Raw genomic sequence first — 121,896 nt, 5'->3', positions numbered from 1 at the left:
AATCCCGCGGTCCAAATGAAGTTTATAGGTTCATTAAACCATTGCCAGCCGTTATACTGGGATCAAATAATAAGCAGCACGGTATAGCCCATCTATCTATCTTCGTCCCATAGCTTGGAACCATTGGGGGTGACAATACAAATGAACCCTGAGACGCAGCTTTTCCACAACTTCATGTCTTCAGCTGTTATAAAGTTCTAGTTCGCCAATAAAAATAATAACCTATACTTCAGTTATAATAGTATATAATTACAGGTAAACACTCAGATCAGTTGAATTCTTATCATGGCTTGGAACAGGTTCCAAAGAGCAGCCCTTTCTGAGGCTAAAAATGATGATTTGACACATCTCCAAGCAGCAGCATCCAATGGTCACCTCGAGGTTGTACAGGTTCTCATTGGCCAAGGAGCAGATCTAAATAGGGCTGGTGATGACGGCAGGACACCTCTCCACGCGGCATCATCCAATGGTCACCTCAATGTTGTACAGTTTCTCATTGGCCAAAAAGCAGATCTAAATAGGGCTGGTAATTAAGGCGGCAGACCTCTCCAAGCGGCATCACTCAAAGGTCACCTCGATGTTGTACAGTTTCTCACTAGCCAAAAGGTAGATGTAAATACGGCTGATGATGATGGCAGGACACCTCTCCATGCGGCATCATTCAATGGTCACCTCGATGTTGTACAGTTTCTCATTGGCCAAGGGGCAAATCTAAATATTGCTAGTAATGGTGGTAGGACACCTCTCCATGCGGCATCATCAAATGGTCACATCGATGTTGTACAGTTTCTCATTGGCCAAGGGGCAGATCTAAATAGGGCTGGTAATGGTGGCAGGACACCTCTCCATGAGGCATCACTCAAAGGTCGCCTCGATGTTGTAAAGTTTCTCACTGGCCAAAAAGCAGATCTAAATAGGGCTGTTAATAATGGCAGCACACCTCTAGAAGCGGCATCACGCAAAAGTCACCGCGATGTTGTACAGTTTCTCATTGGCCAACAAGCAGATCTAAACAGGGCTGGTAGTAAGGGGCGTACACCTCTCCAAGTGGCATCATTCAATGGTCACCTCGATGTTGTACAGTTTCTTATTGGCCAAGGAGCAGGTCTAAATAGGACTGGTAATGGTGGCAGCACACCTCTCCATGCGGCATCATTCAGTGGTCAGTTCGAAGTTGTACAGAACTAGAATTTAATTCGTCACGAAGACGAATAAGGTGGTCTGTCTAAGTCTTATGATAGATTTGAGAATGGGAGGAGTTATATAGACATGTAAACAATGATGATCATGATGAACATGGTGAGGATCATGATAGTAAAGGTGATGATGATGATGATAATGATAATGTTATATGACGATAAAAACGATAAAGTTAATGATGATGATGAGCAAAAGCATGATCCTGACAACTGATTAAAAATATTGAGGAAATATTTAGATAGCAAATAGTCTCAGCTACAACATACTAAAATTTGGGAGAAAACTGTTGAATAATAACCGAGATACTGGTCAAAACACATTGTCATGCAGAGTCATGTTTTGAAAAAAGTGACCTCCCATAGACATAACACGCAAATATGACAAATTATGCATTGCCGCCTTTAATCGAATATTTTACTATGATGACGTCATCTGAATGATAATATAGGACAAATTTCTCATAGAAAATTATCTCAGCTACAACATATTAAAATCTGGGTGAAAATCGATCACTGATACGTGAGATAATCTCAATTAAACAAAGACAAAAATGACGTCATCAACAAAATACATTTTTTTGAGTTTAGATGCCAATATTAAGACTTTGTTTCACTTTGTACGAGTCAGGGTGGTATGAAATCATATCTCCAACTCATGCTTTTTCCAACCATGATATAAAAATTGGGGGTCAATGGACTATCTGAAGAGCTATTTCGATTTTTGAAATTGGATGTTTTTGCCCATATATGCTATGTATTACAAGAGCTCGCACGCACGGACATTATCTTAAACGGACGCTCATTCCGTTATTAATGGGCAGAAAAAGGTGAACAATGTATCAAAATGCTTGAAAGAATGTGTCAGATATGATGACGGAAAAAAATTGGCGATTTCATGTTGCCAAATGCCAGGACACGCGAAAACGCGCGCCCATGCGCGTGTGCGCATTTTTTTGCAAAATGCTTAAAATGGCCTAAAACGTATGCAAAATGAATTTGAGACGATTTGAAGCATTTTTATTTTTTGCGCGCGCGCTAACGCGCGGACGTACGCATGCGCGCGCGTTTTCTGACCTGAAACTGACCGGACGGATATTGACCCTAATCATGATAAATATAAATGAGAAATGCCTTTCCGTTATGAAGATATGATCATGAGTAAAAAGTACCAAAAAAAACACAAAATGGCGCCTGGATGACGTCATGAAGACTTGATGACCTTGAAAATGTTCCTGTCACGTCTTATGATAATGACCTATGACTGTGCCAAAATTGAACGAAATTAACTAAACTGATCGTGAGTTATCGTCGGAACAAAAAAGTGGGAACAATAATTAAAAATAAAGAATAAATAAATAAACTAGAAATTTAATTCGTCACGAAGACGAATAAGGTGGTCTGTCTTCAAGTCTTATAATAGATTATAATATTTACTATATTGAAAAAGGGAGAAGTTATATAGACATGTAAACAATGATGATGATGATCTTGATAGTAATGATTATGATGATGATGATCATGATGATGTTGATGAGGATGATTATCATCATTATGATAATGATGATCATGATCATGAGCGTGATTCTGACATCTTATCGGAAAAATGAGGGGTGATTTAGATAACATATAGTCTCAGCGACAACATACTAAAATTTAGGAGAAAAATGTTGAATAACAACCGAGATACTGGTCAAAACACATTGTCATGCAGATTCATGTTTTGAAATAAGTGACCTCCCATAGACATAACACGCAAATATGACAAATTATGCATTGCCGCCTTTAATCGAATATGTTACTATGATGACGTCATCTTAATGATAATATATGACAAATTTCTGATAGAGAATTATCTCAGCTACAACATATCAAAATCTGGGAGAAGATCGATCACCGATAAGTGAGATAATCTCAAATAAACAAAGACAAAAATGACGTCATCAACAAAATACATTTGTTTGAGTTTAGATGCCAATATGATGACTTTATTTCACTTTGTACGAAACAGGATGGTATGAAATCATATCTCCAACTCATGCTTTCTCCAACCATGATATAAAAATTGGGGGTCAATGGACTATCTGAAGAGCTATTTCGATTTTTAAAATGGCATGTTTTTGATCAAATTTGCATTATATTGCCCATAGCAGTACGCGCGGATTTTGAACTTTGACGCACGCTCACGGCCTATGAAGAGTGACTGAAATTAATGTAAATTGTCAATTACATTATGAGGAATCCAAATCATGTAAACATTTTGAATTTGACCTTTTCCGCGCGCTGTGAGCGCGCACACCGCGCGCGGGGACACTTACGGACGGAAAATTTTGAAATGCTTAAAATGACCTGATTCGTACTCTCGTTTAACTCTTTGTTTGCTTTGTTCGCCGATTTGCACGGACGTAGGCGTGCCAACTTCGCATTTTTGCACAGATGTATACGAGTCAATTAGACATTCATAATACCGCTCGCAGTGTGTAGCCACGCGTTGCGTTTACTATTGTTTACATTGTATACATCGCACACTTTCCGGTAAACTGTTTTTCTTCATAGTGTTACATTCGAAATTACCGTGTATTTAGCGGTTTTCTTTGGATTTTTTTTACTGATGTTACGATGGCACCTGCTGGAAAACGTCAACGTGTGTTTAGTGTAGAGGAGGCTCGAGATCTTGTTACTATGGAAGCATGGAGCATGGACTCTGATTCCGACGAATCGAGCAGTGACGAAGACTCTAGTGATAAAAGTGTTCCCTGAGAGTAGACTGATAGAATAAGAATGAATAAAAATTAATGAAAGAGCTAGAGATGACAGCAAGAAAGAGAGTAGACTGATAGAATAAGAATGAATAAAAAAAATGAAAGAAGGAGATAGAGATGACAGCAAGAAAGAGAGTAGACAGTGATAGAATAAGAATGAATAAAAATAATGAAAGAAAGAGATAGAGATGACAGCAAGAAAGGGAGTAGACTGATAGAATAAGAATGAATAAAAATTAATGAAAGAGCTAGAGATGACAGCAAGAAAGAGAGTAGACAGTGATAGAATAAGAATGAATAAAACTAATGAAAGAAAGATGTATCCTGTCTTGCCGTCATCTTTATATCTTTCTTTTATTATCTTTATTCATTCTTATGCTATCAGTGTTTACTCTCTTTCTTTCCGTCATCTCTATCTTATTATTATTATCATTTTCCTATCTATATGTACCCTATGTCTTGCCGTCATCTGTATATCTTTTTCTTATTATCTTTATTCATTATTATGCTATGAGTGTAATACTCTCTTTCTTGCCGTCATCTCTATCTCATTATTATTATCATTTTCCTATCTATATGTACCCTATGTCTTGCCGTCATCTCTATATCTTTCTCTTATTATCTTTATTCATTCTTATGCTATCAGTGTTTACTCTCTTTCTTTCCGTCATCTCTATCTTATTATTATTATCATTTTCCTATCTATAATTATGTACCCTATGTCTTGCCGTCATCTCTATATCTTTCTCTTATTATCTTTATTCATTCTTATGCTATCAGTGTTTACTCTCTTTCTTGCCGTCATCTCTATCTTATTATTATTATCATTTTCCTATCTATATGTACCCTATGTCTTGCCGTCATCTGTATATCTTTCTCTTATTATCTTTATTCATTCTTATGCTATCAGTGTTTACTCTCTTTCTTGCCGTCATCTCTATCTTATTATTATTATTATTTTCCTATCAATATGTATCCTATGTCTTGCCGTCATCTCTATATATTTCTCTTATTATCTTTATTCATTCTTGTGCTATCAGTGTTTACTCTCTTTCTTTCCGTCATCTCTATCTTTTTATTATTATCATTTTCCTATCTATATGTACCCTATGTCTTGCCGTCATCTCTATATCTTTCTCTTATTATCTTTATTCATTCTTATGCTATCAGTGTTTACTCTCTTTCTTTCCGTCATCTCTATCTTATTATTATTATCATTTTCCTATCTATATGTACCCTATGTCTTGCCGTCATCTCTATATCTTTCTCTTATTATCTTTATTCATTCTTATGCTATCAGTGTTTACTCTCTTTCTTTCCGTCATCTCTATCTCATTATTATTGTTATTTTCGTATCAATATGTATCCTGTCTTGCCGTCATCTTTATCTCTTTCTCTTATAATCTTTATTCACAGTAAAGTCCTTTCATTTCATATCACTATTTCTCTCTCATAATGTCTCTCACGTCCGTTCTCCATATTTTATTCATTGCATACTCCACTCGTCAATCATTTCTGATAATAAGCTCTCTCACAATAAAGTAAATGGAAAACAATGCAATATAGTTTATATTTTAAGATTGATTCATTCTTTCTTTGTATATCTATGGCTGTGATAAATGTACTTGAAATCAATTTTATTGAGGGGTAAAGAAGGTGAGAGAACAGATGCGGTGAACATTCATAATGAGACATTTCAATAAGATGCTGATTATGTCATGTATATCACATATAATATATTATGCCTATACCATTTTTACATGCTCATACCAGTGGGCAAAATCAATAACATTCTCTTATTTCTTATTGACTTATCATGGCACAACAAAGAAAAACATCCCCACGACGTCCCTTTTCATGCCCCGCTAAACCGGACATTGACAATAACCTGGGGTAATAGGGATTTCAATGGGCAGATTAGCCCATTGTCAAGGGTGGCTGAGCGGGGTACTTTCAAGTCTCTCCCTATTGAACTTCTTTTCTTCAACAACCTAAATACTAACCTTCTGAATTGTTAGAATACTTGAGCAAGGTATGTAAAGAAAGGTAAGAAGTCCACCTTTCTAATAGATTCGATTTGAAGATGTCTTATCATTGCTAAATAAGAAATTCTAGAGGGATAAAAAACTGCCGTAAATAAGAAAAATTAAACATTATATAATTATGATTATTATAAAAATGATAATTCAAAATATAACAAATGACGGTTCATCGAAAAGCACGTTTTCCGGTCTACAACTTTGCTGCACAATATTTTTCATCATGATCATCCAGTGAAGAGTTATAGCCTCTTGATTCAGCAGAGTCAATAAAGATTCCCTCGAAATGTGTGACCCTAAAAGAATGTGGCACAGGGGGGTTTTTTAAGTGGCGCATAAAGAGTTAATAGTTTAGTGATTTTGAGCAATTTTAAATTTTGACGCGCACATACGCGCGCGTCATGACCTTTATGTGACCTTTGATGACATGACCTGTTGACCCTTGACCTAAAGTATATGTGACATGAATATGAATGACCTTTGCTGATGCATCATGAAGATATGATGGATAACGTGATTTCACAAAATGGCGCCTGGATGACGTCACGATCACCTAATGACCTTAAAAATGTTCCTGTTACGTCTCATGATAATGGCCTATGACTGTGCCAAAATTGAATCAAATTGACTAAACCAAACTTGAGTTATCCTAGGAACAAAAAACGGGAAGAAATAAAAATAAATAATAATAATAATAATAATAATAAATAAAGAAAATTCTGACGAAATCAATAGGTGGTCTGTCGTTGACAGACCACCTAATAAATAAAGAAGAAAGAAAATTCTGACGAAAACAATAGGTGATCTGTCGTTGACAGACCACCTAATTATTTACATGATCACATTCATGTTTTATTCATTCTATTTCTAATGCTTTCTCACTGTTCTCAAAACACATATGGAAAAAATGCAGAAATAAAATCGAAAAATCACTATCATTTGTGTTGTGCATAGTTTTATCTAGCTTGATGTCTCATGACAATTTGTAGGGAAAAGCAATCATAGCAACAATTGCTGAATTTCAGCAACAATTATGCACCATTGCTGCTCTTCAATATGACTATGATATGCAGTACGAAATTAATCTGTCATGACTCATGATAAATTCGTTTAACAATTGATTCTACCTGATTGATTCCACTGTTCGCAGGATTTAGTAGAGAGAGAGAGAGGTAGTACTGATCATTCTCACGATTAACGATGATGTTTTATTTTCATTTGTTCATTGTCTCTACAATTCTATTTACCTTTTTATGTTAGGCTTCCTGGGAGAAGTTTCATTTGTTGTAAAGGATTGTTTGGCGTGCACCCAGTAGGTCCTTCTGAATCCGAGGTTGCTTTTCTTCTTTTGAATGGATTTCAACAACATCAAGCACGCGATCTTAATCTTTAGAAATCGGATCGCAGTAGGATCGGGTAATGTGCGTTGTGCTTTAGAGACTGATATGTGTTTCATTGGTAATTCTCTTGTCTGTCCCAGTCGACTGGCTGCCCCTAAAAGGACAGGGTGACATTAAAAAAAAACGGACAAACAAACTTTCGATAATTCAGGACAATCTTTACCGGTATCTGTAAAAAAAAAAGTTGTAAGAATGTAATAATATATATTTGTGTCCTTTTGTATACCCTAGCTGTATGATATGTAGCCGCATAGGTCCCCATGATAATGTGCTGAAACATTCAATGAATTTCTTCCCACTGGGTAACCATTTACTTCACCTGGGTGGGGAGTGGCAACCGTAGATTATAATGACTCGCCAAAGCACATTAGTGCCGCGCGACGGAACTCGAACTATAGATCAAGACACATCTACAAGACACGTCGTATTTTAGGGGTGCATTTTTCTGCCACAATGTTAAAAACATCCATTGGTAGTGCTTCTTGCGAAAATTGCGTATCATTGATGAGTTTTGAAACGGTTTTATCTTTGATCGAGCCTTGGTCAAGCTCTAATAAACATCAGATTGAACACAAAATAACTTTCCAAAATATTTTTAAAGCGTTTTTAATGATTTAAACACAGACATAACATCATGCTAATGGTTTAAAATGGTGTGTCATTGATACTGGAGAAATTTGATCTCCTATGAATTATTGCATTGATCACAAAATGTTCCCTAAAACAAACCCCCACCCCTATCGAATTTGTAGATTTTGATATCATATTTTTCACGATAAAATGTCTTCCTTCCTCACCTTATGGGAATATGCATGTACGTTTTTATTGGGTCACCCTGTAAAGGCTAGCCTTTTGTCGACTATCTATTGAGCGGAGTAAAAAAAGGAAACAAGAACTAAATTTAGGTCATATTTATATTTCTACAATATATGTTTTTTGAGGAGGCAACTAGCATAATTCACACGCGAAAGACGGTTGAGTGCGTTAGGGCCATGATACAGCTACTGGAATAGAGCAGCGTCCATTGTAGCCTGTACTAAACGTTATGTCATACAAGTTTCGTGAGATAGTGCTGTTTTTTGTATTTCGGAAAAATAACATTGCCATATCTGTAGGTATAGCCCGCTTATACACATTCGAAAGGAGGTGATGGATAAGTGACATTAACAGGAGAATGTAGGACCGTCGTGTTTATTCGGAAATGGAACGTACCGATGCAGCTGATATGAACGATTAATAGACTGTATAATGAGAAGAAGTGATCTCCTTTGTGGGCAAGAATAATTACGCCATCTAAATGAAGTTTGCAGGCGCATTAAACGAATGCAAGTCGTAATAATCCGAGCAGATAACAAGCGGCACGGTATAGTCTATCTATCTATCTTCGTCCCATTGCTTGGAGTCGTTAGAGGCGACGCTAACTTCATGTCTTCATCGGCTGTAATACAGTTCTAGTTGGCAGATCAAATAGCCTATAGTTTAGTTATAATACCCTAAATATTGCAGGCAGATACTCAGATCAGTTGGATTCTTATCATGGATGGGGACAAGATTCAAAGAGCAGATCTTTCTAGGGCTGAAAATGATGATTGGACACCTCTCCATGCAGCAGCATCCAATGGTCGCCTCGAGGATGTACAGGTTATTATTGACCGAGGAGCAGATCTGAATAGGGCGGATAAGGATGGCTGGACACCTCTCTACACGGCATCTTTGTATGGTCACCTCGATGTTGTACAGTTTCTTATTGGTCAAGGAGCGGATCTAAAAACGGCGAATGAAGATGGCATGACACCTCTTCACGCGGCATCACTCAAAGGTCACCTCAATGTTGTACAGTTTCTCATTCGGCAAGGAGCAGATTTAAATAGGGCAGATAGGGATGGCTGGACACCTCTCTATGCAGCATCATTCAATGGTCAACTCGATATTGTAAAGTTTCTCATAGGCCAAGGAGCAGATCTTAAAAATGCAGATAAAGATGGCAGGACACCTCTCTACATGGCATCATTCAAGGGTCAACTCAGTGTTGTACAGTTTCTCATTGGCCAACAAGTTGATCTTAATAGGGCTGGTATTGGTGGGCGCACACTTCTACACGCGGCATCTTTAAATGGTCATCTCGATGTTGTAGAGTTTCTCATTGGCCAAGGAGCAGATATAAATAGGGCTGGTAATGATGGCAGGACACCTATCTACGCGGCATCATTCAACGGTCACCTCGATGTTGTACAGTTTCTCATTTGCCAAGGAGCAGATCTAAATATGGCTGGTAATGATGGCAGGACATCTCTCTACGCGGCATCATTCAAAGGTCACCTTAAAGTTGTACAGTTTCTCGTTGGCCAACACGCAGATCTAAATAGGGCTTGTATTGGCGGGCGCACACCTCTCCAAGCGGCATCACTCAAAGGTCACCTCGATGTTGTACAGTTTCTTATTAGCCACGGAGCAGATCTAAATAGTGTGGATAAAGATGGCTTTACACCTCTCCAATGGGCATCATTCAATAATCACCTCGATGTTGTACAGTTTCTCATTTGCCAAAAAACAGATCTAAATAGGACTGGTAACGATGACAGCACACCTCTAGAAGCGGCATCACTCAAAGGTCATCTCGATGTTGTACAATTTCTCATTGGCCAAGGAGCAGATTTAAATAGTGTGGATAGAGATGGCTTGCCATCTCTCCAAGCGGCATCACTCAAAGGTCGCCTCGATGTTGTACAGTTTCTCATCGGCCACGGAGAAGATCTAAATAGTGTGGATAAAGATGGCTTGACACCTCTCCATTGGGCATCATTCAATGGTCACCTCGATGTTGTACAGTTTCTCATTGGCCAAGGAGCAGATCTAAATAGAGTTGGTCGAGATGGCAGCACACCTCTAGAAGTGGCATCATCCAATGGTCACCTCGATGTTGTACAGTTTCTCATTGGCCAAGGAGCAGATTTAAAAACGGCGGATAAAGATGGCAGGTCACCTCTCTTCGCGGCATCATTCAATGGTCACCTTGATGTTTTACAGTTTCTCATTGGCAAAAAAGCAGATCTAAGTAGGACTGGTAATGATGGCAGCACACTTCTAGAAGCGGCATCACTCAAAGGTCACCTCGATGTTGTACAGTTTCTCATTGGCAAAAAAACAGATCTAAATAGGGCTGGTATTGGTGGGCGCACGCCTCTCCAAGCGGCATCATTAAATGGCCACCTTGATGTTGTACAGTTTCTTATTGGCCAAGGAGCAGATCTGAATAGGGTTGGTCGAGATGGCAACACACCTCTAGAAGTGGCATCAATCAAAGGTCACGTCGATGTTGTACAGGTTCTAATTGGCCAAAAAGCAGATCTAAATAGGACTGGTAACGATGGCAGCACACCTCTAGAAGCGGCATCACTCAAAGGTCATCTCGATGTTGTACAATTTCTCATTGGCCAAGGAGCAGATCTAAATAGGGCTGGTATTGGTGGGCGCACACCTCTCCAAGCGGCATCATTTAAGGGTCACCTCAATGTTGTACAATTTCTTATTGGCCAAGGAGCAGATCTAAATAGGGTTGGTCGGGATGGCAGCACACCTCTAGAAGTGGCATCACTCAAAGGTCACCTCGATGTTGTTAAGTTTCTCATTGGCCAAAAAGCAGATCTAAATATGGCTGGTATTGGAGGTCACACACCTCTCCAATGGGCATCATTCAATGGTCACCTTGATGTTGTACAGTTTCTCATTTGCCAAGGAGCAGATCTAAATAGGGCTGGTAAAGATGGCAGCACACCTCTGGAAGTGGCATCACTCAAAGGTCATCTCGAGGTTGCACAGGTTCTCATTGGCCATGGAGCAGATCTGAATAGGGCTGGTTTTGATGGGCGCACACCTCTCCATGCGGCATCATTCAATGGTCACCTCGACGTTGTACAGTTTCTCATTGGCCAAGGAGCAGATCTAAATACGACTGGTAATTGTGGCAGGACACCTATCCAAGCGGCATCATTCAATGGTCACCAGGATGTGGTACAGTTTCTCACTGACCGAGAAGCAAATCTAAATAGGGCTGATATTGGTTGGAGGCACACACCTCTCCACGCGCAGTTAATTGATAAAGGTAAGTTCAATTGGTAAGATTGATTGTAAGATTGATTGACTCTATCGACCCCCTCTCGGGGTATGTTAGTACAAACATATTTAATCATAGTATCAATATAGCAACAGTATAACAATGATAAACATGTGGCAATATGAACAATGATTTTTTTTGGTGTGCACCTCCATAGGGGAAGCCTCTCTCATTAAGGCTCTGTGTTTTTGCTTTAATTTCACTTTAAAGATTGCTTGATTTTGTTATTTGTTGCTGCTAAGTGAGTTTGTATTGGTCAAGGATCAGCTTAGTCAACTTACCAGGAGTAATTTGGTTTGAATGTTGAGTATCTTATGTTTTCATTTTTGTACTTGGTTTCTGTATTCCCTGAACTCTGATGTTCTGCCATTTGCATTCACTTTACTGTACATTTTCTGGCATATCTTGTTGTACACTTCATTGAGTCTGTGATCTTTGTATTCTAGCTGAATGAACTGTTGTGCACACATACTCCTTTTTTGTAATCATCTTAAGGTATTTTCCTGTTACAATGGAGGGTGTTAGACTTTTGAAAGTGCTCTTGTGTGTTACACTTGTTACAGAGCTCACAGTGATTCTGACCTGTCTTTTGTTGTAAGGAAATGGTGGGTGAATCCACACATTCCTGTTAAAAGCAGTTTGAAGTTCTGTAGTAGACCAATATTGTATTATAGTAATACTACAGCAAGTTTTCAATTGAGTACTTTACTTTTTTGCGATATTGAGCCTAACCCAGGACCACAGAATCTCGATGGTCATAACTTTGGTCATGATCATGTTCATACATCTCAATATACTGATTATGCACCGTCAAGTCGTATTTGCTATGATTTAAATGCTCTATATCAGTTGAAGAGACAGCCTTACCAGCTGCTATCTCAGCCTGTGTGGACCAGGGTTTGTGAGCTTGGTATCGGTCGCCGATGTCAAACTTATCGCGGACGTAAGCCACGTAATCGTAGGGTCCCAAGGTCACAATACTTTGCACCTATTTCTGTGCCATCCAGGCGCGGATCCAGGATTTCTTAGGGGTGGGGGCCCAAATTTGAAATCAATTTGAAATGTAGTGTGCTGAAATATGAAAATCATGCCGGCCAATATTTTGCTCAGTGGGGGGGGAGGAGGGGTGGGGGGGGGGGGGGTAGTGAGCACTAATTTTTTTTGTTTTGGTCCTCGAGAATTTGAAAAATTGCATCCCCCCGCCAGGGGGAGGGGGGCCATCTCCAAAAAAAAGCTAAAATTAACGTTAAAAAAAGGGGGAGGGGCAGGCCTCCCCCTTGGATCCGCCACTGGTGCCATCCACTGGTCTCCAACTTGGCCTATGGAATGCACGATCCTTGACCAATAAAACACATGCAGTTACCGATTTAGTTTTAGACAATAACCTTGATATATTAGTCATAACTGGGTCATGGCTATCTGGGAATAGTAACAGGGATGGTCACACTTTGGCTGATTTAAAGTTATGCTTGCTTAACTATGATTTTATTCACTGACGCCGTAAATCTTCTCGGAGTGGTAGATCCACAGCTCGTTGTACTGTAAATTCCAATGATGATTTTTCTTCCTTTGAATCACTTGATTTTATAATCAAACTTACCCCATCCTCTGCTGCTAGAATGTACTGTATTTATCGTCCTCCCTCCATAAGTAACAATAGCGAGTTTTCGCTCAGCAACGGACAGACCTTCTACGACACAGAGCACCCAGGTTTACGGCCGTCGCACACATACAGGCCGCCCTTGATACAATACGCGGTTTCGCTTTTCGGTGAATGCGTACGTATAGTACAGAGGTATTGCATTTGCAATTCCATTTGGCAATTTTCGTAATGTAACCAAATTTAATGCATACGTCTTTGTGAAGTGCCTCGTTACAAACTATTTCAGTCACCTGATAAGAATAATAGTATTTCAATAGACAGAATCCAAACTGCATACATTATATAGTTGTTGCCAGTTCGAAACACATTAGGGGTATTTCGCAAGCTCATTGCGGACAGAGAATGTGCGGTTCGTGTGCAAAATCGTGAAGCTATTATAGTAACAGCAGGGTTACCGCTGAGGTACTGAAATCCGGAACGGGTTTTGGCCAAATCTACGGGCGTTCTCAATAACGCCCCAAGTGAATAAACAGCAAATCAGCGAGCTTGTACCAAAGCTGGTGATGGGAATTTCGTCGTTTAATAACGAAGGATGACGATTTTCAACGCGCAGGGGCGGATCTAGCTCTTTTTGCTACGGGGGGGGGGGGGGGTATACGGGGGTGGGGGGGGGGGGGCAGTGAGCACTAATTTTTGTTTTTCATTTGAACAAAGTGCCAACCAATATTTCGGGAGGGGGGGGGGGGGGTAGAAAGCACCTTGACCAGCCGAAGGGTGGATTTAAACCACCTACCCCCCCCCCCCCCACCCAGATCCGCTCCTGACGCGAACGGCTCTTCGGTGAGTTTTTGTTTTCTTCCGATTCTTGTTTCTCAACCATAACAAAGAAGATAAACATGTGATAATATGAACAAATATATATATTTACAAATCAAGGCGAACTGGGCAATTCACCCTCCTACCGCTACAAGTTTGCCTAACAACATTGCTTACTTGTGAGCTATCATTTACAGTATTACCATCTACACTTGGCTCTTTTAATTATCCTAACAAATTTTGCTAATTTCTTTAGCTGGCAAGCATGAACTGTATTAAAAACCTTATCCATTTGCAATACACTTGATCTAGAGCTACTACTACACAAGTTATTTAATATATACATTTTTCTCTCATTTTGAAAGAATGGACATATACAAATATAATGAAATTCATCACCAATATCGGTTGATGTATAAAGTGGGCATTGCAAATCATGTACTACTACATTTGCATCAAATCTGCGTTTATTAAAGGTACTATGTCCCATTTGCAAGCCAAAAAATGAAAAAGTTAAATTCCAACTGCATTTGTAAGATAATACTAAATTAGAACTTCCCTACAAAAGGTTAGGCTTGAAAATGTCTTCAAGTGGGAAAATAACGACTATTAGTTGTCAAATCGACTTTAGGGCTATAGAGCCCAAAAGTAATAGTCTTGATTTTCAGACAATTGTACCGAATGGTAATACGTTTTATGCTGCGCAAAGATTTAATCAGTTTAATCTTGGCCATCACAAGAAGTGGGTTATTGATGTAGACAAATGCTCATGTACCCTTTGCAACTCTTTTCATGTATGTTATTACCAAAGAAGAAAAAAAGCCAGTCAGTCACTCAATAGTGTCTGACAGTGAAGTCTAGCAAGTAAACGGGTTTCCTTGCATAATTTGAATATGAGGACACTGCTAACGTTTAAATTTCACAGATAATACATACATGACATATTCATAATTCCTGCAAAGTTCTACAGCATTTCAGGTTGGCTGCAAAAGGGACATAGTACCTTTAACAGGTAATTTATGTGTTTTACATCTAAATTTACTTAAAGTTATTGCTCCTTATGACATAATATCTGCAGGTACATTTCATAAACGTATTCTTAAATATCCTTGAGTTCGTGCAAATACGATTTGACCACGTAGCTGCATCCATTCCTGAATAGACATGTCAGAAAGCCTGATTTTCCCAGTATTCAATATCCAGGCAGCGCTATATCCTTCTCATTGAGCTCGCCAGACGTTCCCAAGTCCTGTATAATCAAAACTGTCTGCAAAAAACTCATTCCATTTTGACTTTATATTAATTAAAGTTTGGTATGTCGTACGTCCCGGGTAATGTACTGTACAGGGGCGGCGATTTCTTTTCATGACCGGGGGTAATCTGTTTTCCGTTGGTATCACGGTAATACCAACGGAATACAGATTTCCTCAATATTAACTTGTACATGTTTAAGGATATTTGCGAGGATGGTAGTGACCGAGCGAGAAGATTTTTGCATTTGTATAAGTCTAATCGCTGCACTCTTGGGCTCTCTATAGCTAAAAAGAATGTTGCAGTCTTTAGTTATTATTTGCTTTACATTTTTGGGGAGCAATTTTTCAACTTTCCGAGAGGGGGTGATCCCCCTAGAATGAATGAGGGGGGGGGGGGACTTGCCCTCCCCCTCCCGTTTCCCGGGATCGCCGCCTCTGTTACAATTGTAAATTTATCTGCCATTCCCTATTTCTAATTAATTATTATCATTATTCTTTTAAGAAAATATTTAAATCAGATGTTGATATTGGAGATTTAAGGGGAGATGACTATAAGTCACTGATAGATTAAAGTCAAATACCAACCTTCTTTGTTAAAGGGATAGGTCAGTTTTGTTGCAGAGGGCGCTTCACAAAATAAAGTGTCAAATTTGAAAGAATATACCATTTAAATGACAAAATCATCTTTGTTTGATCAAAATCGGTTCAGAGACAGCTGAAATATTCATAAATATAACCATTTCTAATATTTGCGGTGCCCCACAAATATTCGGTTATTTTGTCACAGCCGTCGAAAAACGAGCCAATGCCAGCCAATGCCAATATCGGCTTTTTGTTGGCCTTTTCGTGCTGGTTATAATACGCACAACCAGCCGGCCCGTGTATTGTTATGATTAATTATGAATAATTAACGGTTACCATATTTTTTGGGAAAGTGGAGCTGAATTGATCGTATTAAATCTAAATTTACACATTTAGGGGTCTAAAATTACCTTCGGAGCAATTTTAGGTTCTAAAAGGGCACTAGAAATGTCATAAATAAGAATGTAAAAGCAATAACTATGTACATTGAAGGCATTTGCGGTCTTAAACATTACTTTAAAGAATATCATAGTCCTATATAGGCCGTTATTTTTTAATGATTAATGTATTATATTGCAATTAATGAAACCCGTCGAAATCCACGGACAGCTAGAGCAGATGAGAAATACATTTTGAAATATGAAACATGTCAGCTTCATACAGATAAAAGAGAGAGGAGTGAAGGAGGGACTGCATGGGGGACCACGAGGACCACATACCATACACAACATTGTATGCTTGACAATGTGCTTCAGAAAGTACATAAACTTTGAAAATTACGATCCCAGGGTCCGTAGGGATATTACGATCTTTCATGTAATCATTATATTGTAATGTGTTACCTTAGTAGTAGTAGACTTTATTGGATAACTTGTTTAGCACAAGGCTAATCTGCCACAAGGTCCATTGCATATAAATAAAAAGCAAGTTGAATATACAACAGTTTAACACATACAATAGCATTAAACAATACATATGAAAATAGTTTACAACATACTGAAATGAATTATACATTGATTGATTACAATGAGATACATAATTGACATTTAGCTGATAAGAAATACATGCATATGATAGGAAAATTATAAAATATTTATTCATTTATTAATTGAGGAAATAGGATAACAAAATTATAACATATTTTTCAAAAAAAACGAAAAAACAGCGACAAAAAAACTGTGTAAATTATAAAACACAAAAGTATATAATACAATAAGATGATAGGATTTATATAATAAAGATTCTGTTATTCGAAAAATATTAAATCAGAAGGCAATAACGAAATCACATATATACCTTAACGTACTATACACGTTAAATATTGACTGAATTGGGCAATTGGGCAACCACATATATATAAGTTACTTATTTATTTTATCAGTCAGACACAACTTCGGCAAACCGAAAACAAGCAATATCTTCGAAAACAGCGATTTACGTACGAGCAGTGAATACAGAGCCCTCTTATTTTAGTGTAAGGCAGTGTGTACAAAAGGCATGGGTAAAATCAACCTGTTGATATATGTTTTCAAAATTGATTTGGTTGTTTCTTTGTGTGCCCTCTTGTCATCACAACCAACTGCAAAGTATGATGCTTAAGCAGCATCTTGGACCATGTAGACTGTAGAGAGAGAAACAAATATTAAAAGCATTCCTGATAATGTAATCACAATGTAGGGGTATATACCAATTTCTAAAAATGGTACATTGTCGCTTTGATATTTCCCTTTGTAGGTGCCACTTTTTCCAGAAAGGGCCCCTTTTTTGTTAACCCCTCCCCTCCCTACTTTTGAAAAACGCTCTGCCGCCGCCTCTGTGCACATTTGTTTACAGTGAGTGAACAGATGAGATGAATAAACTGCCGTTTCTGCTGTATATTCTGTGCTATATAACACCTGATTTGGTTGTTTCTTTGTAGATCCAGCCGTTGGTTCAAAACAGGAAAGCGGGGGTGTCGAAAAACAGGTGGATAGCGAAGCAAACGTACACACCTCAAAACTGGAACAGCTTAACTTAGACTCTGCATCTTCTGAACAGGTCGTAGAAGATGTTATTCACGATTCCATGGGGGCATCCGACCAGCAGGCAGGCTTGATACGCATCGAGAAGTATGGCATTGAAGTCCAGTTTCATCCAAGTGAGATTTGGGGCGTTGAAGACATCCAGGCAGTACCTGAAGTTCCAGCTGAACTGGCAGACTTGTTAACGGAGGACCAAGCAATCATTTGCGTTGGTCTTAAGGCGTCACCGTCTGATGCGAAGTTTAAATATCCAGTAAAAGTGACGATGCCCCATTCAGCAATTTTCACAAGTCCTGATACTGCATCCATTGGGACGTACCATCGAAAAACCAGTAAGAATATAACTAAATTAATAATAACCAAGTTTTGTAATTTCTGTAGTATGTGAAAAATTGACTCGTCCTGCATGTTATGTTTCTAGAGAATGTCACATATACAAATTTACATCTAAAAGTATTTAACAAAGGCCCTTCTTTAACCACCTTTCATTGTTAAGTTATAAAAAACAAACAAAATCATTAAATTAACAAGGGGAATGATTAATTTAGATGTGAAATGCAAATCTTTGTTAATACGCATTATCATCGTTCAATTACCCATCGCAACATTGAGCGATATATTTATGCGTACTTCATTAGCATAAATATAATACACTATTTAAAATTGTCGGGTCAGTTTGGGGTTGACCCCAAATGCAACGAAGAGTTTTTAGTATGAATGGCAGCTTCCAACCTTCAAACCTAAATGTAAAGACACTGAAATAACATCTGTAAGATAGATGTATTATTATTTAAAGTTTTTTTAACGTAATTGCTGCCATCTCAGACGCCATTCTTTTTCCCATAAATGTACCTACTATAAAGCAATACTAAGTTTATGATTCTTTTGTTTTGTTTGTAATATATAGGGTTGATAAAAAAGAACGCAAAACCTAAGGGCTGCAATTTCAGCGTCAAGTTGACAAAATGTCATTTGTTTTTGAAAATTGGGTAGATCATTCTATCCCAAACAAAATGACAACAATCCAAGATCATAAATTTCGATAAAGGGGTTTGTTTTTAACTCTTTTTGTGAGATACCGTCTTGAGCGAATTTCTCATTGCTTCAAACATGACTACGTTTTTTTTTCTTTTAAAGAGGTATACATTGGGGTAATCTGTCGTATAATCGTTGGTTAACAAAAATGGGTTACTCACCCTCCCCGTCGCCTCTGCGCTCTCTGAAATTTGTATTTGTATTTACTTTGCTTTGTTTTCGATTTTGCAAACAAGAACAAATTGCGATAACGCATGTCTTTTGTTTTCAATTTAAAGGCTCCGACAGTTTTTCGTTGATTGCTGCTGCCAATGGTGACCCTCGATGTGATGTTAGAGAGCGAGACCTTGACCTCTATATCTCTCACTTCTCTGAATGGTGGATTGTTTCCTTCATCACAAAGGTATTCGTGGGCAAGCGTGTCATCTGTACGCCTTTCGTACCCGAACCGAGCCCTATGAGCACTAAGCATCTGTTGAGGCTCTGCATTAGAGACAGTAACCAAGGGAAAGCGGAGGTATGAACGGGAAGTGGTATTGTGACAGAATGGCAGGAATTCACAAAGGAGGTTTGTCGACAAACCTAGGTTTATGTGCATCATATAACGCGTTTCGATGCGTTTTTACAAACCTTGGTCTGTAAAACGCGTCGAAACGCGTCATATGACGCACATAAACCTAGGTTTGTCGACAAACCTCCTTTGTGAATTCGGGCCAGTTTATTTAAAGACTAGTAAAGTACTTATGTAATATTAGCTTGTCGTCCAGGTTACTGGTTCGGAACAACAGAGCCTGCATATGAGGTTCACCGCAAAATGACTAGCAACGTGGGCTGGAGCAGGGCAAATAGACCATTTTCATATTGTAATGGAGTGTTATGCGCACACTTTAAGTGATTGAATTCACCTGTTAGGAATGATTTAGTTCAAATTCAGAATATAAATGTCATACATTACTTGATGAAAGGACAAACATCGAAGCTTTTCCTGTCTTGTCCTACAATACGGAACGTTTGCAATAGTCAATTTTGCATCGATACAAATCTCATTCACCTGATAAGAATAATAGTGTTTCAATAGACATAATACAAACTGCATAAATTAGTTGTTGCCAGGTTGGACAAACATGATGGCTTGCGATACCTAGCAACACTTCATATGTGCAGTTTGCATTCTGACTATTGAAATACTATTATTCTTAACGGGTGAATGAAATAATTTGTATTTAGGAACTTTAGGAACTGTTTTATTGCACCACCCCCCCCCCTCCATCTTCTTGTTTTTCTTTCTGGTCCCCATGGAAGACGAGCTGCTCTACAGTGCAGCTGAAAATGGGCTACCCAGTCGTTTGTTTTCTCTGTCTTCTTGTTTATTTCATTTCATTTTTTTTGGTGCTCTTTTCCAAATATAATAACTGAATGATAAAGAACATATAAACGAATAATACGAAATTCACAAATAATACAAATTTCATGTCAAAACGTTTAGTTTACATATGTTCATATAGTAACAAAACTTAACATTTCTATAACATATTATTATATATTTCAAGTGTTATCCAAACTATCTGTTGAAAAAAAGCAGGAGATCGCAATCAAAAGCGATGGTTGACTAGGATGACGGCCTCAAAAACAAATCTTAAGGTAAAACTCAAAATGAAAAATGAAGTGTTTAAACGTTATCCTTCTTCCGTTCTCAATGTTGCCTTTTTAAATTTTGTTTTCAATTTAATGCCATGTAATTTTCTTGCTTATGTCAAGTGTAAGCTGTATATTATGTATAAGTTTGGGCTAACTTCTTTTCATTGTACATATATATTCTTTTTATATCATACAAAAATCAGCCTGAACCAGGATACATGACACCGATAAAGGGAGAAGAGTATTTTGTGGCATGGCGTTCTGGTGATCTTAAAGTAACCTGTCAGGTAGACGACAAGGAAATATACACCAAGGCAAGTTAATATAAATGCTTTAGTTACAACGACAAACCAACTCATAATTCACTGATCGATTTGTTGGCTATTCAGAGCAATGTATTTGTTTGGTTGGTGCGATGTCGGTCTGTATGATAGTTCCACAGCGTATTGAGAGACATAGTTGTGACACGCGGACACGTACGCGATCAAATGTTAAATCATGGAGCTGTAACTAGTTCCCTCCCACACACAATCTCTATATAGAAGGGAACTTATTTGGAGCACACCCACCTCTCTCAATACTGTGATGGGGGTATACTTGAGAGGGAAAACAAGTAGTTATGCCATTTTTCTAACCGTAACAGTTGAATGAAAAATTTACATTACAATTAAAGTTACTCGATTATATTATATGAATGTTTATGTATTCTGTCAAATATATGCAACATTTCATACTAAAGGTGTATTAATTTGATATCGCGTACCAATAGAATAATGATAATAATAATATTTTTTATTTAGCATCGCTCGACGATAGTGTGTGTGCGTGTTTTGTTGGGACGAGAGATGTGTGTGTGGGTGTGTGTGTGTGTGTGTGCGTGCGTTTGATTACTCCATCATTTTAGCAGGGGATCAAAAACACTTGATGTATATAGGATGATACCTACGGGGTCTAATGGAGACACATGTAACACCTTTAAACTGTAGCCTTGCAGAGGAAAAAATAATCTTATATTAGGCAAATCGTTAGGACATAAAATCTAATTAAATGACATGATGGGTACATTTAATGTGTATCTAAAATCGTTATTCTATGTCTTTCTTAACAGACACAACAGGAAATTCTGTTTCATAAATCAGTTGAGGTCAATGTACGGTTCATCGTTAACACTCCAGCCGCTGACCAATCTAAAGTCTTCGTTCAGTTCATCTTGGAACAAAGCGCAAAGATGGAAATTATTTGTCCGATGAATCTGTCAGGTAAGTGTTGATCGCTTAAAAACATTTAAATGTAGGCCCCTAGCTTAGCTTTCAGCTTTATAACGAAGAAAGGAAGAAGGAGAAGTAAGAAGAAGAACAACAACATTTAGTAGTATACATGTTAATCTCATAACCTGTTTCAAACGTTTAAACGACAGGAATTAGGTTTCGAAAAAAAAAATACAAGAAATTTTAAAATGTTAACAAATTATAAAATCGTCCCCAGAAAATGTGTCAGAAAAATATTACAGTTGGAAATACCAATGGAATTCAGTATTTGATTGAAAATATATTTAGGAAAAAGGAATCACCAACGTGAAACAGTGATTCGTTTTTTTTCTTCATTTCTTACTATAGGAGACCAGGTGACACCAAGGGCAAAAGGAACTCAAAAGTAGGTCTATCTTTTTATTTTATTTTATTTCGAATTGTTTTATTCCGCTGCTGATTTTGTCCTGGGCGTTACTGTGCTGAACTTTTCGGTACTTTATTTCTGACCACTTTCGCTGATTTTAAGTTGGGTCTGTTGTGCGACTTGGATTTTCATGAAGTTAAGTTTTCTTGGCTTTGGCAATCTATTTGAGCAGTGGTATTTTCTTTTTCATTTCATTGTCAATTAAGTAAGTGACAGTCTTTTTAGATGATCACTAATTTGATTGGTTCAAAGAGTTTAAAAGGGGCTTCGTGAGACAATTCATAGGTTTGGTTATAATATTATAACAATATATTAAATACTGAAGCCTATATATTGTTTGTAACATAATTATGCTCTACATGTAAAGCTTATTTAACACTTTCGCCAAGTTTAGACAGGTTGTAAATTGGCCACCGTTACATTTGTCTAATCAATTAATTATTATCATTGACAAACTTTTTGCCATAACCAGCTGTAGGCCTACATATTAGTGTTTTCATCACAAACTAAATCTTTGTCTCTCCTTTAATCTCAGGCCTACCGATTCACCGGAAGTAACAGATATGCATTTGCTAAGAATCTCACAGGAACTCCTTCCGGATCATTTCTCCGCTCTGCACCTTACTCTGGGGATCAAACCAAGTATTGCACAAGGGATCCTAACGCAGAAGATAAATGACTATCCAGATACATACATGCACCTTCTACAGCTGTGGAAGACAGAATCCCATAGGACCCTGAGAGACCTGGACCAGGTTCTTGTTGAGTCTAGGGCCGGTGGTCTTAGATCCAAGTATAAATAAGAGCAAACTAAGATAGAACATCTAATTACACTGTGTTGTTGACAGTGAAGGTGACTGTTCATTTGTTTGCTGCAGAAGAAATTGTGAGATTTCTTTTCTTCTTCCACGCCTGGTAAGTTAAAGACCGCTGTTTGCGTATTATTGAACCTTATGCCTGCCATCTGACAATTAGTGTACAAAGCAAATAAAAAGGCTCTTTAAGAACTATATGTGCAGCAAAAACAGAATTTTGATTCATATTTTTATTTGAAGTACGTTAATGTGTTAATGGTGATTATACTTTATTAAACTGTTTATCATAAATATCATGTTACCACTTTAGATTATTTACTAAGATAAACACATAGTACGAATTACTTGTGACTTGTTTACTGGTGTAATTGTATAGGCCATCGAATCATGCCTTTTACTGCATCTGATAGGCTGATACTTGTATCTTTCAGTTTTAATGCTATTGATAATGTTTAGCAATTTACAATCTGTTATTGTTAATACAAAACAATTGAAGTACTATGCAATTTGAATGTATTGTGTGTCTGTTTTAGGCAAATGTAACTATTTTGTAATTGATTATGCCAGCTACATGTATAACATTGTAAAATTGAATTGAGCGCAAGCTTTACCTCCTACTGATTAGATGTCATTTTGTAAAAGTCAATATTTTAAAGAAAGTTTTGTTTAAATGTAACTGCTAAGACTTTTGTACCGGTATTGCCCAAAAATAAGTATATATCCTAATGAATGTCCTTTGCTACATGAGAGTTGGACTGTAGTATTCATGCATGTAGATTTAGCACAGTGTAGCTGGTGTCGACCGGTGAGTAAAATTAAGGGTTTTTCTGTAAATGTAGTTTATGCCAAGATGTTATTTGATGAGGTTGCATTGTAAATATTTACACTGTTATATTGCTTACTGAATATCATGAATCAATGAATTGTTTAATAATGTTGAACAGAAAATAATGGTATTGCAATTTCGATAATTGATAAATTGATTATTGATATTTATTCGATTTTAAAATATCACTAAGTGAACATGACAAATGAAATTTCCTTGTACGGATAGAAAACGAATAAGATTTTGTTTTCCCGTTTTTGTTTTGATGATAAAGCTGTAAATAATTGGCCAAAGATGTATTTAAAGAAAAACACTTTTTGTTATGTCAGATAAGATAATATATATATATATATATTTATAGATCTAGAGCCTTAATAAGGTTTGAGCGAATGTACAGGTAAAAGGCAGTTCAGCTTTTCAAGCTGCGATGTGAATGCATTTATTATATTTACTTTGCTCAGAATGCAAGGCAAAGTCCGTTTGATTTAACTTAATGTATCTGATTAAAATAGTGGTATTTGTTTAAAGCTACAACAATGATAATGATCACAATAATGATAACAACAAACAAAACAACACTAATAATAATAACAGTAATTTTAAAGTAGTATTTGCTCAGAGTAGCCTCATCCGTATTAATACTGTTTACCCCGGCTTTTAGGATACGAGGTTTGTAATTGCCTTTTACAGGAAATAGAAAACTGAGAATATGCAAACTGAAATAATAAACATGAAGTGACGTGCATTTTAGAGGATTTTAAATGTGAATTGTCCATTCGGGAGCATGTTTTTGATAATGATTCAATTTCGTTCAAATACTACACAAAAAGATTTTGGAATTCAATTCTAGGAGTAATAGATCGACATAACAAATATGCATGTTTATATGAGGCCATATATTATTTTGTGAAATCAATGCAAGGCAGATTGGAGAGATCTACCTTGAGGATAGCATAGCACTAGAACAATGACATGTAATACACATGGACGTTTTAATTATTTTCATGTGTCATTAATTTTCAACTTACGTTTTTTCCGATACTTCAGGTTACAAGTGAACCAAATGGGGTTTTAGATTATTGAAAAAAGAAATTACGTATTCAAGCAGCTTTATCAATTGTAGCATGTTATTATTCAGATGAAACATTTTCTTATGAAAAGATCAATAACTTATGCTAAAAAAATCACACGAGACAATTGTATTCTAATGAGGTCATATTTATTTATGATGAAACAAGAAATGTAACTTTGAATTTCGTTGAACTAAATAAAATTGATTATCTGTATGTTTTTATTATTCATTGAATGATTTTGAAAGGAGTTACAGAATAAACTTCAAACTTGCATACAATATGCAGGGCAGGCGCGTACTAATCTTAGTAAAAAAAAGGAAAAAAAAGTGGTAATGGGTGACCCCAAAAAGCCGACCATACCCCCGCCCAAAGACCGATCGGCCAAATGTTCAAATTATGGGACAACAAAAATAAAATAAAAATGTACTCGGAACCCCCGCCCCCCCCCCCGCTTATTCAGCGGCTGGCTGAGTCGTTGCGAAAAAAATAAATATTGGGTGATCCACAAAAAAGCCGACCCTCCCCCCCCCCCCCCCCCCCCCCCCTCCCCGGCCGGTCGGCCAAATTTTCAAATTTTGGGACACACACACAAACACAAAATATATCCTCTTACCCCCACGCTTATTCAGCGGCTGGCTGAGTCGTTGCGAAATTTTCGGCGTAATTTTCAAATATTAAAATCCCCCTCCCCCGCCCCCCCCCCCTCCTTGAAAAAATCCTACGTACGCGCCTGATGCAGGGTAAGCTCGGTTCTCCAGTCTGTGCCATTATCCAAGCGCTGTCCCTTACTTAGTCGGACACTTCCGGTTCAATACCAATGATGTTATTTCAAGGGTTCGATTGCCTCTTTAAGTTTTAAATTGCTTCAATGGGCCATTTTCATAATGTCATCAAATTTAATGCACAAACATTATGGCTAGTCCTACCTAACACGACGGAATGTATGCACTTCTCATCTTGACTATCGGAATACAATTATTTGTAACAGGGAAATGAAATAATTTTCAACGAGGCCTTTAACAAAGATGTGTGCATTAAATGCAATGGTATTACGAAAATGGCCTATTGAATAATAGCTTTCCTAACAGAGAGTAGATAAGTAGGTCAGAGTCCTTGAATCGCTGTAAATACTTTCCTACTCTTTAGAGTGTCACCATAATGTACATAAACTTTCTAAAGTAAGTAGCTGTGCCTTTTTCAATTTTTTGGAAGGATGTATTTGTTTTGAATAAATCTTGTCATTTAATATTTGTATCTCCTACCGTTGTTTTATTTTTTGACTTTTTTTTACCTTCCTATTTGTCTTCAAATGACGCATGACTATATCCTTAACTCTTATCGTGCCACAGGGCTAATCCCCATTGTGCCAGGTTGTTTTTGAGATAATCTGATTAACGCGATGGTTCTATGAATGGCGAGTGCAAAACACACAGCACAGCCCAATGAGCATGAACAATAACCGCTACTACGAAAGTGTGCACGCACGCACATGGCACTCAATAGGTAGCTTGCATGCAGCCTCATGGCAGGCTATGAGTTAATGTGTGTGTGCGTGCGTAGGTAAACGCCAGCAACCGCGGACCACTCCATAGAAAACTACCTCAAACCGCGGACGTACCTGCAATGGGGGACCGTCCACGGTTGCGATACCGGTTCCGCCGTATCAAATTTACGACGTAGGGGGTGTTTGAATATTAGATGTCACAGGGTGTAGGCAACATCGACTGGATCAGTCCGATGTGTATCGCGAAATGTCACAGCGCCCCCTTTGATGACTGCGGGAGAGGCGCTCGCTACCTGGATCATCCCATAGGAGGTACGTCCGCGGTTTGATGTAGTTTTCTATGGAGTGGTCCGCGGTTGCTTGCGATTACCTAGGCACACACACACAAGTACTAAACTTGGCCCACGGTTGACGCCATAAACGTGTAGGTGTGTGTATAATTTTAAGAAAAGCATTTTTAAGTATAGGGATGAAGAAAAGAAAAAAGCCATTAAAATGGGAAAGCTGGGATCACATTTCTTAAAGTGGGAGCAGCTTAGTGTTAATTAAGATTTGTTTTCTTCTCCACCGTGAGCTTGTTAAAAGTGTTTTTGCGGCCTGGTTAACATACTTATTTAGTATATTTTTCTTGAGTTGAGAATGTTCAACAACATCCACCGAGTGAGTAGAGTGTATGTTTGTGTGGGTGTGTGAGTGAGTATGTGTGTGGGTGGGTGAGTATGTTTGTGTGAGGGAGGGGGCAGGGAGGAGCAGGCATTGTTCCAGTAAAATTACTTCCAGGTTTGTTTAATTTTTTTTGAATAACATTTACAATTGACAGATATATTATGTTTAGGTACTTATATATTTACTCTGTTGCTAATTTATATATACTGCAAATAAGATTTTGTTTCATTATTTCCATGTACAAACGATCAATATTGGAAACGTTTATTTCATTCAAATGTATGTTATTATTTATATTGCACATTTGGAGAAATAAAAAAAACATTTTAAAAAAGATAATAAAGTATACACGTTAACATGTACACAAAACACACATTTATAATATAGAGTGAAAACCTCAGTGTAAAGAGCTCTGATATATTAATATATTTGTTATAAGAAGCTGATTTGTGTTGGTCCCAGCTCTTTATATTCTTATAATATAACTAGATTCCTGATATTACATGATAATTTTCTTGGTCCCTAGCACCTCGTGAAAACGATTTCCCACTGTATACATAAACACTCGATATTAGGCAGGGTAAAGAATTATGTTGAAACGTTAAGGATAAACTAGATTTCGCCCATGGGGCTTCTTAAAGTTATAATTTTGAACTTTATAAATGTTATCTTCGTCAGAGACAAACTCTACACCCGGACCGTAGACCCGGTTATCTTTATTGTCTTTAACCCAGTCAGCACTACTAAACAAAATATTACAAAAATAAATAATAATAAATAAATTATTAAATGAGGCGATTTCAAGCAAGACACCTGAATTATTGCCCACACAATCGATTGAACGGTTGCAACCAACGAAAGAAAGCTATGTTCAACCCAATGGCGACCATTGGAGTAGCATTGTTGAAGAAAAATGAAACACTGAAAAGACTGAATCAATGTTTGAGCAAGAGGAAAGGAAACAGCGCCATCTATTCATAATTGACGAAATGACTCGAAGAACAGTATAGCCAGGCGGAAATATTTTGTTTTAGATTTGACAGCCTTAAGACTCTATAACAATAACAACGAAAAAAAATCATTGAATTTCTGAACAATTTAACATATCGCATACCTCACTGCCCAAACCTACAAGTACTCCTAATCCTAATCCTTACCCAACGAGGATCCTTGAGAAGAGGAAAAGGGCATTAATCATGACAATTTGGGCAAAAAGTAATACATATCTGAACAAATGCAGAGTACCCCAATAAACAATTACACTTAGACGTCAGTTGTAATCCTTTTGCTGACCCCAGGGGTGACGGAGAGTCTTTCAAGGTGGGGGAGGGGGCACCAACGTAAAGGGCACTTTCTGGAAAAAAGGGGGACCTACAAAGAGAAATCTCCAAGTGAAAATATGACAATTTTGTATTGGTATATGCCCCTACAATGTGATTACATTATCGAGGATGATTTCAACGTTCTCTTTGCACGGTTGAAGATACTGCTTTAATAACCATCACATTTTGAAGTTTGGTGTGATGATCAGAATAATTTAGGATTAGTGAGGTCGCATTCCGAAAAAATTACATTTTATAAAGAGCGAAAGACAATCCTGATGGGGTTTTAAGCACATTGTAATCATGAAAGACTGAACAGATCTTAAATAAGAAACACATTTATATTAACTTTAAATGCGACATAATGTAGCGAGCGAGGTTTTGGTGAAGTTTAAATTCGGTGCCTTTAACTTAGGAGCACATTTTATGGTGAAAGGAAACGATGGCATATAAAGAGCACATGTCAAAGTAAAAAGGGGATTTATTAGACGTGAAAATGGGGCATTTTTCGCACCTGATAAAGGGCACTCACCAGAGATAAAGGAAGGCTTCTATGATAACGGAAAAGGGGCACTTATTACAAGGGGGAAATGAACACTTGTAGAAGGAAAATGGGCATGTTTAAGGTTTTGATAGAGGCATCTATCAGAGGTGTCAGAAGGTGCATTTATAAGAATGGGGAGTGGCTGTTATTCAAAAAGAAAAGGGGCATTTATCATAAGGAAAATGGCACTGATTAGAAAGGATAAAGAACACGTGTCAACATAAAAGGGTGCACTTTTTATAGATGAATAGGGGCTCTTATTGCAAGTGAAATGGGTGACCTCTCAGATTTGAATAAAGGCACTCATCGGAGAATGAAAAGGGGCATTTATAAGAATGAAAAGAGGGCACACAAAGGAAAAGAGGCACTTGTCAAAATATTAGGGGCACCTCTCAGATTTAAAGAGAGGCAATTATAGGTAAAGTGGCACTCGTTACAGATGGTAAGGGGCATTTTTTGGACCTTGAAATCTTAACCCTAATCCGAATTTTAACTCTAACCCTAAACATTAACCAAATCCCAAACCTAACCTTAACGTGGACCCCCCAAAAACGAAAATATAAATGATTTCAAATCTCAGATAAAGATACGCGATTCTCCATAGCAGTCTCAACATTCCAATCATAAAAACTACCCCCCCCCCCCCTTTCCCTCCACACGGCTATTGACCACTCACTACTGGTGTTCAAATGCTGGCAATTTTGGTTGGCGTAAAGGTCGTGTTTAGAGCTTTTCGGCGTAAGTATGGCAAGGTCGGTGTAAAGGTTGGTGTAGTGACCATCTGAACGATAGTGGTGTCAGCTACGCTGACCTTTACGCCGACTGATTTACACCGGGATAATTCCAGGAGTAACGCGCTAGCACGACTAGGGAGTAACACGCTAACACGACTAGAGAGTAACGCGCTAACACGACGAGAAGGTAACGCGCTAACACGATAGAGAGTAACGCGCTTACACGACTAGAGGGTAACGCGCTAACACGACTAGAGAGTAACGCGCTAACACGACAAGAGGGTAGCGTAAGTTGACCCTGTGGATGCTCTCTCTTGTCATGAAGACTCCGCAGTGTATGATACACCTGCGAATTTACATACGTATGAGGGAGTTCAAGAGGGCAAACGGAAAGCTTTGCATTGATCTTCAAGCAGCAAAGAAGAAAACATTAAGACAATACTTTTCATTTCGACAATCATTACTGGATTTAATAATTAAAACAAAACTGAATTTGAACCCTGGGTCTTAGAAATACACGTAGTAGTAGGCCTTGTAGTAGTGGTATAAATCATTGTGATCCTTATTTTCAAGATTGTCTTTTGCAAAACGTCATGTGTCAAGGATTTAATACTATACCTAATTCTAGATATCTACCCCAAATCTTAATTCATTGCTGAAAAAGTATCAAGAGAAAAGAAGAGATAATAGAATATTAATTTTTAATTAAAGTAAAATATATAAAAGAATTAAAAAGACACTACATTTATGACGATAGACAATAATCAAATGGTCAATAAGTACTGGAGGATTAACAAGAATTTTAAAAAAATGTTTAGCATGATCGAATTATGTCTTATTCATTGTCATTACAATGTTTTCTGACTGTTTTCAAATTAATATCATTTATGCCGTGCATTGTTTTATTAAGCTTTTTTTTAATGGGGGGGGGGGATCATAGCAACACGTATTCGCCACTGCTGCTCTTTAATACGACTATGATATGCAGTAGCAAATTAATCTGTCATGACTCATGATAAATTCGTTTATCAATTGATTCCGCTCGATTGATTCCACTGTTCGCAGGATTTGGCAGAGAGATATAGAAGAGATCATTCACACACGATAATAACGATGTATTATTCATATTTTTTCATCGTCTTTACAATGCTTTTTGAATAAACTCCTTTTTTATGTTAAGTTTCCTAGGAGAAAATTCAATTGTTGTAAATCAACCTTTGGCTTGCATCCAGTAGGTCCCTCTGGTTAAAAGATTTTGCTATAACTTGTTTTCAATTAGAGACTTTTCGATTTGCACGTCGACATAGTGGACTGTAACGTATGACGTCCTTGTAAGGCACTGACAGTGCCTTATTAGGACTTCACACCTAGCAGTCCTCTATGCCGACGTGCAAATCGAAAAGTCCCTGATAACAACATCGAGCACGCGATCTTAATCTACTGAGTGCAAGCCAAACATTCTTTACAACAATACACATCACTGCGGTACTATCACATGACAATCACATGGAAGATAACTTCATTAGTTCCAGGTTGAATAATTTCAAAGAAAACCGAATTTGAACCCCGCACAAACCCGTCACCCTCTCTCTCTCTATCTCTCTCGTTTTCTCTCGCAATACGATTAAGGAAAAACACCCCTATACCCCGGAGCTAAGTCACTGACTTAGAACATTATCCATTTTCTTCTCCATACAGTAGTAAGCATGTTTACCAGGTCTGCAGTCTCTAGCTTTATGTATCATAATGATTTCAGGGGAAAACGATTCAAGCAACAATTTGCTGAATTTTAGGGATTTTGTTTCGCCATTGCTGCTCTTCAATACGACTATGATATGCAGTGTATACATCATTACTTAATTAATCTATCCAGAATCATGGTAAATTCGTTTCAAAATTGATTCCATCCGATTGATTCATACAAAATAGTTGAAAAAATGTTGTTTCCTTGATACTTGACAAACTTGAACTCCTATGAATCATTGCAATCCAAAATACTCCCCAAAACAAACAAAAAACTACCAAATCTGTAAATGTTGGTATCATATTTTTCACGATTAAATATTCTGCTCCGTCATGTTATTGAAATATGCTAGTACGATTTTAGGTCTATTGTCAACTGTTCATTGAGCCGAGTAAAAAAGTAAACATAAACCAAATTCCGGTCATATGTCAATTTCTACAATATATGTTTGAGGAAGCAGGTAGCATAATTCACACCTGACTGATGGTTGCGTGCATTCTAGTTCCATAATGCAGCAACTAGGAATAGAGCTGCATGTATTTATTGTAGCCTGTATCGAACGTCATATAATACAAGTTACCTATGAGATCGCGCTGGGTCTTTTTATTTTGGAATAACAACATTGCCATATCTGTAGGCCTAGGCCGCCTATACACATTCGAGATTTGACTACGTTGAGGAGGTGTTGGATATGTGACATTAATTGGAGAATGGAAGACCATCATGCTAATTCGGAAATGGAGCGTACCTATGCAGCTGATATGAACGATTAATAGAATATATAATGAGAAGAAGTGACCACCTCGCAGGGCAAGTATAATCACGCGGTCCAAATGAAGTTTCCAGGCGCATTAAACCACTGCCAGCCGTAATACTCGGAGCAGATAATAAGCGGCAAAGTATAGCCTATAGCTATCTATCTCTCTTCGTCCCATAGCTTGGAGTCGTTAGGGGCGACAATGAAATAGACATTGCGACACAGATTCTCAATAAGTTCATGTCTTCAGCTGTAATACAGTTCTAGTTGGCTGATCAAATAGCCTATATACTTAAATTATATAGTCTAGAAATTACAGGCAGACACTCAGATCAGTTGAATTCTTATCATGGATGGGGAAAAGATTCAAAGAGCAGACCTTCCAGAGGGTGAAAATGATGATAGCACACCTCTCCACGCGGCATCATCCAATGGTCACCTCGAGGTTGTAAAGGATCTCATTGGCCAAGGAGCAGATATAAACAGGGCTAGTAATGATAATTGGACACCTCTCCACGCGGCATCATTCAATGGTCACCTCGATGTTGTACAGTTTCTCACTGGCCAAGGAGCAGTTCTAAATAGGGCGGATAATGATGGCAGGACACCTCTCTACGCGGCATCATTCAATGGTCACCTCGATGTTGTAGAGTTTCTCATCGGCCAAGGAGCAGATTTTAAAAGGGCGGATAAAGATGGCAGGACACCTCTCTACGCGGCATCATTTGAGGGTCATCTCGATGTTGTACAGTTTCTAATTGGCCAAGGATCAGATCTTAATAGGGTGGATAAGGATGGCAGGACACCTCTCCACGCGGCATCAGCAAACGGTCACCTCGATGTTGTACAGTTTTTCATTGGGAAGGGAGCAGATCTACAAAGGGCGGATAAGGATGGCTGGACACCTCTCTTCATGGCAGCAGCAAACGGTCACCTCGATGTTGTACAGTTTTTCATTGGGAAGGGAGCAGATCTAAAAAGGGCGGATAAGGATGGCTGGACACCTCTCTACACAGCATCGTGCAATGGCCACCTTGATGTTGTACAGCTTCTTATTAGGAAAGGAGCAGATCTGAATGGTAATGATTTGAGCACACTTCTAGAAGCGGCATCACTCAAAGGTCACCTCAATGTTGTACAGTTCCTCATTGGCCAAAAAGCAGATTTCGCAAGGGCTGGTATTGGTGGACTCACACCTCTCGAAGCAGCATCATTTAATGGTCATCTCAATGTTGTACAGTTTCTCATTGGCGAAAATGCAGATCTTAATAGGCCAGGTATTGGTGGGCGTACACCATTTCAAGTGGCATCTTCCAACGGTCACCTCGATGTTGTACAGTTTCTCATTTGCCACGGGGCAGATCTAAATAGTGTGGATAAAGTTGGCCTGACACCTCTCTACACGGCATCATTCAATGGTCACCTTGAAGTTGTACAGTTTCTTATTAGTAAAGGAGCAGATCTAAAAAGGGCCAATAAAGATGGTATGACACCTCTCTACACGGCCTCATTAAATGGTCACCTTGAAGTTGTACAGTTTCTCATTGGCCAAGGAGCAGATCTAAATAGTGTGGATAAAGATGGTATGACACCTCTCTACATGGCATCATTCAATGGTCACCTCGATGTTGTACAGTTTCTTATTGGTCAAGGAGCAGATCTAAAAGGGGCGGATAAGGATGGAAGGACACCTCTCCACGCGGCATCAGCAAACGGTCACCTCGATGTTGTACAGTTTCTCATTGGCCAAGGAGCAGATTTAAATAGGCATGGTAATGATGGTAGCACACTTCTAGAAGCAGCATCACTCAAAGGTCACCTCGATGTTGTACAGTTTCTCATTGCCCAAAAAGCAGATTTCAAAAGGGCCGGTATTTGTGGACGCACACCTCTCCAAGCGGCATCATTAAATGGTCACCTCAATGTTGTACAGTTCCTCATTGGCGAAAAAGCAGACCTTAATAGGCCAGGTATTGGTGGGCGCACACCACTTCAAGTGGCATCTTCCAACGGTCACCTCGATGTTGTACAATTTCTCATTGGCCAAGGAGCAGATCTAAATAGTTCTAGTTATGACGGCAGCACATCTCTGGAATTGGCATCACTCAAAGGTCACCTCGATGTTGTAGAGTTTCTCATTGGCCAGGGAGCAGATCTAAATAATATTGTTGGGCGCACACCTCTTCAAGCGGCTTCATTTAATGGCCATCTCGATGTCGTACAGTTTCTCATTGGCCAAGGAGCAGATCTAAATAGGGCTGGTATTGGGGGGCACACACCTCTCCAAGCGGCATCACTCAAAGGTCACCTCGATGTTGTACATTTTCTCATTAGCCACAAAGCAGAACCAAATAGGGCTGATAATGACTGCAGCACACCTCTCCACGCGGAGTTTATCGATAATGGTTAGTTCAGTTGGTATTGTGTACGATCCGGCTTATTTTCTGTACATTTCTTTGACATTTCCTGTTGATAATTTATAATTAATATCATTCATTTAGGAAAATATCTGAATCAAATGTTGAGATTGGAAATTTAAGGGGAGATGACCACTACGTCGATTAGATCATTCCATTGAGCTGGCATAGTCACATTCCAACCTCCTTTGTTAAATGAAAATTATAATTTATATAGGCCCTAATCATTAGTGATGAATGTATTTTATTGCAACTAATGAAACCCGAGGAAGTCCGTGGACAGCTAGAGCATTTGAGTAATTCTTTTTTTAAATTTGAAATATGTCAGGGTCAGATCGATCAAAAGAGACAGGTCGAGAAAAAAGGGAGGGGATGGGCCACAAGGAACACTGACAATACAACACATTGTATGATTTACAATATGCTTCAGAAAGTACCTAAACTTTAAATTGACGATCCCATGTTTCGTAGGGCTATTACGAGCTTTCATGAAATGTGTTACCTTGACGTACTGTACACGTGAAATAATGACCTAATTGGGCAAAAACCTTAGGGATTGATTCGAAAGCAAATCATTTTAACATGGGCAACCCAGGATATAGGTTAGTTATTAATTTGAAAAGTCAAGCACAACTACGGAAAACCGAAAACAAGCAATGCCTTCGAAAAAAGCGGCTATCGTAGGGCCTACGCACAGTGAATATAGAGCTTTCGCCGTTCAGTGCAAGGCAGTGTGAACAAAAGGCATGGGGAAAATTAAACTGCTGTTGAAATATATTTTTTCAAAAAGATAATGCTGTTCCTTATTTGTGTTATAAACCATTGATGATTCGTCTATCAAAAGGCAAAAATGGTAAGAAATATATCCATATTGATCAAGGACGCCTAACGCACCCCCCCCCCCCACCCCCCAAAAAGAAGAAAACCTCACCGTATTATCTTACGAAAATGCAAGTGTTTTTTAGAAGCGTTTACAGTGAATTAGATGCGTCATAAAAAGTTACATTTAAGAAAAAAATTGTGAGAACAACCATGACTTAAACCGAAAATAAGTAATTACATGTAGGCCTATATACACTTTAAACAGGAAATCTGTCTTTGGTTGTTTCGTTGTAGATCCAGCCGTTGGTTCACAACAGGAAAGCGGGAGTGTCGAAAAACAGGTGGATAGCGAAGGAAACGTACACACCTCAAAAACAGAACAGCTCAACACAGACTCTGCATCTTCTGAACAGGTCGTAGAAGATGTTATTCATGATTCCACGGGGGCATCTGATGAGCAAGCAGGTTCGCTTCGCATCGAGAAGTATGGCATTGAAGTCCAGTTTCATCCAAGTGAGATTTGGGGTGTTGAAGACATACAGGCAGTACCTGAAGTTCCAGCTGAACTGTTAGACCTGTTAACGGAGGACCAAGCAATCATTTGTGTTGGTCTTAAGGCGACACCGTCTGATGCAAAGTTTAAATATCCAGTAAAAGTGACGATGCCCCATTCAGCAATTTTCACAAGTCCCGATACTGCATCTATTGGGACATACCATCGAAAAAGCAGTAAGAATATTTTCAGTTAACAACTAAATTATTCGTACCCTTACCGCGTTTTTGTAATTGCCAAAGTATGCGAAAATTGAACTGTCCTGATTTATGTTTCTTGAGAATCATCTTACACGAAACATGCTCAACAAAGGACCTAATTTGACAAGTCCACATTTAATTGTTGAGTTAGGAAAAACAATTTTTTAAATTAAATTAACAAGGGGTAAGATTAATTTAGATGTTAAATGCAAGACTTTGTTAAGACGCATTAGAATACAATGTTATTATCGTTCAATCACCCATCGCAACATTGAGTGATATATTTAAGCGTACTTCATTAGCATAAATAGAATCCACTATTCAAAATTGTCGGGTCAATTTGGGGTTGACCCTAAATGCAACGAAAGAATTGTTAGTATAGATTGGCTGCTTCTAACCTCCAAACCTAAATGTAAAGACACTAAAATAACATCTCTAAGATATATATGTATTATTATTATCTAAAGCTTTTCTAACGTAATGCCTGCCATCTCAGACGCCATTCTTTTTTCCATAAATTTACCGACTATAAAGCGATACGAAGTTTATGATTCTTTTGTTTAGTTTGTTATACAGGGTTGCTAAAAGAGAACGCAACACCTGAGGTCTGTAATTTCAACGTCAAGTTGACACAATGTCATTTGTTTTTGAAAATTCGGTAGATCATTCTATCCCAAGTAAAATGACACCAATCCAAGATCGTAAATTTCGATAAAGGGGTTTGTTTTTAACTCTTTTTGTGAGATACCATCTTGAGCAAATTTATCTCTGATTCGAACATGACTACGTTTTTTTCCCCCTCTTTTAAAGAGGTATACATTGGGATGATCTATCGTATAATCGTTGGTAAAAAAAAATGGGTTACTCACCCTCCCCGTCGCTTCTGCGTTCTCTGAAATTTGTATTTGTATTTTAATAGTTTGCTTTGTTTTCGATTTTGCAAACAAGAACAAATTGCGATTTTGCATATGTCTTTTGTTTTCAATTTAAAGGCTCCGACAGTTTTTCGTTGATTGCTGCTTCCAATGGTGACCCTCGATGTGTTGTTAGAGAGCGAGACCTTGACCTCTATATCTCTCACTTCTCTGAATGGTGGATTGTTGCTTTCATCACAAAGGTATTCGTGGGCAAGCGTGTCATCTGTACGCCTTTCGTACCCGAACCGAGCCCTATGAACACTAAGCATCTATTGAGGCTCTGCATTAGAGACAGTAACCAAGGGAAAGCGGAGGTATGAATGGAAAGGGGTATTGTGACACGGGCCGTATGCATAAAAAGTAGCAATTGCTTGCAAGCGATTGCTTCAAGCACAAGCAATTGCTTGTCAAGCAAAAGATCAAGCTCAAGCAATTGCTTAAATCCGTATGCATAACATTTTGCTTGTGCTCAAACCTTTTGCTTGCCTCCAGCAAGCAATTGCTTACGATCTCAACAATAGCGACGTCACGCCGGTGCGAACATCATTCATGGGAGAACAAAGGCGGGTTCCGCCAAGTAGTGGAGCGTGGCCTCCATGCTCTCCACCGTTGTCAGACATCCTCCCCGTTTTTCATCATGTTCAGGTATGAACCTGTGTGCTAACCACTCAACGTTCTCTTTGTCGAAACGGAATAGTTTCCGATAGGTCTCGGGAGCAATTTCTTCTCGATTTATTCTACTCCTGTACAACTTTGGTCTTTCTCTAACGAGCATAAACATGATGCTTAACCGCGAACGTCCCGATTAAGCAAGAGCTCAAGCTGCTATGACGGAGCTTGAAAAAACGTAAGCAATTGCTTATAAGAACAAGCAAAAGGTTTGTTTTATGCATACGTTTTTAAGCAATTGCTTGCGGACATCAAGCAATTGCTTGTGCTTGCTAGCAAAAGCATTTGCTTGCAAGCAATTGCTTATGTTTATGCATACGGATTCAAGTAAAAGGCTAGCACAAGCAATTGCTACTTTTTATGCATACGGCCCAATGGCAGGAATTCACAAACGAGGTTTGTCGACAAACCTAGGTTTATGTGCGTCATATGACGCGTTTCGATGCCGCGTCGAAACGCGTCATATGACGCACATAAACCTAGGTTTGTCGACAAACCTCCTTTATCAATTCGGGCCAGTTTGTTTAAAGACTACTAAAGTACTTATGTCATATTCGCTTGTCGTCCAGGTTACTGGTTCAGAACAACGGAGCCTGCGTATGAGGTTCACCGCAAAATGACAAGCAACGTGGGCTGGAGCACGGCAAATAGACCATGTTCATATTGTAATCAAATGTTATGCGTACACCTAAGTGCCATGTAACAAATGATTTAATTCACCTGTTAGGAATAATTAAGTTCAATAGTCATAGTATAAAATTCATACATTACTTGTTGATAGGACAAACATCATAGCTTGTCCTGCCTTGTCTTACAATACGGAACGTTTGCAATAGGCAATTTTCGTAATGTAATAAACTGTAATGCATACGTCTTTGTGAAGTGCCTCGATACAAACAATCGCATTCACCTGATAAGAATAATAGTATTTCAATAGACATAATCCAAACTGCCAGGTTGGACACACACAATGGCCTGTCCTACCTAACAACACTTAATATATGCAGCTTATATTGTGACTATTGAAATACTATTATTCTTATCGGGTTAATTAATTTGTATTGCAACCACCTTCTAGGACGACCACCCTCTAGGAAGATTACCCCCAGGACAACTACCCCTAGGACTACTTCCCCCTAGGACAATTACCCCCTAGGGCAACCACCCTCTAGGACGACCACCCTCTAGGACGACTACCCCTCGAACAACTACCCCCTAGAACAACTTCCCCCTAGGACAACTACTCCTAGGGCCCTAGGGCAACCACCTTCTAGGACGACTACCCCCGGACAGCTACCCCAGACAACTTCCCCCTAGGACAACTACCCCGGACAACTAACCCCCAGAAAATTACCCCCAGACAACTACCAGCCCCTTGGATAGTTGTCCGGGGGGTAGTTGTCCTAGAGGATGGTTGTCGTAGGGGTAGTTGTCTGGGGGTAGTTGTCCGGGGGTAGTTGTCCTGGGGGTAGTCGTCCTAGAGGGTGTTTGCCCTAGGGGTAGTTGTCCTAGGGGTAGTTGACTGGGGGTGGTTATCCGGGGTGGATGTCCAGGGGGGGGGGTAGTAGTCCTAGAACCCTCTTTTCCAACTAAATTGATTGATACCGTAGACCTTAATTTATATTTTTATTTTTTACAAACCATTGTCGTTGTTTTTGTTCTTTGCACCCCCCCCCCCCCCCCCCCCATCGTCTTGTGTTCTTTCTGGTACCCATGTAAGAACAGCTGCACTACGCAAGTGCAGCTGAAAATGGGCTATCCAGTCTTTTGTTTTCTCTGTCTTCTTGTTTATTTGATTTTTTTTCTGCACTTTTCCAATATTAAAACTGAATAATAAAGAACAAATTTCAAGTCAAAATGTTTTGTTTTTACATAATTATGTACATATAGTAACGAAACTTAATATTTCTATAACATATTATTATATATTTTAAGTATTATCAAAACTTTCTGTTGAAAAAGTGCAGGAGATCGCAATCATAAGCGATGCTTGACTAGGATGACGGCCTTAAAAACAAATCTTAAAGTAAAACTTAAAATGAAAAATGAAAAAGTGTTTAAACGTTATTCCTTCTTCCGTTCTCAATGTGTTTTTCTCAATTTAATGCCATGTGATTTTCAAGCTTATGTAAAGTGTAAACTGTATATTATGTATAAGTTTATAATATTTCAAATTTGTGGGTTACTTTCTTTTCATTGTACATGTATATTCTTTTCATATCATAACACAAATCAGCCGGAACCAGGATACGTGACACCGATAAAGGGAGAAGAGTATTTTGTGGCATGGCGTTCTGGTGATCTTAAAGTAACCTGTCAGGTAGACGACAAGGAAATATACACCAAGGCAAGTTAATATAAATGATTTAGTCACAACGACAAACCGATTCAAAATTCACTGATCGATTTGTTTGCTATTCAGAGCAATGTTTTTGTTTAGTTGGTGTGATGTCTTTAATTTGTATTTATTTAAGTATTTATTTTTAATTGTATTCATTCAATGCATGTACATCATACTAATTATTACGAATTACAATACATATAGAGTACACAATTACACAACTCAATTATTTGGAATGAATTAATCTTATCCTAATAACCCCCTTCCCCAAGTTAAAACACAAAATGGTCTGTATAATCGGTGCATAGCGTATTGAGAAACATAGTTGTGACACGCGGACAAATATTAAGTCACGGGGCTCCAACTAGATCCCTCCAACATAAAATCTCTATATAGAAGGGAACTTGTTTGGAACTCCATGAATTAACATTTGATCGCGAACGTGTGCGCGTTTCACACCTATCTCTCTCAATTCCGTGACGGATGTATACTAGAGAGGGAAAACAAGTAGGTATACATGACATTTGTCAAACCGTAACAGTTGAATGAAAAGTTAACATTACAATTAAAGTTACTCGATTATATTACCTGAATATGAATGTTTATATATACTGGCAAATATATGCAACATTTCTTACCAAATGTGTATTAATTTGATATTGCGTATCAATAGAATAATAATAAAATAATAATAATAATAATATTGTTTATTTAACATCGCTCGACGATAGTGTGTGTGCGTAATTGGTTGCCAGCAGGCGTGGGTGTGCGTTTGATTACTCACACATTTTAACTCATAGCATGACATGAGCATGCACGCTACCGTTATAGTCCTTTGTACATGTGAGCTAACCACTGATTCACTGCCATGTGCGTGCAAGCACGCATAGCACGCATTCGTAATAACGGTTATTGTTCATGCTTACTGTGTGTTTCGCACGCGCTACTCATAGAACCATCACGTGAATCAGATAATCTCCAAAACAACCTGGCACGGGGGATTTGGGGCTTGGCACAACGGGGATTAGCCCTGTGGCATGATAAGAAACAATTTATTTTATATAGGATGATACCTACGGGGTATAATAGAGACACATGTAACACCATTGAACTGTAGCCTAGCTGTAGAGGAAGAGACAATCTTATATTAGGCAAATCGTTTAGGACATACAATCTAATTAATTGACATGATGGGTGCATTTAATGTGTATCTAACATTTTTATCCTATGTCTTTCTTAACAGACACAACAGGAAACTCTGTTTCATAAATCACTTGAGGTCAATGTACGGTTCGTCGTTAACACTCCAGCCGCTGACCAATCTAAAGTCTTCCTTCAGTTCATCTTGGAACAAAGCGCAAAGATGGAAATTATTTGTCCGATGAATCTGTCAGGTAAGTGTTAATCGCTTGAAAACATATAAATGTAAGCCCCTAGCTTAGCATCCAGCTTCATAACGAAGAAAGGAAGAAGAAGAAGGAGGAAGAACCACAACAACATTCAGTAGTATACGTTTAATGTTATAACCTGTTTCAAACGTTTAAACCACAGGAATTGGGTTTCGAATAAAAACAAAAGAAACTAGATTTGTAATACTTGTTTGGAACAAGTATAGGTGGGCTGATCCAACACAAAATTGAGACAAAATGAAGGATACATTTGAGATATCTTATTGTCTCAGCTACAATATACTCGAAGTTCAGCGTAAACGAATCTAAAACGACGTAGATATTGCTCGCGAAAGACGGAAATGTAGCATCAAGTTTTGAGAAAAAGTCATGTCCCATAGAGAATACACGCTAAATGTGAAAAATTGACATGCCTCCTTTAATCGCAACAATACGCCATGATGCCTTAGTCAAAATGAAGGATAATAGTAACTGCATTTGTAGAAAATTGTCTCAGCGAAAACAAATCAAAATATGGACGAAAATTGATCAATATTTACAGAGATACAATCAATTATCCATAAATATGCTGACGTCATAATATGCAAATTGGAATTTTTAGTTCGGAGGCCATTATGATGATGTCATGAGGTAATTGAGGGTCAAATGAAAAATGAAATCATATCTCAGAATCATACTCTATTAAAATATGAACAAAAGTTGGGGTCACCTTGCATCCTAAAGAGCTACAATGGATTATGTATACGCATGCGCGTGTGCGCGATTTTTTTATAAAATGCTTAGAATGGCCTAAAACGTATGCAAAATGATTTCAAGACGATTTTGAGCATTTTGAAATTTTGCGCGCGCATTGACGCGCGGACGTACGCGCATGCGCGCGTTATTTGACCTGCACTTGACCGGACGGATATTGACCTTGATCATGATAAATATGAATGAGAAATAACCTTTGGTTATGAAGATATGATCATGTGTTGATTTTCGTAAAATTTTACAAAATGGCGCCTAGATGACGTCATCAGTGAAGGTCAATGTTAAAAACATTATTGTGCTTTTTACATATGCCTATACATATGTGTGCCAAATTTGAAGGAATTTTATTGAGCCATTTTCAAGTAATCGTGCTTACAAAAAAGTGGTTCGAAATAAGAAAAATAAAGAATAATAAATAAATAAATAAAGGCAATTCTTACGAAATTATAAGGTGGTCTGTACGATATACAGCCCACCTGAAAACTACAACAAATCGTAAAATGTTAAACAATTATAAAATCGTCAGAAAAAAAAAGTGTCAGAATAATATTACAGTTGGAAATACCAATGGAATTCAGTATCTGATATACTAGTATACTAAGGAAAAAGGAAACACTAACGTGAAACAGTGCTCTGTTTTTTTAATTTTCCTTTCTTACTATAGGGGACCAGGTGACACCAAGGGCAAAAGGAACTCAAAAGTAGGTCTATCTTTTTATTTTATTTTATTTCGAAATGTTTTATTCCGCTGCTGATTTTGTCCTGTACTTTATTTCTGACCACTTTCGCTGATTTTAAATTGGGTCTGTTGTGCGACTTGGATTTTCATGAAGTGGAGTTTTCTTGGCTTGGGCAATCTATTTGCGCAGTGGTATTTTCTTTTTCATTTCATTGTCAATTAAGTAAGTGACAGTCTTTTAGATGATCACTAATTTGATTGGTTTAAAGAGTTTAAAAGGGGCTTCGTGAGACAATTCATAGGTTTGGTTATAATATTAAAACAATATATTAAATACTGAAGCATATACAATGCGTCCCAGAAAAAACGAAACCGAGAAGTATCGATGTTCTATCATAACTTAATCACAACTATAATTAATGAATGATACATATTTAGAAAGTTTAGAGTCTCCTCTTTCATGTGATGCTACTCAGATGATGCATATTTCACGCATGAGTGATTAAAAGCAATTTGAAGGAAGGAAACTAAAAAGACATTTGGCGGGCGGTATCTGAAATTCGAAGGAAAATTCACATTTCTAGAAAGTTGAGTTTCTGCTCCTTCATATGACACCTCAATCAGGAAAAATGAGCGAGGAATGACAAAGTTCTGTTTGTTTAAAGTAGTGCTTGCATTTCCATAAATTTATTAAACGAATTCGTTTTCACTGGCTGCCTGCCGTATCAGTAACCGAAATTAACAAAAGACTTAACTCCGTTTCGTTGACAATCAGCCGTAGACGAGAGTCTTCATGCAGGGCTGATTGTCAATGAAACGTAACATAATTATGCTCTACATGTAAAGCTTATTTAACACTTTCGCCAACTTTAGACAGGTTGTAAATTGACCACCGTTACATTTGTCTAATCAATTAACTATTATCATTGACAAAATTTTTGCCATAACCAGCTGTAGGCCTACATATTAGTGTTGACATCACAAACTAGATCTTTGTCTCTCCTTTAATCTCAGGCCTATCGACTCACCGGAAGTAACAGATATGCATTTGCTAAGAATCTCACAGGAACTCCTTCCGGATCATTTCTCCGCTCTGCACCTTACTCTTGGGATCAAACCAAGTATTGCACAAGGTATCCTAACGCAGAAGATAAATGACTATCCAGATACATACATGCACCTTCTGCAGCTGTGGAAGACAGAATCCCATAGGACCCTGAGAGACCTGGACCAGGTTCTTGTTGAGTCTAAGGCTGGTGGTCTTAGATCCAAGTATAAATAAGAGCAAAAGTAGAACATCTAATTACACCGTGAAGGTGACTATTCATTTGTATGCTGCAGAAGAAATTGTGAGATTTCTTTCTTCCTCTTCCTCTACCAGTATATTACATACCGCCGTTGGCGTTTTATTAAACCCTATGTTTGTCATCTGACAATTAGTGTACAAAGCAAATAAAAAGGCTCTTTAAGAACTATATGTGCAGCTTAAACTGAATTTTGATTCATATTTTTATTTGGAGTATGTTAATGTGTTCATGGTGATTATACCTTACTAAACCGATTTCCATAAATTTAATACATTACGACTTTAGTTTTTGTTCTTCTATAATATACATGTTGTATGAATTACTAGTGACATTTTTACTGGTTGGTGAATGTTTAAAGGCCTTATTCTGCATCTGATATCCTGATACTTGTATCTTTCAGTTTTAATGCTATTGATAATGTTTAGCAAATTACAATCTGTTATTGTTAATACGAAACAATTGAAGTACTATGCAATTTGAATGTATTGTGTGTCTGTTTTAGGAAAATGTAACTATTTTGTAATTGATTATGCCAGCTACATGTATAACATTGTAAAGTTGAATTGAGCGCAAGCTTGACTTCCTTCAGATTGGATGCCACTTTATAAAAGTCACTATTTTGAAGAAAGTTTTGTTTAAATGTAACTTTTGGGACATTTGTAAAGGTATCGCACAAAGTCATTATAGACTAATGGAAGTCTTTTGTAACATGAGAGTTGGATGGTAGCATTTATGCATGTAAATTTAGCACAGTGTAGGTTGTATTAACCGGTGAGTAATATGGGGGTAATCTGTACATTTTTTTTAATGTTAAGATTTTATCTAATGAGGTAACCTGCAGTGTAATCATTCACACATCCGTTATATTGCTCACTGAATTATATGGATGAATGCATTAGGATCTTTCTTCAATGATGTTAAACAGAATAGAACGGTACTGAAATGTTGATGATTGAACAATTAATTATTGATCTTTATTTGATTTTGAAATTTCACCAAAACGAACACGACACATTTATGATTTCTCTTTCTTGCTTTGATGATAAAGCTGTAAATAATTGGCCCAAGATGTATTTAAAAGGCAAATGAATTTTGATCTTTTGGATAATAAACTGAGAAACAAAAATCATAGATCTAGAGCCTTAACATGGTTCTAGCGGATGTACAGGTAAAAGGCAAATGGCTTTTTTAGTTGTAATGTGATTGTCAAATTGTCAACTTAGGTCGTTTTCTGATATTTTAGGTTACACGTAAACCAAATGAAGCTTTAGATTCTTGAACCAAGAAATTATTAAATACCTATTCAGGCAGCTGTATCAATTGTAGCACGTTATTATTCAGATCAGACATTTTTGGATAATCATTCAATTAGTTATGCGAATACATCACACAAGACAAATGTATTTAATGAGGTCATATATGTTTATTGTGAAACAAGAAGTGTAACTTTGAATGTTAAATATTATGTATTTTCTCTGTGTTGTCATTATACATTGGATTAGTTGAAAAGGAGTTACAGAAATAAAACATTCAACCTTCATACAATATGTAGGGTTAGCTCCGTTTTCCGGTCCTTGTCATACATCCAAGTCAGTATCCAAGCGCTGTCCCATACTTAGTCTCACTGCTCTACAGCAATCAACAATGATTCGGATTTTTTTACTCCCTTCGTCAACATTTTGTTTCGGGTTTTATGTTCATGAATACCATCATATTATTCTTTCTAAAGATATATTTCATACAACATCTGATCTAATATTATAAAGCAGGCTTTGAAAGACATACTTATAGTGGCTCTTAAGGGACACGCAAACGCAAAAATTTGACGTATACCTATGCAACAAAATTTTCGTTTTTTACGTCTGATTATTTATTGATATATACTATAGAAGGCCTAGATACATTACGCTTTGGAATTTGTAAATATATTTTGCCTGTACCAATTAGCAATTACTTCTTTGTGTGCATCTTGTTGCCATTTGCCTCCCCCTCACACCTTTTATTCTCTCGATTTCTTTCCATCTCTCTCTCTCTCTCTCTCTCTCACCTGTTTCTCCTAATATCCCACCACTCTCTCTCTCTCTCCACTTTTCTCGATCTTTTTCTCCTTTCTCCCTCCCAATCTGTCTCTCCCCTCTATCTCTCCCTTTTCTATCCCAATCTGTCTGCCCCTTTCTATTTCTCTCTCCGAATGTCCCTTTCTCGCTCTCCTCTTTTTCGTTTCTCTCTCCCAATCTTTCTCTCACTTCTCTCTCCCAATCTGTTTCCCTCTCTGTCTCTCTCCTCTTTCTCGTTTCTGTCTCCCAATCTACCTCTCCCCTCTCTCCTTTTTTTTCTCTTTCTTGCTCTCTCTCTATCTCGCTCTCTCGCTCTTTCTCCTGTTATTCCTCCCCTCCCATTTTCTCTGTACTATGTGTATTCGAAATTAGAGAGATAGAGAGAGAGAGAGAAGGGAGAGAGGGGATGGACAGACTGGGAGAGAAAAACTTTGAAATAAGAGAGAGAGAGAGAGAGAGAGAGAGAGAGACGGGGGAGCCTCTTGTTTCTATAGTTACTTACAACAACGGGCGAAACGTTCAATAAGTCACGATCGGATCCTATTAAAGGCGGGCCCCTGGATGCTCATATCCCATCTATATTCGAAAAAGTTACAATGAACTGCACAGGATGACAGTATTTTATGTGACCAAATTGATCAGCGTCGTCCGCTGGTTACTGTGTATGAAATATCAAAACATTGAGGAAAGGTATCATTCCTGTACGTTCTCAATAGTATAGAAAATGAAATTGAAATAATTTGAAGATAAGTAAACGATGGCAACAAAGGTACATGCGAAACACACACTATTACTTTATAGTGACATACTATGTGTGTGTGTGGGGGGGGGGGCAAGGCGGTGCGAATACTCCTTACGGAGTGGAGAGAGTACACATAAAGTTCTGGTTTGAAATCCGCTGACCAAGAATAACCAAAGGAAAACGCATCGATGCAATCACTGTATGAAAGTATGATATCATTATCATTTCAGTAGAGTCAAACGCGCTTTAGTGACCATCCGTATAAAAGCCACATCTGTCTATAAAGACCTTGTTATTGAAACTAAGGAAGTTGCTTCTGTTTACTTTACGCAATTAAACGCAGCCAGTTTTACGCAAACATTTCACAAATGACTTGTCCTAATCTAATTTTGTTATGACAGTTAACATTATTTTCGTTACTTAAAAAGACAATATTGTTTTCAGAATACCAATCCTAGATTCGAAACAATGATAATAATAACAATAAAGATTTAAAAAATAATAACAATACTAATAATGATAACAATAACAATAACATACATACATAAATATTGATATTTATATTGCGCGTTTACATAAACATGCTCAAAGCACTGTAAATAAAACAGAATAATTATTTCGCTCTCCAAGCACATACACTGTAAAGTTGTTGTGTAAAGCTGTGCACCACATGAACCAAGCCTGGTTCATGCAATACACAACCTCGTTCAGATCCCACACAACTCTACACAACGCCTTTTGAAAAACAATCACAAAGAAAACAAAATAGTCTTGACATTTCTGAGCCTTAGAGATATCATGCGCTTATTGCAATGAACAGACGTGGTTTCGTTCGTTGCCATGGAACATCACCAATCACGAAACACGTGCTTGACTTGGGAGAGCGCAATAATTCTACGTAAACACTCTAATAAACAAAAGACCACGTGAAACTTCATTGCTCGTAAGAAAGCTTTCACAAACAGGATCTACGACCGTACGAGCAGGTAATATCAATAATAGTCACATTTATTCATTGTAATACCTTGTGTTATAAGTGATAATTTTTGTTGGGTAATAATTATTAGTCTGCATGGTTCGTGATATTTTGATGTTGTGACCATAGGCATTCGCCCACAATCATAAAAGTGTGGGCAAAACGCATTTTCTGCCCCCCCCCCCCCCAAAAAAAAACGCTCCCCTCCCGTAAAAAAGCAGTAAAGTAGTAAAGATGTTTTATATGTTGAACATATAAGAACATAACAATAATAAAAACCTGAAGTAAATCACATGTAAAATTCCATTCTAAGAAAAGGAAAGTTAACAATAACAGGAATTAAATTTCCCAAACATGCATGCTACCTGTATTTATCAATGGAGGCGCATATCGTGGAAAAATTGTGAGAGGATGGGAAAGCGTGTGTGTATTTTTGTTATAAGGGTGAGAATACATGAGCCCCTGAACGCTGTCGTACTGATAGGGAGGAGGGGACTACTAACATGGTTGCTACTGTTAAATGTGTATGTGAGATAACTCAAATAAGACAAGCAGATGAATCAAGATTGAACTCAGCATGGTACTTTATTCAGCTTCCATTATTCACGTGTATTCTTATTCGATACCAGTGATTTACAAATGTTGCTGAAATGAAATGATTTTTCAATATTTTTTCTCAATTTTGTTGTAAGTCATTCCTTTTTTATGCGTTTGTTGGAAAATTAGAAATTCCCAAAATTACAGTTGGGCGAAAAATATGCCTATTTAGAAGCCTTCATGTCGGGGACTGCAGAACGGCTGGGCTCGGGGGCTCGAGCCCCCCTCAATTTTTGAAAAAGTATGTTACAGAGAAATAGAAAGCAAGAGAGAGAAGAAAAAAAATAAGTGACCTGTCAATGTCACAAATTTGGATTTTTGTTCTGTTTTTCTTTTTCTTTTTAAATCTGCGCATATATGGAAATTATACCGAACAGAATTAGTCTCCTGAACATCGATTATTATTGTCAAAGATGGGTCGTTACTGTTTATAACTATATGGACAGATAGGATAGACGTGTAAATCATTGAAATTATAATAAGTAAACGATGTGAAAATGATTCTTCTCCCGCTTACGGAAACTAACATGAAAATTCATGTACGACGCAATTTCACACCTTTTGTAAAATTTGCGCGTTAGATTTTTTTTTTTTTTTTTGCAACTTAGTGCGACCCTTGCCTATGCATATTGCTTTACCAAACAAATCTGCGACAATCTTTGACAACATTAAAGATAAACTTTAGTACTGGTAATGCGATGCATTGTGAAAGAAAAGGTGTGGAAAGGATCAGAAACAGTTGATCGTGTAGCATGTAAGTATTGGTGTGCACTGCAAGGTTCTGGAGTCATTAAAATCATAATAAATTTGACCGAGTCTTGGTAAAGTAATAAGCACTGTACACAGAAAACTATATATGGGGCTAGTACTACCTTAATTTTCTTGTCTTTCTATGCTCATTACTCAGCCAGTATACATTTTCTTCCAAAATTGTTCGGCGCATGTCATTTATTTGTAATCTTGAACATTCAGTGTAAGTTTCGTTCGATTCTGTGAGAATTAATTTTATTTTCTTTTTTTACCAGAACTGGAGTTTATCTTTAAGTTTTGTAATGCGTGTTTCCACGTGTTTGTTGTGTGTTTGCAGTTGGAAAAAGAAAGAACAAACACAAGTTTGTGTTCCCTTGTTCTACTCATTACACATTCATCAATTGATAAGAAATCATTGAAAGGGACAGCGAACTGTTGCTGGCAGGCGCAGGATTGTTATTGTAATTAAAAAAAAAAAAAAAATGAGGGGGTTCGACTACCCAAATCCCCCCCCCCCCCCCCACTGCATACGCGCCTGGTTGCTGGGATGCCATTTTCTGATGAACAAATTCTAAATCCTGACATTTCATGCGCTCTTTTATCACACCACCTACTGAACAGTTGCAGATTAGAGCATAACTTTCGGCGGCTTGGAGCATGAAGTCAAAGGAAAGCGACTTGATTCCAGTCCCTTTCTTCACCTCTCTAATCTCTCCTACACCAATGGAGGTGCTAGCCTTTGTTTCCCCCTTGTGCTTGTGCATGAATACATAATGATTAAATGACTTTCATGAGTTCGTATCCAGTAATTTTTCTCCGTGTATTTCACAATTTGTTCTGCAATGACCTTTATCTGCTCATGCTCAGACTGCAACCAAGTCCAGAATCTGCACGGTCCTTTATAATTTTCCTACACACTTGATTCAAGCCGTAGAAGATGGCGTTATCAACAAACTCATAATTATGCTCAGATCACCAGCCCAGCTATTTTTTTCGCCGGGCGTCCTAATTTAATGATCACGCCATCATCGGCTGAAAGCAAGAAGTAGGGAGTATGTAGAGCTGGTGTGTGGTGGAGATCAAAATTAAATAGGCCAGATTCTGGACTAACTGCAACCGTGAACTAGATTATTGGCAATCGCTTGGTTACGAGTGTCATCACTTATTTGTATGCCCTGCCTTTCGTTCAGACAGAAAATTGTTCATCGATAAATATTTTATTGAAAGACCAAATACACTGAAAATGGATCAGCTTTTCAACTCGTTTAAACTCAGTAAAATTCAGTCGGAAAATGATGTTTCGTTTTCATTCATTCAAACATATTATGAGTTAAACATTTAATTTCTGTTTTTCTTTTTTGTTTCATATCAAATTATTAAATTGATATCAAGAATAATTGTCCTTAATTCATTAATTTAAGTATCAATTTACTGGTGTCAGTAACTTTCTTTTTCAATTACTTCCATTTATTTTGTCATTAATTATCGTTGTAATTATTATAATTGTTTTGTGTATTAATTATTATTGTTAACATTGTTATTATTATTATTTTCATTATTATTATTATTGTCATCATCATCATCATAGTGTTTCTCACTATTGTCAATAGTGTTATTTTTATGGATTAACATTAATTCGATTTGAATTGTATATTTGACAGTGTTATATCGACAAATTCAAGCTGATTGTAAACTTCTCCAATACCCCAATGTGGGTGACATGAGAATAAATTATCAATGTCATTGTCATCGCGCATTTTTTTTTATTGAGCCGTATGATGTCACACTGCTAATCTACCTGAATGGTGCATGCGCACTTGCCCTTTAATTATCTAGATTCAAATTAATTCAAATGATTTTAATTCTCATGCAAAACATAATACAATAATAATTATATCACAACAAATATGCAATGAAACGATAAATATAATGGAAATAGCACGAGAGAAGATGAACTAACTTGAAGCAGAGCTTGTTGAAGTGTTAGTTCATCAGATGCTGTTTTACAATAAAACTTGAATAAATTATGCTTAGAAATTAATAAATAGTCTAATATGTAGCTAAGAAATTCTAAATTGGGGGGGGGGGTTAACAAAAAAAAGAGAACAAAATGGAGGAAAATAGTAGAAGACAAAAAGAAAGAAGGATACAAAAAAGGGAGAATGAATGATTGCAAAAGCTCTAGAAAAGGGAAATTATATCAGTATAATGAGGGAGAAAGAGATTGAGAAAGAAATTTAGTCAAGAGTCAAACAAACCGAGATTCGATCATGTATATATGTTTCAAAGTCTAATCTTGAATTTGTTTGTTAATGTGTGAAGACTGGTACTTTGTTTAAGAGATGGATCTATGTTGTTCCAAAATACTGGACCGGTGTAAATAATTGTTTTTTGTGCGAAAGCGGTTCTCATTCGAGGAGTGTTGAAGTGGTTCGACTGTCTTGTGGGGTATGAATGTATCTCGTTCTTTTTTTGGAAAATGGAGGAAATGTTTATCTAGATAATTCGTAGCCTATATGTCACCTGTCTGTCACCTACACATTCAGTGAATTATCTAGATACCTTACACCGACCTTTAACGGGATTTTTTACAACATTGGTGACGGACCGAAAAATCCAGCGAAAAATCCCCTGAACAATCCTTATCAAGGGACAATACTTTTGTTTCGTTCTAGGATTTTTTGCAGGATTATTCATGACAGACAGCCAATTATCGAGATAGCTAATTTCTAGGTAATTGGCCTCTGTCTGACACCGCCTATTGTTGCCCTCTAATTTAGTACAGTGGTCTACGGGAAAAACCCGGATGAAGTCACAATTGACTATTTTGTCCACAAACTATAAGTATCTATATATTTTTTGAATGGCGATGGAGTAGATTTGCTGTCATCAAAGAAGGTCCAAGACGCACCCTCTCCGGATATCCCATACACTCCACTACACGATGACGATCGCTACTTGCTCTGAAAGATACCCGGGCGCCTTGTCCGACAACTACCGAAACAAAAGTACAAGATCGTTTGTTTTTCCCAAATACAGCAATTTTCGAAATATGAACCCTATGAACCAGCCTCTTGGCTACAAAAGCTGGTTTCATACTTTTAAGAGGCAGCAGCAAAAGCATTTTAGCGTGTACCCGCCCCCAAAAAACAACAACAACATAATAATAAATAAATAAATATTACTGTATTCACAGCGAATTATATGTTTCCTAAAATGTCCATTACATTAGTCAATTGTGAGTTCAACTATGAGTTCAATAATGACATACACTTTTAAATTGTAGATCCGGCCGTTGGTTCCAAAATGGAAAGCAGCAGTGTCGAAGAGCAGGTGGAGAAGAAAGCAAACGTGCATGCCTCAACACATGAACAGCGAAACATAAACTCTTCTAAACAGGTCGTACAAGATGTTATACATGATTCCACGTGGGCATCCGATCAACAAGCAGGCTTGATTCGCATCGAGAAGTATGGCATTGAAGTCAAGTTTCATCCAAGTGAGATTTGGGGCGTTGATGACATCCAGGCAGTACCTGAAGTTCCAGCTGAACTGGTAGACCTGTTAACGGAGGACCAAGCAATCATTAGTCTTGGCCTCAAGGCGTCACCGTCTGATGCAAAGTTCAAATATCCAGTAAAAGTGACGATGCCCCATTCAGCAATTTTCAAAAGTCCCGATACTGCATCAATTGGGACGTACCATCGAAAAAGCAGTAAGAATATCTACAGTTAACAACTAAATTATTCATCTCTTAGAATGTTACATATCAAAAATTACATCTGAACATTTTTCAACAAAGGCCTGCATTCAGCCCGACTATCTTTCATTGTAGAGTTAGGAAAAACACACTTTTTTACAGAACAGGTATGATTAATTTACTTGTTAACTGCATGTCTTTGTTAAGACGCATTTTATAACAATGTTATCAGCATTCAATCACCTGTCGCAACGTGGATTGATATATTTAAGTGTGCTTCGTGCCTTCATTAGCATAATCAGAATCCACTTTTCAAAGTTGCTGGGTCAATACTCAATTTAGGGTTTGACCCCAAACGCAACGGAAGAGCTTTTAGCATTAATATATGTTTCGGCCCTCCAAACCTATATGTATATACAAAAGTCAAATATATATGATGGATGTAGATTGTTATTTAGATCTATTCTAACGTAATGGCTGCCTTCCTGCATGCCATTTTTAAAATAACTACTTTGTTTTGTTTTTATTGGGGGGGGGGGGGGTTCTTTTCTCTCCATAAATTGACGTGACTATAAAGCGATAACAATTTGTTGTTCTTTTTTTTTGGTTGGTATACGGGGTTGCAAAAAAAAAAAAGCTACACCTAAATTCTACCATTTCAACAACAAGTTGACACAATGTCCTTTGTTTTTGTCATTTGGGTCGATCATTTTTTTCCCGAGCAAAATGACACCAATCCAAGATCATCAATTTCGATATTAGGAGTTTGTTTCTAACCCTTTTTAAGAGCAACCGACTTGACAAAAATTATCTCTGCTTCAAGGAAGACTACGTTTTTTCTTTCTTTCAAGAGGTATTAGTTGGGATGATTTATTGTATAACGGGAATCGGTGGTACAAAAATGGGATGCTCATCGTCCACTTCGCTTCAGCGTTCTCTGAAATATGTATTTGTATTTACTTTGCTTTGTTTTAGATTTAGCAAAACAGAACAAATTACGATAACGCATATGTCTTTTGTTTTCAATCAAAAGGCTCCGACAGTTTTTCGTTTGCTGCCACTGCCAATGGTAACCCTCGATGTGTTGTTAGAGAGCGAAACCTTGACTTCTTCATCTCTCACTTCTCTGAATGGTGGATTGTTGCCTTCATCACTAAGGAATCCTGGGGAAAGCGTGTCATCTGTACGCCTTTTGTACCCGAACCGAGCCCTAGGTCCGATGAGCATCTGTTGAGGCTCTGTATTAGAGATAGTAACTGCGGAAAAGCAGAGGTATGACAGGAAAGGGGTAATATTTTGTTGAAATGTTTAGACTTCAAAAGCAATTGCGTCATATTCGCTCATTGCCCAGGTTACTGTTGTTTTGAAACATTACAAAAATGGTTTATTAATTGCTTGCCACCGATGGGATCATAACGCCATTGTTTGGAACAAAATTATTTGGAACTAGCAACCTTGCGACTTTGCCAGATTGTGACGTCCCACTAAACTCCATGATTTCGACAATGCACATGTATTACAAATAAAGTGCGTATCGCGTTTCACAAGAGTATAGAGTGGTGAAGTGTGACGTAATAACGAAAACTATTTTTAGAATTTCTCAATATAAACTTCATTTTCCGAAAGAGCATCTGAAATAAGGAACTCATCTTTATTTTGCTCTGGTTATGCTCCTTAGGACCTATAATAAGTTAGGGCTGATGCACAAAATGTGGATCAATGCCAGATACTTTTATTACTTTGGTCTTAAATCCTTATAAAATGTTTCAATCAACAGGATACCATTTTCTTTTTTAAACAGCCTAGTAACTTCTTGTCTCATCTCTCAATTATATCTGCTCACATGTCAATTTTAACATTTCACTTGTTTAAGGTGCGTCTCAACTTTTTCCGGGAGGGCGGGGGGGGGGGCGGGGGGATGAAGTGGTAGATAACAAATTCGAACGAGATAAAAAAAAAAAAAAAAAGAAAAATGAATTACCATTTGTTATGTATACGCACTGTATAACGAAATTCAGGCATATGATTATTTGAAAGTCTATGCTATTACAACAAAACAATCATATGATACAGAAGACATAACGGAATCATATTTGCCTTACTAGGCAATATCAGTAATTTGTTTATCTGTTGGAAACTATACATTGCATTCATTGATGTCATGAATGTTCTGCTCAAGAAGTATGCTCAAGAAGTATGTTTGAACGTTAAAAAAAACATACCAGCCTATGTTAATGAAACAAACTTCGCAAGATGCCTATGGCAATAAGTAAATTAACACTTTTTGAAATAAATTTAAGCAGAATCCTGTAGGCCTTGTCTTGTGTGAGCATTAAACCAATTCATTCGTATATTACATCGCATTTGTGTAATACTATGATTCAAACACAAGACTTTCTTCTTTGTTGATAAAAAAATCAATCAGCCCGAACCAGGATACGTGGCACCGATAAAGGGAGAAGAGTATTTTGTGGCATGGTGTTCTGGCGATCTTAAAGTAACCTGTCAGGTAGACGACAAGGACATATGCACCAAGGCAAGTTAATATAAATGCCTCAGTCACAACGACAAAAAACAATTCAAAATGAACTGATCGATTTTTTGCCTATTCATCTAGCAATGTATTTGTTTTGTTGGTTTGTTGTCGGTCTGTATGATAGTTCCATATCGTATTGAGAGAAAGATAGGTGTGACACGCGGACACGTACACGATCTTAGGTTAATTCATGGAGCTCCAAATAGTCCCCTCTCACATAAAATTGCTAGATGGGAGGGATATTATTTGGAGCTCCATTAATTGACCTTTAATCGGGTACGTGTGCGCATGTAACAACTATCAATCTTAAAACTGTGACGGATGTATACTATAGTGGAAAAATACATCCCATTTTTCTCTCCAAATGTTTTCATACAAGTTAAAGTTACTCGATTAAATGACCTGAATATGAATGTTTATCTCTTGTGGCAAATATATGCCACATTTATTACTAAATGTGTATTATATTATGATTCGGGTCAATATAAGGTAAAGAACACTCCAACCCCAAGAACATTACTACACAAGGGTTTTTAATGGTTTCTAGTCGTAATCGACCTCAGGAATATCATACTGAAAGTATACCGAAATCGGAGGTTCAGAAAGCTGTTATTTCAAGATGGCGTCCAAGATGGCCGCCGATACCTAAAAATGGCCATGAATCACTTATTACCAACCCTAGAGACATAATATACGTCGTTCTATGGAGATCCAAACCTGTCACACTGTCCCTGGTACATTTCTGTGGTGAATGTCTTACTTGCTGCTTGCAGGCTACCACATTTTCCACTGTATCCGCGATGGACCCAGCTCCTGCATTTAGTGCATCTGATTAAGTATTCTCCAACACCTGTATAGCAAACTCCTCAGGGGTATTCTCCTGTTTTCTCTGTCTCAGATGCATCAGCAGAATACACCATGACCTTGGACTTTCAATAATTCACTTTCAGACCTGTCCTCCTAGGGCTGCAAAGTGCAGCTGCTGCTTCTTTGCAAGAAAAGTTTCTGACGTACGGTGAATATATCATCGATAGTTTCCTTTAGTTCCTAAACTGCATAAAATCAACTGCAACCTACTCTCAGACTCTCTTTTCCAGACCTCTCTCATAGTTCCTCATAGCATGATCAAAAAGCTTGATGGCTCGAAAGGACCCACATGGCAATGGGTCTCCTTTTCCTGTATAGAGTGGAACTACAGCACTCAAAGTCCTGTCTGATGGAATGTGACCTTCATATAGAATATCATTGAATAGATCTATCACCCACTCAACACCATACTCTCCTGATGCTAGTATGAGTTTCCTTACTACTCTTGATGGAACAGCTTTCCTTTGCTGGAAAGTGAAAGGGCGCCAGCAACTTTACCTTGTGAGATAAGACATCTTGGCTCCTCCGTTGCGTCACATTCGGTGATCCCATCTCATGAGTTTTCAACATTCATGAGGCGTTCCATGTAACTCCTACACGTTTCTTTCACTGAAGCAGCCTCAATGACAAAGTTTTCAGCCTCATATTTCACACATGTTGGGCCCAATGCGTCGACAGCAGCTTTACTATCTTAAATAACTTCTTTTAATTCCCTTCCGTTATTTCCTCTAGAAACTCACTTCTCTTGGCCTCCTTGGCTTCCCAAATCACTTGCCGTGAGTTTCCCTTCGTATATTTTGTGGTCTCCCCCCTCCCTCCCTGATTGATTCCAGATTTTAAACTTTGCACTCTTCTCCTCAACATTAATTAGTCGCCGGCAACTCTACCATGAAGCAGGCAGCAAAGGCCTTACATGGTTACCTGTAGCAACAAAACAGTTGGCCAGACATAAATCGACAATAATTAGCCTATACCTGTTTGAGAATTCATTCATTTAATCATTCAGTTTTATTTCAATCATAAAACCATAAAATAATATATATACAAAAGTAACATGAAACAATCATAATCTTACAATTCTGGAATTAAGAAATTGGAGACTAAAAAGGAAGTTTAAAAAACTTGTAAGTATAACAGTCCCCTGACATAAATACTAAATAACAAGATTACATGGTTGTACACGTTACCGAAGCAATGAGAATATATAAATAAGATACTACATATTACAGATACACACCGATGAACACACACACACATGCATGGAAGGGCGCTTTATATTGAACACACTACCAGCCCCCAGTGGTTAAGTTGCCCTTATGACGCCATATTGGATTTTGTGATTTCCTGAACCACTGCTTAACGTTCTAACTTATCCTAATATATTATATGACCCCACAAATTATAGCATAGATACCCCAATTGTGTCTCTCGGATGGATAATAAGTGACTTATGGCAATTTTTATATTATGGCGGCCATTTTAGACGCCATCTTTGATTTTAGGGTTTCCTGGACCATCTAAAACCATTCTTGTCTCGATGGATTCTCTGACGCCCAAAACTATGGGAAAGACACCAATATTTATTGTATGTCTCTATGACAGATAATATGTGATTAATGTTCATATTAAGGTATCGGTGGCAATCTAGGACGCCATCCTGAGAATAACACCTTTCTGAACCTCCGATTCAGTATGTTATTACTGAGGTCGAATACTACTAGAAACCGTTGGAAAACCTTTTAATTGGAATTTCTTTGAATTCAAACCATAAGTTGACCCGACTTTATCAATAGAAGCATGATAATAAAAAAATTGTTTATTTATCCTCGCTCGATGATAATATGTATGTGGCGAGCAGACATGTGTGTGTGTGTGTATGTGTGTGTGCGTTTCATTACTGAACTATTTTAACATGGCATCAAATACACGTCATGTTCTTTATGATGATACCTAAGGGGCCTCATTTGAGACAATTGTAGCACCATTAAACTGTAGCCTTGTAGCTTGTAAAAGAATATACACTGTCGCTCATAAAGGTGGAATATTTTGTTTAAATCCCAATTGGTGGAATTATTTTAAAAATAATTTAAAAATAATAGATTTAGATAATAAGTATACATTCTCGGATTGTATTGAAAAATAATTTGCCAATGTGTGTTTTGCGTTACTGCTAAAGCATGTGTATGCTATTATGCTTATCAACTAGGGGACCTATGCCCTTAAGTCATAAATGACAATAATGAGGATTAATGCCCCACAAAAGGGCACTAATATAGCACATCCACACGGTTTTGATCCTGGGGCCTCATAGTTACGAGACCATTGCTTTGCCACTGAACCATGACTGTACGCAGCGGGGGCAAGGGTAGGGGGCAGTTTCCATAAATAAAAAAAACACAGAAAATGCAATGAGTTTTCAATTTTTTTTTGCATTTTACCCCGGTTCCCAACATAAAAAATCTTCTGTATGCCCATGCCTTGAGCCAAAATGCGTGGCGGTCCAGAGAATTTTTTTTATGTTGGGGACCGGGGTAAAATGCAATAAATTATTGAAAATTTATTGCACTTTCTGTGTTTTTTTTTATTTATGGAAACTGCCCCTACCCTAGCTCCCGCTGCGTACAGTCATGGTTCAGTGACACAACAATGGCCTTGTAACTGTGAGGTCCCAGGATCAAAACCGTGTCGATGTGCTATATTAGTGCCCTTTTGTGGGGCATTATCCTCATTACTGTCATTTATGACTTGAGGGCGTAGGTCACCTATTTCATAAACATAGTAGCATACACATGATTTAGCAGTCCCGCAAAACACACATTGGCAAATTATTATTCAATAAAATCTGAAAATGTATACTATTATCTAGGTCTATTATTTTAAAATAATTGTTAAAATAATTCCATAAATTGGGTTAAAACTAAAATATTCCACCTTTATGAGCGACAGTGTATATCTTTTACGACGCAAATCGTTTAGGTCATACGATCTGATTCATTGACATAACGGAAACATCTCATGTGTATTTTACATGTTTATTCTATGGATTTTGTAACAGACGCGGTCGATACGTTTGTTTCAAAACTTACCCGAGGTTAATGTACCGTTCGTCGTTAACACTTCAGCCGCTGGCAAATCCCAAGTCTTCGTTAAGTTCATTTTGGAACAAAACGTAACGATAGACATTATTTGTCCGATGAATCTGTCAGGTAAATGTTGATGTCTCAAAACTATATGCATGTAACCCATTAGCTTAGCATTCAGCTTATTAACGAAGAAAGGGAAAGGAGAATGAGCAAGGAGAACAACAACAACATTTAGTAGTTTATCTGTGAAGCTTATAATCTGTCTAAACGTCTAAACGGCAGGAATTTGGTTTCGAGAAAAGACAAAACACTTAAGCCATGATATATTGATCTAGCAAAATCATAATTTGGCGTTCTATTTTCTGAATGAATGGTTAGTTTTGAAGAATAAGTTATGAAATTACTTATCTCGACCAAGTATTTATTTGAACATTTTGTTTTACCGAACCCATGGTGATGCCAATCTGATTTGTTAGTTTGACCAATATCTCTTACAAAACTTATAACAAATTATAAAACGTTAACAAATTATTAAAAATGTCAGAAAAATAAAGTGACAGAAAATGATATTGTTGGAAATACCAGTGGAATTCAGTATCTAGTATAAAAGCAATACTAAGGAAGAATAAAACAGCGAAGTGAAGCAGTATATTTTTATTTTCATTTTTATTACTTCTTACTATAGCACACCAGATGACACTAAGGCCAAAAGTAGCTCAAAAGTAGGTCTATATGTTTCCCTTTCTGTTTTTAGATGTTCTATGTTGAATTCCTCCTGGGTGTTAATGTGGTGACATTTTGTGCACTTTATTTTCTGACCACTTTCTCTGATTTTAAGTTAGGTCTGTTATGAACATGGGTTTCCATGAAGTGAAATTTCTTGGTTTGGGCAATTCATTTGTGCAGTGATTGATTTTTCTTTTATCCTTAAGCGATGTTTTGTTCTCAATAATTTCAATACATATTTACATTATTTACTCAATGATTGAGTGAAACATAACATTGGCTAAACAGTTTTTCAACAATTCTTCCAGCTTAGTATTAAATTCTTTGCTAACACATTCAAACCTTAAAGGTATAGACCAGTTCTGGTCATTCGATTGCATTGTGAAGAAACGCTGTCGAATCGGTCAGAAAAGGTTGATCATCTAGCATAATTATATTGGTATATACAAGTATTGGTGTGTACTGCAAGGTTATGGAATCATCACATTGATAACAAAATTGGCCAAGTCTTGGTAAAGTTAAAAGCACTGTACATAGAAAGATGTATATGGGACAACACGATATCTATCCTGGTCGGATCGATATGATAATTTATCAAATATATAAATTAGTGGGCGGTTTCCCAGAAAAATTTGTATCATCACGTATTAGTCAAAAATATATATTCTTTCACATAATTGGTAATAATAGCTTCGATTTTTTTTTAGAGGGGGGGGGGTCCAAAACTGATCTCTACCTTTAAAAAAAATCTTAGCAACGAATTGAATTTAAAAAAAAAGAAATCTTGCTAAAGTAACATTTATAAATTGCATATTGCGCATAATTCAAATACTATTCGGAAGAGTATATTTCTTGTCTTTTATGTCCTTACCTAAAACCAATATGTTTGGTTTATTAGTATTTTTTATTTGAATAGATTAAATATTGAATTACATATCATTTTCCAAAACAAAATCACATCCTTGCAATATAAAATAAAGTGAAACGTTGAATCAATTGGTCCACAAGTGTTACATACATTATCATTCACAATTTGCCATTGATATTAACAACAATTATGGAATAAACCTGTAAATCATCTCGAAATTAGTTTGTTGAACTTCCTTATTACGCACTTGCTTTAATTTGAATGAAAATACATCCTTCCAAACAAAGTCACTATCTAAATATAGAAAGGAATTCCAAAAGTAAATGACAACAATTGGTTCCCCTGACTTCTTTCGTATTAAAGATACTATGTCCCTTTTGCATCCAACCTGAAATTCTGTAGAACTTTGCAGGAAGTATGAATATGTCATGTATGTCCTATCTGTGAAATTTAAATGTTAGCAGTGTCCTAATATTCAATGTATGCAAGGATAATACTTGCTAGACTTCACTGTCAGACACTATTGAGTGAGTGACTGGCTTTTTCTTCTTTGATAATAACATACATAAAATGAGCTGTACAGGTTACATGAGCATTTGTCTACATCAATAACCCACTTCTTGTGATGGCCAAAATTAAACTGATTGAATCTTTGTGCAGCATAAAACGTATGACCATTCAGTACAATGGTCTAAAAATCAAGACTATTACTTATTGGCTCTATAGCTCCTAAGTCGATTTGACAACTAACAGTCGTTATCTTCCCACTTGAAGAAATATTCAAGCCCCACCTTTTTTAGGGAAGTTCTAAATTATTTTTTTCTTTCAAATGCCGTTGGAATTTTTTTGGACTGCAAATGGGACATAGTACCTTTAACAAACAATAGTAATCTTTCACTTTCATAACCAAAAAAAAAAAAAAAAAACATTATCCCATATCACATTCTTCTTAAAAATCATTCAAATCACTTAATCTATCTAATCAACACTAAGGAAATGCTTTCTTAATTGTTTTCAATGTTTAAAATCAAATAAGGGTTGGTGTGCGTTTACTTTTTTATTCATTAAAGATAAACTCCAGTTCTGGTTAAAAATATAAAAAAATAATTCTTACAGAATCAAACGAAACTTACACTGAATGTTCAAGATTACAAATAAATGACATGTGCCGAACAGTTTTGGAAGAAAATGTATACTGGTTGATTAATGAGCATAGAAAGACAAGGACATCAAGGTAGTACAAGCCCCGACACCCTGTGTGTTGTCCCATATATAGCTTTCTGTGTACAGTGCTTGTTGCCAAGACTCGGCCAAACTTATTATGATTTTGATGAATCCAGAACCTTGCAGTGCAAACCAATACTTACATGCTACATGATCAACTGTTTCTGATCCATTCCACACCTTTTCTTTCACAATGCAATCGCATTACCAGAACTGGAGTTTATCTTTAAAGGTAAAGACCAGTATTGGAAACGCCCCAATTTCAAAAAATGAAATGGAAGCTCTTATTACCAATCATGTGAAAGAATATGTTTTGACTAATACATGATGATAACATTTTTGCCGAGAAACCGCCTACTATAATTGATATATTTGGTAAATTAGTTTATCTACATGGTCTGTGAGATATAAACGCACGTGTCGCGCAAGTGTGCGTATAGTCCCGTATACATCTTTCTGTGTACAGTGCTTGTAAATTTATGAAGACTGGGCCAAATTTCTTATCATTTTGATGATTCCAGAACCTACACACCAATACTTATATGCTAATGATCAATTGCCTTTTCTGATCGATTTCACAATGAAATCGCATGACCATAACTGGTCTTTACCCTTAATGTAGAGTCATTCCAAATGCCATTTGCAATCACATTATGAATTTTCAATAAACTGGCGTCTTGCCATTCTCGATAAAACAATTCTTAAAGGTAATGTTACCATTTTTCTCGAACAATTTTTATTGGAATATTCCTTACTTTAAACATAAAATTCTGGCAAATTTATGTTTATGGTTTATGGCATAGTAAATCCATATCTTTTATATTACAATTAAACTGTAAACAAAGTGGAAAACTTCATCGGACCAGTATCTTAACATATTTTTCCAACTAGAGCCATTATCATTAAAGAAACGAGATATCCATGCCAAACGAAGTGAAGATATTTACGTACCAATATCCGTCATATTAAATGCACAATTTTCCATATTTTGTATAATTGCATTATGTTTACTTGTGTTATGTTTTCAATTCTACAGCAAACAAAACAATAGTCTATTCAATATCTGTAAAACATGTCTTGTGTAATGGTACAAGAGTTGCCGTTTACACAAATTTGTGACGCAGCTAACATTTAAAAAAAAATTATTCTACCATAATAAGTAAGATCTCTCATTTTCTACATTATTTAATACATTTCGAATTGCATCTTTATTTACATTCCAGTTATAATCTTGTAAAAATTGCTCATTTTCGCCTACATATACTCCTAAATATTTAACAGGTTGATCCGTATATATAATGTCATTATCATGAAAATAATTATCTACAATATTCAGCTTCATAACTTATTCCAATTATTCCTTATTCCAATTTACCCTCGGACCTACACACTCTCCAAAATCGTTAATTTCATTCATAATATATTGTACATCATTAACATAATTCACAAATAATGTCGTATCATCTGCATATTGGGAAATATTTTAACTATTGATACCTACATTAACACTGAACACAGTAATTCCTTTGAGATCCCCTGACCTCGTGTTTCATTGCCTAAAGCTCGGGGCGGATGAGATCATCAGTCACGGAAAGGGGAACGTCTTTCACAACAACAACTCTCATTTAGATTGTCGTCCCTCAATTTGTGCAGTGGTGTTTTCTTCTCCATGTCATAGTCATTTAAATAAAGTGACAGCGTTTCAGATAATCACTAATTTGATAGGTTTCAAGAGTTCAAAAAGAAGCTTCACGAGACGATTCATTGGTTTTGTTATAATATTAAAACAATACATTATGTTTTTGAAGCCTATATATTATTCAGAACCTAATTATGCTCTATGTGCACAGTTTATTTACCATTTACTTCAACTTCAGACAAGTTGTAAACATTACCAAAATTTGTGCTAATCAATTAAGTATTCTCATTGACGAAGTTTTGCAATAACCGGCTGTTGGCCTACATATATTATTGGTGTTAAAATCGCAAACTAAATCGTGTTCTCTCCTTTAATCTCAGGCATACCGATTCACCAGATGTAACAGATGTGCATTTGCTAAGAATCTCAAAGGGACTGCTTCCGGATCATTTCTCCGATCTGTGCGTTGCTCTGGATATCAAATCAATTACTGCACAATGTATCCTTACGCAGAAGATGAATGACTATCGACAAACATTCATGCGACTTCTGCTGATGTGGAAGACAAGAGCCCATCGGACCTTGGCAGACCTGGACCAGGTTCTTGTTAAGTCAGAGGCTGGAGGTCTTAGATTCATGTATAAACAAGAGCCGAAGTAAAACAAAATATTTACATGAACTTGGCTTATTCGGCATGTGGATATGGGCTTAAATGAGAAAATCAGCATGGCTCGCTTTGATGAACGATAACAATGTTAAAATCAAACAAGTTTAGAATAAATAGGCCTAAGGTTCTCTTGTAATGTGACGACTTTATTTTTTTTCTAAAATAAGTTAAAACAATGGTTCTTTGTAATGTGACGACTTTATTTTTTTCTAAAATAAGTTAAAACAATGGTTTCCCTCTGAAATGTACAGCACAAATAGGAATTTTCTCCAATGACTTATTTTATGTTTCTACCGGATTTCAAATACCATTACATTCCGGACTTTCCAGTACTTTTCCAGTTACGCTCTTCTGTCGAAAAAAATAATGACCAGGTTAAATAGCTATAATGCTCATGGAACAGTGAACCCGTTTTGAGAGGTGGATTTCTCTGGGTACGATCGCCTACTCATTTCTGTAGATACGTTTCCGGACTTCCGGGTTTTGTCACTTTTTCCCACGATAGTTCCGGACCCCAGTATGAGCTCATTTGCATACAGCCAATCAAAAGAGTCTATTCAGCTAGCTAAACCCAAGCATGCGCACATGGAAACCGTTAGGGTTACTGATAGGGTTATACTAATAATGCAAACCCATCTTTTTCCAACCCATCGTTAGCTCCATCGGTATGTACAGTGAATACAAAGTTCGAGTTGTGGGTTCGGATCTCAGTATTTATTCAGTTTCATTGTTTGCCTTTAATATTAAAAGTCTAACTGTTTGTGACCTCTTTCCAAGTTGCCAATGACGTAAACCATATCAGCCAAGGTCCGGAACTCTCGTGGGAAATATAAAATGAATGTTTTGGTCACATGACAAAATTTGGATTTTGGGCCTGAGCATTCAGGGACTGTATTGGTTGGATTGTATGGATAAAGGTGGCATTGCTGATTTGGTAACAATTGATGGTAACAATTGATTTAAAGAAGACATAATACCGTTGACCACTCTCTCCTCCCTTGAATTGAATGGACTCGATACAAATACTTTTGCGTTGTTCAACTTCATGTTTTAAGTGTATGACTGATAGAATGCCCAGGTGTAAATGAGGTTAATGTACATCAAACGAGTTAAATGTCATGTGTCAATATAGGCCCCTTCCTAATGCTGCCATTGATGTAAATGATATATCAAGGTGTATCATTACTTTAATTCATAAGAGGACTAACTTCACAAGACCGCCATGCTCGTTGGTTCCCTCGATTCCATGTATAATGAACTGCATTTGTGCTGCATTTCTGATTTCAATGTGTGTATGCATGCATTCATTGGAATTAAATAACATTGAACTTGAACTTTACTTGTTTGAAATATTACTAGAGGAAAAAAAATACTGGCTGGAAATTTCTTTGATTGATATATCTATATTATGTTCTGTTATATTCACAGATGAATTGTATTCTCCTTTCCATAACAAATTATATGTATTATTATGATGATTTGACATTATTATATATCTACATTATTTTTGCTGTCGTCTTAGGCCATGAGATGTATTTCAAATGTTATACAATCAATGAGTGCTGTGACAATTCAAATCTTCAAAATAATCATCACAATTACAATGATGCATAATCAATATTTCATTAAATTATTGATAAGGTGTATGTTCTTAGATCGTTGAATTATAATCGTTGATGTCTTTTACATATTGTTTGCTTTTCTCGATTCATTTAACATATTTATTTACTTTGTATAAAAGAAATATATATATATATATATATGAATGGAGATGACACGTTTAATATCACCTGAGTAAAACCAGAGTGGTTATTGCAAATGTAATCAATGCTGATCATGTTTTTTTTTTTAAATGGCTGAATTCACAAAGATATCATAAGAATTCCGGCTTGTAATTACAATACTGTATTTTGTAAATAATTGACATGTTATTGCATTACTTTTATTGATATCACTCATTTCATGTATTGAAAACGGTATACCATTGTAAATGAAACTGTATATTTTATATATACATGATATACCCTGCTTTGGCCAATCCATTGTCCTGGGCCATGTTTGCTATGTTGTGATATATGCCTGTATAATTACGATCTATTTGTACCACTGGCTATTTGTTTTAGTATAAAATAAATGCTTTACTTATTACGTAGGCGGGGCAAAACAAGGTAGCCCCCCCCCCCCCCCACATTTCTCCTATTCAATCATTGGCCAGCCGTTTTATCATTAAAACATATTTCTTCATATCAAGAATTCAATTCTTAATATCACGAAATTGAATTCTTGATATCACGAATTCAATTCATGATATCAAGAATTGCCATTGCTTTACAACGTAATATTATATCTTGATGTCAAGAAATATGTTTTAATGATAAAACGGCTTGCCATAAGCTTGCGCCAGCTCGCCACAACTCGAGGCTCCAACTCAGCTAAGTGGGAGCCCTGCTTTAAGCAAATGTAAATGTTGTGTAATTGATTATGCCAGCTACTTGTATAAAACTGCAAAATTGAAGTGAGTGCAAGTTTTACCTTTTCCAGATTGGATGCCATTTTATCAAAGTCACTACTTTGAAGATTTTTTTTTAAATGTAACTGCTGGGACTTTTGTATTTTGGTATCGCACAAAATCAGTATAGCCTAATGAATGTATTGTGCTACATGAGAGTTGGACGGTAGCTTTCATACATGTAGATTTAGAAGTGTAGCTAGTATTGACCGGTGAGTAATATAAGTGGTTGTCTGTACATTTATTATCTTTGTTTATGTTAAGATTTTATTTGATGAGGTAACATGCAGTCTTTTCCTTTACACTACCGTTATATTGCTTACTGAATTATATGAATGAATGAATGGAAATCTTGTTGTTAATGATGTTGAACTGAAAAGAACGGTACTTCATTGCTGATAATTGATACATTAATTATTGTTCTTTATTTGATTTGGAAATTTCACTAAAGTTAACATAACAAATTAACTCTCTTGTACGGATATAAAATGAATGTGATGTATGATTTCTCTTTGTTGCTTTGCTGATAATGCTGTGAATAATTGGCTGAAGATGTATATAAAAGAATGTCTTTTTGTCCTGTCAGATAATAAACTGTAAGAATTTGAAATAGTATATATCTAGAGCCTTAAAGACGTATGCGGGGATAAACAGGTGAAAAGCAGTTTGGAATTTTCAATCTGCAATGTGCATGCATTCATCATATTTAATTTGCTCAGAATGCAGCTCAAAGTTCATATAATTCAACCGAATGTATCTGATTAAATTAGTAGTTAATAATTTTTTTTTTAGCTACAAAAATAATAATAATAACAATAATAGTAAAAACAGAAACGACGATAAAATGAATGTATTGTTTACTCAATGTAGCCTTGTTTTTAATAATACTGTTCTCCATGAGGGCCTTGCAATCATATTATTACCCCGGCTTTTAGGAGACAACGGTTCATTATTGGCTGTTACTGGAAAAAGAAAGCTGAGATTTATGACAAAAAAGTAATACTTAACTTGTCGAGACATACCTTAAGAGGATTTCGAATGCATATCAAAAGATTTTTTTTTCATTATGATTTAATTTGGTTCAAAACGTACACACACAAAATATTTGAATTTAATTTCTGGAATAATTGAACTACATGCACATACAAATATGCATACTCATATGCAACATTAGATTATTTTGGGAATTAATCCAAGGTTGATTAGAAAGATCTGATTTGAAGATAGGATAGCACTCGGAAAATAGCATGTAATTTTACAAATGGATGTTTTTTATGTTTTGAATTATTTTAATATTTCATTAATTGCCAACTTGTGTTGTTTTCTGATATTTCAGGTTACAAGTGAACCAAATGAAGCTTTAGATAGAAAGTACCGAATACTCTTTTGCATTAATTATAGCACGTTATTATTCAGATTAGATTTGTTTGCATAATCATTCAATAAGTTATGCAAAGAAATCACACAAGACAATTGTATTTTAATGAGGTCATATTTGCGTATAGCAAGAAGCGTACATTTGAAGGTCATTGAACTTAATATTATGTATTTTATCCGTTTTTTCATTATTCATTGAATTGTCCGGTAAGGAGTGACAGAATAAACGTTTAACTTTCATACAATATGCAGGGCAAGCTCGGTTCTCCAGTCCGTGCCATACCGTCAATTATCCAAGAGCTGTCCCTTATTTAGTCCGACTGCTTCCGCTTTAATACCAATGAAATTATTACAAGGGTTGGATTACCTTTCGGTTTTAAGTGTAATTTATCATTGCTTCAATGGGCCATTTTCATAATGTCATCAAATTTAATACACACACAATATGGATTGTCCTACCAAACAGCACGGAATTTATGCAATTCGCATTCTTACTATTGAAATACAGTTATTCTCAACAGTTAATGAAATAATTTTCAACGAGGCACTTAACAAAGATGTGTGCATTAAATTTCGTGGTATTACCCCCAAAATGGCTTATTGAATAATAGCTATCATAACAAAGAGAAAATAAGTAGGTAAGAGTCCTTGAATCACTGTAAATACTTTCCTACTCTTCAGAGTGTCACCATAATGTACATAAATTTTCTAAAGTTAGTAGCTGTGCCTTTTTTCAATTTTTTGGAAATATGTTCTTGTTTTGAATAAATCTTGTCATTTAATATTTGTATCTCCTACCGTTGTTTTATTTTTTTTACTTTTTTAGATGTCTATTTTTCTTCAATTGACGCGAGACTATACACTTAATGTGTGTGTGGGTGGGCGGGCGTGTGTGCGTGTGTGTATACACGTTTACATGTACATAAAGAGCTCTGATATATTAGTATATTTGTTATAAGAAGCTGAATTGTGTTGGTCCTAGCTCTCTATATTCTTATAATATAACTAGATTCCTGATATTACATGATAATTTTCTTGGTCCCTAGTACCTCGTGAAAATGGTTTCCCACTGTATAAACACCTGGTATTAGGCGGGGTAAAGAACTCTGTTGAAATGTTTAGGATAAACTCAATTTCGCCCATAGGGCTTCTTGAGGTTAAGGTTTTAGAACTTCATAAACTTTATCTTCTATTATGTAGGGCATATTTTTCACCTGATTGCCCGCCATTCGGCGCCACTTGCCGCCTATAACAGCAGGGCGGCATCGCAGGACTTTCTCACAGTGATGGCGGCAGTTCTCCAAGCTCTAGGACGACCCATGCCTGATAGTGCTTCCTGATGAGGTTGTGCAGCATGACGGCAGCTTCAATGAGCAAGCGGACTGTGTCTGGTTCCTGTCTCATCTGGCCAAGGAAGCACTGGAACCGCAGAGCCAGAATACCAAAGGCATTTTCAACCACACGCCTTGCCCTGGACAGCCTGTAGTTGAAGATCTTCTGCTGTTGGTCCATGTTACGACGACCATAAGGCTTCATCATGTACGTCCTCATGGCGAAGGCATAGTCTCCCACGAAGGAGTACGGCATAGGGTGCTCTTCATCATCATGGGGAAGAGCAGCTGGATCTGGGATGCCTAAAGTGCCAGCTTCAATGCACTCCTTCAGTTCACTGTTGTTGTAGATCTGGGCATCAGACTGATGGCCAACCCCACCCACATCGATCCACAGGAACTGGTACTTTGAATCTACCAGAGCCATCAGGACAACCGAGAAGAACTGCTTGTAGTTGAAGTAAAGGCTGCCTGATTTGTTGGGCTTCTGGAGACGGATGTGCTTTCCATCATAGCCCCCAAGACAGTGAGGAAGATTCCATCTGGCTGCAAAATCACCTGCAACCTCAAGCCAGCCTTCATTGGTTGTGGGGAGGGAGATGACTTCTGCAGCATACTCATCCACTACCGCTCTGGCTACATCAGGGACAAACTTCTGGATGGTTTCCTTGCCCATTCGGAAGTTGAAAGACAGCTCGGCATAGGTGGCCCCATTGGCGAGATGGCGCAGGAAGACGGACAACTTGAGACCAGGGGAATGGCCTTCCTGATGTGGGTGTCCTTTCTCTGCAAGTGGGGTGTAAGCCTGACCAACAGGTCATCAAACATCCCTGGGGACACCCTGGTGTAGTTCTTGAACTTCCTCCTGTCATTCTCACTCAGCTCTTCCATCAAAGTGTGGTACTGTCCACGTTCGGCCCTCAACTGGGTGGAGCATGGGTCTAAACCACCAGTTGTGCTTCCTTTTCTTCTTAGGAGGCTCTTCTTCTTCAGGATTGGCCAGCATAAGTTGATAGGCAGTGGCCACCTCAAAATCTCTCATCATCTTCTGATGGAGCAGCATCATCACTCCAACATTATCAAAAGCCTCAGACATATCAAAATTGTAAATATTTAGTAGAGATGTTGTTCATACAGCAGCTGAGGAGGGTCTGAACCAGGTAGCCAATGGCCGGTATTTATTTAGTCGGCAAGTAGCGCCAAGCGGCGGCAAGTTCAAACCAATTTGGCGACCTTTGGCACAAACTAATCACCAAGTGGCGCAAAGTAGCCGTCTATTGGCGCGAATGGCGCCAACAGGGTGAATTTTGGAATCAAATGGCCGTGTAATGGCGCAAACTGGCGCGAATTGGCGCAACATTTTGGAGCAAGCCGGATGGCATTTGGCGCACGCCATATGGCACCCAGTTTATTCCACTTGGCGACACATGCCGAGCGGACATTAATTCGGCGCCACAGCGAGCCACTACGCGCCAATCACATAATCTTTGGCGCGAACTGGCACCAACTGGCGCCGGCCCAGTGGACTCCTAGCATAACGAAATATATGAATCAAAATACTCTGTGGCGACTCAAAATGGAAGAGAGGGAAAGATATATATTTATAAAGAAAGGGGGGAGAGGAAATTAAATAGATGGATAGATAGATAGGCGTATATGTTGAGTGATGGATAAAGAGTCAGAGAGAGATGAATAGAAATGGAAAAAGAAAGTGAGAGTGAGATAGAGAGAGAAAGAGAGGGAAAGAGAGAGAGAGAGAGAACGAGATGTAGAGAAAGAAGATTGAGGGAGAAATAACCTAGTATAGATTAAAGAACACCGCACACTATACCCCCTCGTCCTCCAATCCGATTTTCGAGGAAATTACAATTTTATTGCATAGGAGCAAATGAAAAGGTAAAAACGGGCACATATAAGAATGAGAAGGGGCTCCCATTAAAAAAAATTAAAGGTCCACTTATCAGTAATAAGAAGAGCACTTATTTGAAAGGAAAAGGGGCACGTGTCTAAAAAAAAATGGGTGATTATCAGATGTGAAAAGAGACATTTATGAAAAAGAGAAGGGCTATTATTAAAAAGGGGCACTTTTCGCACCTGAGAGTGGACACTCACCACAGATGAAAAGGGGCACTCACCACAATCATTCACATTTTACATGTTTCAATGTTCATATAAAATGCGCTAAATCGGATCTCATTCGGATCGTGTGGTGTGCGCTGAGCCTTAGAGACTGGTTTGTGTTTCATTGATACTTCTCTTGTCTGTCCCAGTCGACTAGTTGCGCCTATAACGACAGGGTGGCAATAACAAAAACGGACTAGCATACTTCCGATAATGCAGAGCAAATTTAACCGGTATCAGTAGATGGGGAATCTTTTGAAAAAACCTAATACAGTGTAGTAGTAATATGATAATAATAATAATAATATGTCCATTTATATACTACATCGGCTGTATATTAACATGAAGCCGCACGAGCCCCCAGGGGCTCAAGCATTCAATGATGTTTTTTTCTACTAGAAACCCATTCACTTCACCTGGGTGGAGAGTGGTAATTGTAGAATATATTTTCTCGCCAAAGTACATTAGTGTCGCGCGGTGGGACTCTAACCGCGAGCCATTTGATCCACAGTCCGATGACGGGTATTTACTATATACCACAACACCTCTACAAACCAAAGTTCTTATTTTAAAGATGCATTTTCGGCAAAATATTGAAAAGATCCACTGGCAGGGCTCCATGCGGATATTACGTATCATTGTTGAGTTTCAGAATGGTATTAATGCAAGCTTTTGTCAAGCTGTAATACACATCAGATTGAACATAAATTGACTTTCTAAAAAATATGGCCCGAATTCACAAAGCAAGGTTTGAGCTCAGACCAAGGTTTGAGCTCAAACCTCCTTTTGTTTCGCCAAACCTCCTTTTGTTCTTTACAAACCAGGTTTGTAAAAAACGCGTAAAACGCGTCATATGACGTATGAAAACCAAGGTTTGTCGACAAACCTCCTTTGTGAATTCGGGCCATATGTGTACAGGCGTTTTAAAGGATTTTAACGCAGACGTAAATAGTACTCATGTTTTTAAATGCTATTTCCGTAATATTGGACAAACTTGAACTTATATGAATTATTGCATCACAAAATCCTACCCAAAACAACAACAAAAATCTCTACCAAATTTGTAAATGATAGTAGCAAATTTTTCACGAGAACATATTCTTCTTCGTCACGTTATGGGATGATATGCTAGTCCCTTTTGTATTGTGCCACATTGTATAGGCCTATTATTGACTATTCATTGACCCGAGTAAAAGAGTAAACAGAAACTAAATTCCGATCATATGTCAATTTCTACAATATATGTTTTTGAGGAAGCAGGTAGACGGCTGAGTGCGTTAGTATCATTATGCAGCGACTGGGTATAGCGTTGCGTCCATTGTAGCCTGTACTAAACGTCACATCATACAAGTTTCGTATGAGATCACGCTGGTGTTTTTTTTTCTTTCGGAATAACAACATTGCCATATCTGTAGGTCTAGCCCGCTTATACACTTTCGAAAGGAGGTGATAGATACGTGACATTAATGGGAGAATGTATAAAACCGTCGTGTTTATTCGGAAATGGAACGTACCGATGCAGCTGACATGAACAACATTTGATTAATAGAATGTGGAGAAGAAGTGATATCCTTTGTGGGCAAGAAGCATTACGCGGTCTAAATGAAGTTTGCTGGTGCATTATAGAAGACCACTGCCAACCGTTTTACTCGGAGCAGATAATAAGCGGCACTTATAGTCTATCTATCTATCTTCGTCCCATAGCTTGGAGTCGTTAGGGGCGACAATAACTTCATGTCTTCATCGGCTGTAATACAGTTCTAGTTGGCTGATCAAATAGCCTATATACTTTAATTATACAGTCTAGAAATTACAGGCAGACACTCAGATCAGTTTTATTCTTATCATGGATGGGGACAAAATTAAAAAAGCAGACCTTCCAGAGGCTGAAAATGATGATTGGACACCTCTCCATGGGGCATCATTCAATGGTCACATCGAGGATGTACAGGTTCTCATTGGCCAAGGAGCAGATCTAAACAGGGAAGATAAGGATGGATGGACACCTCTCGATGCAGCATCATTCAATGGTCACCTCGATGTTGTACAGTTTCTTATTAGTGTAGGAGCAGATCTAAAAAGGGCCAATAAAGATGGTATGACACCTCTCTACACGGCCTCATTAAATGGTCACCTTGAAGTTGTAGAGTTTCTCATTGGCCAAGGATCAGATTTAAATAGTGCTAGTAATGATGGCAGAACACCTCTCTTCGTCGCATCATCCAATGGTCACCTCGATGTTGTACAATTTCTCATTGGCCAAGGAGCAGATCTAAATAGTGCTAGTAAGGATGGAAGGACACCTCTCCACGCGGCATCAGCAAACGGTCACCTCGATGTTGTAAAGTTTCTCATTGGTCAAGGAGCAGATCTAAAAAAAAGACGGATAAGCATGGCTGGACACCTCTCCACGCGGCATCAGCAAACGGTGACCTCAATGTTGTACAGTTTCTCATCGGCCAGGGAGCAGATCTTAAAAGGACGGATAAAGATGGCTGGACACCTCTCTACATGGCATCATTCAATGGTCACCTCGATGTTGTACAGTTTCTTATTGGTCAAGGAGCAGATCTAAAAGGGGCGGATAAGGATGGAAGGACACCTCTCTACGCGGCATCAGCAAACGGTCACCTCGATGTTGTACAGTTCCTCATTGGCCAAGGAGCAGATTTAAATAGGCATGGTAATGATGGTAGCACGCTTCTAGAAGCAGCATCAATCAAAGGTCACCTCGATGTTGTACAGTTTCTCATTGGCCAAAAAGCAGATTTCAAAAGGGCTGGTATTGGTGGACGCACACCTCTCCAAGCGGCATCATTAAATGGTCACCTCAATGTTGTACAGTTCCTCGTTGGCGAAAAAGCAGATCTTAATAGGCCAGGTATGGGTGGGCGCACACCACTTCAAGTGGCATCTTCCTACGGTCACCTCGATGTTGTACAATTTCTCATTGGCCAAGGAGCAGATCTAAATAGTTCTAGTTATGACGGCAGCACATCTCTGGAATTGGCATCACTCAAAGGTCACCTCGATGTTGTAGAGTTTCTCACTGGCCAGGGAGCAGATCTAAATAATATTGTTGGGCGCACACCTCTTCAAGCGGCTTCATTTAATGGTCATCTCGATGTCGTACAGTTTCTCATTGGCCAAGGAGCAGATCTAAATAGGGCTGGTATTGGGGGGCACACACCTCTCCAAGCGGCATCACTCAAAGGTCACCTCGATGTTGTACATTTTCTCATTGGCCACAAAGCAGAACCAAATAGGGCTGATAATGACTGCAGCACACCTCTCCACGCGGAGTTTATCGATAATTGTTAGTTCAGTTGGTATTGTGTACGATCCGGCTTTTTTTTTTGTACATTTCTTTGACATTTCCTATTTATAATTTATAATTAATATCATTCATTTAGAATAATATCTTAATCGAATGTTGAGATTGGATTTTTAAGGGGAAATGACTACTACGTCGATAAGGTCATTTCATTGAGTTGGCAAAGTCACATTCCAACCTTCTTTGTTAAATGAAAATTGAAAACTTGTATAGGCCTTTATCATTAGTGATAAATGTATTTTATTGCAACTAATGAAACCCGAGGAAGTCCGTGGACAGCGAGACCATTTGAGTAATTATTTTTAAAATTTGAAATATGTCAGGGTCCGATCGCTCGAAAGAGACAGGTCGAGAAAAAAGGAGGGGATGGGCCACAAGGAACACTGACAATACAACACATTGTATGCTTTACAATATGCTTCAGAAAGTACCTAAACTTTAAATTGACGATCCCATGTTTCGTAGGGCTATTACGATCTTTCATGAAATGTGTTACCTCGACGTACTGTACACGTGGAATAATGACCTAATTGGACAAAAACCTTAGGGATTGATTCGAAAGCAAATCATTTTAACATGGGCAACCGAGGATATAGGTTAGTTATTAATTTGAACAGTCAAACACAACTACGGAAAACCGAAAACGAGCAATACCTTCGAAAGAAGCGGCTATCGTAGGGCCTACGCACAGTAAATATAGAGCTTTCGTCGTTCCATGCAAGGCAGTGTGAACAAAAGGCATGGGGAAAATTAACCTGCTGTTGGAATATATTTTTTCGAAAAGATAATGCTGTTCCTTATTTTTGTTAAAAAAACATTAATGATTCGTCTATCAAAAGGCAAAAATGGTAAGAAATATATCCATATTGATCAAGGACGCCCGACGCCCCCCCCCCCCCCCCAAAAAAAGAAGAAAACCTTACCGTATTATCTTACGAAAATGCAAGTGTTTTTTAAAAATTTACATTAAAAAAAAAATTGTGAGAACAACCATGACCTTAACCGAAAATAAGTAATTACATGTAGGCCTGTCTTCGGTTGTTTCGTTGTAGATCCAGCCGGTGGTTCACAATAGGAAAGCGGGAGTGTCGAAAAACAGGTGGATAGCGAAGCAAACGTGCAGACCTCAAAAACAGAACAGCTTAACTTAGACTCTGCATCTTCTGAACAGGTCGTAGAAGATGTTATTCATGATTCGACGGGGGCATCAGATGAGCAAGCAGGCTTGCTTCGCATCGAGAAGTATGGCATTGAAATCCAGTTTCATCCAAGCGAGATTTGGGGCGTTGAAGACATACAGGCAGTACCTGAAGTTCCAGCTGAACTGGTAGACCTGTTAACGGAGGACCAAGCAATAATTTGTGTTGGCCTTAAGGCGTCACCGTCTGATGCAAAGTATAAATATCCAGTAAAATTGACGATGCCCCATTCAGCGATTTTCACAAGTCCCGATACTGCATCTATTGGGACTTACCATCGGAAAAGCAGTAAGAATATTTACAGTTAACAACTAAATTATTCAAACCTTACCAAGTTTTGTAATTTCTGAAGTATGTGAAAACTTGACCTGAATTTCATGTTTCTAGAGAATGGGACATAATTAAACGTTAATACATCTAAAAGTATTCAGCAAAGTCTGTAATTTCAACGTCAAGTTGACACAATGTCATTTGTTTTTGTAAATTGGGTAGATCATTCTATCCTAAGCAAAATGACACCAATCCAAGATCATACATTTCGATAAAGAGATTTGTTTTTAATTATTTTTGTGAGATACCGTCTTGAGGAAATTTCTCTCTGCTTTAAACATAACTACGTTTTTTTTCTTTTAAAGAGGTATACATTGGGGTGATCTATCGTATAATCGGTGGTAAAAAGCTGGGGTACTCACCTTCTCCGTCGCTTCTGCGTTCTCTGAAATTTGTATTTTTTAATATTTTTTTTACTTTGCTTAGTTTTCGATTTTGCAAACAAGAACAAATTGCGATTACACATATGTCTTTTTTTTTTTTAATTAAAAGGCTCCGACAGTTTTTTGTTGATTTCCTCTGCCAATGGTGACCCTCGATGTGTTGTTAGAGAGCGAGACCTTGACCTCTATATTTCTCACTTCTCTGAATGGTGGATTGTTGCCTTCATCACAAAGGTATTCGTGGGCAAACGTGTCATCTGTACGCCTTTCGTACCCGAACCGAGCCCTATGAACACTAAGCATCTGTTGAGGCTCTGCATTAGAGACAGTAACCAAGGGAAAGCGGAGGTATGAACGGGGAGGGGTATTGTGACAAAATGGCAGGAATTTATCAAGGAGGTTTGTCGACAAAACTAGGTTTATGTGCGTCATATGACGCGTTTCGACTCGTTTTTACAAACCTTGGTCTGTAAAAACGCGTCATATTACGCACATGAACCTAGATTTGTCGGCAAACCTCCTTTGTGTATTCGGGCCAATTTTTTTAAAGATTAGTAAAGTACTTATGTCATATTCGCTTTTCGTCCAGGATACTGGTTCAGAACAACAGAGCCTGCGTATGAATTTCATCACAAAATGACAAGCAACGTGTGCTGGAGCAGGGCAAATAGACCATCTTCATATTGTAATGGAGTGTTATGCGCACACTTTAAGTGATTGAATTCACCTGTTAGGAATGATTTAGTTCAAATTCAGAATATAAATGTCATACTTGATGAAAGGACAAACATCAAAGCTTTTCCTGCCTTGTCCTACAATACGGAACGTTTGCCACATGCAATTTTGCATCGATACAAATCTCATTCACCTGATAAGAATAATAGTGTTTCAATAGACATAATACAAACTGCATACATTAGTTGTTGCCAGGTTGGACACGCATTATGGCTTGCCATACCTAGCAACACTTCATATGTGCAGTTTGTATTCTGACTATTGAAATACTATCATTCTTAACGGGTGAATGAAATAATTTGTATTTAGGAACTTTAGGAACTGTTTTATTGCACCACCCACCCCCCCCCCCCCCCATCTTCTTGTTTTTCTTTCTGGTCCCCATGGAAGACGAGCTGCTCTACAGTGCAGCTGAAAATGGTCTACCCAGTCGTTTGTTTTCTCTGTCTTCTTGTTTATTTCATTTCATTTTTTTGGTGCTCTTTTCCAAATATAATAACTGAATGATAAAGAACATATAAACGAATAATACGAAATTCACAAACAATACAAATTTCATGTCAAAACGTTTAGTTTACATTTGTTCATATAGTAACAAAACTTAATATTTCTATAACATATTATTATATATTTTAAGTGTTATCCAAACTATCTGTTGAAAAAGAGCAGGAGATCGCAATCAAAAGCGATGGTTGACTAGGATGACGGCCTCAAAAACAAATCTTAAGGTAAAACTTAAAATGAAAAATGAAGTGTTTAAACGTTATCCTTCTTCCGTTCTAAATGTTGTCTTTTTTAATTTTGTTTTCAATTTAATGCATGTAATTTTCTTGCTTATGTAAAGTGTAAGCTGTATATTATGTATAAGTTTAGGCTACTTTCTTTTCATCGTACATATATATTCTTTTTATATCATACAAAAATCAGCCTGAACCAGGATACGTGACACCGATAAAGGGAGAAGAGTATTTTGTGGCATGGCGTTCTGGTGATCTTAAAGTAACCTGTCAGGTAGACGACAAGGAAATATACACCAAGGCAAGTTAATATAAATGCTTTAGTTACAACGACAAACCAACTCATAATTCACTGATCGATTTGTTGGCTATTCAGAGCAATGTATTTGTTTGGTTGGTGCGATGTCGGTCTGTATGATAGTTCCACAGCGTATTGAGAGACATAGTTGTGACACGCGGACACGTACGCGATCAAATGTTAAATCATGGAGCTGTAACTAGTTCCCTCCCACACACAATCTCTATATAGAAGGGAACTTATTTGGAGCACACCCACCTCTCTCAATACTGTGATGGGGGTATAATTGAGAGGGAAAACAAGTAGTTATGCCATTTTTCTAACCGTAACAGTTGAATGAAAAATTTACATTACAATTAAAGTTACTCGATTATAATATGAATGTTTATGTATTCTGTCAAATATATGCAACATTTCATACTAAAGGTGTATTAATTTGATATCGCGTATCAATAGAATAATGATAATAATAATATTTTTTATTTAGCATCGCTCGACGATAGTGTGTGTGCGTGTTTTGTTGGGACGAGAGATGTGTGTGTGGGTGTGTGTGTGTGTGTGTGTGCGTGCGTTTGATTACTCCATCATCTTAGCAGGGGATCAAAAACACTTTATGTATATAGGATGATACCTACGGGGTCTAATGGAGACACATGTAACACCTTTAAACTGTAGCCTTGCAGAGGAAAAAATAATCTTATATTAGGCAAATCGTTAGGACATAAAATCTAATTAAATGACATGATGGGTACATTTAATGTGTATCTAAAATCGTTATTCTATGTCTTTCTTAACAGACACAACAGGAAATTCTGTTTCATAAATCAGTTGAGGTCAATGTACGGTTCATCGTTAACACTCCAGCCGCTGACCAATCTAAAGTCTTCGTTCAGATCATCTTGGAACAAAGCGCAAAGATGGAAATTATTTGTCCGATGAATCTGTCAGGTAAGTGTTGATCGCTTAAAAACATTTAAATGTAGGCCCCTAGCTTAGCTTTCAGCTTTATAACGAAGAAAGGAAGAAGGAGAAGTAAGAAGAAGAACAACAACATTTAGTAGTATACATGTTAATCTCATAACCTGTTTCAAACGTTTAAACGACAGGAATTAGGTTTCGAAAAAAAAAATACAAGAAATTTTAAAATGTTAACAAATTATAAAATCGTCCCCAGAAAATGTGTCAGAAAAATATTACAGTTGGAAATACCAATGGAATTCAGTATTTGATTGAAAATATATTTAGGAAAAAGGAATCACCAACGTGAAACAGTGTTTCATTTTTTTTCTTCATTTCTTACTATAGGAGACCAGGTGACACCAAGGGCAAAAGGAACTCAAAAGTAGGTCTATCTTTTTATTTTATTTTATTTCGAATTGTTTTATTCCGCTGCTGATTTTGTCCTGGGCGTTACTGTGCTGAACTTTTCGGTACTTTATTTCTGACCACTTTCGCTGATTTTAAGTTGGGTCTGTTGTGCGACTTGGATTTTCATGAAGTTAAGTTTTCTTGGCTTTGGCAATCTATTTGAGCAGTGGTATTTTCTTTTTCATTTCATTGTCAATTAAGTAAGTGACAGTCTTTTTAGATGATCACTAATTTGATTGGTTCAAAGAGTTTAAAAGGGGCTTCGTGAGACAATTCATAGGTTTGGTTATAATATTATAACAATATATTAAATACTGAAGCCTATATATTGTTTGTAACATAATTATGCTCTACATGTAAAGCTTATTTAACACTTTCGCCAAGTTTAGACAGGTTGTAAATTGGCCACCGTTACATTTGTCTAATCAATTAATTATTATCATTGACAAACTTTTTGCCATAACCAGCTGTAGGCCTACATATTAGTGTTTTCATCACAAACTAAATCTTTGTCTCTCCTTTAATCTCAGGCCTACCGATTCACCGGAAGTAACAGATATGCATTTGCTAAGAATCTCACAGGAACTCCTTCCGGATCATTTCTCCGCTCTGCACCTTACTCTGGGGATCAAACCAAGTATTGCACAAGGGATCCTAACGCAGAAGATAAATGACTATCCAGATACATACATGCACCTTCTACAGCTGTGGAAGACAGAATCCCATAGGACCCTGAGAGACCTGGACCAGGTTCTTGTTGAGTCTAGGGCCGGTGGTCTTAGATCCAAGTATAAATAAGAGCAAACTAAGATAGAACATCTAATTACACTGTGTTGTTGACAGTGAAGGTGACTGTTCATTTGTTTGCTGCAGAAGAAATTGTGAGATTTCTTTTCTTCTTCCACGCCTGGTAAGTTAAAGACCGCTGTTTGCGTATTATTGAACCTTATGCCTGCCATCTGACAATTAGTGTACAAAGCAAATAAAAAGGCTCTTTAAGAACTATATGTGCAGCAAAAACAGAATTTTGATTCATATTTTTATTTGAAGTACGTTAATGTGTTAATGGTGATTATACTTTATTAAACTGTTTATCATAAATATCATGTTACCACTTTAGATTATTTAATAAGATAAACACATAGTACGAATTACTTGTGACTTGTTTACTGGTGTAATTGTATAGGCCATCGAATCATGCCTTTTACTGCATCTGATAGGCTGATACTTGTATCTTTCAGTTTTAATGCTATTGATAATGTTTAGCAATTTACAATCTGTTATTGTTAATACAAAACAATTGAAGTACTATGCAATTTGAATGTATTGTGTGTCTGTTTTAGGCAAATGTAACTATTTTGTAATTGATTATGCCAGCTACATGTATAACATTGTAAAATTGAATTGAGCGCAAGCTTTACCTCCTACTGATTAGATGTCATTTTGTAAAAGTCAATATTTTAAAGAAAGTTTTGTTTAAATGTAACTGCTAAGACTTTTGTACCGGTATTGCCAAAAAATAAGTATATATCCTAATGAATGTCCTTTGCTACATGAGAGTTGGACTGTAGTATTCATGCATGTAGATTAAGCACAGTGTAGCTGGTGTCGACCGGTGAGTAAAATTAAGGGTTTTTCTGTAAATGTAGTTTATGCCAAGATGTTATTTGATGAGGTTGCATTGTAAATATTTACACTGTTATATTGCTTACTGAATATCATGAATCAATGAATTGTTTAATAATGTTGAACAGAAAATAATGGTATTGCAAATTCGATAATTGATAAATTGATTATTGATATTTATTCGATTTTAAAATATCACTAAGTGAACATGACAAATGAAATTTCCTTGTACGGATAGAAAACGAATAAGATTTTGTTTTCCCGTTTTTGTTTTGATGATAAAGCTGTAAATAATTGGCCAAAGATGTATTTAAAGAAAAACACTTTTTGTTATGTCAGATAAGATAATATATATATATATATTTTTATAGATCTAGAGCCTTAATAAGGTTTGAGCGAATGTACAGGTAAAAGGCAGTTCAGCTTTTCAAGCTGCGATGTGAATGCATTTATTATATTTACTTTGCTCAGAATGCAAGGCAAAGTCCGTTTGATTTAACTTAATGTATCTGATTAAAATAGTGGTATTTGTTTAAAGCTACAACAATGATAATGATCACAATAATGATAACAACAAACAAAACAACACTAATAATAATAACAGTAATTTTAAAGTAGTATTTGCTCAGAGTAGCCTCATCCGTATTAATACTGTTTACCCCGGCTTTTAGGATACGAGGTTTGTAATTGCCTTTTACAGGAAATAGAAAACTGAGAATATGCAAACTGAAATAATAAACATGAAGTGACGTGCATTTTAGAGGATTTTAAATGTGAATTGTCCATTCGGGAGCATGTTTTTGATAATGATTCAATTTCGTTCAAATACTACACAAAAAGATTTTGGAATTCAATTCTAGGAGTAATAGATCGACATAACAAATATGCATGTTTATATGAGGCCATATATTATTTTGTGAAATAAATGCAAGGCAGATTGGAGAGATCTACCTTGAGGATAGCATAGCACTAGAACAATGACATGTAATACACATGGACGTTTTAATTATTTTCATGTGTCATTAATTTTCAACTTACGTTTTTTCCGATACTTCAGGTTACAAGTGAACCAAATGGGGTTTTAGATTATTGAAAAAAGAAATTACGTATTCAAGCAGCTTTATCAATTGTAGCATGTTATTATTCAGATGAAACATTTTCTTATGAAAAGATCAATAACTTATGCTAAAAGAATCACACGAGACAATTGTATTCTAATGAGGTCATATTTATTTATGATGAAACAAGAAGTGTAACTTTGAATTTCGTTGAACTAAATAAAATTGATTATCTGTATGTTTTTATTATTCATTGAATGATTTTGAAAGGAGTTACAGAATAAACTTCAAACTTGCATACAATATGCAGGGCAGGCGCGTACTAATCTTAGTAAAAAAAGAAAAAAAAAAGTGGTAATGGGTGACCCCAAAAAGCCGACCATACCCCCGCCCAAAGACCGATCGGCCAAATGTTCAAATTATGGGACAACAAAAATAAAATAAAAATGTACTCGGAACCCCCGCCCCCCCCCCCCCCCCGCTTATTCAGCGGCTGGCTGAGTCGTTGCGAAAAAAATAAATATTGGGTGATCCACAAAAAAGCCGACCCTCCCCCCCCCCCTCCCCGGCCGGTCGGCCAAATTTTCAAATTTTGGGACACACACACAAACACAAAATATATCCTCTTACCCCCACGCTTATTCAGCGGCTGGCTGAGTCGTTGCGAAATTTTCGGCGTAATTTTCAAATATTAAAATCCCCCTCCCCCGCCCCCCCACAAACATTATGGCTTGTCCTACCTAACAACGCGGAAAGTATGCACTTCTCATCTTGACTATCGGAATAAAATTATTTGTAACAGGGGAATGAAATAATTTTCAACGAGGCCTTAAACAAAGATGTGTGCATTAAATTTCGTGGTGTTACAAAAAATGGCCTATTGAATAATAACTATTCTACCAGAGAGTAAATAAGTAGGTGAGAGTCCTTGAATCACTGTAAATACTTTTCTACTCTTCAGAGTGTCACCATTTTGTACATAAACTTTCTAAAGTTAGTAGCTGTGCTTTTTTAATTTTTTTTGTAAGTATGTACTTGTTTTAAATAATTATTGTCATTTAATATTTGTATCTCCTACGGTCGTTTAATTATTTGATTTTTAGCTGTCTATTTTTCTTCAAATGACGCAGGACTATACACTGTGTATGTGTGTGTGTGGGTGGTCGAGTGTGCATGTGTGTATACACGTTTACATGTACGTACACACATATAGAGAGCTCTGATATATTAATGTATCTGCTATATAAGGTGATTTTGATGGTCCCAGCTGTCTATATTCTTATCATCATCATCAACTTCAGGTGGCGCTGTAAAACGCTGCTGTGGTCTACACAAGAGCACACCATGCAACTCTTTTACTTGCCATTTGTGTTGCACCTGTCATTCCTATAATATAACTAAATTCCTGATATTACATGGTAATTTCCCTCGTCTCAAGAACCTCGTGAAAACGCCTGTCCACTATATATATATATATATATATAAATTATATGAACGATTGATATTGGGCAGGGTAAAAAAATCTCTGTTGACAAGTTGAGGATAAACTAGATTTTGCCCATAGGGCTTCTTCAAGTTAAGATTTAGAACTTTATCTTCTCCTATGTAGGGCATATTTTCAAGATGTTGATGGTTCTCCGTCAGAGTCAAACTGTACATCGTGACCTTTGACCCGGCTACCTTCATTGTCTTAAATCCAGCCAGCACTACTATATAAAAAAAATATAAAAAAAAAAAAAAAAAATGAAAAAATGAGGCAATTTCAAAACAAACTATGTCGACACCTAAATTATTGCCAACACCATCGATGTAACGGTCAGAACCAACCGAAATGAAGCTGTGAAACTAAATGGCGACTCTTCCAGGAGCATTGTTGAACAAAAAAATGAAACACTGAAAAGACTTAATCGATATTTGAGCCAGAGAAAAGAAAACAGCGCCATCTAATCATCATTGATGAATAACTCGAAGAACAGTATTGCCAGGCGGAAATAATCTTTTCAGATTGGACACCACAACCGGATTCGACAGTGAACAATATTTGTTTCTTAATATTTCAGTCGAAAGAATTGCCGTATGTTTATATTCGCAGTAGGATGTGAGTTGACTCGTCTGATAATCTGAAAAACAAAAGAAAACTCTAAACGATTTTTACATTTGTAATTCTTATTAGCCTATATCTTTACTCTACCATCAACATTCATGTACAACTTATAGTGACCTCAAATACGAAGCTGTAACTAAATATATGAATCGAAATATTCTGTTACGACTAAAAAAGGAAGAGAGGGAGAGATATATATATATTCATAAAGAAAGGGGGGATGGGAGAGAAAATCAAATAGATGGATAGATATAAAGACGTATACGTTGGGAGATAGATAAAGAGTCAGAGAAATGGAGAGATGAAGAAAGATAGAGAGAGATAAAGAGAGAGAGATGAAGAGAGATGTAAAAAGAAAGTGAGATAGAGATATATATATATATAGAGAGAGAGAGAGAAAGAGAGAGAGAGAGAAAGAGAATGCGAGATGAAGAGAGAAAATGGGGAGGGAGGAAATGAACTAGTATACCGTGTGAGTCAATAAAAAGTTTACACCTATAAAATTGCTAATTATTTTTAAATTATCTATGTACAGTAAATTATTATACATCTTATGAAAGAGTGTTTTATCCCAAATCATTTGGTAGCATTTTTGTGTGGTATGCTTCCACGCCTGGATGAACAGAAGGCATTGTTTGCGAGAGTGCAAAAATCGACTTGCGCCAAAGTGATGCCTACAGTATGTATTATGTAAGGATTAGCGGAGTGAGAGAATGAATTGAATGTATCAAATGAAATGCATTGCATATGCTATTTGCAGAAGCAAAGTCACACACACACACACGCACGTACAATTATTCATTGATATTTGATATGTGTGGCATAATTAATTTTTGTTAGGGATGTTATTTGGATCTACACAGACCGAATTAATACCAAAATCCCAATTATTTAATTCAAATATCACATGAGCAACTTTGGCGCAAGTCGATTTGTGCACTCTCGCAAACAATGCCTCCTGTTCATCTAAACGTGAACACATACCACACAAAAATTATACAGAATGATTTGGGATAAAATACTCTTTCATAACATGTATAATATTTTACTGTTCATTATTTTAAAAATAATTAGCAATTTTCTAGGTGTAACTTTTTTTTGACCCACACTGTAGATTAAAGACCACCGCACACTCCTCTCGTCCTCCAATCCGATTTTTGATGAAATTACAATGTTATAGCATAGCAGAAAATAAAAGGGGAAGGGGTTCTTATTAAAAAAATGAGAGATGCACTCATCAGTATGAAAAAATGCACTTATTAGGAAGGAAAAGGGGCACATGTCAAAGTAAAAAGGGCAATAATCAGAGGTGAAAAGGGGCATTTGTGGAAGAAAAAGGGGCACTTTTCGCACCTGAAAGTAGACACCCACCACAGATGAAAGGGCGCACTCACCACGATCATTCACATTTTACATGTTTTAATGTTCATGTAAAACGCGCTAGCTGTTGTAAATTCTTTAAAACTCGGATCGCATTCGAATCGTGTAGTGTGCGCTGAGCCTTAGAGACTGGTATGTGTTTCATTCATACTTCTTTTGTCTGTCCCAGTCGACTAGCTGCGCCTATAACGACAGGGTGACAATAAAAAAACGGACTCGCATATAATGCAAAGCAAATTTTACCGGTATCAGTGAATGGGGAATCTTTTAAAAAGAACGTTTTGATAATATAATAATAATATTTATGTAATACACCGGCTGTATAACATGAAGCCGCACGAGCCCCCATGATAAGGGGCTCAAACATTCAATGAAGTTTTTTCTACTAGAAACCCATTCACTTCACCTGGGTGGAGAGTGGTAATTGTAGATTATATTTTCTCGCCAAAGTACATTAGTGTCGCGCGATGGGACTCGAACCGCGAACCATTTGATCCACAGTCCGATGACGGGTATTTACTATAGACCACGACACCTCTACAAACCAAATTTCGTATTTTAGGGATGCAATTTTTGGCAAAAATATTAAAAAGATCCACTGGCAGTGCTCTATGCGAATATCACGTATCATTGTTGATTTTCAGAATGATATTCATGCATGCATTGGTCAAGCTGTAATAAACATCAGATTGAACATAAATTCACTTTCTAAACAATATTTGTACAGGCGTTTTTAATGATTTTAACGCAGATATAAAATAATATTCATGTTTTTTAAATTATGTTTTTGTATAATTGGACAAACTTGAACTCCTATGAATTATTGTATCACAACATGCTCCCCAAAACAAAAGAACATCTACCAAATCTGTAAATGTTGGTAGCATATTTTTCACGAGAACATATTCTTCTTCCTCATGTTTTGCTAGTCCCTTTTTTATTTGGCCACCTTGTATAGGCCTATTATCGACTATTCATTGAGCCGAGTACAAAAGTAAACAGAATCTAAATTCAAGTTATATTTCCATTTCTACAATATTCAATTTTGAGGAAGCAGCTAGCATAATTCACACGCGAATGACGGTTGAGTGCTTTAGGGTCATATTACATTAACTGGGAATAGAGCTGCGTACATTGTAGCCTGTACTAAACGTCATATCATACATGCTTCCTATGAGATCGCGCTGGTTTTTTGTATTTCGGAATAATAACATTGCCATATCTGTAGGCCTAGGCCGCCTATACACATTCGAGATTTGACTACGTTGAGGAGGTGTTGGATATGTGACATTAATGGGATAATGGATGGCCGTCATGTTTCTACGTTAATAGAACGTGCCGATGCAGCTGACTTCAACATTTTAATATAATATGTATTGAGACGAAGTGATCTCCTTTCTGGGCAAGAATAATTGCGCGGTTCTAACGAAGTTTGCAGGCGCATTAAACCACTGCCAGCCGTTATCCGGAGCAGATAACACGCAGCACGGTATTGTCTATCTATCTATCTTCGTCCCATAGCTTGGAGTCGTTTGGGGCGACAATAAATTAATGTCTTCATCGACAGTTCTAGTTGGTTGATCAAATAGACTTCAGTTATAATAGTCTAGAATTTACAGGGAGACACTTAGATCAGTAGAATTATTATCATGGATGGGGACAAGATTCAAAGAGCAGACCTTCCTGGGGCTGAAAATATTGATTTGACATCTCTCCATGCAGCAGCATCAAATGGTCACCTCGATGTTGTGCAGTTTCTCATTGGCCAAGGAGCAGATCTAAATAAGGTGGGTCTAGATGGCAGCACACCTCTCTTCGCGGCATCACTCAATAGTCACCTCGGCGTTGTACAGTTTCTCATTGGCCAAGGATCAGATCTAGATAGAGCGGATAAAGATGGCAGGACACCTCTCTACGCGGCATCATTCAATGGTCACTTCAATGTTGTACATTTTCTAACTGACCAAGGAGCAGATTTAAAATGGGCGGATAAAGATGGCAGTTCACCTCTCTTCGCGGCATCATTCAATGGTCACCTCGATGTTGTGCAGTTTCTCGTTGGCCAAGGAGCAGATATAAAGAGGGCAGCTAAAGAGGGCAGGACACTTCTCTTCGCGGCATCATCCAATGGTCACCTCGGCGTTGTTCAGTTTCTCATTGGCCAAGGAGCAGATATAAAAAGGGCGGATAAAGATGGCAGGACACCTCTAGAAGCGGCATCACTCAAAGGTCACCTCGATGTTGTACAATTTCTCATTGGCCAAGGAGCAGATCTAAAAAGGGCGGACAAGAATGGCTGGACATCCCTCTATATGGCATCATTCAATGGTCACCTCAAGGTTATACAGGTTCTCATTGGCCAAGGAGCAGATCCTAATAGGGCAGATAATGATGGCAAGACACCTCTCTACGCAGCATCATTCAGTGGTCAACTTGATATTGTAAAGTTTCTCATTGGCCAAGGAGCAGATCTAAGTATGGAAGATAAGGATGGCTGGACACCTCTCTATGCAGCATCATTCAATGGTCAACTTGATATTGTAAAGTTTCTCATTGGCCAAGGAGCAGATCTTAAAAAGACGGATAAAGATGGCTGGACACCTCTCTACGCGGCATCATCCAAGGGTCAACTCAGTGTTGTACAGTTTCTAACTGACCAAGGAGCAGATTTAAAATTGGCGGATAAAGATGGCAGGACACCTCTCTTCGCGGCATCATTTAATGGTCACCTTGATGTTGTACAGTTTCTCATTGGCAAGAAAGCAGGTCTATCTCAGGCTTGTATTGGTGGGCGCACACCTCTCCAAGCGGCATCACTCAAAGGTCACCTCGATGTTGTACAATTTCTCATTGGCCAAGGAGCAGATCTAAAAAGGGCGGACAAGAATGGCTGGACATCCCTCTATATGGCATCATTCAATGGTCACCTTGATGTTGTACAGTTTCTCATTGGCCAAGGAGCAGATCTAGATAGAGCGGATAAAGATGGCAGGACACCTCTCTACGCGGCATCATTCAATGGTCACTTCAATGTTGTACATTTTCTAACTGACCAAGGAGCAGATTTAAAATGGGCGGATAAAGATGGCAGTTCACCTCTCTTCGCGGCATCATTCAATGGTCACCTCGATGTTGTACAGTTTCTTATTGGTCAAGGAGCAGATCTAAATAGGGCTGATAATGATGGCTGCACACCTCTCCATGGGGCATCATTCAATGGTCACCTCAAGGTTATACAGGTTCTCATTGGCCAAGGAGCAGATCCTAATAGGGCAGATAATGATGGCAAGACACCTCTCTACGCAGCATCTTTAAATGGTCACCTTGATGAGGTACAGTTTCTCATTGGCCAAGGAGCAGATATAAATAGGGAAGTTAAGGATGGCTGGACATCTCTCCATGCAGCATCATTCAATGGTCAACTTGATATTGTAAAGTTTCTCATTGGCCAAGGAGCAGATGTAAATAGTGCTAGTAACGATGGCAGAACACCTTTAGAAGTGGCATCACTTAAAGGTTACCTCGATGTTGTACAATTTCTCATTGGCCAAGGAGCAGATCTTAAAAGGACGGATAATGATGGCACGACACATCTCTACGCGGCATCGCTCAAGGGTCATCGCGATGTTGTACAGTTTCTCATTGGCCAAGGAGCAGATCTAAATTGTGCTAGTAAGGATGGAAGGACACCACTCTACGCGGCATCGCTCAAGGGTCACCTCGATGTTGTACAGTTTCTTATTGGAGAAGGAGTAGATATAAAAGGGACGGATAAGGATGGAAGGACCCCCATCTATATGGCATCATTCAATGGTCACCTCGATGTTGTACAGTTTCTCATCGGCCAGGGAGCAGATGTAAATAAGGCTGGTATTAATGGGCGCACACCTATCTACACGGCATCATCAAATGGTCACCTCGATGTTGTACAGTTTCTTATTGGTCAAGGAGCAGATCTAAAACGGGTTGATAAGGATGGCAGGACACCTCTCCACACCGCATCAGCAAACGGTCGCCTTGATGTTGTACAGTTTCTTATAGGCCAGGGAGCAGATCTAAATAGTGTGGATAAAGATGGTATGACACCTCTCTTCGTCGCATCATCCAATGGTCACCTTAATGTTGTACAATTTCTTATTGGTCAAGGAGCAGATTTAAATAGGCATGGTAATGATGGTAGCACACTTCTAGAAGCAGCATCACTCAAAGGTCACCTCGATGTTGTACAGTTTCTCATTGGCCAAAAAGCAGATTTTAAAAGAGCTGGTATTGGTGGACGCACACCTCTCCAAGCGGCATCATTAAATGGTCACCTCGATGTTGTACAGTTCCTCATTGGCGAAAAAGCAGATCTTAATAGGCCAGGTATTGGCGGGCGCACACCACTTCAAGTGGCATCTTCCAACGGTCACCTCGATGTCGTACAATTTCTCATTGGCCAAGGAGCAGATCTAAATAGTTCCAGTTATGACGGCAGCACATCTCTGGAATTGGCATCACTCAAAGGTCACCTCGATGTTGTAGAGTTTCTCATTGGCCAGGGAGCAGATCTAAATAATATTGTTGGGCGCACACCTCTTCAAGCGGCTTCATTTAATGGTCATCTCGATGTCGTACAGTTTCTCATTGGCCAAGGAGCAGATCTAAATAGGGCTGGTATTGGGGGGCACACACCTCTCCAAGCGGCATCACTCAAAGGTCACCTCGATGTTGTACATTTTCTCATTGGCCACAAAGCAGAACCAAATAGGGCTGATAATGACTGCAGCACACCTCTCCACGCGGAGTTTATCGATAATGGTTAGTTCAGTTGGTATTGTGTATTATCTGTATTTTCGGCTTATTTTCTGTACATTTCTTTGACATTTCCTGTTTATAATTTATAATTAATATCATTCATTTAGAATAATATCTGAATCGGATGTTGAGATTGGATTTTTAAGGGGAGATGACCACTACGTTGATAAGGTCATTCCATTGAGCTGGCATAGTCACATTCCAACCTCCTTTGTTAAATGAAAATTGTGAACTTGTATAGGCCTTCATCATTAGTGATGAATGTATTTTATTGCAACTAATGAAACCCGAGGAAATCCGTGGACAGCTAGAGGATTTGAGTAATTCTTTTTAAAATCTGAAATATGTCAGGTTCAGATCCACCGAAAGAGACAGGTCGAGAAAAAAAGGAGGGCGTGGGCCACGAGGAACACTGACAATACAACACATTTTCTGCTTTACAATATGCTTTAGAAAGTACCTAAACTTTGAATTGACGATCCCAGGTTTCGTAGGGCTATTACGATCTTTAATGAAATGTTTTAACTTGACGTACTGTACACCTGAAATAATGACCTAATTGGGCAAAAACCTTAGGGATTGATTCGAAAGCTAATAATTTTAACATGGGCAACCAAATATAGGTTAGTTATTAATTTGAACAGTCAAACACAACTACGGAAAAGAAGCTTTGAAAATAGCTATTAACGTAGGAACAGTGAATACAGAGCCCTCGCCGTTCAGTGTATGGCAGTGTGTACAAAAGGCATGGGGATAATTAACCTGCTGTTGAAATAATTGTTTCTAAAAGATAATGCTGTTCCTTATTTATGCTAAACCATTAATGATTCGTCTTACAAAATACCTATCAAAAGGCAAAATGGTAAGAAATATATCCACATCCATATTGATCCAACCCCCCCCCCCCAAAAAAAAAAAATATATATATATATACCTTACCGTATTATTTGCGTCATAAAATTTCCATTATTTAAAAAAGTCAATTGTAAGAACGACCATCACTTAAACCGAAAATTAAGTAATTACATGTTGGCCTATATACACTTTAAACAGGAAATCCGTCTTTGGTTGTTTCGTTGTAGATCCAGTCGTTGGTTCAAAACAGGAAAGCGGGAGTGTCGAAAAACAGGTGGAAAACGAAGCAAACGTAGAGACCTCAAAAACAATTCGTGATTCCACGGGGGCATCCGATCAGCAAGCAGGCTTGATTCGTATCGAGAAGTATGGCATTGAAGTCCAGTTTCATCCAAGTGAGATTTGGGGCGTTGATGACATCCAGGCAGTACCTGAAGTTCCAGTTGAACTGATAGACCTGTTAACGGAGGACCAAGCACTAATTTGTGTTGGCCTTAAGGCGTCACCGTCTGATGCAAAGTATAAATATCCAGTAAAAGTGACGATGCCCCATTCAGCAATTTTTACAAGTCCCGATACTGCATCTATTGGGACGTACCATCGGAAAAGCAGTAAGAATCTTTACAGTTAACTAAATTATTCAAACCTTACCAAGTTTTGTAATTTTTGAAGTATGTGAAAAATTGACTTGTCCTGAATTTCATGTTTCTAGAGAATGGGACATATTCAAGCTTACACCTAAAAGTATTCAACAAAGTCTGTAATTTCAACGTCAAGTTGACACAATGTCATTTGCTTTTGTAAATTGGGTAGATCATTTTATCTGAAGCAAAATGACACCAATTCAAGATCATGAATTTCGATAAAGAGATTTGTTTTTAATTATTTTTTTGAGATACCGTCTTGAGAAAATTTCTTTCTGCTTCAAACATAACAACGTTTTTTTTCTTTTAAAGAGGTATACATTGGGGTGATCTATCGTATAATCGGTGGTAAAAAAAACTGGGGTACTCACCCTCCCCGTCGCTTCTGCGTTCTCTGAAATTTGTATTTGTATTTACTTTGCTTTGTTTTCGATTTTGCAAACAAGAACAAATTGTGATTACGCATATGTCTTTTTTTTTCAATTTAAAGGCTCCGACAGTTTTTCGTTGATTTCCGCTGCCAATGGTGACCCTCGATGTGTTGTTAGAGAGCGAGACCTTGACCTCTATATCTCTCACTTCTCTGAATGGTGGATTGTTGCCTTCATCACAAAGGTATTCGTGGGCAAGCGTGTCATCTGTACGCCTTTCGTACCCGAACCAAGCCCTATGAACACTAAGCATCTGTTGAGGCTCTGCATTAGAGACAGTAACCAAGGGAAAGCGGAGGTATGAAAGGAAAGGGGTATTGTGACACAATGGCAGGAATTTACCAAGGATGTTTGTCGACAAACCTAGGTTTATGTGCGCCATATGACGCGTTTCGATGCGTTTTTACAAACCTTGGTCTGTAAAAACGCGTCGAAACGCGTCATATGACGCACATAAACCTAGGTTTGTCGACAAACCTCTTTTGTGAATTCGGGGCAGTTTGTTTAAAGACTTGGAAAGTACTTATGTCATATTAGCTTGTCGTCGAGGTTACTGGTTCAAGACAACAGAACCTGCGTATGAGGTTCACCGCAAAATGACAAGCAACATGGGCTGGAGCAGGGCAAATATACCATTTTCATATTATAATGAAGTGTTTTGCGTATACTTTAAGTGCCATGTACAAATGATTTATTTCACCTGTTCGGAATAATTTAGTTCTTTAATCAGAATATAAATGGCATACATTACTTGTTGCTTGGTTATCCGGGGGTGGATGTCCAGGGGGTACGTGTCCTAGAACCCTCTTTTACAACTAATTGATACCGTAAGACCTTAATTTATTTTTTCTTCAAACTATTGTTCTTGTTGTTTTGTTTTGTTGCCCCCCCCCCCCTCCCCCACAATCTTCTTGTTTTTAATTTCTGGTCTCCATGGAAGAAAAGCTGCACTACGCAAGTGCAGCTGAAAATGGGCTATCCAGTCGTTTGTTTTCTCTGTGTTCTTTTTTTAATTTTTTTTTTTAAATTTTATTTCTGCTCTTTTCCAATTTAATAACTGAATAACAAAGAACATATAAACGTATAATACAAAATTCACAAACAATACAAATTTCATGTCAAAACGTTTGTTGTGTACATATGTTCATATTGTAACGAAACTGAATATATTCAACTATATGTTGAAAAAGTGCAGGAGGTCGCAATTTATAATCGATGCTTGACAAGGATGAGGGCCTCAAAAACAAATCTTAAGGTAAAATTTCCGTTCTTAATGGCGTTGTTTTAATTTTTGTTTTCAATTTTATTCCCTGTGGTTTGTTTGCTTATGTAAAGTGTAAACTGTATATTATGTATAAGTTTATAACATTTCAAATTTTTGGGCTACTTTCTTCTCATTTTACATGTATATTCTTTTTATATAAAAACAAAAATCAGCCCGAACCAGGATACGTGACACCGATAAAGGGAGAAGAGTATTTTGTGGCATGGCGTTCTGGCGATCTGAAAGTAACCTGTCAGGTAGACGACAAGGAAATATACACCAAGGCAAGTTAATATAAATGCTTTAGTTACAACGAGAAACCAACTCAAAATTCACTGATCGATTTGTTGGCTATTCAGAGCAATGTTTTTGTTAGGTTGGTGTGATGTCTTTAATTTTAATTTTTTTAAGTATTTCTTTTTAATTGTATTCATTCAATGCATGTACATCATACTATTTATTTCGAATTGCATTACATAAAGAGTACACAATATACACAACCCAATTATTTGGAATTAATATATCTTATCCTAATAACCCCCTTCCCCAAATTAAAACACAAACTGGTCTGTATGATCGGTGCATAGCGTATTGAGAGAGAGGTAGTTGTGACACGCGCGCACGTTCGCGATCAAATGTTAAATCATGGAGCTCCAAATAAATCCCTCCCAAATAAAATATCTATATAGAAGGGAACTTATTTGGAACTCCATGAATTAACATTTGGTCGCGAACGTGCGCGCGTGTCACAGCTACCTCTCTCAATACTGTGACGGAGGTATACTAGAGAGGACAAATAAGTAGATAAACATGCCATTTTTCTAACCGTAACAGTTGAATGAAAAGTTTATATTACAATTAAAGTTACTCGATTATATTACCTGAATATGAATGTTTATCTATTCTGTCAAATATATGCAACATTACCTATCAAAGGTGTTTTAATGTGATACCGCGTATCAATAGAAGCATGTATAATATTAATACGAATAATTTTTATTTACCATCGCTCGGCGATAGTGTGTGTGCGTGTTTTGTTGCGAGCAGACGTGGGTGTGCGTTTGATTACTCCACCACTTTAACAGGGGATCAGAAACACGTTATGTTCTTTAGGATGATACCTACGGGGTCTAATGGAGACACATGTAGCACCATTAAACTGTAGCCTTGCAGAGGAAAACATAATCTTATATTAGGCAAATCGTTAGGACATACAATCTAGTTAATTGACATGATGGGTACATTTAATGTGTATCTAAAAGTTTATCCTATGTCTTTCTTAACAGACACAACATGAAACTCTGTTTCATAAATCAGTTGAGGTCAATGTACGGTTTGGCATTGACACTTCAGGCTCTGGTAAATCCCAAATCTTTGTCAAGTTCATTTTGGAACAAAGCGCAGAGAAAGAGATTATGTTCCTGATGACTCTGTCAGGTAAGTGTTAATCGCCTGAAATCATATAAATGTACGTCCTTGGTTTAGCTTTCAGCTTTTATAACGAAGAAAAGAAGAAACAGAAGGAAGAAACAGAACAAAAACAACCTTGAGTTCAGTTCAGTTCAGTTCAGTTCAGATTATTAAAAACACCAGACATAGCAATCATGACGAACAAACAAGATCCAAATTGAGACCCAAAAAAGCAAGGTTATGTAACTTTAAAAACATATTTAGAAGGAAAAAAAAGCTGAATCACTGACATCATGAACCCCCTTAACACACACACGCACACACACATGCACACACACACATACACACACACACACACACAGAAGCTGACTGGCTAATCCTTGCTATAATACGTAATAGCAGCAATATTCTTTTGCAATATTTTAAGTATATCAATACACGTCTTAAAAGTGTTACCCCACGCAACATTGCAATACGGGTAAGGGAGAACAATACTGTTTTATAAAATTAATAAAACATTCTTAGGTAGGATAAATCTTAACCTACGTATGACACCAACCCTTCGCGAAATCTTGTGCATATAGCATCTAAATAGGGTTTCCAAGACGAGTACTCATCTATAATAACACCGGATAATTTAACATGCTCACTTCGCGCTACTCTATGACCTCCTACCTCCAGAAGATCAACATTGTTAGGAATTCGTTCCCCCTGTATACATGTTAAGCTTATATCCTATTTCAAACGTCTAAACAGCAAGAACATGGAAACAAACAAAAAGAAAAGAAAAGAAAACGCTGATGCCATAAGATATTGACCTAGACAAATTATAATTTGGTGTTCTATTTTCTGACAGACAGATTGATTAGGTAATAAGAATAAAGAATTAAATTTACTTATCTCGGCCAAGCTCTATTTTGGGTTTTTCTACCAAACAAAAGGGTGACGCCAATCTGATCGTTTGACCAACATCTCTCTCTAACATCATGTTTGGTTTTATTTGCATTTACTTTTAATCGAAGAAAAATACAAAATTTACAAGAAATTAAATGTTAAAAAGTTATAAAAGTGTCAGAAAAAAACGTTATATTTGGAAACACCACTGAAATCAGTTTGTAATATAAATGAAATTTTTAAGGAAGAATGGAACACCGACGTGAAGCAGTGTTTTGTTTTGTTATTTTTCTTACTATAGGGGACAAGGAGACACCAAGGACAAACAGAGCTCAAAAGTAGGTCGATATTTTTCTTTTTCTATTTCGAAATGTTCTATTCCGCTGCTGATTGTCTTCTAGGCGTTAATCTGCTGACATTTTAAATTTCTAACCACTTTTTTTAATTTTAAGTTCGGTCCGTTGTGGAACTCGGGTTTTCATAGAATGGAGTTTTCTTGGTTTGGGCAATTTATTTGTGCAGTGGTGATTTCTTCTCCCGTTCATTGTCATTTACAGAAATTGACAGTCTTTTAGATAATCACTAACTTGAAATGTTTTAATGATTTAAAAGGCGCTTAATGAGACAAGTTATTGGTTTGGTTATAATATTTAAAATATATTCATTTATTGTGGCCTTTTTGTTGTTTTCAACATAATATTGCTCTACATGCAAACTTAATTTAACATTTTCTTCAACTTTAGACAGGTTGTAAATTCACCCTCGTTAAATTGTTATAATCAATTAACTATTTGCATTGACAAACTTATTGCAATAACCAGCTTTTGGTCTACATATTAGTGTTAACATCGCAAACTCAATCTTTTTCTCTCCTGTTATGATCCCAGGCCTCCCGCTTCACAAAAAGTAAGAGATGTGCATTTGCTAAGAATCTCAAAAGAACTCCCTCCGGGTAAATTCTCTGATTTGTACGTTGCTCTGGGAATCCAATCAAGTAATGCACGAGGCATCCTAAAGCAGAATATGTTTGACTATAAAGAAACATACATGGAACTTCTGCAGCAATGGAAGACAGAATCCCCTAGGACCCTGGCAGACCTGGACCAGGTTCTTGTTGAGTCAGAGGCTGGTGGTCTTAGATCCATGTATGAACAAGAGTAAAAGTAAAAACAAATATATATATATATATATATTTACATGTGCGTGGCTAGCTTATTGACCAGTCTGCCTGTCATAATGCTGTGCGTTCTTTAGTTCTATCCCGTATTGATAATTGTAATGGGCTTCTCTCTACCATTTCCTCAAGTAAATTTGATCGTGTGCAACGGCTTCACAATTGGGCAGCCCGATTGATATTTCAGGTTTCTAGGGACAATTCATCTCAGCCACTCTTGAGATCATTACACTGGCTTCGAACCTTTGAAACAGAGAATATTTTTTAAATTAATAGTTTGTATTAAAAATTCTCAATAATCAAGCTCCACAATATTTAGATAACTGTTTAAATTTATATACGCCTGCCAGGGCATTGAGGTCAGCCGGTGATCCTCTCCGTCTCACATATTCAGTTACCCGCACATGAGCCGGTGATAGAACATTTACTGTATCTGCTTCAAAATACTGGAATGATCTACCACTTAGGATAAGGCAGTCTCCATTAGTTATTACCTTCAGAAAGGCCTTAAAAACACAACTTTGTTGCAGTTTGTAGTTGTAAGGCTGTTTGAACTCTGAAGTTACCTAATATTCGTTCCCATCCACTGTAAGCGCTTGGCACGTGAATATGGGCGTAAATGGGAAAATCTGCATGGCTCGCTTTGATGAACGATAGCAATGTTAAAATCAAACAAGTTTAGAATAAAGAGGCCTAAGGTTCTTTTGTAATGTGATGACTTTATTGTTTTCTAAAATAAGTAAAGCCATGGTTAACCTCTGAAATGTACGGCACAAATTTGAATTTTCTCCAATGACATTTTACTTATTTTGTGTTTGTACAGGATTTTTAAATACCATGACATTCCGGACTTTCCCGTACTTTTCCAGATACGCTCTTCCGTCGAAACAATCGTTCGTTCGTGTCTCCTTATATCAAAATGAATGTATCTTGATCTTGGGAGTAGTTGCTACTATCGGCCGTGTCAGACACCTTGCCCCGGGGTGCGAGATAGGACTCTTGCAGCATGCCCCCAATTTAAAACAATTATACAATAACAATTAACATTACATTGAATTAAAAGTATGAAACTATTTAAATTACTATCATGTTACGTGAAAAAATATTATATATATATATATATATATATATATATATATATTATGAATCCATTGATTTGGTCGATCCAGTTCGATGGCACAAACACAAATATTTATGATGAAATTTCCGCTAAGTTAAAACATTGTTTGATTGAATTAAATATCAGACTTTATCATTTTTTATTCTTTATATCATGCAATTGATAAGTTTCCAATGTCGCATCAATCACCCTTGGCTAGCGGTTTACATTTTCCTCTGTTTTGTTACTCATGTCAAAAAGAAGTAAGAAAATCAGTGAGTGCTATGACAATTCAAATCTTCAACAACAAAAAAACATCACAATTACAATGATGCATAATCAATGTTTGTCTATGTTATTATTAGCGTGTATGTTCTTTAATCGTTGAATAATAATATATAATGTACAACTTGCTTAAAACCGTTGATGTCTTTTACATTTTGTTTGCTTTTCTCGATTTGTTTAACTTATTTCGTGTACCTTATTAATATTATTTTCCTTGTACATGTTTATGTTCTATTTTTTGTGCACCCTGCCAATGACACAAATGTTATGTGTTCTACACTGTATCAGGGACCTGGGTTTTATCTGTTCATTTCTTTGTTCATATCGTGTCTTTTTATTTTGTATAAAGATGACCCATATATATATATATATATATATATATATAAATGCAGATATCATAAATAAGAATTCCGGCTTGTAATTACAATACTGTATCTTGTAAATAATTGACATGTTATTGCATACTTTCATTGATATCACTTACCTCAAGTATTGAATACGGTATTACGTTGTAAATGAAACTGTATGTTTTATGCAATACACTGCTTTGGCCAATCTATTGTCCTGGGCCATGTTTACTCTATTGTGATATATGCCTGTATAATTACGATCCATTTGTACCACTGTCTATTTTGATTATGAACAATTCAGAGTTGCAACCATGTTCTATTAGTCTGCCTTATATATATATATATATATATATATATATATATACAGTATTTATTTATTTTTTGGGGGAGGGGGCCGGTTGCCTTTTTCCTCATGTGTCTGCTTCCTGTAGCGCTTTACACTCCTCATACTGGTTCGTCAAGCCTAATAATATCATTCAAAATGTTTGTTAATCCGATTAAAAGACCCAAAAGTCAGTTAAACATCATGAACCTAGTGTATACCTAATTCAATAAGGCACAGTTCCTTCTTTTAAAGCATCTCATTAAATTAGACTCTTATATCGAAATATCTGCATAAATTTATTAGCATGCATTGAGCACTTATTATTGATATCTCTAATGGTGGTCACATTGCAACTCACGTTTGCATGTTTCTTATTCTATTTCGTATTCTTCATTTCCTTTATTGAAATGGCTACATTTGTTTCCACTCCACCAAACAACACAGAGACACGTGCGCATGTACCCGCCATTCTGTACACACACACACACACACACATGAAAGAGGAGGATCTAAGCTTTTTAAATATGTGTCATTTATTTATTATGTATAACTGTGGGTTTTTTCCGGGACGAACTGTATAAACTTGTTGAAGTTAGTAACTGCGTCATTTCGAGTTGTGGGGAATACTGGATTTTAATAAATCCTGTAATTTAATAGTTGTATCTCCTACGCGAGCTGTTTTGCTATTTCACTTTTCAGAGTATAGTTCAGAGTACAGTTAGTAACTGTGCCTTATTTCAAGTCTTGGGGAATACTGGTTCCGAATAAATCTTGTCATGTAATATTTGAATCTCCTACGGTTGTTTTATTATTTCACTCTTCAGAGTATAACCACAATGTATATAAACTTTCTAAGGTTAGTAAATGTGCGTCATTTCAAGTTTTGAATAAATCTTGTAATTTAATATTTGTATGTCCTACGGTTGTTTTATTAGTTCACTCTGCAGAGTGTCATTCGTTCGTTCGTACACAGAATATCAGGGGGTACATCTTCTAGATAGGAAGATCCTTATTAAGCGAACTGATTGTCTCATCATCGAGCTCACGAAGTCCGGAAGCACCGTGAGGGGATTTGTAGATAGGGCAATCAGCAATGGCATGATCCAAACACTTTATGAAGTTAGTAACTGCATGTGGCTAACAAGTTTATGGGAATCTTGGTTTTGAATAAATCTTGTCATTTAATATTTGTATCTCCTATGATTATTTCATCATTTAATGTTCACCCGTCTGTTTTCTTCAACTTACGAAGGACTTTACAGTGTTTGTGGGTGTGCGTGTGTGCGTGTGCGTGTGTTTGTATGTGTGTATAACTAAAATATATACATCTATACATATACATAAACAGACGCGTACGCAGGGGGGGGTCACCCCCCCCCCCCCCTTGAGTTTTGTAATGTGCATTTTTTTCGGGGATCCCCCCATTTGATTTCTTTTTTAAATAAAAAAAACAACAAACTAATGGATGACCTAAAAAAGATGTCCTTTACCCCCCCCCCCCCCCCCCCCCTAACGGAACAGAATGTCCATCGGTCAAATGTTCAAATTTCGGGACCAACAAAATAAACATACTTAAAAGTTAAGGCAGTCTTTGATCAAGATGAATGAGGAGGGCAAAACATTTAAAAGAAAATACATTTCAGATTTGCGATACACGTGCCACAAGTGCAAGCCCCCCCCCCCCCCCCCACCCCCTCCCTCCCTCACAAACCCAGCTTTTACTTCAAGTGTATACATTTTCAGTAGAACATTGGTGTGGTAATCAGCTTGATAGGGATTTCATTTTAGAGCTGCTCATAAGCACAGTATTGTAAATGGAAACATAATAATTAATTGATGTGTCCTGACTTTAACAAAGAAAACAACATGGGAGGGCGGGATACCACGAATAGAGTGCTACCGGCACTTCTGTAATCTCACTTTCACCAGGGAAACAAAGGACGAGACAAAGAAATCACAGATATCAAAAGGTAATATTTTGTGCAGACATCTTATAGCACAGTTTATTTTACTTAATAAGATTGTTCATATCATGTTACTTCATTCTCATTAGATTGAAAGTTACATACAATATTCATGATGATACAAAGATTACAGAATGGGAATCTAGTGGTCGTAAGTTTAACAATGTTAACAAATTGCAACAACAAAAATGTCTATGCTCTAGTATTCTTTGGATGTAAAAGGATTATTTAAAGGAAATATGTTGTTTATGAAAATGCTACAGGGTCAATAATGGGGCCACTGTTCTTTATTCTAGATATAAACGATTTGCCAAATGCTTCCTCAACTTTGTCATATATTATTTTTGCAGATGAAACCAATGTCTCTCTAAGCGAGAATAAACTAGATACTCTTATCCATAATATGAATAAAGAAATACAAAAGGTTAATATTTGGTACAAAGTGAATGGGTTAAAGATAAAATAGAGTTCTGGTCATGCGATGGCATGGTGAAAGAAACGTTGTGGAATCGATCAGAAAAGGTTGATCATTTAGCATGTAAGTATTGGTGTGTACTGCAAGGTTCTGGAATCACCAAAATGATGGTAAATTTTGGTCTTGGTAAAGTTACAAGCACTGTACACAGAAAGATGTATATGGGACTACACAAACATGTGGCATAAAAATCCGTCCTGATTGTTATGATGATACATGCCATATGTAGAATATGAAGGCATTTGAAGAGACATGCTTTTCAGGGAACATTCTTTTATCTGATGTTCTTCCACACTTGCATAATGACAATGATACACTCACAAATAATTTGTCTCCTCTTCTTAGAACTCAACCTACTCTTTAAGGATAAACATTGAGAAAACAAATTTTATGCATTTTGCTCCATGGAACAAACAATATGATAAGAACTTAATCTTAAGTTTATTGATTTACTAGAACCCTTAAAGCACGTTCATAGTATCCACTCCTTGGGATTTAATATTGATGACAAGTTATCATGGTCTTTACATATTATTGATATTGCATATAAGTTCTCGAGAATTACTGTAGTTATGTCTAAACTGAAATTTGTATTTGTATTTGTATTACGCATAGCTGCTAAGTCTCATTATGTGGCCCATACCAACAATCTCTTTAAACAATAAGCGTTTTTACTTTATATGAATTGAGTTGGTTACACTTGGGGAAATCATGTACAGGTCTGACAAGAGAGTATTACAAAACTCGCTTCAAAACTGGTTTAGATGCAATAGTGATATACATTGTTTTAACACCCAGAACTCAAAAAAGTTGCAAAGCATATATATTACAGAACTGCTACTGACCAAAGAAGTGTTAAGTCTCAGAGTTACCTTACATGGTCTGCTTTAGATGACAGTCTCAAACAATCTACTTCATTACGACAATTTAAGTTGAAATATAAAATTATCTTTGCTATTGTAAATAGTCATTTATAATTTTTGAAATAATTTGTATGTTTCAAATCGCAATTACGTCTTTTACCAGGTCAATTTAATCTAAATATAAAACCAGACGTTGGAAGGGAGTATCCACCCTGAGGATGGGTTTACTCTGCCTTTACTTGGCCACACACATTATCAGGGTAGATTTCCCCTCCTTTACTACCAGTGCTAGACTTGATAAGCTTCATTTATTCTAGCCCCGTCTACCGGTACATTATTTACGTTGTTTATGTTCAAATGTTTGATGTTTGTTAACCGATGTAGATTTTCCTTGTTCTTTTATATTTTATGTATCTGTTTTTCTTTTTGCTTTGTGTCAAATCTGTTCAATTTGTTTTCTTACCTTGTATATTTTGCTGGTTTTTACTGTGGAAAATAGTGTTGAGGCAAAGCTTTGTACGGCTTATCGGATGCGAAACACTTTTATGGAGGGAACTTGTTATAGCTGCTGAAATCTGCAACGAGGAGCATTTGCTCCTTAAAATCGGGGAAAAGATCTTGTAGCACTCGAAGTGCGGTATCCCCGGTCTTGTTGCCTATCTTATAGTAGAGTAGTGAAACCAAAAATAGAAAGTGATGTACATTTGAAGCAGAGCTATGAGGTCTCATATGCAAAGTTCTGCCAAAATGTAGTGGATATAATAATAATAATAATACGTAAGCAGGAAATCCTTCGTCTGACCAAGCTATTGAAGCTTTTTGTGAAAAAAGAGGTAGGAGGATTGGAAGCAGCAAGCTACAAAAGTGCAAACCTGAAACGAAGATTGAAAGAGTCCTACCCTGTCCTGTGTTTCAGCAGACCATCATGACAGTACGAAAGCGAAACTGTATTCAAGGAGAGCTTTGGTGTGGAGGATGTCATCAAGTCAGCTGTAGCTGAGGTCTCCAGTGAGGAAAGTCAGATTAAGAGGGACAGTAGTGTGTATACAACTATTAAGCAACTTTGTACAGATGAGCGCACTGTGAGATGAGCGCACTCTGAGAACAAATCATCAAGACTTTGCTGGATGACATGGACATGAAGACAACCTGGCCTCCAACATCTGATGACCTTAACATCGAGCACAGTAAGATGCTTATTCCTTGGCAGCTTTTAAAGAGGTGACAGTTTCTACTGATAATGAATAAAAGGTTCTCTTTATAGCACAGGTCATTGTGTATCTGAAAACTAAAGGGAGATGTGTTTTACCACAGCACAATGCAATGGGGATTTCAGTAAGGCACCTAACAGGGTCAGGTAAACTGATTGGCACCTTGAACGGGCTTGGCTACAGTGTGTCAAGATCTTAAGTACTTGCACATGATACTGCCCTTGCCAAACAACAACTTGCCTTGGGTGATCAAATACTTACTGATGGTGTGCAGCCTATCTTCACCACTCTCGTTTATGATAATAATGATTTTGGAGAGGAAACTGTAAGTGGCAAAGGTACTACTCACAATAACAATGGAATCATTGTCCAGCATCCCATTAACCAACCAGAGCGTGAACCTTCAAAGATTGCAATACCAAAGACCAGAAAGATAGCATTCAAAGTCCCTCCGGTGGAGCTTGTGACTTACTTTGGAAGTAAAAAAATTGGACCTCAACCATTTGACAGACTTGGCCTGGAGTGTGAGGAGCACCAAGATGCACAGAGGTATGCAAGAGATATAGATATAGCCTACAGGCTGTTGAAGACGGTAGAGGCTGGTGAGAAATTGCTCCCAGGATGGACAGGAATGAATGTCATATTGACTAAACCTGTCTCGGAGCAGTGTGCTGTCGGCTACCTTCCAATAATTGAAGCAAGTCCAACAGAATTCGACACAGTTAACACCATTCTTACTACTACCCTGTCAATAGCCGATGCCCTCAAGCAGGAATCTGTTGTACTTGTTTTTGACCAGGCCATCTTTTCAAAGGCCAAGCAGATACGATGGGTGAATGAAATTTTCCGCAAAAGGATCATCATTCGCTTGGGTGCATTTCACACTGTCCTATCAATGCTTGCATGTATCGGGAAACGGTTTGGAGATGCTGGTTTGGAGAACATCATGATAGAGTCAAATATTGTAGCCCAAGGTTCAACTAACAGGGTTATCAGTGGACACCACTACAATCGTACCATCCAAGCTCACAAGTGCATCATGGAAGCCATGGAACGTCTACGCTGCCAAGCCTACATAAGCTCCCTCTCAGATGTGGACTACGCATTGACATACATATTTATAATATTTGATGATATTTTGAACCTTTTTTAGGGTTTAAAATGTAATTTTTGGACTTTTTTTACTAAAATCATAATTTATCACTTTTTGTTCGTATCTGTAAAAAAAAAGAGGAAAGAATGAAAATCCTAAAGAATTACTGTAAAAAATGCATTTATATTCATTTATTACATTGTGAAAATTTCATATTCATTACTTCTCTTACTAAAAAGTTATTGACTTCCAAAGATAACACTCCCAGTGCCAACAAGATCCTAATCAGAAAAATGTCACGTGCCCTCTATTGGCCATTGCAAGATAGTTCATGTTCTGTGGTTGGTTCAAAGTTTTGTTGAACATTTTGTGAACTGGTCAAGTGTGAATCAACTTCAAAATGGTAAGTATTTGTGAGATATTGCACTTACATTATAATAATTCACAACAACATTTAACATATAAATCTCTGGAAAGCAATATTAAAATGAAAATAAAACAAGAAAATTGTAATAATTTGATAATTTTTTTGCGGATGTCATCAAACGACACTTTCATTCTCAGCTATCATTTGAAAAGGAATCATCTAAAGGTGGAATACTTGTCTTTAGAACTGGACTTGAAAAGGAAGCCGCATTTGAGAAAGCAAAACAAACGGTATCGTCAGACGAATATCATGTGGTTGAAGCCGCACTCCAGATAAGATCAGAAATCATGAAGCTCAAAGAATCGGCTACTATTAAAGCTTCCTTCTCCATTAAAACTGGATAGCATTTATGCAGGAGAAGCAGAAACTCCGCCATTGCTTCTTACATTCTTCAAGACTTTGTACGTATCCAAATTTGCTGAATCATCAACAAAAAACGAACGATATGTTCAATCTTCAGCTGATGACGCAGTCTTCATGGTGACTAGAGGGGAAATAAATCCATCCAAACATATCACTATGGGGCTTGGAATGAAAAGCTTGACTGGAAGTAGGAAGTTATTGGAGATTTTAAACCATTTTGGGCATTCGATCAATTACCACAAGGCTGAGGAGTATGAAACCGAGCTTGCTACAGATGTATCTGCAAGAGGGAACATTACTCCTGATGGTATCCTGAAGATGAGTGGGTTGTCAACAGCAGTAGCATGGGATAACTTTGACGAAATTACCAACACATTTTCAGGAAAGGGCACACTACATGATACCTTCGGTATATGTTACCAAAATGTTCTGCAGTCTGAAGAAATGATTGATGGCAATGAGGACAGATGTGACCAAGCAGCTCATACATGTAATGAACCTTCTAAACATTCCGGTGTGGGTATTAAGAGAAGCGGCAATATTAGCAGAGGAAATTCAGCCAAAAAGAGGAAATTCATTCCAAAGGAAAGACTTCTCGAACCATACAGAGGAAAGCCAGTGATGAACACATTTGACTATAGCACATACAACAACGAGGCTACTGCAAACACACTTCAGGGGACACGTCGTGATGCTCTCTGGATGATGTCTGTTGCGCTACTCCTATGTGGTTTGGGTGGAATTCGTTAGTTACAGTTGATAACTTGCCACGACAGACAATTCAGTACATGGAGAACATCAAATTACCGCCAACTAGACTTGATGTTGTCAGAGAAACCCTCAAAAGGTCACAACAAGTTGCTGCAGAATGTCATCAGGAAGGCATCATAGTCCATTATGATTTGGCAATTGCTAAACCAGCTTTACAGATCCAGTGCACAGAGGCCCCGAGGTTTGACAATGTTTTCATTTGCTTTGGACCATTTCACATAATGATGGCATACTTTGCATGTTTGGGTCATTTTCTGGATGGTTCTGGTGGACCGCAAATTCTAAGTAATACTGATGTGTTGGCTCAAGGCTCATGTAATGGGTTCCTTACAGGGAAACACTACAATCGTTGCAAGAGAATACATTCTCTCCTTGCAGTAGCCGTAAAGATTCTTCACTTTCGGCAATATTTGAAAGAAAGCGGACCACTATCGGCAGAGATGACTGACATGCTGAAGGCATTGCACATCAATTCATCTCAGCAGGAAGTGGATAGGATAGAGAAATCCACTCCTTTTGTCACACTGATGGAGGATTATGAGGGCTTCACTGCCAAAACCAGACAAGGGGACCATGGTGATACTGCCAAATATTGGATGCACTACACAGATCTTGTACAACTGTATCGGTTGTTTGTGAGAGCATGCAAAACAAATGATGTGAGCTTATTCACATATGCCCTTGAGAGAATGCGTGCAGTTTTCTTTGCAGCAAATCGCCAAACTACTCCCGCTACTATTATATACCTCACTTAAGAAATCCAGCCATCTGATTCGTCGAAATTGCATTCATAAACTTTAACTATTCCTGTAAAATTCCCGGTAAAATTCCAAACCCATGTAATAGTTCTAAAAAATAGTTCTAAAATCCCAGTAACCATGGTTACCGGGAAAGTAGTTCAGTCTTGGTGAAATACCCATAGGTTGACATGTTAGAAATGGTCTGAGCAATCAAGGATACCGTACGTGTGCGATGAATTGGTCGGTAATTTCAATACAATTGAATCTCGATCGATCTTACCAACAATTTTATCTTGCATTGTTGACATGAAGACGAAAATAAACTTCCAAAAACAACATCTGCCGATAGATCTTTATCTAAGTTCGTGCCAATGCATTGCAAAAGTAAAAAAAGGGCCCGTTTAATGGAGCTGCCGCGAAGCATCCAGCACGCGAAGCCGTTTTCAATCCATTTTAAATGTATAGATCAGAGAAAACTGCAAGATTTGGTATCAGTGCGCGATGGCCGAGCGGTCTAAGGCGGTGATTTTAGTCACATCATCGTTGGTGCGCAAGAGATCGAATCCCATCTTCGACAAAAGTTTTTTTAATTTTTATTTTTTAGTCTACTCTCAAAGATACACTCATAAAAAAAAACCGTGCAGATAAACTAGATAAAGGCCAAGGTGGTGTCATAAGTTGACTCTTTTGTTTTCGGCATATAAAAGTATTAATGACTGCTTTAATATTCGAGAAATAGTTGTTTTTATACGCTCTCGGGAAGGATACAATTGGGCTATTGCCCTCGACACGCCTCGGGCAATAGCACAATTCTAACCTTTCCTTGAGCATATAAAAACAACTATTTCTCTCAAAGCAGTCATTAATACTATACCAGTGAAAGTACCGAGACTGTGACGGAGGCTCTTCATTTGCACAATTCATTGTTGAGTGATGATTCTTACTTTGGGAGAGGACAGAAAGGACCAGAAATATTCATGACTGATGACAGCTTATCAGAAAGGCAGGCTTTTAAGAGCGTGTACCGAGTCCACCTTGCTCTTGTGCATCTTCCACGTACTTCAAGCTTTCTGGAGATATCTGTGATACTCAAAAATTGGGGTTAGAAAAGAGCACCAACCAGCACTGCTTTCCCTTCTGAAGGACATGGTCTACTCTGAAACCATTGACAACCTAGAGGAGAATTACCAGAAAGCTGTCAATGATGTGGTTCTCCAGAGTTATGAAAGGGTTGCTGCCCACATGAAGGACATCTACGAACGCAGAATGTTGTGGGCAGTTTGCCATCGTGAAAGCATGAATGTTCGAGGCAATAACACTAACAATTATGCCGAGGCTTCTATGAGAATTCTGAAGGACCAGATATTTGAAAGAACAAAAGCATACAATGTCATCCAGCTAGTGGACTTTTTAGTCACACCCCTTGACATTTGCAACAATAGGCTAGATAGATCCCTGCAGTCACGATTTCTGCCGCATCACTCACTTGGATCCAAGATTGACAAATCAAGAATTGTCTGCACTGGTGGTGCAAGTAAAGAAGCGCTCGACAAGACATACACTGTGGACTTGTCGTTGGGTGTGTGTACTTGTCGGAGAGGAAAAACAGGTAAGCAAATTTACTTACTGAAAGGGAAAATCTACCCTGAATAGAAGCAGAAGAGGAACAGGTCATTGAAAGTTTGAGCAAATTCTTATCAAAAATTAAAAACAAGAAAGTTATGAATTGTTGAAGATAGGATCAATCAAACACAAAGTAGCAACTCTGTGACGTAACATGCGAACTCACCTTCCATTCCATTTGCCCTGAGCATAAAATTTAAAAAAAATTGTTTTCTTTGTTATTGATGACGGAAAATATGTTTCCCATGCAAGGGTTGTAACATGTTTGCAATAATTATATTTAGCGTGCTTGTACGATTGAAAATTTTGTTATTGGCAAAATGAAATTTTCTATTTTTTTTAGTACTGAGCAAATGGGAGGTTAGCTCGCATGTTACGTCACAATAAGAGCTGCAATTTCGGTTTTTGAAAATCTGTAACAGTGTAAGATGCAATTAAATACTTCAAATGCTACAATTTTATTTGTAATGCATTTACAAACACAAATCATGACTTTGAAATAAAAAACAATTAAAAAATCAACATAGTGTACAGTACTTATACATATTCTGGCCAGATTAGTAAATGTGTCCAGAACATTCTAAATAAGACTAAAATTACAAAAAAGGATAATAAAAATGATCAAAAATACCTTCTTGATGCAGAATAACTAGTCCAAGGCCAACATTAAAGCTTATTTTGTTGAATTTTAGGCGTTTATTCAGGACAATGCAATCCTTTTTCTAACCGTGTGTAAGTACGGTGGCTGAGAAGTGGAGGCAAGTACGCCGGCAAGTATGGCGGCCGAGAAGTGGAGGTCACGGTTAGCTAGCCGGCGCCAAAGTATGGGCACACTTGTGAACTAGCAGCGCCGTACTTACACACGGTTAGAGAAAGGATTGCATTGTCCTAAAAAAATCTAATGAATATTTATGAGGTTTCGGATAATGACCATGTGCGCATGCGTCAAGTATAACAGTTTGTATGTGCGCATGCGCCAGGTATAAAAGTTTGTAGGAAAAAAAATTTCGCTGCCTGGCAGGCGTGCGATGGCAGGGAGTGACTAGCAGGCGAGAGCTGATGGCAAAACCATCATCGTGAAATTTGTTCGGCGGGACGTCAAAGTACGACTGATGAGGAACAAGAAGAAGCTGACATCGATGGACATCCACAAACAGGTATTTCTTGATGAAGACTTGATACCTCTACGCAGTAAGATAGTGCGCGATTTGAAGAAGGACTCTAGCGTGAAAAATGTATGGACGATGGATGGTAGGATCTTCTGTAAACAAAGTCATCAACGGGGAAGGAGGAGATTAAGGTCATCGATGGCCCTGATGACCTCTGGAAGGTTGGATGGGACGAGAAGAAAGGTGGTGACCTTAATTTCTTTTTCTCTTTCTGGGACCGGCCTGGCCCCTGCCATGATGGTACACTTGAACCAAACAGGACCTTTCTTAATATTGTTACTTTAAATGCTTGTGGGAACAAAGTAAACTTAGATTATGTGTTAGATGTATTTGTTCAGGATTTTGACGTTGTATGTTTATCTGTGTAGGAATAAATGTTGTAGATAAAACTAAATGAATATTCTTACCGTTAATAATAATCTTCAGAGTTGATATCTCGAGTGTAGAAAGAAACTGGAAAGCGAATCATGAAGAGGAAGAATAGTGCAATATAGCGAAGTGATGAATCAGCATGTGGAGCGCGACTAGCTAGCTATTCTTCCTCTTCATGATTCGCTTTCCAGTTTCTTTCTACACTCGAGATATCAACTCTGAAGATTATTATTAACGGTAAGAATATTCATTTAGTTTTATCTACAACATTTATTCCTACATTGGTGACCCCGGATCTTTTTGTTCTTCTACGAGCGATGTTTTCTTTTGTGTGCATGATGACGACGACATCACCGTCAACGGAAATGCCCGACTCCGACTCCGCCGCTGCCGCGATGGCACCGGGCAGTACCGGGCCAGCTGTTACTGCTTTTGGACTCAAGTTACCACCGTACTGGCCGGGCGACCCGGCACTCTGGTTCGCCCAGGTTGAGGCGCAGTTTTTGACGCGGGCTATTACGCGACAAGAGACAAAATTTGCCCACGTCATTAGCTCTTTACAGCCTGAAGTAGCACAAGAGGTCAGGGACTTCATCATTGCCCCCCCTGCTAAGGATCGCTATGACAAACTGAAATCTGAACTCGTCAAACGAACCGGCGTTTCCGAACAGAAGCGAATTCACCAGCTTCTCAATGCGGAAGAGTTAGGTGACCGCAAGCCTACTCAACTTCTTCGTCGCATGCGACAACTACTAGGAGAATCTACATTGGAGGAAGGGATTTTGAAGCAACTGTTTCTACAACGCCTACCGAATAATGTATGACATGAGTTGGTCACGTGAAAGATTGCACACGTGTACAATGCACGTTACGTAATTGTATTAATGTACATGTAGTAGTAACATGAATGAGGCCTTCGAGCATGACCTTGTGGAATGTCAAAGTCAATATCAGTGAGTCATTGTTGCATGTATTAAGTCAGATTTATAGTGAAGAAGGCATTGTTTGTTTATGCAAGAAGTCAGTTTATGCAAGATGACTTATTCGCTCCAATGCAGACCCATTCCGATTGACTTTTCATTGGCTCGTAGTAAGGCAGGAGATCGCACATTCACTGTAGCAGCAGCTAAGGAGTGGAATAAACTTCCCTCCATTGTAAAAGCTGCTCCATCAGTGGATGTGTTTTAAAAATTCCTTAAAACGTACCTTTTTCCTACTTGATTCGCTATTATTTTATTTGTTCAATGTTTTATGTTATAATTTGTTGTTTTATTGCATATGATTGTAAGCGCTGTGATATAGTGTACTATGAATAAGGTAGCTAAATGCTTAATAATATTAATAATTACTATTTGTCCTTTTTAAATTGCAGATTGAACCTTGCCTGCTTACAACAGTGAAACCAATATACAGCGGCGCATGGTCTCTTTTCTTGGGTCTTGGGCATCTGGGTTGGCACGCCACATTTAGTTTAATATCAACTTGCATGGACGTCATCCTCAATCATGAGCATAACCGCCATGGATAGCACAGATTCAGAGGTTACTTTCAAGGACCACAACAAGTCAGAGGATTCTGTAAAGATGCATGGTGTGAAGTCTGACACCACTAGGCCTGAGGATCGACTCTGTGAGTCAAAGGGGGAGCAGCACCACCTCAGCTAGTTGGAGGATTAGGGCAAAGGCCAAGAGAGCTGCCTTAGCCGCAGAAATCGCAGCTCTGAAGGAGCAACAAGAGCTTGAGCTTGAGGAAATCAAGCTAAAACAACGATCCTGATCCTGCAATACTGGGAGTTGCCAAAGAGATTCAACGTGCTCACAGATCGGGTAAGAAAAACCCAGTACAAGGCCTACCTGGGGGAGAAAGAGCTCGCCCACACCCCATGCATGTAGATTCTTCTTCTTTCCAAACTAAAGAGAAGTCAAAGAAGTGCTTGAGGGAGCTCTATAAAAGTAAGAAGTTTGATCCCAATGATTACCCGCTTTTTTGTTTCTGATGATTACTCCCGTAAAGTTCAGCAGCTCAATGTTCTTGGCATTGTTGAACATAAGCAGAGTGGCAAAAAATATGTCCCAGGAACACAACATCCAGAAGATGTCCATTTCTATTCCTGGGGGAACAGGAAATGGGAATAGGGTCAAACCAAGTCGCCAGCCCACTGCACAACTTCCTAGATAGAAGGCTGTCTGAAGATCTGACAATAAAGAAAGTGCAGTACGTCAGCGACAAGAGTGTCAGTCAAAATAAAAACAGTACTGATCTTGGCATTCTGACAAAGCTTGCAGTGGAACAACGGTCAAGATGGAGCATATATTCCCAGTGAGACACTTGTTCATACAATACATACAATTCTGTAGCATTTACACTCAGTATTGACTGTAAAAAGTTTCTGCCAAAAGGCGCTATATCTTTGATTTCTGCCAAAAAGGCGTTAAATCCGGGAAAAAAAAAAGAAATATGACAATGATATAAAATACATGCCGTACACAAGATTTTTTTAACTTGCAATTTTATGTCCTATATTTGAACGGTACTTAAAAATCTTGCCGGAAAAAAAGTGAGCCGCCTGCAATCAATGGGCACAAAGTCGAGAATCCTTGTGGAAGGAAGACATCTTGCTGTTGTGGAGGTAGCCACTGCTCTCAATGCCTGTCGCCCATGGAGATGGGAAATCTAAATTCCATCGCAAGTACCAAAACTACCAAATTACTCGCCCCGATGGATCGTCCCGCTCAGTAGGACTTACAGAGAGGGCAGCTGGTGATACGTCTGCTGTATTTGACAGCTTTACAGAGAGGGTAAAAGGAACTTGCCCAAAGTATCGCCACAGATGACAACCCACCTGAAATAATAAACAAACAGATAATTTCCACGATCAAATCAACTATGATCGATCAAGGGCCGACAGTGCCGCAATCCAGCGAAAAACTATGTACACTAAAAGAAGAACTACTACCACACATCGTATCAAATTGGAAGCAACTTATACATGTAGCTGATGAACACGCAATTTGCAAACATTTTGTGACTTTCTACTTCAAACTGCATCTCATTATTAACTTTGCCGAGGAAGTTGACAAAATTATGAAAGCCTATGAGGACATTGCAGGGAGGAGGGAAGGGAGTACACACACTCAAAACATCAGAATCGGATGCCCGCCGCATAGTAAGAACAGCAAGCAAGGCATTTCATCATTGGGGTGCGACTAAATCTGGCGTAGAAGACATCTTCACTGCCTATATAACCATTGAGTACGATACCTCAAACCATCTAGTGGACTACATCAGGAACCGGGCTATCATCTTGTTTGAAGGGGCATCAGGCACACACTTTCACCTATCACACATATCAAGTTTAGTTTCCTTGCTTCCTGAACCAAACAATCTCTTGAAGGCTGTTGCAGAAGATGCCGAAGATAGAATAGTTTGTGCTGAAGTCCGAGCCCCTGGCATCACACAAAAGATCATTACCGAACCACTTGGCATGCTGTGAAGACTGTTCCCAATATCCTTGCTCTCAACTCCAGGCTCCATGAGCTACAACAAAAATTAATTGAGTGGAAGGAGGATGCCAAAACCCAGAACCGATTTAAAAAACAAACCTTCATTCAACTCACTACCCATACTTAATACCAAATGTTCCGCCTCACTATCCATTTTTAAACAAAATGTCCGTGAAATTCAAGTGGGCTAATTGACTTCTTCTATTTTGCGATCGCTTACATGAAGTATTCCTACCACCCTCTCACTCTCTCTTTCTCTCTTTCCTTTTTCCTCTTTCCTCTAATTTCCTATTTGTGTTAAATGTTTTATAGTTTGTTTGTATTATGTTTTTATTGTATATTATGTGTATTTTTATGTGTATTGTAAGATATTTGAAATGTGATTTGTTTGTTACAGCAGGGCTCCCTTGGAAAGCAGGCCTTGCAGCTTGAATGGGACCACCCTTCTTTTATAAAGAAGACATGAATAAATAAATAAATAAATCAATCAATAAATTCCTATGCTTGATGGATCTTCGGCATTGAGCACTGTTCCTGCGGTAGCAGATGAACTGCATGACAGACTCTTTGAGAATGATCCAGATCCAGAGAAACATGCCATGAACATACAAGCACTTGAATTAATTATGTGTGGACTCCTGCAAATTATTGAGCGCCAGTGCCAAATAATTTACGAGGCAGGAAGTTCTGGGAGCCAGAAGAGGCCACCAAGAGAGCATTTTAGAATGCGCCAAGCACCAATATGATTAGTGAACTTGACTTTGCCATTCTAGTAAGGTAGAAACCTTCAGCCTGAGTAGCAAGTTTGGAAGCACTAAGTATGTGGATGAACAACAAAACCTCCACATGGAGTCATGAACTACCAGAAGGAAAGTGAGCAGAGCTCATGAATGATGCCAGATCTCTACCTCCAACAGCAGTTCTGCCAACTCAGGACCTCCAAAATGATCCTTAGATATAGGGAACCAATGCCATCTCAACCAAGCCAAAAGATTGCTATTCCTCCTGGAACAGATTAAGGAGAGGATTAGCTTGGATCCAGTGGAACTGTTCGACGCATCATAGGAAAATGTGTCCAATGCAAGAAGAGAAATGCTCCAAGAGGGAAACAAATGAGGGCTGACATGCCTTAAGAAAGAGTTACACCGGACAAGCCGCCATTCACCTACACTGGGGTTGACTACTTTGGACCTTCCTACGTCAAGCAAGGCCGGAGTCAGCCCAAGAGGTATGGCTGTGTATTCACATGTCTGACGACTAGGGCCGTACACCTGGAAAAAGCCAACTCCCTGGATACAGACTCATTCATCAACGCTCTAAGGAGATTTGTGAATCACAGAGGACTGCCTGAGAAAATATTCAGCTACAATGGCACAAACTTTAGAGCTGGACATAAATAACTCAAGCAGAGCCTAGCAAAGCTCATCGCAGCTAAGGTTGGACAAACTCAATATCTGGCTGGTCAGTTCTGGAGGCATTGGACAAAGGAATATCTTCCCTTACTTCACAAACGCCAAAGGTGGCTTAACCCACAAAGAAACTTCCAGACTGACAACCTTGTACTTGTGGCTGACAGTGCTGCTCTTCGTGGGCACTGGCCATTAGAACGAGTAACCGTGACCTACATGTACCCAGACAGACATGGACTAGATCGACAAGTTGAAGTTAGGATAGGGTCAATATATTATATACGACCAATCTCTAAACTCTGTCTGTAAGAGGGCGATAGTTAGGTTACAAATGACATATGACCTCCGCTAAGACTAAAGACCCAGGAACCATCCCATCTTACATGTAACAATTATTGTAAGATATAATATCAATGATGTGATATTTTATGTTTATCGTGTTTAATTGTTATGTTTATGTTTATCGTTATGTATGGTATATTGTATATTAATGCCGCTTTACATGTTTCTTATTTTAGTGAAGTGAGTCACTGGTGGTTGCCTAGTTTGGTAATGCCCTTCTACAGAGGCAGGGTAAAGAGTAAACAAACTTGACTTCAAACTTGACCTTTTTGCTCCTAGTTTCGATGAAGGTCAGTAGAAGGTACGAGTCATAGGGGCGAGGCATCACCCAAAGAATAAAACAAGAGAAAGTAGATTCAGAAGTTGCAGTATATTGAGAAGAAAGCAGTCGAGGAATAGTATTCCTCCCCGTAAATTGTGTACATCCCCAGGATTGCAAATAGTTGGTATAAAGCTAAAATTGCATTATTTTCAAAGTTTATATCTGTGATGTCACTTATACTATAATACTTGGTTCAATTACTCCTTCATATATTTGTATTTCAAGCTCAAAGTATAGTGATGGAATTTGACACTTAATGATATTTCCTTTAAAAAAATCCCTACTCAAGCTTTCCAGTGATATTGCTGCTTCGAACCTTGGACATCACAATTAACAGCACACCTGTAGATTCTATTGTGCAACATTAGAAGCTGCTTGGAATAATGTGTTGCCAATTTGGACTCCAGCTCTTAAAACTCCTTGGTTAAAATGGGTGAAAAATATCGTTTATCCTAAACCAGCCTGCCAATGGACTCATTCGTTCTGTCTTGTATCTTTTTTTTTAATAATCATCTCTGTTGCAAAACTTTATACCCTTTATCTTCTCTTATGTTGGTGGTTCTTCGTCAGAGTCAAACTCTACATCCTGACCTTTGACCCAGTCACCTCCATTGTCTTGAACCCAGCCAGCACTGTAAGGTAGAAGAAAAAAGAAATAAAAAAATGAGTAAGTAAATGAGGGAATTTCAATGATCATTACATTTCTGAACAAGTTTACGTATAGCATACCCCACTGCCCAAATCCACAAGTCATCCATATCCTAACCCAATGAGGACCCCTGAGAAAAAAATTCAGTATCCTTTTTGACTATTTTCTCTAAGAAAGGAAATGGAGCACATGTCAAATCAATGGTGTGGTGTCTGAGGGGTGTTTTTTCAAATACTAAGATTGACTTTAAGTTGGGCTTAACTATGGCAGGCTGTTCATGCCACTGTTTGCTCTTACCATTTACTGGCATCGGTCTCTAAAGGGACGTACAAATCATGGTCGCAAATCTACAGAATTAACATTTGTTGATAATTCATTATTGAAGGGAAACACTAAAGATCATAATGGTGAGAGCAAACAGTGGCATGAACGGCCTGCCATAATTAGGTCCAACCTAAAGCAGATCTTAGTCTTTGTGAAACATCCCCTAGGTCACGTAGGTAGATAGAGGGTTTATTCACCTGGTAAGCTCTAAATATCTCTGTAGTTCTTTCTTCTTTTCATCTGTCAACATAGACTTGCCCTTCTGTTGTGTCTTCTTTAGTAGTCTTTGTTTAGTCCTTTCTTCCTCCACTCTAGCCCCTTGTCCACACTGTGGTAAACCCTTGACATCCTGATACTCCTGTGAAGCGCTTTGTCCTAGGTGTGGGAAACACTGCGGGATGCCCCACACTGTGGGATGCTCCTGTGAAGCCCTTTGTCCACACTGCTGGAAACCCCTCACATCCTGTGAAGCCTCTCTCATCTGTCCATTCATTCTAGAATCCTGTTGCTTGTTACCATACAATGGATGCTTCTGAGGAACCCTTCCTGACATCCACTTCATGTTGTTATCTTCTGCAACACTATGCTTTAGTTCATTTGCGATAGAGGCACTTGTTTTGTTTGAGGTAGCCTTGTTATCCACACATGTATTCTCTGTATTTTGAAACTCTCTGATGAATTTGATGCTTGAGCGCTCAACCTCTTCTCCATGAACTGGATTTTGCATAAAAACTGATGATGCATTGTGAGGAGCTGGTGTTGAGGTTGTTTGATGCTTTTCTGAATCAGGTTCAAGACCAGGCTGTTTGGGAGGGCATGCTTTGGTGTGCATGACATTCCTCTTTGCTTTTGGTATGTATGGCTTGATTTGAATGCTTGAAACTCCTGGGACATGAGTCTGTGAGGTAGATTTAAAACCAGGCTTGATACCAGCATTTTGCGGAGCAGTAGTAGAACTTACAATGGGAGTGTGTGTATGAATATTTGAAAAGCCTGGTGTTGGAGTCTGTTGAGCTGCCAAAGAAGTCATGGTGGGTTCACTGGCATGATGTGAAAAATCTCTCTTCTGATTGGCTGAATTTAAATTCTCTGTCATCTGATTGGTTGAATTTCCTACTGGATTCTTTAAACCGACCTGCCGGGTGGATTGAAAGAAGAGCTTGTTCTTTGCCTTCTTGGAAGGTCTGTAAAAATGAAGAAAAAGGAGGGAAATATCAGTCAGGTTTGGTCAAACTTGTCACAAAATCAACAGCCACATCTTTTCTTCTTCTTTTAGTTCTTTCTTATTATAGTTCTTTTTCTTCCTTTTTTTTAAACCCTAATCCCATTGGGGGGGGGGGGGGCTTTAGGCCCCCCCCCCCTGTAAACTCCAGGGGGGTGTTTCACAAAGATCCTAAGTAGAACTTAACTCTAAGTTGGACTTAAAAATTATGGAAAGCCGTTAGCATCTTTGAAAATATTTTGTAAAAGTTATTTTGAAAGGTATAAAATGTTGATTCAAATAATTCATAGTTTCTATCATCAAGGAGATTTCATGTTCTTGACATGGAAGTTATAAAAAAGTCTAAGGTACTTGAATTTCTGCTTTTGAATATATTTCATTTTAAGGCTCCAATGGCTGTCCATAATTTTTAACTCCAACTTAGTGTTAAGTTCTACTTAGGATCTTTGTGAAACACCCCCCAGATCTGTTATAATTGTTACATTGAATTATAATTTGGATTATTTCTTTGTTAAAAGTTTATTTCAAACACTTCAGAGACAAATTCTTCTAAAATAAACAAAAACAAAAACAAATCAAAACAATAAAATACATAAGAATAAAAACAATGAAATACAAAAGAAATAAGGAAATATCCTGATTCTCGAGCTTTTCTAAAAACACAAAGATATGAAACTTCATATTTATCATCATATATATTACTATCAAAACATGGATATGAATGAACTACATCATTTGAAAGTATTTTTACAGAAAACCTGAATAAATCCTGTCATTTCTCCTGATTTCAGATGATAATCCCAATTTTTTACCAAAATTCATCAAAAATTTGCATATTCAAAATTTGAATAAATTATAAATATTTTTTTTATTTTTTAAAAACATTTTTATTCTACCCAACTTGTTTTACGACTGTGCCAATTTTCAAGTCAATTGGTCCATTATTTGCCGAGATCCGATGGGGACCCCCCCCCCCCCCCCCCCCCCCCCCCCCCCCCCCCCCAATGGACTCAAGTGATCAAAATAACCCAATGGGATTAGGGTTGAACTTCTTTTGTTCTTGTTCTTCTTGTTATTGTTCTAATCAAAGCATCAGGTCAAGGAAAGTGTGCAGGATGATGGTTGATGAAATTTTTTTTTTTTTTTCATTTTATGTCCACAATTATACAGATATTTATTTTTCATTGCAAACATACATGTAGGCATGAACGTAATATTTATGTTGACAGCCATCAGGATATTGAGTTAATGTTGAACCAGAATGATTCAATACGATTCCAACTCTCGGGCTAAGCAGACGATACATACCAATATCATTATTCTGAGTGACATCATGAAAGCATTCATAAATAGCAAATTGATATTTTAACAATAGCACAACTTTCCTCCCAGCAAAAAGAGAAAGAGGTAGACAGCTAGAGTGAATTAAAGAAAGAGAAAAGAGAGCTGGAAAGAGGGCACAATGAGAGAAAGAGAGAAAGAGGGAGAGAGTGGGAGAGAGAGGGAGAGAGAGAGTGAGTTATGTGTGAGCGAGAGAGAGAGAGAGAGGGAGAGGGGGTGGGGTGGTAGTAACTAATCTTATGTAGAGCCATACAAGTTACAATTGGGTTTGAGGAAACATAATCAAAAAAGATACATAATGCTGTTTCTCAGATACTTGGAGAGTGACATACAAATGTATGGGTACCCTATAAGAAAGTGGACTCACCCGTCAGTCTTGTGTGTATGGCATGGGTTGTAAGGAGCTTCCTTCAGCAGTGTGTGTCTTTTGGCTGCTTCCACTTTCTGCAGGAGGGGGGATGGCTCTGCTTCCTAAGAAAAAGAAAGGAAGCGTCTTAATTTTCCTATTTTCTTTTATCATTTCTTCATATTAAGTTAATTAAATTATGTTATAATAATGAAAAAGGAGCTGTATTTTGAAGAATTATTTGAATTATTTTTATATTAAATGATATCAAAATGGAAACAAAATTTTTCTTCTCAGACTCTCTTCATACATCCTTCCCCCACGCCACCCTATTTCTCCCTTTTTTGAACAAACATACCACAAATACAAATGCCTTGGACAATTCTTCTTTTACTTGTGATCTTATATTATATACATGTAGCTTATCCCCAAAATATGTATGTAGATTATCAGTTGTGTATGCAGGCACACTAAACATAGTGTTTACATCGCACTCCTGCACACTTGCATACTTTTACATATTAATGGTATTTTCAACAAGTCTGGTGTCAGCGAATCATGGAAACTGACGACCATCTTAAAGACCACTTCCAGAGTCTCCCTGGAGAATTGGCTGAAAGAAAGATCACTGTACCTCATCCCTTCCTTTCAGACTTCCTTTCTTGAGTTCTGCTTCCATTCGTCTCTTCTGAACCAGCAAAGCAAGCTCTCTCTTCTTGGCAAAGTGATTATCAGTAGCTGGAGCAAGAGGGACAAAAGGGGTAGAATGACTTGGAAAAATATATCATAAAAGTACAACATTTACAGTGAACTTATCCTTGGCATTATTATCAACCGACGAATCGGTCATATATATTACTGTATGGATTCCTCAGTTCGAAATAATGCTGGCGATATGCATTCCAGGGGCTGATCCAGGCACTTCATAAGGTATGGTAAGTGAAAACAATTGTAAAATCACATGAAAATTACATTTACAACTGTATGCATGCAATTAACTTATTATACTGAAGCATACAAAACGAATTACACATAATTTTGGCATTGGCATTCATTTTTAAAAATTCAACATGGCATCCCAAGGACTGAATTAAATGGAGTTTACAAAGTAAAATGACCCCAAAATATATATATATTTGAGTGGACGAAAAGGGGAGGGGGTGGTCAATAAAGAGAGCTGCATGCAAAGATTACCTCTTGACTAACTGATCTGTGTGTTATACAGATAGAGAAGTGAGGGGAAACTTGCTCATCTCACAAATGTTTGCCTGATCAGTTTTTGAAAGCAGTATTGGAAGCAGTTTAACTATCATGATCTCATGTATAAATGGG

General features: G+C 37.7%; 7 protein-coding genes across 8 annotated transcripts in view; 6 read left to right on the top strand and 1 right to left on the bottom strand.

Moving 5' to 3' along the window:
- The first annotated feature begins 285 nt into the window (after positions 1-285).
- Positions 286-23,023, top strand: LOC105441196 (serine/threonine-protein phosphatase 6 regulatory ankyrin repeat subunit B-like). Its single transcript, XM_030993608.1, has 10 exons — positions 286-526; positions 704-879; positions 8,904-9,612; positions 9,754-11,064; positions 11,140-11,295; positions 17,684-18,118; positions 19,100-19,338; positions 21,568-21,718; positions 22,076-22,112; positions 22,669-23,023. Exons 1-10 carry the CDS (start codon positions 286-288, stop codon positions 22,934-22,936), a joined length of 3,723 nt encoding a protein of 1,240 aa, XP_030849468.1. The 3' UTR covers positions 22,937-23,023.
- A 9,444-nt stretch (positions 23,024-32,467) lies between these two features.
- On the top strand, positions 32,468-35,777 carry LOC115927559 (ankyrin repeat domain-containing protein 50-like). Its single transcript, XM_030993607.1, has 2 exons — positions 32,468-33,352; positions 35,652-35,777. The coding sequence occupies exons 1-2, from the start codon at positions 32,468-32,470 to the stop codon at positions 35,775-35,777; spliced, it is 1,011 nt and encodes a 336-aa protein (XP_030849467.1).
- A 5,507-nt stretch (positions 35,778-41,284) lies between these two features.
- On the top strand, positions 41,285-44,185 carry LOC105436946. Its single transcript, XM_030992570.1, has 3 exons — positions 41,285-41,431; positions 42,864-42,900; positions 43,893-44,185. The coding sequence occupies exons 1-3, from the start codon at positions 41,401-41,403 to the stop codon at positions 44,158-44,160; spliced, it is 336 nt and encodes a 111-aa protein (XP_030848430.1). The 5' UTR covers positions 41,285-41,400; the 3' UTR covers positions 44,161-44,185.
- A 29,616-nt stretch (positions 44,186-73,801) lies between these two features.
- LOC105444419 (ankyrin repeat domain-containing protein 50-like) lies at positions 73,802-75,276 on the top strand. Its single transcript, XM_030993606.1, has 2 exons — positions 73,802-74,312; positions 74,378-75,276. The coding sequence occupies exons 1-2, from the start codon at positions 73,802-73,804 to the stop codon at positions 75,274-75,276; spliced, it is 1,410 nt and encodes a 469-aa protein (XP_030849466.1).
- Positions 75,277-79,872: 4,596 nt separating this feature from the next.
- Positions 79,873-81,224, top strand: LOC592217. Its single transcript, XM_030992573.1, has 3 exons — positions 79,873-79,919; positions 80,277-80,313; positions 80,870-81,224. The coding sequence occupies exons 1-3, from the start codon at positions 79,889-79,891 to the stop codon at positions 81,135-81,137; spliced, it is 336 nt and encodes a 111-aa protein (XP_030848433.1). The 5' UTR covers positions 79,873-79,888; the 3' UTR covers positions 81,138-81,224.
- Positions 81,225-88,819: 7,595 nt separating this feature from the next.
- LOC105446808 (ankyrin repeat domain-containing protein 50-like) lies at positions 88,820-92,790 on the top strand. Its single transcript, XM_030993605.1, has 4 exons — positions 88,820-89,344; positions 89,747-89,924; positions 90,060-90,377; positions 92,387-92,790. The coding sequence occupies exons 1-4, from the start codon at positions 88,820-88,822 to the stop codon at positions 92,788-92,790; spliced, it is 1,425 nt and encodes a 474-aa protein (XP_030849465.1).
- Positions 92,791-110,570: 17,780 nt separating this feature from the next.
- LOC581771 (sodium channel modifier 1-like) overlaps positions 110,571-121,896 on the bottom strand; it is a 14,628-nt gene continuing 3,302 nt past the window's right edge. For both annotated transcript variants that reach the window (XM_030992686.1, XM_030992685.1), the window contains exons 5-8: positions 121,199-121,302; positions 120,586-120,689; positions 117,853-118,839; positions 110,571-117,314 (exon numbers count right to left, since the gene is read on the bottom strand). In XM_030992686.1, the coding sequence (XP_030848546.1) occupies positions 117,230-117,314; positions 117,853-118,839; positions 120,586-120,689; positions 121,199-121,302 (1,280 nt within the window). In that variant the 3' untranslated portion in view covers positions 110,571-117,229. The remainder of the gene's footprint in view (positions 117,315-117,852; positions 118,840-120,585; positions 120,690-121,198; positions 121,303-121,896) is intronic.

This window comes from Strongylocentrotus purpuratus, unplaced genomic scaffold (assembly GCF_000002235.5).
Source record: "Strongylocentrotus purpuratus isolate Spur 01 unplaced genomic scaffold, Spur_5.0 spur5_scaffold_20, whole genome shotgun sequence".
Classification (NCBI taxonomy): Eukaryota; Metazoa; Echinodermata; class Echinoidea; order Camarodonta; family Strongylocentrotidae; genus Strongylocentrotus; species Strongylocentrotus purpuratus.
Note: the sequence above shows the minus strand (reverse complement) of the source record. Positions and strands in the feature narration are given on the sequence as shown.

Excerpts from the sequence above, each read along its gene's own strand:
- LOC105441196 (XM_030993608.1), top strand. The coding sequence starts at position 286 with ATGGCTTGGAACAGGTTCCAAAGAGCAGCCCTTTCTGAGGCTAAAAAT. Across the intron at positions 18,119-19,099 it reads GACGTACCATCGAAAAACCA|GCTCCGACAGTTTTTCGTTG; the intron begins GTAAGAATATAA and ends TTCAATTTAAAG. Across the intron at positions 19,339-21,567 it reads GTAACCAAGGGAAAGCGGAG|ACACAACAGGAAATTCTGTT; the intron begins GTATGAACGGGA and ends CTTTCTTAACAG.
- LOC115927559 (XM_030993607.1), top strand. The coding sequence starts at position 32,468 with ATGGATGGGGAAAAGATTCAAAGAGCAGACCTTCCAGAGGGTGAAAAT. Across the intron at positions 33,353-35,651 it reads TTAATGGTCATCTCAATGTT|ATCCAGCCGTTGGTTCACAA; the intron begins GTACAGTTTCTC and ends GTTTCGTTGTAG.
- LOC105436946 (XM_030992570.1), top strand. The coding sequence starts at position 41,401 with ATGGAAATTATTTGTCCGATGAATCTGTCAG. Across the intron at positions 41,432-42,863 it reads TTGTCCGATGAATCTGTCAG|GGGACCAGGTGACACCAAGG; the intron begins GTAAGTGTTAAT and ends TTCTTACTATAG. Across the intron at positions 42,901-43,892 it reads AGGGCAAAAGGAACTCAAAA|GCCTATCGACTCACCGGAAG; the intron begins GTAGGTCTATCT and ends CTTTAATCTCAG.
- LOC105444419 (XM_030993606.1), top strand. The coding sequence starts at position 73,802 with ATGGATGGGGACAAAATTAAAAAAGCAGACCTTCCAGAGGCTGAAAAT. Across the intron at positions 74,313-74,377 it reads TGTTGTAAAGTTTCTCATTG|CAAACGGTGACCTCAATGTT; the intron begins GTCAAGGAGCAG and ends ACGCGGCATCAG.
- LOC592217 (XM_030992573.1), top strand. The coding sequence starts at position 79,889 with ATGGAAATTATTTGTCCGATGAATCTGTCAG. Across the intron at positions 79,920-80,276 it reads TTGTCCGATGAATCTGTCAG|GAGACCAGGTGACACCAAGG; the intron begins GTAAGTGTTGAT and ends TTCTTACTATAG. Across the intron at positions 80,314-80,869 it reads AGGGCAAAAGGAACTCAAAA|GCCTACCGATTCACCGGAAG; the intron begins GTAGGTCTATCT and ends CTTTAATCTCAG.
- LOC105446808 (XM_030993605.1), top strand. The coding sequence starts at position 88,820 with ATGGCATCATTCAATGGTCACCTCAAGGTTATACAGGTTCTCATTGGC. Across the intron at positions 89,345-89,746 it reads TCAAAGGTCACCTCGATGTT|GTTCTCATTGGCCAAGGAGC; the intron begins GTACAATTTCTC and ends AAGGTTATACAG. Across the intron at positions 90,378-92,386 it reads AGCAGATGTAAATAAGGCTG|ATCCAGTCGTTGGTTCAAAA; the intron begins GTATTAATGGGC and ends GTTTCGTTGTAG.